Source organism: Mixophyes fleayi, chromosome 6, assembly GCF_038048845.1.
Source record: "Mixophyes fleayi isolate aMixFle1 chromosome 6, aMixFle1.hap1, whole genome shotgun sequence".
NCBI lineage: Eukaryota > Metazoa > Chordata > Amphibia > Anura > Limnodynastidae > Mixophyes > Mixophyes fleayi.
This window is the reverse complement of record NC_134407.1, coordinates 146,259,782-146,403,960: the sequence shown is the minus strand read 5'-3', so window position 1 is coordinate 146,403,960 and position 144,179 is coordinate 146,259,782.

Genomic DNA, 144,179 nt, shown 5'->3' with positions numbered 1-144,179 from the left:
GAATTTAGAACTTTTCAGTTTTATGCCTTATTTATCATTCACCTTAATCAGAGTGAGGGGACATCTGGACTAACTTTATTATATGCGTCACTTTTATGTGTATTTTTTTGTTTTACAGTGGGCAGAGTGTGCTTACAAAAGCGGATCTACCGAACTGCAAGGTGCAATGTGTTCCATTAACAGTATAGGATGAGGCCAAACCTCTGTCAGCTGTAAACTAGTGAAAAATGTAAGTATTTTGTAGGGTAGAAATTGCATGGGCCTATCAGCACAGCAAGGAACGCTCTTAAAAATGTGTCCACTCCGGCATTTTATCTAGTTTCAATAATCCCACTCTGCAAAGTCTTTGTACAGCAAAACTAGTCAAATCGGTGTACCTATGCTGTGTAAGGAATGCCCTTACTCCATCCAACACCGCTTCAATCGGTGTAAAACTTCTGCTTTTCCACAAACCTAGGCGTGCACTTGTACAAATCAAAGTGCATAGCACCACCAAAGATGTTTTTGCGCCTCATGAATGAAATCCAGTGTCTAGTACAAACAGTTTTGTACTCTGTCAATACATACTGTGGCGCCATGAACTGAGCAAAAGGTCGCTGTCACTGCCAGGAAATGGCAGGTGTGGCATAGGAGGGTAATCCCCTATCATCATCATCAGTTTATTTATATAGCGCCACTAATTACGCAGGGCTGTACAGAGAACACACTCATATCATTCCCTGCCCCAAATGAGCTTACAGTCTAAATTCTCTAACACACACAGAGACTAGGGTTCATTTGATAGCAGCCAATTAACCTACCAGTATGTTTTTGGATTGTGGGAGGAAACCGGAACGCCCGGAGGAAACCCACGCAAACACAGGGAAAACATACAAACTCCACACAGATAGCGCTATGGTTAGGAATCCAACTCATGACCCCAGGGTTGTGAGGCAGAAGTGCTAACCACTAAGTCACCGTGCTGCCCAATATATTATTATTCTTAAAGTGCGGTATGAAATCACTTGGTATGAGGCTTCTAAACATCATTTGCGTGAAAGAGTTAAAGACTGTCTGGCAGGCATATTGAAGTAAACATCTAATATGGTATATTTGTGAACATATATTGAAGATTAAAAAACAAAAAGCAAAAATGAAAGGGGTTTTGTATATATATTTACTTATATGACTCATGTTAAAATTTGTATAGAAATAAAGTAGATCCCCCCTGCATAATTATAGACTTAATTATGCAAACCCCAGTTGAAATTATATACATTTTGCATATCCGACATGTCTAACTTAATGCTTTTTGGCAATAATCCTGACAAAGGTTTAGAATACTGAGAATTGAAAAGCACCTGTCCCCTATACATGGTGCAGACACAAACAATATTCCCAACAAATATCACAAGCCACTTCCTGTCCACTACTCCTGAGAGACATGACCTAGGCACTTTCTGACCAATACTGACAAATATTCATAAGAAACTTGATCCTACTAAAACCATAAGCTGCTTTCATTCCACAGTTGAATTGGGAAACATCAACAGCGCTAGGATTCTTTTAGAATTTATAGTTTCTGTACTTGGTTCTGAAATTTGTGCTTGTTTTTTTAAGTGAATCTAGGCACAAACGCAAATGCTATGCACATGTGGTATACACACAGTTTCGTTTCAATGAAGTCCTCAGTGTACAGTCTACAGAAATGACTAGATGAAGTTTGGATATGTTTAAAAAAATAAAACGCATGCCCCTCCCAAAATCCAGTGTGGACTCATAAGCAGTTTCCATCACATTTGGTGGTCCTGATTAAATGTTTTATCTTACTTGAGTGAAATACAAATACTAATCCCAAACGTCACAGGATTAACTCAGAATATGACTCTTCCAAACTTGCTTCTATGCTCTATGAGACGAAACAGAGTTCCACTGGACTGAGGACTATTTATTCATGACCAGTTTCTCACAGTTTATTGTACATTTTAATCCGTGGTATTATGTGCATTGTTATTTCTTGTTATTAGGTACATTTTGCCCTTACTATTACCTGCAATATTGTATGTATTAGAAATATAAAGACTGTTGCTATATGGTATGAAAATTGCAGGTCGGCAGAAGCAGACACCCGAATGCGGGCAATATTCTGTAGTTGGACGCAAAAGGACTGGGCAAGAGATTGAATATGAAGGGGTGCAAAAGAGGGAGGAGTGGAGGGTGACACCCAGGCAGCGGAGTTGGGGAACAGAGATGGTGATGTTATTAATGGTGTTGGAAAGATCACGGTGGGGTGAAGATTTAGAAGGAGGTAAAACAATGAGTTCAGTTTTAGCAATGTTGATTTTGAGAAAACATGAAGACTTCCAGGAGGAGATGGCGGAAAGACAGTCAGAAACTTGAGAAAGGGTGAAGGTGGGTGGGTCAGAAGAAGAGATGTAGAGTTCAATGTCATCGGTGGAGACCAAAGGAGGAGATGAGATCGCCCAGGGAAGCAGTGTATAGTGAGGAAAGAAGAGGGCTGATGAGAGAGCCCTGAGGTACTCCAACTGGGAGAGCGGAGGGGGGGGGGTGATTATGAGTCAGGAGTGAAAACAGAGAATGCTCATTAAGGCATAGATGCCTAGCAATGGGCCCCCTAACTCACATTTGCTCTCTCCCTTGCCACTTTCTCTCCCCTCCTCCTCACTCACCGCCCCTTTCATTTACAAATACACCCCTCTCCCCGACATCCAAATTGTCTACACCACCCAAGATGAAATTAGACAATCACCCAAGCCCTCCTTACAGTAGCTACATTTGCAAAGTCTAAACGGAACAGACAACAAGCTTGTATATTTAAACTTGTTATTTATTGACATGTTCATTAATGGTCATTTCTAAAATGTATGTAATCCTGATTCTCTTTATTGCACAACTTGTAATTATTTGTTATCTGTCCAATTCAGTTTTGCATAAACTTAAGAGATTTAAACAAAAAAACAAAACAAACCAAAACAAACTACTCCTACCTTCTCGCCTTGTGCAATTCAGCTTTTTCTTGGATGGATCTCTGGTCCCAGAACCTTTTGGAAGAGTTGTGAGCATTCCGACATCTGTAGTGCCCAAAGTAAAAGCAACAGAAGTACTAGAGTGAACAATTCTAAATATCAAACACCATATAAATTCTGCCTCTTACCTAACTCATGTCCTGATGGGACGCTCCTGGCCACCAGAAGAAACAGAGTGCTTCTCTGGGACCAGACAATCTCATTTGGGTCATTCCATTTCATTTGGCAGAAGATAGATGAGGCTCAGGAGATAACGGAGAATGGCTGCTCAGGAATCATTGCAAGAAAATATCACTCCTATTGCCTTATTACACTATACTGCACAGAAAGCATTGAGCTGATACAATCCACTATTGTATTAAAGACCTAGCTTTTCTTTATCTCTTATAGCAGCCGCTAGAATATTCTCACTGTTCCTTAGGTCAGCACACCTATACCAGAGGAGTGTGTAACGTCTTAAGACATACCATGATCATTTCTATATGCAAAAGAAAATAGAAATAGAGAGGATACCCAAATAGATACCCTGATAAAATTTACCCCCTACACCGCTCCCAATGTCTATTACACATATCTATGTGAATATTAAAAAAACGGTTCTGCATTTATTCCTGTGATATTTTGCATTACTGTACTCACTTTACATCAAAAATCTATCACGGCATTAGCTTCTAAATTCTCTCTATATATATTTGTTATTTTATAACACCAGCACTGCAATTCTTAGTATTTGTTATTATTCTGTATGAATGAACTAATCTATTGATCCCTATATTTCTTGCTCAATATGATGGGTTATTTTCCTTCATCGAGTAGACAACATAAACTCGAAGATCCTGACACACGATCAGTTCTGTGAATGTTGTGGGCATCGTCCACAGAGCAAAGCAGTGTTGGTGTGTCAGGAACTTAGCACTTAGGCTGCCTGTTATGTGCAGGATTCAGCATAAAAGCACATCATTCCCATTACTAGTATGGGCATGAAAAGCACCCATATGCTGTTAGCCTTAAGGGCATGAATGTCATTGGGCACCTCTGTCACCAGTTAATCACAGTTTCCCATACTTGATACTTGTGATTGGCTGAAGGCAAAGGGGAGACTCTGGGACATCCTGTTATGATCAAGTAGCAGTGGGCAAATCGTTTATAGATCTGCGTTTGTTTTCTTTTTTTCCCCTAGGCCACAGCGATCAAGAATAAAGAAACAGTTTATTTCCCATTTGTCTGCAATGGATCAACCACAAATATTTTATTTTATTTTATATTTAATAAAGTGGTAAAACAAGGGTTTGGTGAGCATTTTATTTAATTAAACTTTATTTTAAAATGATGTTTTTGTTATTTTTTAGTTTTTTGGTATAATACACAAGGGCCCTGTTCCCTTATATTGGGACCGCTCCTTTCCCAGAGAGACCAGTAATGCGATGACCTTCCTAGGATTGGTATATAAAATACAACATAGGAAGGATAAATAAGCGCTTCCTTTACATAGAATGAACTCAATAGAAGTATTAAAAATATGACTTATCCAGTCCGTATATCATGAATTCTTCCCCAGATGATATGTCCACGAAAGATTATATATTCCTTAATTTACTATGTGGTGGGTGTATAGCAGGCACACCTGTGTAGTCTCGCTCCAGGAATCATCCGTTGTCTCGCTCCAGGAATCATCCGTTGTGACGGCAGCTACCCGGGCGCACGAGCCATGCTTTTTGGATGCTTTCTTACCTTTTCCATCTGGTAGGAGTTGAATCTTACAGAGTGTGGATTTTAAAGTGTTATAGATCACAGTTGATGTTTTTTATTAAATGTGAGTTTTCTTAATATTACTCACAAATTGCCTCATTCTTTTATACGGATCACACTATGTTGGTTTCTCTCTCCTTATTTTCTATGTGATTATCGGTTTGGACGATCATGAGAGCTCTTTATCTACATGCTCCAGAATATAAGTTGCTATTGGAGTACTTTCCATAGAGACAGTAGGAGAGAAAATCATCTCAAGATCGTGGTGTGTTCTACATAGTAAATTAAGGAATATATCATCTTTCGTGGACATATCATCTGGGGAAGAATTCATGATATACGGACTGGATAAGTCATATTTTTAATACTTCTATTGAGTTCATTCTATGTAAAGGAAGTGCTTATTTATCCTTCCTATTTTGTATTTTATATAGCTTTTTGTCTTGACATATTTATTGGGTATTATATGTCAGGAGGGATAGGAGTGCGCTCGGTTTAAATGTTACTTTGGATTGTTGTGTGTGTTCCTAGGATTGGTAATCATTATAGCAGGGGGACCCTAGGCTTGTGGTCTCACCATTTTAGTAAAAACCAGCACTAGCTGTGTGCTGCTGGGGCTGCTGGAGGATTTTGGGAGTGGGGGAGAAAAACATTGCTTAGTGGCAAGAAAAGGTATCACATACAATGAACTGAACAGGCTTGTTTGAGTGCAGTTGATGCTTTTCAATGGGCAGAGGCTTTGCACACAAACATTTTCTCCCATAATAAAGTGAAAACTCCCACAACTGAATGGTGGGGCGACTTCACAGTGCAATTTACAAATGTCAAAAATTCTGGAGGTGCAGAGTAGAAGTCATTTGACCATCTTTTGCGAGATCATCATCATCATCATTTACTTATATGGCACCACTAATTCTGCAGCGCTGTACAGAGAACTCACATCAGTCCCTGCCCCATTGGAACTTACAGTCTAAATTGCCTCACACACACACACAGACACAGACACAGACACAGACACACACACACACACACACACACACACACTCACACACACACACACACACACACAGACTAGGGTTAATTTGTTAGCAGCCAATTAACCTACCAGTATGTTTTTGGAGTGTGGGAGGAAACCGGTGCACCCGGAGGAAACCCACGCAAACAGGAGGAGAACATACAAACTCCTCACAGATAAGGCCATGGTTTGGAATTGAACTCATGACCCCCGTGTTGTAAGGCAGAAGTGCTAACCACTTAGCCCCCGTGCACTTATTTTTGTGCAGTTGCACCCGTTTTAAAAAGCAAATGCATGTAATAGCCATTTCTAAACTGTGCCTCCTGAGGGTGAATATAGCCATATAGGGGCATTCCATGCCAGAACAAGATTTTGTTTTTTGCAGGATGAGACAATTTAATGGACTTTCAAGGATATAAACTGGCCATTTATGGAGAAGCTTCTGGTTTTGCAGTAGATCTACTAGTATAACTTAGCTTTGGAAGAGGCAAGTAAATGTATCAGGCATTGTACTAGCAGTGGAAACATATTGCAGTGCAGGAGTGATGACTGTTTTCCCTGTAGTACTTTGTACTGTGTACCTATGATGAATGATGGTGTCTTTGCAGAAGACTATACAGTTGCTTTTGAGGAGATAATAATAAGAATTTTATGCTTTAGGGCAAAGTATTCCTAAGGCATGTATACAGTTCAAAATTGGAGGCGTGCTATGTGCAAAAAGGTTAACATACATGGCTTTCTTAACCGCATCTATGTAACAAAAGAAAGTAGTGGTGGTTAAGCAAAGAAGTGTTGGGAAAGGTTTAGCTAATAGACTGTGCTACATGGATTTAAATACGAGATGGAACTAGTGAGCCGTGGGCCCCAATGCAGTAAAGCGGGGAGGAAGGAACCGGGGCCCACAGCTCACTAGTTCTCTGTGCAATGGGCCGCATTATCGCCAAGGGCCCCGGTGTACCCTACCTGCTGCACCAATGGTTGTTTCGTCACTGTATACAATTCAATTAATCCTTATCTATTTGTGTGTATTTCATTTTACATAGTTCATTTGGTAACGGTAAATGAAAGGAACACAGATTGCCACTGCTTACACACTGGACACACAGAGGGATTGCAGAGACAGACTGGGAATTAGAAGCAAAATAGCCACATACATGTATGCACCCAAAGCAATAACTCCCAACACTCATCCAGGAAAATTGTGATAAAATAATCCCAGCCCCTAATCTGTGGAAGCCACACCCCCAACTAGCCAAGACCCTTCCCTAATCTATCAGACACACCTACAATTATGAAGCCTCAACCATTTTCTTTTAAAGCACCCATGCTAATACACTGGGCCTGATTCAAAGTTAGTCATAAAGTAGAAGCAAAGTGAGACGTATGCATGCTAAGATATATATATATATATATATATATATATATATATATATATTATTATTATTATTATTATTATTATTATCCTTTATTTGTTAGGCGCCACAAGGTTTCCGTGGCACCGTACACAGTACAAAACAGTCGACTATACAGGGTGAAACAGTACAAAATAATAAACAAAAATACCAATACTTCAGAAACTCCAGGCTGGCTGATGCAAAAAGCGGAGCAGAAGAACAGGTAGGGAGAAATGAGGGAAGAGGGCCCTGCTCAAGTGAGCTTACATCCTAAGGGAGGGAAAACAGAACAGGCACAGGGGGAGCCAGATGAGGCAAGGGGGAGGGCGAGTTGAGAGCGAGTGGCGGGGTTATGTGGATGGTTGGTATGCTTTGAGGAAGAGGTGGGTTTTCAGGGCACGTTTGAAGGAGCACAGAGTAGGAGAGAGGCGGATGGAATGAGGGAGTTTATTCCATTGAAGGGGGGCAGCGCAGGAAAAGTCTTGGATTCTGGAGTGGGAAGAGGTGATAAGAGTTGAGGAGAGGCGTCGATCATTGGCCGAGCGCAGGGAGCAGGCAGGAGTGTGAATGGAGAGGAGGCTAGAGATATAAGGGGCAGTAGAGTTGGAGAGAGCCTTGTAAGTGGTGGTGACGAGTTTGAAAAGGATTCTGTAGGGGAAGGGGAGCCAGTGTAAGGCAAGGCAGAGAGGGGAGGCAGAGAAGGAGCGGCGTGAGAAGAAGATGAGTCTCACGGCCGCATTGAGTATAGAGCGGAGGGGGGAGAGATGGGAGTGGGGGAGGCCGGTGAGGAGGAGGTTGCAGTAATCCAGGCCAGAGATGATGAGTGCGTGGATGATAGTCTTAATGGCATCCTGAGAGAGAAAGGGACGGATGCGGGCGATGATATATATATATATATATATATATATATATATATATATATGATATATATATATATATATATATATATATATATATATATGCACACACACACACTCATATATATCTATAATTCCGGGCGCGTGGCTCTCCCTGCTCTTGCGGTCATGTAGCCACCAGCGGGGAATTTGACCATCCCCTTCCTATATAAGACTCGCTCTGGCACTTGCATAGTGTCAGAGCAACAAGTTCCCCCCAGCGTCTGACTCATTTGTCCCTATCCTTTTGTGCCTATTCTCCCTGTGGTTTATTCCTCGCCTGCTTACATTCTCCTGTGTTCTGACCCAGCCAGTTTAGACCTTGCCTCTGGATTATCCTTGTGTACTGCTTTACCAGATACGTGTACCAGACCTTGGCTTATCCTTTGACCTTGCTCCCGAATTCTCCCTGTGTACTACCTTACCTGGTATGTGTACGGGACCTTGGGTACTTTCGGATTTTGGCTCATCTTTCCTGTACTTCATACAGGTATGAGTCCTACTATCACTGGTCGTCGTGAGTCATTCTCTCCTTCCCGTCTTTCACGTTCGTGGACCGAACCAAGGGCTGCGACCTGCAGACTCCGGCCGCTAAGGCCGTCCCGTCTTGCAGCTGTTCTTGGTGAAGATCAGGGAGTCCGTTAGACACTGCGCCTTGCTAAGCCAGTACCAACACCGACTGAGAGAACATCCACAAGTGTAACAGTGAGCAGTGCAATTGCAAACAGCCACTCACAAGTGGTTTGCCAGTGCCAGATACCAGCATCATCATCCGCTATTTGCACCTGACCCTGAAAAACCCCCCAGAAAAATTCAAATACAATCGAAAAATCACGCAAACCAACTTCAGGAGCGCACAAGCACGCACCCTCTTTCTGGACATGTGCAGAGCGACTTCACACAATAAACACTACACAAACTGGCATAGTACTCAGTCACATAAATGCCAATGCACGTAAGTGTACACATAACTAAGTACAAAAAGCCACGTGTAATGAACCATATTAAGTAGAGTAATACATGCTAAAATGCAAATGCTATAAATACATACAACTTAGCAATCTTTTAACTGATGCAGTACTTTCACTCATGCAAATTCAGCATTTCACTACATTACATCAGATCCTGCATCACTAGATAATAAATCATACTTGCCAACCTTTGAAAAGGCAATTCCGGGAGATTCTGGGAAGGGGGTGTGGTTGGTGGGCGGTAGCGGGCGGGGAGCGGTCAATCGCATCATTTTGGCCCCACCCCAGCAACAAAAACGTCATTTTGTTGCGGGATACTTGCCTGCTCTCCCGGAAGTCCGGGAGACCTGCCCGAATTTCGGGAGTCTCCTGGACATTTCGGGAGAGTTGGCAAGTATGTATTAAATACAATACAGGAAATGCAGGTTCTTTAACAATGCTCTAACATCTGATAATAAAATGGACCGGTACATCAGTAGATTATGTCATTTTAAGTCTCAGCAGAGTTGTACGCAAGATCCAATGGAAATCATAGGTCCACTAGAACACATATTTTTTGTGCTTGTGTCTTGACATAAAATTCAAGGGATTCAACAGGTGAAAAACAAAACACATATCTAAACAAAACAGTAGGAAAAAAATAGTAAATTAACACTGGATTTACACCAAAATTTAAATCTCTGCTATTATTTGAAAAGACTGATTGATGCCAGAACTGAGATTTACAGAAGAAACACTAAATTGGTCCTAATGACAATTTACATAGTTGATAACCTCTGCAGCTGACTATGATTAACAATTGCTTTTGATTGAGTTTTGAACATAATATTGAAGTGTGTGTTGTATAGTACACAGATAAAGCATGCATAGGTTTGATATTTATTCATGCATTAAATACCTCACGTCATGCTTATGCACATAATAAGGTAACAGAAGGACTGATGTTATATGAGATTTGCATATTGTTACAAACTCCTCATACTCCAAAGGCATTCATAGCTCTAGGAGTTGCTACGGAGTCCATACGGACAGGGAATGTCACACCTTTTACATTGGTCACCTACTTGTACCCTTTATACTGGTGTATTTTATTCCTGGCTTAAAATTAGTTATAGACACAGGCTCATTATGTGGCCAAACAGAGCATGGCCACACAATATGCCAAATATATATAATCCCTTTGTAGGATACGTTTGAATGATACTCCTGGATGAACGGAAATAACCTCTGGTTCAGGAGAAGAGTTTGAGCAAGTTTGAGTTCTGACAGGGAGACTCCAAGTTGTCATGAGAGCTGCGCTAAAGTGACTTAGCGAGTCAGACCAAGATGGTGACCCTGAAACAGATAGGGGTTGAGGACATTGTTTACTGAGTAGTCGGGCTGACAGCACCTTGCTTGGCAGCACCTCCAAACTCACTGCAACTTCTGGCAAAGTGTTAGGAGGGTGGATGACAAATGATGTTTAACAACTAATGAAATAAAGAATCTTTTTTGTCCTGACAGTTCTTGGGTTGCATAAGTCTGAGAGATGATCTGGTGCTCATTCATAGTGTCAACTGTACCTGTACTGCGCTACCTGGCATGTGTCAGCTCTGAACATAACTTTCTTGTTCCTGAATATTCATGTGCAAGGGCACCTGTCATGTGACACTGCATCCTGGGAGAAGATGATGGGTAGAGAGTATGAGGCTTTCCAGAGCAAGGTGCCAGAGTATGCACCTACATTATGCACAGACAGGTAGCTACACATACAAAACAACCCCTGCAGGTATTGAAATTGCTGGCAGACTACTTATTCCTTTTGTCATTCTGTTAGCATACATATATCTTCTAGTACTTTATACACATCTTGAGGCTCATTTAGCCTTTTGAGTTACATACGTAGATAACAAAAGACACATAAAAAAGTACTTGCGTGCATAAAATGAGTCAGACGCATCTCCATGATGACTGTGTATACGTAAGCCCCACAATAGCATAGACATTGGATTGCTATTTGGAGGCTTCTGGGGTACCTCTTTGGTAAGTTAGCTCTCAATTTAAAAACACATATGTATGGCCCAAATATATGGGACTCTCGTTGTTTAGAGTTAGGACCACCCTATTAGCAAAAGCGCCGTGGAGTGGCAGGTGGCTTTAACATACATTTGCAAATGTGTGCAATTAAGACTTTTGCATTTTATCTACAGTAGAAATGGCAGATCTGTTGCTGGCTATAGCAGTGTGCTGGGGGATCTCTCTGTGTGTTTGTTCCTTTCAGGATAACCCCACCCTTTCAAGCACCTGCTATAGCCTATAAATTGATTGAGCAACTTCCACTTCTTTATTTGTCTTAGAGGCATGTTGGTGTCTGTAGCTGAGGGGGAGTGCTGACATTGGATTGCTATTTGGAGGCTTCTGGGGTACCTCTTTGGTAAGTTAGCTCTCAATTTAAAAACACATATGTAGGGCCCAAATATATGGGACTCTCATTGTTTAGAGTTAGGACCACCCTATTAGCAAAAGCACAGTGGAGTGGCGGGTGGCTTTAACATACATTTGCAAATGTGTGCAGCTAAGACTTTTGTATTTTTATCTACAGTAGAATTGGCAGATCTGTTGCTGGCTATAGCAGTGTGCTGGGGGATCTCTCTGTGTGTTTGTTCCTTTCAGGATAACCCCACCCTTTCAAGCACCTTCTATAGCCTATAAATTGATTGAGCAACTTCCACTTCTTTATTTAGCATAGAGATTTGGCTTGACAGTGTTAAATGCTAGTCATATTACCTTATTTGTACACAATATAATAATGTACTAAAGTGTCATATACACAAGAGAGAATTTGTAAATATGTAATACATTATGAAATATAATTAAAGACACCTACACATCAGTTTTTCCACTTTAAAAATCAAATGGGAATATCTCCTGCAGTAGTCCAAATAGGGCCACTAACAACTTAAGAACTATCTGCGGAGGGGTCAATAAACAATCAGCCAATCACAAGCAGCTAGATAGTGCTGCTGACAGTCAATCACAATTGTGTATCGTTGTACCAGCCATCCTGTACACACAAGAGATATGCCTCCTGCTATCTGATATGCATCCACAACTAATTGTGTCACAGATAGGTGAACACCCCAGGGCCCCTGGGCAAATCAGTGCATCGGGGCCCCATATATATATATATATATATATATATATATATATATATATAAAAAGATTATATATATGTGCTCTGCAGTCCAGGGGGGCCCGTCGGAGGCAGAAAAAAAAAAACCTGAAAAAAAAAGAAGACAATACTTACCTTGCGGTCAGCTGGCGATCCGGCTCCCTCCATGGTCTCCTCCTCCGTCGCGCTCCGCAATGGATGTGGGGCGGGCGTGATGACGTTACGCTCGACATGCACTGCGAGCGTGACGGAGGAGGAGACCATGGAGGGAGCCGGATCGCCAGCTGACCGCAAGGTAAGTATTGTCTTCTTTTTTTTTTCAGGTTTTTTTTTTTGCTGCCTCCGACGGGCCCCCCTGGGCTGCAGGGCCCCCGGGCACCTGCCCATTGTGCCCAATAGGAAAGACGGCCCTGGAACACCCCCTTACTGTACTCAGTCCCTATTCTGCCTCTCCAAATGTAGGAGGATGCAAGTCAACAATATAGAAAATGTACATATATAAATAATAAAGCCCCCTTATGTTTGTACTAACTTTGTAATTCTCTCCTAATTTTTAATTAGGCTATAAGTGCATAAATTCATCGAGCAAACTATTCAGCTTTACCAGTGCAGAAGTGGAGACAGTATGGGGAAGTGAGAAGCAAGATAAGTGCTCACAAGTAAATGTACTAAATCCCCATGAGAAATTGCCTTGTTTCTTGTTTTCAAACAATTGTGCCAATGAACTTATTTGCTCGTGGAGAAATCACCTGCAGACAATACAAAGACTATCAGATGCACTTTTTTTTTTCCAACACGGGACAGTTTGCAACAGTTTCCAATTTAGACACAGGGCTTTGCCCTTTCACACGGCTTTGCTTCCCATACATAGCAGAGGACCAGGGACACAATAAGGGAGGAGGACAGAATTCTCGAGGAGACATCTCTTAATTTGGCCTGGTTAAAAATAGAACAAAAGAGGCAATGAGAAAGCCAAGCTTGCAGGCCTTCTAGTCAATGGATTGAGAGGAGGAATAGTTTAACAGCTCTTACAGACTTGGTGCTCTACAGCTCACAGGTTATTTATACAGTGACTGACTAAATATGGTCACAGAGGCACTGGTAGGAGAAGAGGCCAATTGCAGCATGACTGAAATGCTTAGCTGGCTATATACACACTTGAAAGGTGGCTTCCCTTTCTAAACACTGTTTTTGTAATCATATCCCTAACACATAACAGTTACTGCCTACCACACATAATAACTTGCAGAAAATTGTCTCAATTTCCTTCTGGTTCATTGTGTTTTCCCCACTCGTTTTTTCTTGAAAGCATCATATAGCGACCCTCTAAAAAAACTCATTTGTTTGCAATTCTGGAGACTACAGAGTAACTGGCATGCGAGTCCTGACTGTCATCTGAAGGTTATTAAAAGCACAGTGTGCATTTACACACTTGGGAAAGTCAGACTAGTTATCCATGAAACGCTGGTGCAAGGAGGCTATCGTCTATCCAATGGGTGCAGCAATCAGTGATTTACTCAGCACTTGCCCATTTCTACAACACAATTTTTACATCGCACTTTCAACTGCATTTCAAGCCAAGAAAAACACAACACTGCAATGAATAAATATGCACACCCTTCATCAATACATGCGCCTGTGGACACCCATTCCTTAGCAATGTCTCTTTGCGTGGAGCCTTGAGCCTGTGAATGCTGCCTCTATTTCCAGCACCCCTCCATGTGCCTTTTCCCATCTTACTGGAGATCTTTATCCTTAAGTCTCTCTATCCCATCCATCACAACACTACATCCCCTGGGAGGATGCAAAAAGAATTGGGCTGTGTTGAGGTGCCTGCTATGAGTGTGAGGGAGGTGAGGAGGTGGAGAAGCCGGTGAGGGGGTGGGGGAAGCTGGTATTTTCTCTTTTAAAGTGTGTACTAATACCATTACAGGGCCTGTTCTCTTTCTCCTTTCCTGCATTAGAGATTGGCTCTGGGAGAGGGGAAGGCGGTTGCAGCATAATATTACCTTGTGATTCTATGACCCTCCTCTATGCATCCCTAACTCTCAAAAGCTGATTCAGCTTTCAGCTTGAGCTCTGGTGACTCCACTGCTGCAACAGACTCTTCTAACAGGGTATGTCTCTCTCTCTCTCTCTCTCTCTCTCTCTATGCTGTTCTTTCTTCCACCAGCTGCACCAGAGTCGCTTGCTCTTAATGCTAGCACAGAACATTACCTGGTCCATTCAAACTTGCCTACTGACTTTAGATGAGCATCTCTGCTTGGAAGCGGATGCCTCCTCTGTGTGCTTTGCATCTAGGGTGCATGAATGTGCTTCTTTGGTTGCTTTTCTGTAGGATGAAATTACTCATTGCAGAATTCTGCAGAGCAAGCATCTGAAGTAGATGTATCAAGCTGAAATCTTACAACTTTGACATATAATCGTTGGGGCTGGGTTAACCTGTTCACTGCTGCTGAAGGCCTGCACTGCAACAGAGAACTGTTTAACCCACTCCGAGTGCAGCTTTTATCATGACAGGGAGTATTGTGCAGAGCCCAGAAACAGCTTAGTGTTTGTTTCATTAATAAGGAACTTTCTCTGTATGAAATGATATTACACACTTAATTAGTGCTCACAGGAGGCTTATGGAAAAACAAACGTTATTACAACAGAGTGTGTACTTTTATATAATGAGTCGCATGTCAGGCTATAGAAATATTTAATTCATTAAAGTTTAAACCATATATAGTAACACGTACTGGTGTATATAATAATGTGGCAAAAAAGGTTTCACCAACACATTCTAATGTTTTGTAGATGATCAGAAATGTTCATCAGTAATGTAACAAACGTGCGATGTGTATCTGAGACAGGAATTACGTATATATGTGAATATAGCTACTTAGAAGTTCTGTGTTCAGGAATTCTTGGGGTACTGATTTTGCCATTTTGGAGTGTAAATAAAACTAACAGGCTGTGCTTTAAAAGTTTAACACAATGTTCTGTTAAAATTGAAATTGTCAACACGCACCCCAGATTTTGCAATGCAGGTGTTTGATCTTGGGATTATTATACTGTTAAAGACATATGCTCCCTATCCATTATACCAGGCATGTGTTATATAGGAGACACAGTCATGTTGTGTAGCTGGAAATAAAACAGGCAATGCTTGGAGTTAGCATCTTCCGCCATCCACAATACCTTTGAAAGCACTAAGATTGTGTGGCTTTGTACAAATAGGGCGTAACGGTGACAGATAGCCACAAAGCCTGAGAGGGCCCAGATTGTGAAGGAGAATGATGTGACATACAAAGTAGTACACCGTCCATGCAGACCGGGCTGAATTATGTTGCTGCATGTTATGTCATTTTAGCAAGCCGACTCTCATAAATATTCTCAATATTAATATACTGCAGAACTACACATACTACAAGCACATGGGAGAAGTTCCTGCAGAAAGCAGTGACAGTAAGAAACCTTTACTGTGTTTCTGAAAGTTAGACGGCTTTTACCAAGGGTCTGACGACAGATGTGTGCTTTAGGACATTCTCTGTGCTACGGATGTGTCAGTGTAAATAACACAGGGATGGGACAAATAATTTGTCAAACAATAACTAGTCAACTTATTGGGTGCAAATGTTCCATGGCCATTTGTCATCTGGTTTAAACATGCAGATGATCAGAATCCCCCTGTCCAGGGTTTATAAATGCTCCTGTACCTAGTCAAAGACAATTTGGTCTTATTTTCTTAAACAGAAGTAAATTCTCTTCACTGCCTATTAAACCAAGATATATAAGCTCCCTTTACAAAACGCAAAGTACTTCATACTCATGTAGTTTAAATTGCAAGGTGGAGATTTTAGAAAGAATGTTACAATAAACTAAATAAAGTTAATAATTAACTAATTAAATAATAAACCTGAAATGTAACAAAATCCGTGTAAATTGTGATAATACAGCGTTATAGAAGATTTGGATTATATATTGGAAATGAGCTTACGGTTTTCCGAGTATTATGCAATTTATGGTGACAATAATTCCATGCGTTGCCAGGAGAAAGCCTAGCAAAAATTAAAATAGGAAAATCTTCAGTATTGACTTTATAGAACACAAAAGCATTTTCTGTTTACAACTGCAAAACACATTACGCTCATTTATTCAGCAAGGAACATATAGTGCCTACAACTAACAGCTGAAGCTGGTAAGCCTCTCTAAACATTTGACTGCAATCAATGTTGAACACAAAGGATAATAGTAAAGCATGACAAGACTAATTCAATGTACAAAGAGGCCTTGGTGTAAAAATATATATTCACAAAAATATACATTCACATCACTGTATTCCCCATTTCATACATGGATGTTCAAAAACATTATTTCATATTTTTATATAAACACAGGAAATATGCCTTTTAAAGAAAAATTACATACACCAGCAAAGCCGACTATCCAGGCAATCCCTAGTTAAACCTATTTCCTTAATATTTAATTTAAATATTCTAAATGAAAAATAAAAAATAAAAATATTATGGACTTCTGAGCACTGTAATCTACGATGTGATATTCAATTACAGTGCTGACAAGTCCGTACAATATCTAATTTGTTTCTGTTTCTGTTTTTATGGATGATATAACTCGCCCAAGTCACTAAAAGGCTGATTGAGTTATTAATTGTTTGTAGTCGCATTTACGGATATTGATAAAAAAACTTATATATATTTTGCTTGTTGTGCAGTGTGTAATTCCTTAACTGCATAACTAGTCTGAAGACCTCTTGGTCTCCTTTGGGATTAGAAATATTAATCAGTCCTTGGGAAGATTGAAAAAAAATATTCAATCCTACATCCTTGTCAGTAGAAAAAAAAAACCCATCAGATTATTATTGACTCAATTAGGGGTTTAACTACGTAAAATAACAGTGAAAGAAAGGGATCCAGAGTGGTCCGCCTGCTACGGTAATTTATTCCATCCACTTTAAAAGGGTTCATTAAAGAAAAAAAAAAAAACAGTAGCAAAAGCATCAAAATTCATTAACACTAAAACAGCCATTCTACGTTCGCCTGTAAATTGCTATTGATCTGCATAGTTCTCCTGACTTGTGTGTGTGTGTGTGTGTGTGTGTGTGTGTGGTATTACAGGGAGGAGGGTAGCTGGGTTTCAGTGAAATGAGGCAGGTAAGTTGACCAGCTGAGCATACCATTACAGCAGTGCTGAGTGAGCAGGAAACACCACGGTGACCTCTCATTTAGTCAGATGCCTAAATCCAGCTCATAATAGTCCTCTATTCAGTGTGATCATCATTTTCACTAGTGGCACTCACTCTACATTGTTAGGGGAGCTTTAAAGCTCAGAGTAGATGCAAAGAAACGAGTGAGCAAAGAGATAGAGAGAGAGATAGAGAGAGAGAGAGAGAGAGAGAGAGAGAGAGAGAGAGAGAGAGACTAGGGAGAGACAAAGAGAAGGGACAGATTGGTGTTAAGTACTAAGAGAGACATACTGGTACAGAGAGCAGCATGCATGGCCTGTAACCTGCCTCTCTTCCTTGCTATCCTGATGTACATTTCATTTCAGATGTCTGCTCACGTAATAACTCTGTCCCGCTATGGAGATACCGGACAAATTAAACCCCATTTAACATAAAAAGATATCAGAGCAGAGGGCACAGCCTCCGTCTGTAGTGTGGAGTGATGCACTTCTAGTGTAAGAGCAGCCTGCTGCAGTGACATCCACGGACCCCAGAGGTAAGAATTTTCCTTACTTTCTTTGTTTGCGGCTTAACCTATTGTGTCTGCTTCCAGTGCTGTTTTAACCTCACCTCTGCTGTTCCCAGCTGTCACCTTGACACTGAATTGTAGTAGCAGTGCCAAATCTGGTGGCAGGGGCCGTGACCCCTTGGTAATTGGGTCTGTAGAACCAAATACATCCCAACTCGCCCTGCAGTAAGACACTGTACTGTAACTTTTATCTTGTTCACTGTGTAATCTCCCTTTTTCCATTGACCGTTCATGTGCTGTTATATTTGTTGTGTCTGCCTCCAATGCTGTGTTAACCTCACCTCTGCTGCTACTGCCAGTTGGTCACCTTCACACTAAATTGTAGTAGGAGTGCCAAAATGGGTATTAGGGGCCGTGATCCTTGGCAATTGGGGCTGTAGACCACAATACGTCCCAACCTGCCCAGCACTGAGACACTGTACTGTAACTTTTACTTTGTTTACGGCGTCATCTCCTTTTTCTTTTTCCATTGATCATTCATGTGCGGTTTTATCTGGAATCATTTAAATTAACTATTATTTATAATCCAGCTACACAGGCAGTAGGCCTGCACGTTTTATAGCAACTGTAGAAAGCAAGCTTATGTGTGCGCAGTTATTAACATGTGAGGTTCCTAAAGGAAGAACGGGAGACAATGTGGCTCGCCAATGCATGGAGGGGTAGAGGAATGATTGAAGTCTGTCATTTAAATAACCTGTTCTGTTTAGGAATTTTGAATAGTTGATAAATATATTTACTGATAAACTGTTTCCCAATATATATCAAACTTAAAGTAAAATAAAAAGAACTAAATACATAATATTTACATTAATGTTATATTAAGGGAGTATAATTGTGAAAAATACAGTGAATTTATTCCTAGGTATAATAATTATGATATTTAGCGAATTCATATATGGTGTATGGTCCTATGTGTTAGGCAGTGTTCCTTAATATATTACAAGGAGATGCTGGACATAGCACTATTGAAAGGGTTCTTTTCTAGATATGAAAGTGAAATGCCATATTGTAGTACAATCTCTGTATTCTGCACTGTATACAATGGGAACCGATTGCTGTACGTCCAGCATAGGTGTGCATGTGCACTGCAGTATCTATCTTGTTTTACAAATATCCCTGTACAGTACAAATTCACTGTAATATGTTCTTAACTTAAAAGTAAACATGCAAACTTTTCAAATAAACTAAATGACCAAAAAAAAACCAAAATATATGTAAAAGAAAGTTGCACAATATCCATATATCACGAAGTACATCCCTGCCATACAGTAACAGAATGATGCAGTCAGACTCACTTTGTCAGAAGAAAGTCCATTTCAGTTTATTCATTCACTTCTGCTGGTAGGGAGTGATTACACTGAATTATATATGTCATACATTGTAGTAATTCATAATAAGACCATGCCCTACAATACTCATAGAGGCAAAATATCCACAGTGGATAGGAGATTTGAGATACTGAGAGATTTTCCTATGAATGACCAGACTTAAAAGATTTAATCTATTTTCAGCTACTCGACACCCCAATTTCTGGACCTGCAGGACGCACACCCTGTTTGGGGGACATACTTCTTTATATGTCCATATGGAAATAGCAGTGCTGTGGAATGTAAAGAAGTATGTATCTCAGATGGAGATTAGCTGCACTGGAGTTCACTGGACAGCACGGGTTTGAAATGACAAATGTATGGGCTCAATAGTCCATCATACAAACTTGTAGGTGGGGTTTAGAGCAAGGCTAAGGACTCCAGACATGTTTTTATATCAGGCATGTCAAAAATAGACCAAGCTTGTGTTAAACATTATAGCACCACTAGGTTTCATTTCCACATAGTGACCATACCGGCCTATATATAGTGCGATTCAAAGAGATTGTGACATCCGGAGGACACCAATAACCGGCAATTACCTAGCTCGGGATTTCAAACTTCACCATTCACTTTCCATTTCTTATCTCCACAGTATCTGTTAGAAGGGGAATAACTAGAAATTAACTGGTCCCATAATAATATTTGAAATGATCTATGTAAATTCCATCACATTCATACTCATCCAATTAAATCTGCTGTTTCTTAAAACAATGCCAACAGATTCAGACTATTGTCTGAGATACCCTATACACTAGAATTAACATAATTAGAGAGATCAACCTTTTCTATTTCTGTATAGTGTTGATCCAGAGGAAGGCAATCAAATGCACTTTCTTTATCCCACATGTCAGCTAAATTTAGTCTAAACCTGTATCCTAAACAAACTATAATGTATGCAGCCAGACCATGGATTACATGTTTAGGGGTATCAGAGCTTATCTGAATGTACACGGCTCAAATTGTTACACCTAGTGTGGAAGTGATATAAAGCAAGCATAGGAGTGAAAAAACTCAAATACCGAATGCATCAATGAAGCAAATTTTCTTTGTCCTTTACCTTCAAGATTTTTAGGGCACAATTACCAGCGCTGTATTTATGTAATCTGAAAATGTACCGAGTAGCAGGGAGAGATAACCCAGACTTGTGAGACTAGTGGTAAGAGACCCATGCTTCCAATATGGCTTGGAAATAAAGGGTTAATAAATCTACTGAAGCCCACACTACCAATACGGTGCTTGTCATGTATAGTTTATCAATGTCAGCAAATTTACTGATTGTTGGCAATTATGGTGAATTAATGAGGGGTGTGGGGCAAAACTGCAACTGTAAGCATGATGCTGCACCTTTACATCTGGAAAGCATGAGGACGCAACCAAACACTGCCTCAGAGCACATGTAAGTCTATGCGTGCTGTAAGTGTGCATACAAATGTGTGCTAAGCACAAAAGCAGGTGCACAAGGGAAAGAGACACATTTTTACATTACATCTTCCTTTCAGAAGTGACCCTTCGTCGCAAGGAGATAGTGAAAGAACTCTTACCGTAACCAGATACAGACTACATTTAACCTACAAAGACTGCAATAGAGCAGAAAGATGCAGTGTCCTCAAAATCTTCAGAAATAAACTGCAGTAGAATTTAGAAACTGTCTATACACCTGCAGGCTGTTTAACCTGTTCATAGGAATTAACCTCCATGTGTTTCACACCAGTAGTGAAAGGATCAATATAAAAAGATTAAAAAAAAAAAGAAAAATCCCTGACCTAGCAGACTGTGAGACGAGTCAATTGATGATCTTGTACTCGTGTGTGTACTGTTGTACTACTTTGACTGTGTCAGCAGGTGGAACTGCTCATCAGGACATTAAATATTCAAAGAGCTGACTGCGGCAGGGCCAGAGAGAGGCTCCACCAGGATGAAACTCGCTGTCCAGGCTTCTGTTGTAAAAATCACAGGCCTTAGCTTATGTTTAGCTCCTTCTCTATCTTGTGCTTCTATTGGCAGATAATGAAAGGTGAGGGCAGACATGTTTTCTAATCTGTGAATTTAAAGTGGTGATAGGGAAAAGATATAACAACTTTAATTTCCGTACGCTAATAATAGTGCGATATGTGCAAGTTTGTATCAAAGTAAAGAGCATAACCTGTATAATCCAATAGCTATTGATTTTGCAACATTATACGGTTATATAAGGTCACCATGTTAGAGTAAACTCTTCGTACTTTCCTGCTAGTGGATTCAACCCACAGCATTAAGGAGCTTCCATAGAGTGTAACATAGTACGATGTGGAACTAAGAGTTCATGTTTTTGACCACTTACTATGATGACGTGGGACATTGCATGTGTTGAATTTCCTGAATTTTTTGCAAATGTTGCACCACCTTTTATTAGCATGGGCAAGTATTAAAGAGGTTTTTTTGTTTTGTTTTAACATAATTTTGATTTATGAGCTTTTTTGACTTAATGTGTGACTAAGCCTTCAAGCATCCTTCTATGATTTTTAGTCATGTCTTATATAGTCAGGCAACTTTATGTTGCCAGGTAATATGATAATCCTCTGAGTTTGCACTCTGCACTGGAGAAAATGGAATCAAGAAAGACTTTTGCCATGTCCCAGGGCAATGGCAATAAACAACTCTGCCTGATGATATAAAACATGGCTGGAAAGTGGAGTGTACCTGGGAAGTAAAAGATGTGTATTTAGTAAAAGCGGCTGTAGGGCATGTTATATTGTTAATATTGTTTTAGTTATGCTTAGGAGGTCACCTAAGCTTCTCCAATGTGTTCACTTGCTGTGTACTGTAAACACAAGTGAAAAATGCAACACTCCCAAACTCCAGTCAGTAAGAAGTCATTAGAAACAAAGGTTTCCATGCATTATAATAGCATTACAAAATCTAGCACAATAAATTAAATTAGTGTCAGTGGATAGACTTTTTTTCAGTATGTTATGTCTTTTATTAACTGTATGCATGCATGACAATATTTATTATAGAGTCAGAGGAACTCTACGGCAGTGCGGTTTACCTAGCTAAAGGGATCATCCCAGGGTCGGTCGAACGCCATATAATCAACTCATATTCTGCCCTAGAAAGACTTTGTTCACCACGTGTGCCCCACTGCTGCAGAGTCCCCTTCTAGGGAGCTTGTTATTATATTAGCATGGTGTGACAGGTATGTCATGTTGTTATTTTGTTCTGACTCTGCCTGAGTAGATGATGGAAGTATGGAGTGGGAGGTACGTGCCACAATTTTGCCGTATCCATATAGAGGGAGAGTTGCATGCCCCAATGTTATGTATTGGTGCAGAAAGACATAATGACCACACCTATATTATGTACAATGGATATTTCAGGAAAAGAGCACTTTTCTTTAGCAGAATATATCTATTTTAACTTTCTTCATGAACAGGGTCCTCCCTACTCTGTTTTCACGTCCGTGCTTATTTAGTTTATCTTGTATGTCCCTGTATTTTGTTTGCTGTTCTTCTCACAGCACTGTGATGCCTTTATAAATCAATGACCATACGGGAAAAAATACCAATACAAGCTAGTAATTTGAGGCTAGTGGGTCATGGCCCTACAACTGCCCTGTGTCAACAGTGCATCCGTAAAGACCACACCTGTATTATACACAATATTTTTTCTACATCTTTCATAACCAGAGGGCCTCCTTCATGAGTTTTCAGGGCTTTTTAGCTTCTTTAAGTGAAATTAAATAAATTATCTAGTTCTAAGCCACATTGGACAAGATGTGATTATTCAGCGTTCAGGAAAAACAAACGTGTACATTCTGGACCACAATGGGAGCTGATGACTACACAAACAGTCCTATAACTGTTATCTTACGACTAGATTTACAGCATACTTGCCAACTCCCGGAAACTTGCTTCCGGGAGTTGGGGGCATGACTGAAGGGCGGGAGGGGGCGTGGCAAGGCCATTCGCGTCATTTTGGCCCCGCCCCCCGCGAAACCGTACTGTACGTCGCGGGGGTGGGGCCAAAATGACGCAATTGGCCTCGCCCCGCCCCCTCCCGCCCTCCAAAATGGCGTGATTCACGAGAATCGCGTCAAATGACGCGATTCTCTATGAAATCTTGGATCCGGGAGAAATGCCAGTTCTCCCGGACCCGAATTTCGGGAGTCTCCCTGACTTTCCGGGAGAGTTGGCAAGTATGATTTACAGCCATACCCAATAACAATCCAAGAAATGACAACTATATCATTATCAGGCATCATGCTTATTTTGAGGTAACAGGTGATACGGCCATGTGTTTGGCCAGCTTTAGGAGTGTGCTGTGTACTTTGCAGCAATGCAAGCGTTTGTGAGATTGACTTGCAAGTCTGCAAGATTGCAGAAAGAGTTCGTGCACGCAACAGACTAGTGGATGCAAACAAAGGGTAGAGCCTGCTGGCATATGGGGGGATATTTTCATCTCTTCACTCTATACATCAAGGGCTTCTGCTGGCAAAATTATCTTTTTTTTTTTTTTTTTCTTCTACAATTGCCTGGGCTTTCAGTTCCACTGCACATACTTAAAACTGGCTAGCCAGGTACGTATATATATATCCCCAGAGACTGGTCTGTATTGCTGAGCTACCCTGACAATATTTTAGTGATAAATTGTGGTAATTGTTTTTATCACAGCTTTTAAACAAAATACCCCACATTCTTATGGGTGTATTTTGTTAAATAGGATCTCTAGCCTGCTTTACAATTTGAACTTTTTATCCTGTATCAGTTACATGTATATTGTGATTTTGGATAGGTGACAGAGAAAGGTATTGAAAAATCCCACTTTACTTTTTAAACAGAGCTGTAATGGAATGAAAGGGGAACTCTAAACAATGAGTTTTTGCGCTTAACGTTTCATATTGAAAATATTCATCTTGGGCTTTAGTGGTCCTTTACACGGCTCATTGCCTCTTGGTTTAATTTTTTATGAATTATTTGCATTATTGCTATTTTTAAAAACGTGAAACACTTTCATTAAGATCATTCTACTGAAATGTTTGTCCAGATAAATGAATACCCAGTATGGGGGTTATACACCTAATATATCACTGATATTTCTATAAAACTCCATAAGCTCCCCTGAATATTCACTACACATTAAAACCTGTGGGGATTTAAAGCGCTACGGAATTTTCTGGCGCTTTATAAATAAATGATGATGATGATGATGATGATTTAAATCAAGCTGTTACAGGAACACCTTTATAGAAGCTAGAAACAATCCTGCAATAGGAAAATTATTAGATATAGGTATTCATCTTAATAGGACAATGCAAACCAAAATGGAAAATTGTGTAAAACCGGTTCCCAAAAGGATACTTATTTGCTGACCAGAGGTGTCACGTCTTGTTAGCACCTGCTACTGCTTGCTCCGCCGGCTTCTGCTGCCTGTCTGATAGGTCTGCAGGAGAAAGAAGAGTTCTGCAATGTCTGCTGCACTCTCCTTGCTCCTGCAGACTCAGGGAGTTCGTTTAGTGTTGGGTGTGCGCCAGTTTATTTTTCAGAAGCATTTCCATACTGTGCATATGCATCAATATTGCATACACATACATCTGTATATGCATTTTTGTGTATTGTTGACTTGAGTCCCCTTACGATTGGAGACGCAGAGCAGTAAAGGCCTACGCCTTTTAGGAGATGTACCTCTTGTGGGTACTGGAGGACTGGTACAATGAAACGCAATTATGACGATCTAGCCACTTTGGACAAGCTGTTTACATACAGCGGGCTGTATTTAATTCATTAACATCACAGATGTATATTATCATCATCATCTTCTATTTATATAGCGCCACCAATTATGCAGCCCTGTACAGAGAATATTTGTCACTCACATCAGTCCCTGCCCCATTGGAGCTTACAGTCTAAATTCCCTAACATACACACACACATACACACACACGCTAGGGTTAATTTTGTCAGACGCCGATTAACCTACCAATATTAAGTGGTGGACGTCTATTCACATTACTTATTTAACATTTCCATTTCGACTACTGCAGGAAGGAAGCCCATTTGATTTTTAACCCATTTGATTTTTAAAGGGTTAAAGGGGGAGGCATTTGTATTTCATTACATCCTATATGTACTATTTCCTATATCTATCTATTATTTATTATTCGCTTTGCCACTGAGGCTTTTTTTACCTCTGCGCTTTTGGTACTTATTGGACTTTGAATTTTCAGAAAATACCATTACTGTATTTATACATACTGTCTCAGGAAGAAAATAGACCAAAAATGGCCAACAAAATGTGTTGTTGTTTTTTTTTATTGAAATCGAACTAAAGGCAAATTTGTGTATTTTTAATTACATTTTTTTCCGTTTACTAAATACTATGTGGTCCTTGGTTTATCTTCAATCCTCCTTTCCAAAACCTTACCCACACAAATTATACCTTGGTTTTTTTTTTCAGAAGACTTTGAATTTTCAGAAAACACAATTAGTTTGCTTACATACTGTCACAGCAAAGAAAATTGACACAAAATGCGCAAAAATATATATTTTTTTTATTGTTGAAATTGAACAGAAAAGCGAATATGTGCCTTTTTTTTCTATCTATAGCCAGGAAATACTTTGTGGTTCTTGCTTTTGCATCAATCCCCTTTTCCAAAACAGCAAAATACAGGATCCAATACATAGGTAGAATAATAAAAATGCTTGTAAAAACTATTTATTTTTTTTACTAATTTGCGCGATCTGGAATGATATGCATAAAATGTGCAAGTATAATCGGGGCAGCCCATGTTTAGAAATAGCATCAAATGAGGGTACCCCTGTGTTTTTTGAAGCCAGGATGGAGGAGATCTGAACAATTGAACCCCTCCCATCTTTGGACTTATGAATGCTTTCTGTAGTGTTGGGTGGTATTGTCCGATGATCACCAGACAATAACTACTATGAGGGCACATCATTTGAAAGAGGGGACTATCCACTTTAAAATAAGGGGTCCCCGTAGTCTCTTGGAGCCAGGGTGGGCATTATAAAATCCCTCCAACATTCTGGGCTCCTTAATGTTTTCTGTAGTGTGGAATTATTGATTGTGATAGCCAAAGAACAACTAAGTGGCTACATCAGGAATCCCCAATGTTATCCTGAATGCTGGAATAAAATTTGGAACACCTGTACACCACTGTATACTTCTATCACTATCATTTCAACCCTTCCAGGTACAGATTTCTACTGCAATATTATCATAGAATGAAGGTGCAATAAAACATTTACAACCTTAACTTGCTGACAGCAGGGCTGGCACTACCATTAGGTTAACCTAGGCAGTTGCCTAAGGTGACAATTTTATCGGGAGCCTAAAACACTGGATGTCACTCATCCAGTGTTTTTAATGTCCCTCATGGAGTGCCAGCCATTGATATAAAGAATCAGTGAGCAGCTTGTTACATGCAAAGCTGCTGGCTGCTGCTCCTTTATGTCAAGATAGTAGAGCTTGGCTATGATGTCCCGGGCAAACATTACACTCCCAGTCTCAGGAGGAGAGGATGACGCCCCTCCTCCCACCAGCTAAGGTAACCAGCTGGTGTGAGATGTACAATGCAAGAGGTGAAGGTAAGGGCACCCTTGGCAATTTGCGCCAGCCAGGAAGTAAAAACATATTGAGGAATTTTGAGAACCCTCTTATACACATTGAGGACTACTAATCTATACTGCATACTTGCCAACTTTTTTCACCTTCACTCTAGAAGGGGCGAAGCCAAAATGACGTGATTTAGTCACGGAGGCTCCCATCCTGTCCACTACACTAGGAAATGGGCAGGATGCGGGAGAATGGCCTGCTCTCCGGGAGAGTATGCTATACTGTTACCATCAACATTACCTGTAAACAAGACCAGAATTTAAACTGTTCAACAGGTAAGAGACCTGCTGTCTGAAGGTACAGAAGAGAATCTTATTTCAAATGCAACCCCATGAAATTAATTTTTCTAACATGTCCAGTAAAACCACAAGATCGCTAGTAACAAAGATTCCCGATGTCTCAAATTATTTCAGTGTTTGGCTCCCTAGGCACAATGTAAAAATCCGCCCCCCGGAACGATGTAAAGAAATCCGCCCCCCCCCGCCGGCCCAATGTAAAAAACTCCCCCTCCCCCCCCGACACAATGTAAAAAACTCCCCCCCGTCTTTCCTTACCTTGGCGCTGGTCCTCTCTGCCGGGTGCCGTCCCTCAGTCAGTGAGTGGAGGGGAGACAGAGCGCCCCATCAGCTGTTGGAGGGGAGGGCAGCGGTGGTGATCCATAGCCCCTCCCCCTCCCCGTGGATCGATCTCGTTTAAGGTATGCTCAGCGGTCGCCGCACAGTTTTAAACTACAATTGTCATTGTTTTTAATTTTGAGGCGCCCTGCAGAGCCCGGTGCCCTAGGCAATTGCCTAACCTTGCCTAATGGGAGCGCCGGGCCTGAGTGTGGCTCACAACAAAACCATGAAATAGACTTCTATGCGGAAGATGTGCAGACAGTTGTTGCAAAAAAGCCCTTGGCAAAGATTCTAGCCTATAAACAGAATTTATTTCCCTTTATTTATAAAGTGGCAACAAATTACTCAGCATTTACAAAGAATGTTTAATCATTCAAACTAATTAAACTACCAGTATGTTTTTGGACTGAGGGAAGTAAACTGGATCACCTGGAAGCTGCCCAATCAGAATATACACAGCTAGAAGTCCAACAGGCAGTACATTTGTGACACCTATCTGTCAGGGGACAAAGCACCCATCAGAAACTATTTACAAGACAGGTTTAAAGTCCCTAATATATTGCATTATGTACAGTGACCTTTACTAGGTTTGGTTTGGTCCATTGTCCTACTGTAATGAGTGGTTTTCTCTTAAATATAGGTTCATGGAACTAGTATATTGAGCAAACTTCTTCTCTACAGATTTTACAGGACTGGGTTTGGTGCTTGTCCATGGTGCATTGCGTCATGCTCTTCTAGGCACTTTACAGGACCTGGATTTGCTCCTATTTCTAATCTGAACACTCTTTTTATTATTTACAAATTTTTTGTTTTCTCTTTTTAACAGTTTACATAACACGTATAGTGCGTGCATCTAGAGTAATGAGTGTTATTCTTCTTTACACTTTACAGGACTAGGTATACTTAATGTTTCTAGTCTACCAAGTTATGTTGTTCCTTAATGTACAGTGCACTGTCCCTCTCTCATTTACAAGACCGGATTTAATGTTCGTTGCAAGCGTAAATATGTGTTGTTGTTTTTTTTAGTTTATTTACAGCTTACAAGAACAGGCTTAGTCCATGTATAGAATGCTATACCTCTTTATCAGGTTTATTTAATGTCCCATGTATACAGAGTGCTGTTCTTCTTTACACTACAAGGTTTATTTAGTATGTCTATACAGTGTGTTCTTTACAATTTAAAGGCCCAGGCTTACTTCATGTCTCTATTAATTTGAATGATGGTCTTAACCATTATGAATGTAGCTCTCTTGGTTAGACATTCACTACTAATAATGCATTTAAATCACTAAAGTGATGGAAAGTTTCATAATTTGTGTGAACTATACAAGTGATATGCTAATGACAAGAAAAATTTAAATACACTAATAAACCTTGTTACATTATCCAGCACACTGGTATAGTTTAGGGAGTGTACTTAATCATGACAAAAATACACAAATCCATCAATCCCAAAAACTTTTCAATTTATAACTTCTTATTATTACATTTTGTTCGTCAGATTAAAATGAGTGATTTTCCTGGACATTGGTCAAAGTAATTGGCAAGAATGAACGCAAGATCTAATTTGCTATGTCTTTTGGCTGAGGTGACATAAGATTTGGAGAGGGGGGGGCGGAAGCCTTAATGAATTGCTCTGTTTTAGAATAAATTGAGAACTTTATTTGCGGATCATCCAATAAAAAAAAAAGCCTATTGTGCTGAGTCAGCCTCAGAAATGTGCACGTATGATTGCAGGGGGGAAAACCTCAGCACTGCAGTGCAGTCTGCGAGTGGAAAACTAGCAGCTGGGGTGCAGTGCCCACCATTGTGTGACCGATTCCAGAATGTGATGGGTGGCTTGCAGATAACTTTTATCTATGTATTGGAGACGTTGAGAGGGACATTAGGAAAAGTGTTAGCTACGTTGGTTAGAAAGATGTATATGTTTTGCAATATTACTGAGCCTTGAAAAGATCACACCGTCTCCAGGCCTACCCATTTTATTTCTTCTTCATTTTGTGCTAAACTACTTCTTGCATCTGTGATACACAAGGCAGGACAGTGATGTTTATTTGTTTGTGGAGATAATAAAGCTGTCAAGTGTCTGGATACAGAAATGTACAGTAATAGCGAGTGTCTGTCTTGTTGCAGATTTATGCAATCTCTCTTAATTTAATTCATTAAACGATGAGATATTTAGAGGGTCTCACAGTTTGTGGAAATTTAGGTGTTAAAAAAAAAGCTATATTCCCACTATATATTAAAGGAACGTGCTACATTTTTACATCAAATGCTTGTGCTAATAGACCAATCACCTACATTTCACATCCCAATGAAATGGTTAATAAGGTAGAGGTACAAACATTGCAGGTTACACATTTTGGACAGACCTTTCTTCTTGCTAGGATACAATTTCATAAGTAGTATTCCCTTGATTTAAAAAAATATAAGGGTACTGTTTGATGGTAATGTCAGAGACATGGGAAAACCTGCAGCACAGCATAGGGTGTTTAAACCATTTCCAAATTACCATCACAGTGCTTCAAACGTGTGGTCTCTGGGATAGCCCTGCGTGCATAAAGCAGCCTGAGCATCAGTAGCCGGGCACAGCTCAGACTGCAGAGCGGAGCGGCCCTAGTGCATGTTCCGTCACATCCTAACAATGTGCAGCTTGTCCTGACTGTGACCTTGATGTGGCCTGTGTCAGCACATTGCCAGCTTTCCCTGCACACTACAAGGCAGCATTGAAACCATTTAGTCAAGTACATGGCTATAGATCCATCCTGAATTCATGTGTTCAGGAAATGTACTGTGGGCCATCCAAAAGGTAGCTTTCATTGCAGTCAGAGACACTTCAAATACCACAGTTCTATTTGCTGCAGTTTATAACCTTGAAAACTTTATGTTCTGTTATTGTAAAACAATGTGTTGGGTGTCAGAAATGCTACAACTGGGACTGGTATATCCCAGTGATAGCTGCATTTTGGTTATAGTATGAGAGAAAGACAGTCTGCTAAAGTCATACTGTTTGGATGATTACTGGAAGGCTATCATTACAGTATTGAAATGTTATGTACAATGAAATAGATTTGGCTATACTATTATTTTGCTAGGGTGCATCTTCTCTTTAGTATTTTGGTTAGTCCTTTTTATATGCTGCAGGTATAATTCTTCCTGTTGTTGTCCAATGAAGAGCTCATTCTAGAAATGAACTTACTTAAGAACTACAGAAGAGGGACCTCAGAATGTAAATGTGGAAGTGGGCACAGCTAACCAATTTTCTCTCCTTTGGTGAAAAATGCAGTGCACCCTCAATATGAAAGGTAGTCAATTCTGCATGACCCAACTAGAAGTCATCAGTGATGATCCCCAAATAATAAGAGTAACATAACCCTTTCATAGGAAAACCGAGGGGGGGGTTTCCAGGCACTAGGAAATTCCAAGCCTGGGGCACTGTATAATTCAGGTGGCTGGACCCTGCTCCCGCTTCACACGGCTCTGCTTGAAAAGGGAGCGCTGCGTGCACCTAACAGTAGTGCACACAGCATTACCCATGTATGGGGATAGGAAGAGTTGGAGAGCAGCCAAGCACTGTCAAAAATTATAGCCACGCCCCCATGCATGCTGGTCACGCATACTGGCGGCGTGGAGTGGAAACCCCCCTCTACAAATCCTGCCTTTGCCCCTGCCCTTACTTCAAAACCTTTGTATATCAGTCTCCCATTATACCAGGTAGTTTACTTTACTCTTTTTGGCATTCTTAGCTTAAAAATTCATGTTCTGCTGACACCTTTATTACTTTAAAAAAAAAATCTGTACGACTACAGGAAAAGTTCAGTTCTCCATTCTGCTGTTATAAGTTTGTTATAATATTCTGCTTTGCAGAGGAGGGAGGATGTTATTTCAAGGACTATTTTTGTGAATTACAGATCACTTTTGTAATTTGGGGGCAGATGAGAGGCAGAAGCAGGGATGTGACAGTAATATAATCATTATTTCTGTATTGCTTGTGCTGTTATTCTAAAGCACAATAAACAATGACACATGTTATTTCATCTAGAGATGGGGTTAGGACCACAATCTTCCTGCACCAGTTTTTAATAGGAACCTCACATCTCTACTCTGTCCTGTTGGGGTACCCTGCTCTTTACACTATCTAACTCTCAGTCTGTGGCTTCACACTTCTCTCCCATTCCCCTCCTCTTATCATGGCACTGCCCTTTTACATGCAGTCCTCCCCTCGCTAATATATTCACACAAGTGTACATGTCACTCCCACTCCCACAAGACCAGCACACTAACCCCTGCCTGTTTCTCCTGTAACAATCAGATTATTAGAATATAGACCATCTGCTCTTCAGTACAGAGTATTTCAGGGATAAAAGATTTATAATTAAAGGTTGCTATCACCCTAGTCAAATGCATCTTAAAAAGAAGTAAAAGACAAACAAACCCACAACTAAGGTTGCAATTAAATAAATTGCAAATCTCAATGATATTTAATTCCACATATTTGTATGAATGTGTTGCTGGTGACACTTGTGAACATATAAAAATGCTCATAAGAAGTGCTGGAGATTACATCAGGAAAATCTCTGTATCTTTAACCTCAGGCTAGCTGTATTATTTTGAACTGTTGACTTTTGCAATGGAACAGTAGGAGTTTGTCATAAACACACAGCCCACAATGATCTGGATTACGAGAGTAATAAGGAAGACAATTTACAAAATCGGTTTAATTTTGAGCCAAGTAATGAGAATGGCTGTTTTAACATATGTGCATAAACAGCCTCATCATTCATGATTGGAGAAGGAGGGCTCAATGCTGCGCTTGTGCCAGTATTGAAATAGACACCCACAGATCTGCGCAAATACATCTTACTTCATCAGTTTATCTACATCACCATTTGCTCCAATTATAACTAATTGGACACATATTGCATTTTCATGGTGTCTCATTTTCTATTGATTGTAACAGGGATGCTGGGGTTTTGCCATATAAAGCAGTATTTAGAAGCTGAAGCTGTGTAAAAATGCTGATCGTACTACACTGCATGGGATTATGTAGTCAGCAGATGTTTTAAAACCTACTTAATTGTTGCTCTGTTTAAAAAACAAAACAAAATACAGTGTTAGGAGATGCGTCGCTGGCCTGTTATGTGTGGAAAAATAGAGGTAGGTGCCTTGTTTGTGTTTAGGGGTGATTCCAACATTAGATATGATGTTTTAATATGTTTAATATACACACAATATATAAATACACACATATATATACATACACACTATGTGGACAAAAGTATTCGGACGCTTGACCATTACACTAACAGGGACTGTAATGACATTGTATTCAAATACATATACTTTAATATGGAGTTGGTCCCCCTTTTGCAGTGATAACAGCTTCCACTCTTCTTGGAAGGCTTTCCACAAGATGTTGGGAATGTTTCTGTGGGAATTTGTACCCATTCATTCTGTAGAGCATTTATGAGGTCAGGCACTGATGTTGGACGAGAAGGCCTAGCTCGCAATCTCCGTTCCAGTTCATCCCAAAGGTGTTCGATGGGGTTGAGGTCAGGGCTCTGTGGGGGCCAGTCAAGCTCTTCTACACCAAACTAATCAAACCATGTCATTGTAGCACTGGAACACAGTCATGTTGGAATAGTAAAAGGCCTTCCCAAACTGTTGTCACAAAGTTGGAAGCATAGCATTGACCAAAATAACTTGGTATGCTGAAGCATTAAGCTTGCTTTTCACTGGAGATAAGGGGCCTAGCATAAACCTTGAAAAACAGCCTCATACTATTATCCCTCCTCCGCCAAACTTAACAGTTGGTATAATGCAGTCAGCCAGGTAACGTTTTCCCGGCATCCACCAAACCCAGACTTGCCCATCAGAAAAGCGTGATTCGTCACTCCACAGAACACGTTTCCACTGCTCCACAGTCCATTGTCTGTGCGCTTGGCAATGGTCTTGATGATGTGAGGCTTGCATGCAGCTGCTCGTCCATGGAAACCCATTCCATTCAGCTCCTGCCGCACAGTTTTTGTGCTTACATTAATACCGGTGAAAGTTCTGAACTGTTCAGCTATGGAATCAGCACAGCGTTGGCGACTTACGCACCATGCGCCTTAGCAGTCGTTGACCCCGCTCTGTGATTTTACGTGTTCTTCTGCTTCATGGCTGAATTGCTGTTGCTCCTAAATGTTTCCACTTTCTAATATCACTTATAATTACCCGTGGAATATCCAGCAGGGATGAAATTTCACGAACCGTCTTATTGCAAAGGTGGCATCTTATCACAGTACCAAGCTTGTAGTCACTGAGCTCTTCAGAACAACCCAATTTGTATCACAAATGTTTGCAAATGGAGACTGCATGGCTAGGTGCTTGATTTTATACACCTCCAACGGGTCTGATCGAAACACCTCAATTTAATAATTAACAGGTGTGGCCAAATACTTTTGTCCATATAATGTATACATACATACATATACACACACATACAGTGGTCGAAGTGGAAATGAAGAAGCGTATGAAAAATGTTATGTGACTAAGTGAATGGAATTTAATAGTTTTACATTGAAGATAGTAGGAGAAGTGGCACTACACCCCCACTGTGACCACTGTGCCCACAGTCACACATACCCACAGATTCTATATATAGTACATGTAGCAAACATACAGTGCCTCAAATAAGTAGCAAAATAATATTATTCATATTGGCATGGGATATTGATGAAATCCCTGGAAAATTAAGCCAGCACAATCGGAGGGAGTCCAGTTACTGATTTATTTAGTGGTCGGTTATGTTTCTTCTCCATTCTAGCTGAGAGTTGGGCTATGTGAAGCTCTAAAAAGCCAGATTGCTGTGATTCAGCCAAATTTCAGTTCAAAAGTTAAGGAAGAAAAAAAAAGTAAGAAGCTATGGGCAGCGCGTCCCTTCCCACAAATCCTCAACCAGCCCCAGCACTAGATAATACAATTTCCACTCTAACAAGAAGACTACAAGCAAGGTATCCTGAAATAAAGCACCAGACTGTTCAATAACAGGGCTGGTGCTTCTATGGGGAGCTGCAAACTCCAGGGTGCCTCCTTCTTAGAGGCTACCAGTCCCATGCAAAAAAAGGCTAATGATTTTCCTGACCCCTCTGGACAGAGTAATTAATACGATTTCGACATCTGTAGTGATAACTTTCCCACGACAGTGAACCCAGTATAATGTACACAGGGCCCTAAGACCCCTGCCCATCATACCAGAAGAATAGGAATAAATAAGCTTTAGCGGATTTAATAATAACCCCCCCCACCCTCCAACAGTTTATCAAATCTAAAAGGCAATCTTCTTTCTTGTTTCTTCACAGTCCAAATTGTAAAAAAAACACCAAAAGTCCACATAAAAAGTGATCCACTTGCACACTACACTGGCAGCCAATCACAAGTGGTTTCCCATATCAGCTGATGATGAAGGCAAATGTCAGGGAATCTCAGCTTTTATTATTTAGGAGAAGCATGTACAGAAATGTAGGAAGTGAGTGTTGCCTTTTAGTGGGTACATTGGCCACCATTCTTCTGCTTTTCATGGGGTGGATGAACAGGAGCTTTGGGCCACCTGTTGCTACTTACTATCCTCATCAGCAGCAGCTATTTATATAGCGCCACTAATTCCACAGCGCTACACAGAGAATTCACATCAGCCCCTCCTCCATTGGAGCGTCCCTAACATACACACAGACCAAGAGACACTAAGGTCAATTTAATAGCAGCCAATTAACTTACCAGTATGTTTTTGGAGTGTGGGAGGAAACTGAAGTAAACACGGGGAGAACATACAAACTCCACACAGATAAGGCCACGGTTTTGGTTGGGAATTGAACTCATGACCCTAGTGCAGTAAGGCAGAAGTGCTAGCCCACTAAGCCACCGTGCTGTCCCCTATGATCTCCATCTGACCATATAATAATTCCCCACTGAGTGGCAGCACAAATATTGGGCTGACTGCTAAGAACAATTTAAGTCTTGCACCAATCAACGTATCGAGCAATGAAACCAAAAAGGTCTATCTCTGTGTCATCATTTTAAAAGATGTTTATTGTGTGACTGGCACAATAATCGTCTGAAAAGCCTGTAGTGTGTACCCAGTATAACCTTTTCTAGGATTTGCTTTAAATGTTGTTTAATGATCATGATGAACCTATTGTTTGGAAAATCCACCAACCAACCATGGGCCCTTCCCAACTGGTGTTTTTATCTTGAAATCAGTTGAAACTCTTTAATTGTACATAGACGGACTTGAAATCCATTATATTACATTTAAAGACAGCTAATTGCACCAGGATTTATTTTGGTGCATCTTGGCAAAAGATACGTATAATAATGGAAGTGTCTTTTTCTATTTGTAATTAAGAAGCAAAAAAAAAAAATCAACTCTACAGTTATTTTTTTTTTTAAATTGACATTTTTCGTTGTCAAGTGCACAAATGAATGCAATCCGATTCCATGATGTAAGAAATGAAAAATGTAAGAGTGACTTTTTATAGCCACTGTATGTACTGCATTGTCCTGCTCTGGAAAAGCCTAGCACTCTCAATGCATGGTTTGTACAGGTGCTTGTGTGAGCTAGAAATGTCAGCGTGAGTATTTCTCTTCATATTCTGTTTATATAGCAATATAATAAAAATAGGAATGCACAGATCTATGTGCATTTACTTGATAGTCACATGTGTACATTAAATTTAGAGTGTTTCCATCTCATTGTTAAACGGAATTTCAGCTATTTCAGATGGATAGAGTGCAAGTGTCATCACTAGCAGGTCCATGTTACCGAGAAAAACCTATACCTATGGTAGTAAATCATCGCTAATGATTTTAAAAGCTTCTGAAACCTCATGTTCTGCTTTGTTTTATCGTGTGCTGCTATATATAACACTAATGCCTTGTGCTATGTCATTACATACAGCTACACTCTTACTTATGTCATGTGATGCTGCATTCATCTCTAGAATGTAAGCTCTCAACCCTCTGTCTCTTGTCTGGCCACTTTCAAGCTGAATCTTCTGCAGTTTGTTCACGCACACAAGTCATTTGTACCTGTATGTTTGCTACCTGTAATTGTTAGCTCATGAATATCCATATATATCTTATTACGCTTATTTGTACTCATTTATCTGTTATTGTTTATTATATTCATGTACGTCATATGTGTAAGATGACAGTCCGGTGCTTCGGAATCTGTGGCATCCTATAAATAAACGATGATGAGGATTCATCTCTATCATTTGTTCACAGGCACGAGGAGTGATTAATTTACTACAGGGAGTTTAGGGCCTTAATACTGCAATTTTCAGGGGGCAACATAAAAAAATAGTTTTATGCTAATTTTCAAAACTTTAATCCTTAAGCTGGGTACACACTACACGGTTTTCGTCCAATAATCGGCTCAATCAGCCGACATATGACCGCTCGTTCAAAAGTCGGGTCAGTGTGTGTGTAGTGACACGATGGTCGAAAGTCTGCCCAAATGGATGATTGTTGCCTTATTTGGTTGGTCGTACCGTTTAATATTTTCGTTCCAATGTCGTTTCCATTGTGTAGTGTGTATAAACTTCCGACCGATCCACAAGAGTGAGTACGAAATTACAGTCATTGCTCACGACAACATGGCTGTAAAAAGTCGCTAAAGAGACGTCCGCTCTTCCCTTTATCGTCCTAAACAAGGCTAGTGTGTATGCAGTCCATGGATCGAGCGATCGCATGTAAAATCATTGAGCATAAAAAGTCGGTGAAAAATTCTGTAGTGTGTACCCAGCTTTACTGTTTTGTCAATTTGTGTGTGCAAACTACCAATTATAAGAAATCATGACAGACAATGGATCACTAACCAGTTTTGTTGCCGAACCCTCTGTATGTATTGTTAGCCAGCCATACACTAATGCCCATCCTGACGCAGCCATCTAGGCTTTAGAGGATTTAAACCTGCTATTAGATGCAGTAATTGCCACAGTCTTATGTTTTTCTTCTCTGTTTATGTTTGGACCCATGACCGACGCTGATCTTCAGTGAACATGAACAACCTGGACCCAGTCAAGATTACCAGTATAAATGATGACAGGTTTTATTCCCCACTTGCATATACAGCTGACATTTTTTTCACAATTTATTCATGTGAGTAGTGTTTTGACTTCCCAGTTGATCTGTTGTACCCAACAAATGTCTACACTAACAGATCTGTTTTTTACTATAATTTAAAAGTTTTTTTCTTTTTTTAAGATATGTAAATCCACAATGAAATGGCAGCACCATCTCTAAAAACAGCACTGCTTCCGAGGAAATGTGTTAACCAAATACACTTTTTTTTTTTTATCAGGGACCATGTATCTTTTCCCCATGCAATCCATATTTTCCAATTTTTTATCATGAATGACCCAGATCCAGAAGAGCTTTACACCTTATTAGCAATGGATGAACACCAGTACCACAAAATCTATCTCTCTTCCCCTGACCTCTCCCTTTCTGTTCCACCTCGTGTAACCAACTGTCTTTCTGCTATCTCCGCATGAATGTCCCAACACTACCTAAAGCGCAACATATCTAAAACAGAACTTCTTATCTTCCCTCCTGTCAGAATCACCACCTCCCTCAAATCTCCCACACTGCCAATAACTCAACGATTTCCTCAGTCTCCCAAGCCTGCTGTCTTTCTTGGTGTCACACATGACTCCGCCCTCTGCTTTATTCCTCACATCCAGACTCTCTTCCAGTCCTGTCGACTTCACCTTAAAAACATTGCCAAAATATGCCCTTTTCTTACTCAACATGCTACCAAACTTATCCATTCTCTCATCATATCCCATCTTGACTACTGCAACCTCCTGCTATCTGACATTCCAGACACCCATTTATCCACACTTCAATCCATCCTAAATGTTGCTGCATGACTGATCGAACTCTTTTTCTGCTCCACATCTGCTGCACCACTACACTCACCCTTACCTACAAAGCCCTCAACATCACCACCCTTTCATATATCTCTAATCTCATATCAAAATACTCTCCATCCCACCCTTAGATCTACCTCAGACCTGCACCTTGTCTCGTCTCTGATAACCACCTCTCACTTCTGCCTACAAGACTTCTCCCGTGCTGCTCCCCACTTATAGAATTTCCTACTATGCCCAATCAGGCTTTCCCACATCCTTCAAATCTTTAGACTTTCTTTAAAATCCATCTTTTTTTTTTTTTTTAGCTTACTTTATTCCTGATGATATTATTCACACTAATGGTCCATCACAACTTTCCCAATCTCCACTCTAAGCTACACCCGCTTCTCTTGTTTCAGCTGTGCCCTCTTCCTATTAGAATGTAAGTTCTCTAATGAGCAGGGTCCTTCATACCCTTTGCTTTCATGGCTGCATTTATTTTGTCTACATTGTATGTCCCTTTTTGTGTATGTACTGTTTTCCCTACTGTACAGAGCTGCGGAGCACTGTGGCACCTTACAAATGTATGATGATACTAAAAAAAAATAATAATGTGGTCAATTCTATACTGATAAACACACAGAGACTGTGGCTTACCTATGATTCAAAGGTGAAAATCCATAGTTCTAACTGAAGAGGAGTACAGTGCATGACCAAAAGTGAAATATTCATTATTTAAGTTATGGCTATGTCATACAAAGGAGCAATCCTTGAAGAATAATCCAAGGTGACCCATCTCAGTATGAAGGTGATGTTTTGGGATTTACTTTGCATTTACTAAGAAATGTTTGGTATGGTCTGGTTTATGTTTTGTTTATTTTCCTGCTCATTGCTTGTGCTTGTTTTTCTTGTTTTATACAGTTTTATTCATTATAATTAGCAAGTCTCCACCAAGGGCAGAGCATTTGCTAACACAATGCAATAACTTGCATCTCCTTTTGTACAACTTTTTTATACTTTTATGAGCCGTTTGTTCTTCGTAAATGACATCCACTGTGGGTTTGTTTCATAAATCATTTTTCAAATAATTAAAAATTCAGTTAAAGGAGACATAGTTTACAATCTGAAGACATCATGTATTATCCTTTTTTTAAAATTGCACTAGAATAAAATATACCATTTTGTGATAACAATTGATTATAGTGCCCAATATTCAATTGTATATAAAGTGTTTTATACTACATAACAGAACTGGGACGTTTCATCACAGGAGATTCACTCTTCATGGCTGAATGCTTTGCTAAAGCTGGTAAAATGGAACCAAATCAACTGTTGAATGGATTTGGTCCCCTTCAACCAGCTGCAGCTGTGCATTGATCACTCTGACACACCTACGGGCTGGAGGAAGATCTCCCTACGTGACCCATCAACAGCTCCGGAAGATAAGTGGCCGCCGGGCCACTATTGCTAATAAAATGACGACAACTGATGATTCATCACCCACCCCTGCTCTGATCTGGGGGGCAGTGCTTGCTAGGATATTGGCCTGTTTACTACCAGTTGCAGCAAAGTGATGTACAGTACTCTTGTGAAAGCACGTATTAGATGTGAAATGCTCTGATAAGAAGCTTGCAAATGGTTCTTTAAAGGTTATTTAAACAGTCTATAGAGAATCAGCAATTTGAATTATTGGCATTTGTGCAGTGTTTCATACAGTTGTCATTAAATTTTGATCAACAGTTTGTTCCTCTATTGTCAGTTATTATTTCAACAGTTTAACGTTTTGTAAACTGTTTACACTTTAATGTAAATGTGTTTACCTATCATGTTTGTTAAAAAGTATGTTCTATATGTTTAAAAATACACAATGAAGTGGAGTTTCACTATGCTCTCTCCAGTAGAAAGCATATGAGCGCGCTTTATGCGAACTACATCACAGATCCACTATCTACAAGCATACAGAGAGTGTAGTAAGCAGTCCCCCGTCGGAGCGAGCGATATATTATGCTCAATTTCAGGAATAGGGGAACACCAACCTTTGTTTGCCACATAGATTGTGCATAAGGCACTTCGAAAAACATACTTTTTCAGAAACCTGACAGGTCCTCTAACAGAGACAAGAATCTGCATGAACAGCCACGAGGAGAGAGATGAAATATAAGTCTTACATAATCACTAAAATGACAGCATAGAATGTGATTTGCTGCATACAGCATAACTACTTTCCCATAAAGGCAGCTAAATGAACAAATTCAAAATGTCCCATGGGTTAAAGAATTGAAAGGCTTCCAAATCCAAGAGTTCGGGTTCACAATTATATAGATAGCTTGTAAATTAAATGATAGAAATTGCAGCAGTCTCGTTCATTTAAAATCCGGATATGGCTGTTTTTCCTATTTAACATTTAAAGTTTCCACTTTATGTTGAAGACCGTCCGTCAGGAAGTTAAGTACAGAATGTAACTGGGAGTTACTAGGCCTCATAGCAATATTTTGAGACCCCTGGGCACTTGTAAGATCTAATCTAAACACCAACAGAGATTAGTTCTACCTCAAAATAATAACTAGCCCTGCAACACACATAGGTGTCTGAACTATATACACAATCCTTTTACACTCCGTACCTGTAAAAGCCTATAGCTAAATGATTCAAGTATAATGATAGTGGACACACAGAGAGGATATGGTTTTCCTTTAGGTCTCAGAGCCCTGATGCTACAAGACCCACATTATATAGGTTATTTTCTTATATATGAGTCGTATTTAACAGGTGACATTATTATTTTATTGGAAAGCAGTGAAGAATCTCACATTTGCTGTAGACTCTGCTTTCGCCTTTCCTATGACCTTCCCTTCCCCAAGAAGTCCCAATGGCGTCTAATGAGCATTGACATTATGCTAATGTCTTAAAGGCAGAATGAGTTTCTTGTCCAACAAGGCTTGCTGAGAAAGTTAATTTGCTGTCACATTTCCCTATAATGTAAATCCATAGAGAAAGCATTGAAATTGTCCCACTGCATGCAAACAAGGCTTCACCTTCTTAAATGCACCATATGGTACCGATTACTCCATGTCCCGGGAAACAGGCAAAGTTGGTAACCATTACATATTGGTGGATGAACCTTACATTCAAATTAAGAACATTTCTCCATCTCTATTCTATACCTAGTAATAACAGCTATGGCAGATCAGTAAAAAGATAAGCAATGAGCCAAACTATTACATAATCATTACAAAGTTATAGTTTAAATTGCATTGTATGAAGAATAAAACCACAAGTAATTAGAAGTTTGACACAGTACTGTTTAATGTGTGAGAACAACTCTGTCCTCAGTTACAGGTGATGCTTTGAGGATCTGTGGTAACATTACTGACCAGTCAGACAGATTAATAACGTACATGGTTAAGGACATTTTTAAAAACCTGACCTATTGGGGGTGCACTTAAACTCTGCTGTACAATGTAAAACAAAGGGGATACTATATGCAAGGTCTGGAAAATGAATATTGAGTAGTTCTTTGGTAATCGAGTTATTGGTGCTGTAAACACCGACACTTCTTACTCCTACATAATTATTCCGATAATGAACAGAGTGACATAGAAAAAATAACTACTTACCAGTAAGGAGAGACAGAGGAAATCCGATGACAGGACATCGCGGCACTTTCAAATGACGTCAGGTTCGTGCGCCACTGGGAAATTTTGGCTTTTAAATCGGCAATGCACGGACCCAGGTAAGTATTACTTTTACGTTAGAGTTAGGGTTAGGAATAAAATTAATATTACCATAGTCCGTGCATTACCGCTTTAAAAAAACAACAACAAAGTCACGCACGCAACTGACGTCATTTGCAAGTGTCGCGATGTCCTCTCATCGGATTTTCTCTGTGTCTTTTTACTGGTAAGTAGTTATTTTTTCTATGTCGCTCTGTTCATTATCAGAATAATTATGTAGTTTACAGCACCGATAACTCGTACTACACCCGAGTAGTTTATGAAAGGTTTGGCACAAGTAAGCAAAAATGCTTTATGAGGAAGGTTGTCATAAAGTACCATGTGAATTGTGAGAACTGGAAATAAACTTGCAACGATATGTCAGTTGTCCAGAATTGCAGTGTGTATATGTATACACACACACACACATAAGTATATATTTTTTTTATTCTAGGAGTAAAGGAAAGCAAAGCGCCTAATAGTGTAGTATTTCCGGAACTGTAGCCAAAAATGAAAGGTGATATTATATATGCGCACCGGATATATTCTTAAATAGGTGTATTAAAGTTGTGGTCCTCACAAACTGTACCCAGATACTGTCCAAGGCTCCACACCATATATATGAAACATGTGGAAAACCACAATAGTGCGATATTGTTTCAGGATAATTCCCAGCACCAAAACACCCCATGGATGTGTTTATGCGTACCAGATAGAAGACAGATATAGCCTATATATATATATATATATATATATATATATATATATATATTTATATATATATATATATACACACATATACACACACACACACACACACACACACACACACTGCAATTGTCTGCGCATGGGCATTTGTGACATTCTTTGCTCTTACAAAATCTCAATGTATTTTTTCTAGAGAGATGCTTGGGCTCGGTTTTCTCGAACTTAGAGGATCCGAGTAAGCTTGCGAGCTGTCTCGATACTTTTGTGTGTCCTCGGATTTGAATCGAGGCGAAACGTCATTGTTGTGTTGTTGGATCCTGCGGGTTTTGGATTCAATAAGTATCTCCCTCCTCAGGAGATCCAGCGCCATTGCTCATACAGAAACAGGAGGGGTAGCAGTGTTCTTGTCAGTTAACAAAAATGGACTGGAAATGACTGGAAATTAATGTTATTGAAATTAATAATAATGTAGGAACAAAAAAAGAGCCAAATTATGTGATTTTAGCAAAAAAAATAGGGATTTTAGAGAAAAAAATAGGGCTCCAAAACCAAAACACGTGAGGGCGGTTTTGTCAAAACCAAAACACGAAGTTACTCTAGATCCAAATCCAAAACACGAAGTTAATCTAGATCCAAAACCAAAACACAGGGGTCAGTGAACATCTCTCATTTTTTCCACTATATATGTACACAGCCACTTTACATAGACCTTATTGCCAGCTGCACTGTATGCAACCCATAGGCAGCAACGGTGCCTAGACTAAATTGGAAGATACATTATACAGAATTGATGCTGCACATTTCACACATTTTCATTGGCAGCTGCATTGCACAGACTTATTACACTGATCGTGACACTGCACAGAAGTCATTGCCCGTACAGACCGTACTGTCAGGGCTACGCACATTGCATGGATCTAATCCCACACACACAGGGATTTCACAAGCAGTAAACGGTTTGGTGCTGATATTATATGTAAGTCTTTACATAGCTGTTTCCAATTGGTACCAGTGTATAAACAAGTCAACAATTAGCTTATATGCAGGCAAGGAATGTAACTGCACTTACACATATTTAGGGTCATTTATGAAAAGCATAAATGAACCTCTTGTATTGCACATCTGCTGCCATTTAGTGAGACCACCAGTAAAGGTGCGTAGGGTTAATAGGCCCCTGTCTCCGGTGAGAATTCTTTTTTTTGTTTTTATCACTGCAGGTCTCTTTTTCGCTATTTACACAAAAAAGAAAACATTACTGGGGCAGCTGAGAGATACTCGGGTACTCTGGTTATACTAGTCCGCAGTAGTAAGGGTAACCTTACCAGTTTACTGGCCCAGTCCCAGTAGACATGCACATGTGTAGGTTGGCTAGCTTGGGCAAAAATAAAAAGCCCTATCTCTATCAAAACACCTATTTTCACTGGCAATAGGGCTGGCACTCTTTAATACAAAACAAAATCTGCCCCGTTGAGGAAAAGAAGTCCCTTCCTTACCCTTCCACTCATTCATGTTTTACTTTTCCATTTTCTTTTAAAACACTGCTAGTTTCACCCTCTCTTTGGTATATTAACACTCACACAAGGGCTACTGAACGGTTCCTAATTTACAGGGACAGTACCAAGTTTTATAGATCTGTCCCTGGAACATTTCTATACTTTTTCATTGACTTACTGCACAAATAAATACAAATCTGCATGATACCCTTGAGCCTTATTTTCTTGGCTTTATAAACATATATTTTAGCGACAGTAGTATTTTCATTGTAAAAAATATAATGTTATAATCAGACACTGTAAAAACTAGACATGATGGGTATTGTAGTATTCCAAGCTCCACCAAGATAATTAACATGTAACACACAGATACACTGGCTTAACAGAAAAATATCCTGGAAAAATATTTTAAAACAATAGCAACTTTGTATGGCAAGAGCAACCGATGGGTAAAACCACTTATTAAATCCCCCTTTTAGCTCAATAGTTTTACTGCTTGCTCGATCCTTAGTTTTAACATGAATCAACTCATCTGAGTAGACCAAGGTTAAAGTTGTTTCTCAGTTTTTCATTGAAATTATGGCTAAAATAAAATTAAATACATCAACAAAACAAGGTTTTATTGACTATTTTTATTTTACTGTTATCTTTTGAATGAAAAGACGCAATCTAGGAGGTACTACAAGATATAAAGGTGTATAAGATAAAATGATTTAACACTGCACTTTCTGCTTTTGCATTGCACATGCTAAATGTTCCCAATCGTCTCATATTCAATACTGGTGATATAAATGGATCATATAGTGTTCTAAGTGCATATAATGCACTCTATACATTACTGCTTGACGAGTTTGATATAAGAGGTGACCTTTAGAATGCATTTTGTTGCACTGGCTCATTCTCTTGTTTTCTGTGCAAACTCTTATTTGGCATCTGAATTTTAATGTGAACGCAAGTGGTTTGTATCTGATTTATAGAAGGCCTTTCGCTGATGTCTGTCAGAGAGGTCACAAGCTGTAAATCACTAGTCTTTTAAACTGTGGCTAAAGTCTCAAAAATAGAAGCAGGAGATCAATGCTAATTCTACCCCCATCCCAGTCTCTCACTCTTCATGTCTTTTGGCTGTCTCCTTGGTAGTTTCACTTCCAATGGAGATGGCGTGTGTTAACATTAATAAAATGTTTTTTTAGGTAATGATATTAACTTACTTAAGAAAATTTTAAATAGGAGAGGCTGGCAGCACCATAGTTAACATGAGTCAATGAAATTAATTGAACATATACAATGATAAGATATATGTACAGTAATTGTGCAAAAGTAATTGCAGGAGAAATTTAACCATCATCCATTCACAGTTACGAAGGAGAAGCTATATAAAAAAAAAATTGTCGCTTCCGATTTATTTAAAATTTAAAGATATATGTGTTATTAAGAGACCAGGCACCTTGAAATATCTGTTCCTTTTATAGCAAGGATGTAATGTTGCAAAGGACTTATTAATTCAGTGTTTCACAAACCCAGCCCTCAGGACCCCTAAGAGTGCAGGATTTCCAGGTGACAAGGGAAATAATTATACCACCTGTGGATCTGTGTCAGTCAGTAAAGATTACACCTGTGCTAAAGCAAGGAGATATGGGAAACATGCACTGTTAGGGGTCCTGAGGACCAGGTTTAAAAAACACGATTAATTGACTTGTACATGTCTTCCTGAGCTTCTGCTAAATATATGGTCTTGTCTTTCTATCTTATGCTTTTGTCAGAAATATATTTATATTATAGGGTAGATGTATTTATTTTTGTATGCACTGGGTATGACAAAGCTGCTCTGTACCTCCATGAAAATCACTGGTTTGACAGTTGCTAATTAGTGAATTTTAGTAACACTTTCTATCCAGATGTATATCGCCATTATTCCTGTAAACCATACATTTATGAAAACATAGAAAAAAAATATCTAAACAAATATAAAAGACGGTGGACTGCGCTATTCTCAGCAGCTGCTGTTTTCTCTTTAAGAAATCACACAAATGTTCCTGAAATGACAGATCTATATGTAAACTGGTAAAGAGTATCCTGTGCTACTGAGTGTATTCACATATCTCTAACATTGCATAACGAATAGCAGTGAATCAATTATGATGCAATAATGAATGCAATGAATAATAAACCAAAATAGTGTAAAACATAAATAAATGAAAAATACTTATCATCAAGTGGTGAGAGCATCCATGTGTCACAGTATAATAGTCATTCCTTCCTTATATACTTGAAGTTGTACATGGCATCTAAAAATAAATTTAAAATACAACATAGTGCAACATCATTTGGATAATATTATTGGTTCAACATTGCAAAAAATATATAATTGAGTTTTTCTTGTTTTATATAGATTAATCCATATGATTAATTCCACCACGTTCCCTCTCCTTTGTGATTCTACTTACTAAACAGTAGATATATATTCGCCTTAAGTGTTCCAAAGATTGCAGTGTGTAGTATAGGTTGATCCTTCACCACCCAAATCCTTATGTGAGAACACTTACAAAAAGGACATTTGAATCAGGCAGGGTATCAGAATATCTTTGTTCTTATCTTGCATCAGATAATCCCTCAGTAGAATATGTGGGGAAAAAAATAAATGGATCTAGCGTGATACCGTTTAAAACTAAAAAATACTTTTATTGCACATAGTAGCTGACATGGCAGCTTATATACATCTCTGTTTCAGTTTCACCATTTTATTCTTCTATTGTTTTTATAAATTAATGTTCATCCATGTATGTTTGATATAAGCTGCCACATCAGCTTATATAAAAAGAAAAGCAGCCTGCAAACACTGTGCGATCAATAGAAATACCCAAAGCATCTTCTCTGTTTGGCTGTAGTGTACACCCAAACCTTATTAGTGCAAATTATGAAAAATACAGTTTAATCCCTGGTAGGCCGTCCTTAATTCTAACACTTGCCTGCAAATTCTACAGACAAGCCTGCTTGTCTTCCTCTCCATCTTTGCCTATTGGCAATGTAGCCATCGTCTTTGGGTGTATATTACACTCTACACTTATAGTTAAATAGAAAAAGGAACAGCCTGCAAAGACTATTTTATAAATAGAAATGCCCATTGCAGAGGTTCTGTTTGGGTCTACATGATTCCCAGAGATTAAAATTGAAATAGAAGAAGAAGCAGCCAGCAAAGACTGTACAATAAAATTCAAAATGCCCAAAGCAGCTTTTCTGTGTGGGTCTACATTATTAGGGTTAGGCTTTTTTTTTTAGAACTGGGGAATATCTAACACCCCAAAGCACCTGTAGTGCAAATTCAGAATAATATAGTGCTGGTATCTAATAATTTCCGCACCAGAAAATAGATTTTCCTCTATACTCTTCTCTTCCTGCCCTAATAACTGCTCTCTTCCTGCTGTAATAAGTGCTGTAATAACTGTTCTCTCCCTGCTCTAATCCTGCGACCTAACCCTTCTCTCTCCCTCTGACAAATGGCAATGGATTGCTGTGGAGGCGGATATTTATGCATTTCAAACATCGCGAGAACCGAGCTACGAGATCTAACGACGTCACAATGACGTTTTGCCTCGATTTCGATTCTGAATAGGTGGGAGAGTACTGAGCCTGCTCAGCTCAGTACTCGGATACCTCAAGTTCGAACGGGTTCGGTTCTCGGGGAACCGAGCCCGCCCATCTCTAATAATATCACAAGCACTATATTCATTATAGACCATGTCTCACTGGTAAGTAATCAATAGAGGCACCAAGCAAGCAATAGGATTAATAAGCATTAAACAGTAGTCAGTGCAAAAAATTATGAAATGCTCCAACAGTGTGTATATATAAATATATATAGTACTACTGTAAAATAAAGATATTAGAAGTCATTAACGAGTTTTATGCCCATATCCAGTTTTTACAGATCACAGAACTCTGAGGTGACTTCTGATATTCTTGCTATTTACAGTAAGGGGTACATTATTTCTCTAAATACACATGCCCCAATTTGAAGAGTTGATTGTATGAGATTAGGGACAACACTATTCTCCAAAAATAATAGTTGTATATTGTGACATTGTTACTGGCAAAATATATATTGAATAGTGCACTCCCTACTATAGATTATATGGATATTTGAAGTCACAGACACGTTTTGTGACGTTAAGATCTGAGGGCTTTCCTGTCATTTTTGGTTAAAACTGAAAATGCCCTAAATCTGGTTGACAGTAGGGTTCCACCCACCCCATTGTGGACCTTCACACTCTTCACTGGCACTTTAGCAAGTCCCCTCTTATCACCACTGCTCCAGTCTTACACCAGGGGGTAAATGTATGAATCTCCGGATTCTTCATCTCCGGCGTGTTCAGCCTCTTCAGCGCTTAAATTTAAAGCGGCGCTGTATTGTAAAGGGAAGTTTCCCTTTACAATGCAGCGCCGCTTTAAATTTAAGCGCTGAAGAGGCTGAACACGCCGGAGATGAAGAATCCGGAGATTCATACATTTACCCCCAGATGTGATTCCTGTTTCATCATCTCTAATATTTGCAGTGGTAATCCCAAGGTCTTCCCCAAACAGACTGGGATCTGCCCAATGTTTTGATACCACTGCTCCTGTAACAGAGAACCACATCAGGTAAGTGTGAGCTAGCAGGGGAATATTTAACACATGTGAAAGGTCTTCCAACCGCTAAGCTTATTAATACAAAAGGTCACCTCTTCATTACACGGAAGTATTATAAAAAATAACGAAAATACACCAAATTATAATAATTTTTTTACACAAATGTATGGAATATTTGTTAACACTAGAAAACACAAAACAGTATTGATAAACATTGAATTTCCCCCCCTAAATAAACACCAGAAACACTATAAATAGTGTTATGTCCGTAGTATCATATAAAATAAAGATTCTCCAATTCGACCGTTGTAGTTCCAATGCACAAAGAATTTATTCGCAAGATAGATTACAAAGCAAAGTTTGGCATGCATACACTTGCACCAAGGCAAGCTTCAGACTGCTGTGGTTTCCAAGGCTTAACAATTTATACATTGTACAGTTGTAAAAAGCAGTGACATCACAAAGATACACAGCTACAGTATTAAGGTCCACATTCATAGGTCAATGGGTCATGACCTCCCCAGAACTCGACGTGCCATTGGTTGATTCCTCTGGTCATTGTTCCTTTAAGTGGGCAGATGTCCTTCCTCATGCTCCCGCCCTTGGACCTGTATAAACTGGTTCCTTTATGACATCTCAGGACTTATTTGGTTTATGAAAAGTGATATTATTTATAACTAGCATTCACAATGTGCAAACACTACATAAATAATACCAGAAACGTTCTCATGCAATTCCGAACAGAATGATCGCAAACTCAATGTAATTTAAATGTTGGAAACATTAATTAGCCTCTTCACCACTTTATATTTTATATTAAAAGATAGAAAATACGTTAAATATATTTAAATGTTGGTATGGTAATAATTAAGGAATAATGCATTCCTACTATGAAATGCAAGGACAGTAGAAGTGACCACGGAGTTCCATGAACTGTATAAAAGAATTGTATAAACATTATACTATTCTTTAATAAAGAATGAGCAAACCTTCTAGATCACTTTGTACTAGGACAGGGATTGGCAACCCCCGACACTCGTGTCAGATATTGAACGTGGATTGTGTTTTTGTGGGACGCCGGACCTGCTTCACTCGGTAACAGAGCTATGTTCTCTGGTGGAAGTGAAGACTAACTCCAGAGGTGAGTTGCACGTAAAAGAAAAAAAGAGTTGCCTTCATATGTTTTGTTAACATATGGTTTTAATGGTATGCATATGAAAAGTGTGTGTATGCATGAAATTTGTGGCACTACTGTGTGGTATAACATGAACCAGAGCTGTAACATAAAATGTTAGTGCATGGGGTGAGAAGCAAGACTGCCGCCCTCCTACACCTCAATTTTAACCAAAATAATCTAAAATATTCATAAACTGCGCCCCATTCAGCGTTGCATCTTGGGCGGTCGCCCCTCTTGCCCAGCCCTAGTTACGGCCCTGATATGAACTGGGGCCACTACTGTGCTGTATAATATGAATTGGGGACACTACTGTCTGGCATAATTTGAACTGGGTGCACTACTGTGTGGCATTATATGAATTGGGGACACTACTGCATGGTATAATATTAACTGGGGGACACTGTTGTGTGGTTTAATATGAATTAGGGCACTGTGTGACATAATATCAATTGGGGGCAATGCTATTGGCATAACATGAATTGAGGACACTACTTTGTGGTGTAATACAGATTGGGGACATTACTGTGTGGCATAATATGAATTTGGGGCACTACTATGTGGAATAATATGAACTGGGGACACTACTGTGTAGTATAATAGGAATTGGGGGCACTACTGAGTGGCATAATATGAATTGGGGGCACTACTGTGTGGCATAATATGAATTGGGGGCCCTACTGTGTGGTATAATACTGATTGGGGCATTACTGTGTGGCATAATATGAATTGGGGCACTACTGTGTGACATAATATGACCTGTGTGCACTACTGTGTGACATTATATGAATTGGGGGCACTACAGTGTGGCTTAATATGAACTGGGGGTACTACTGTGTGGCATAATATGAATTGGAGGCATTACTGTGTGGCATAATATGAATTAGAGGCACTACTTGTGGCTTAATATGAACTGTGGGCACTACTGTGTGGCTTAATATGAACTGGGGGCACTACTGTGTGGCATAATATGAATTGGAGGCACTACTGTGTGGCTTAATATGAACTGTGGGCACTACTGTGTGGCTTAATATGAACTGGGGGCACTACAGTGTGGCATAATATAAATTGGAGGGACTACTGTGTGGCATAATATGAATTGGAGGCACTACTGTTTGTCATAATATGAATTGGAGGCACTACTGTGTGGCTTAATATGAACTGCGGGCACTACTGTGCGGCATATTGTGAACTGTGTGCACTACTGTGTGGTATTATATGAATTGGGCACACTACTGTGTGGCTTAATATGAACTGAGGGCACTACTGTGTGGCATAATATGAATTGTGGGCATTACTATGTAGCATAATATGAATTGGGGCACTACTGTGTGGCATAATATGAATTGGGGCACTACTGTGTGGCATAATACTGATTGGGGGCATTACTGTGTGGCATAATATGAATTGGGGTACTACTGTGTGGCATAATATGAATTGGAGGCACTACTGTGTGGCTTAATATGAACTGTGGGCACTACTGTGTGGCTTAATATGAACTGTGGGCACTACTGTGTGGCTTAATATGAACTGCGGGCACTATTGTGCGGCATATTATGAACTGTGTGCACTACTGTATGGTATTATATGAATTGGGCACACTACTGTGTGGCTTAATATGAACTGAGGGCACTACTGTGTGGCATAATATGAATTAGAGGCACTACTTGTGGCTTAATATGAACTGTGGGCACTACTGTGTGGCTTAATATGAACTGGGGGCACTACTGTGTGGCATAATATGAATTGGAGGCACTACTGTGTGGCTTAATATGAACTGTGGGCACTACTGTGTGGCTTAATATGAACTGGGGGCACTACAGTGTGGCATAATATAAATTGGAGGGACTACTGTGTGGCATAATATGAATTGGAGGCACTACTGTGTGGCTTAATATGAACTGTGGGCACTACTGTGTGGCTTAATATGAACTGTGGGCACTACTGTGTGGCTTAATATGAACTGCGGGCACTACTGTGCGGCATATTATGAACTGTGTGCACTACTGTATGGTATTATATGAATTGGGCACACTACTGTGTGGCTTAATATGAACTGAGGGCACTACTGTGTGGCATTATATGAATTGGGGACACTACTGTGTGGCATAATACTGATTGGGGGCATTACTGTGTGGCATAATATGAATTGGGGCATTACTGTGTGGCATAATATGAATTGAGGCACTACTGTGTGGCATAATATGAATTAGAGGCAGTACTGTGTGGCTTAATATGAACTGTGGGCACTACTGTGTGGCTTAATATGAACTGGGGGCACTACTGTGTGGCATAATATAAATTGGAGGCACTACTGTGTGGCATAATATGAATTGGAGGCACTACTGTGTGGCTTAATATGAACTGTGGGCACTGCTGTGTGGCTTAATATGAACTTGGAGCACTACTGTGTGGCATAAAATAAATTGGAGGCACTACTGTGGGGCATAATATGAATTGGAGGCACTACTGTTTGGCATAATATGAATTGGAGGCACTACTGTGTGGCTTAATATGAACTGCGGGCACTACTGTGCGGCATATTATGAACTGTGTGCACTACTGTGTGGTATTATATGAATTGGGCACACTACTGTGTGGCTTAATATGAACTGAGGGCATTACTGTGTAGCATAATATGAATTGGGTCACTACTGTGTGGCATAATATAAATTGGGGCACTACTGTGTGGTATAATATGAACTGTGTGCACTACTGTGTGGCATTATATGAATTGGGGACACTACTGTGTGGCATAATACTGATTGGGGGCATTACTGTGTGGCATAATATGAATTGGGGCATTACTGTGTGGCATAATATGAATTGGGGCACTACTGTGTGGTATAATATGAACTGTGTGCCCTACTGTTTGACATTATATGAATTGAGGGCACTACTGTGTGGCTTGATATTGAACTGGGGGCACTACTGTGTGGCATAATATGAATTGGAGGCACTACTGTATGGTATAATATGAACTGGGGGCACTACTGGGTGGTATAATACTGATTGGGGGCATTATTGTGTGGCATAATATGAATTGGGGGAATTACTGTGTGGCATAATATCAATTGGGGGCACTACTGTTTGGTATAATATGAACTGTGTGCACTACTGTGTGGTATTGTATGAATTGGGGGCACTGCTGTGTGGCATAATATGAATTGGGGGCACTACTGTGTGGCATAATATCAATTGGGGGCACTACTGTTTGGTATAATATGAACTGTGTACACTACTGTGTGGCTTAATATGAACTGGGGGCACTACAGTGTGGCATAATATGAATTGGGGGCAATGTGTGGCATAATATGATTTGGGGGCACTACTGTGTAGCATAATATGAATTGAGGACACTAATGTATGGTATAGTATGAACTGGGGGCATTACTGTATGGTATAATATTACCTGGGACACTACTGTGTGGTGTAATATGAATTGAGGACACTACTCTGTGGTATAATATGAACTGGGAGCACTACTTTGTGGCATAATATGAATGTTCTCGGTTTCATTACAATTAATATCATGCTATTATTATGATAAAGTAAGAAATAATTAAATGTAAATTGTATATATAAATGTACAGCTGCCACACCTGAGCGTGACTAGATTTTAGCCATCACACTGACAGAAGGAGGTTGCTGCCCCTGTACTGGGCACAAGTGTTCGGTAAAATATAGTGCACCTGCCAGAAAAATACAATATATACATACAGATGCATTCAGGACTTTGGAAACATATATATTGTTGGATTGTCCTTGCTGTGTAAATGGAAACACTCTTTTGCTGAGATATCATTCATATACAGGGTATAATTAATGTAGGAGAGAGTGTATATTCACAGAGTATGGCTTTTGAACTGGTTTTCCTCTATAATGACATAATGCAACATTCTATACTTTGTACACTTTAATACCCATCATTGGCTATTTCCTAATGTTGAGCAGATTATGGGGCATATTTATGAAAGGGTTAAGAACCCTATCTGGTCCTTCAGTTCCAACGCTCATGCGTACCCACATCTGCAGAGTCTAGCCCAGAGAAGCGGACACTTAACTCTCTGCGGGACAGTATCACCAGGTAGTTCGGTACAAGTGACACTGTTAGTTGCAACAATAAGGGACTCTTTTTTTTGTTTTGTTTTTTATCATTGCGATAAGCAGCAATACAAAATCCTACTTATCACTGGTATTGGGGCTGCTAATGATAAATATGCCACTAGATTACAAAATAGTTTTAAGCATCAATTCAAGCAGTGACATGGTTAATTGTAAGAAGAAGAGATAATTTTTCCGCTGTGTTTTAATCTCTCTCTCCAAGTCATTACATGGTGACAATGTAAGTTTATGAATGTGATTCTCTTTATTACCTGAAGGGACATAAAACTACACAGTATTCACTTGGTTATGGCACAGTAAAAATGTAATGGGTGTAATGGGTGTCACATAATTAAATTAAAATCCTGAGAATCAGTAAATGTTCTTCACTGAGATGAAACAAAACTGTTCTGCACAAGACACCAAGAACGGATATCCACCCCATTTGCAGGCGTTTTGGTCTTTTTTCCAATTTGTTTATTATTATTTTTCTAGCTACGTTAAACTATGAGTTGCCTCTGTTTAAGTTATTTTATCATCATTTTGTAAACTCACCTGTTCTCTAAGACAAAACTAGGCTAAATATCATAAGGAACATTGTGTATGGAGGCTCTCAGGCAATCTGGGGGCCTTAAAGAGGACTTTCAGGTCGTCATTTCAACAGTGGCAATGAAAGCAGAATTTTTTTTATGGTGTAGATAGTTGGTGGTAGCCATATGGAAGACAACCTATTAACAGTTCAATGCAGAGCGAGATCATATTATGGATGCGATGCCCAGGGTGCTACTGAGCCACATTATGTCCAGACCTGCGGTGTAGGAGAGGGTTGTACTCTCTAGGTTTACCGCTTACACACTTTTCAGTCAGATTCCCTGGTGTTTACACATTTGGCTATTTAGATTCTACAGTGACTTCTATGCAGTTAATATGACTTAAATATGATATATTATTAGAGGAATTGGAAGACTGTCGTTTAGATGTGCTGGAAACTGATGAAATAGAAAGGTGCAAATTATGAGACAATAATCTATTACGCTAAAGCTTTTCGGTGCCAGTGAGCGGAATGTGCTACTTTAAAAGGCAAGAGAGGTAACTGTAGACACATTTTCCTGGCTTCCACTGTCTACTGTTGCTAAGTGCCTCCATGCCAGGTGTCAATGTGCAGTTGGAAAGAATAAAAGCATCACTTCACAGACCTGCCTAATTTCACTTTTGGACCAGCCTATTAATTACCACACATTCCTTTATATCTTAAAATACTGCTCATCGGTGCATCATTTACATCTATGGTGGCATTTTTACAGTCGTTTTAGAGCTCTCTGTAGATTTCCCAATGTATTTACATGTGGTAAACAAAAAAAATGGAACAAATAGGATTCTGAAAACACTAACGTCTAATGTCCAACCTGCTTCCATGCATGTAAAACTCGTTTAAAAGACGCTATTTAGTATGAGCCCTAAAAAAGTCATGAGAGTAAGAGAACAGTAAGGGACTGTCTTTATTTCTCGTGCTATACATTTAGTAGTTTTTACTGTTTTTATTCCATTGGTACAATTGTGAAAGACATAACATTTACTTACTACTGTAACTCTAAGGACATGAATAAATCAGGTCATTGTCTCTGGAGGAAAAGGCCTTGCTGCTACCTGCTAAACATTTAAAGTCCCCCAAAATTTGCTGCCTCCACCATCTAAAGCTTATTTAGATATCTCAACCTGCAAAACACAATCTTGCTTGCGTATTCAGCAAGGAATGCCAGAGTCCACCCAAATACTGCTAGCAGAAGGAGCTAAATATTGCATTGTGCAGTAGAACCCGTATAACCAGGCGACTTTGCAGCAATGTTAGCACATAATGTCACAAAACTACAACTGCAGCTTAATAAATGACCCCCAATATCTGTGCACTCTCCAGGGTCTAGGTAATTGGAAGTAGGAGAAAAAAAATCCCATTATTCAAATCCACTTCTCCTATCACCATCTATTTTTCTTTCAAATGATGTGTCTGTAATATGCCAAGAGACACACGGTATTCTCAGAAGCACTGTATCACCAGTTCTAACAACAATCATTCAGGAAATGTTACTTATTTCTATTACACCTTCCCTAAAACCATCCATTACTACACAGACAAGATAGTTATTAAGCAAAACTATTTAACCATATGTATGTTTTTTAATACTTCCAACCAGGGAATGTCCTATAGTAAAGCAGATATCACAAACATCAGGGTTTTATTTTGGGAGTAAAATATAGGTAAATGAATAGCATCTATATTAGTGGTAGGTCTAATAATCATTAAATGGTTTCTCCCCTAAGCTTAAAAATAAACCGTATTGTCTGTGGGCAGTACATTGTGTAACTGACCTCTAATGCCCCACTATGTACTGGAAGTGATTTCTCACACTCCCATTGGCTGTACAACAGACCAAGGGCTAGATTTACTAAGCTGCGGGTTTGAAAAAGTGGGGATGTTGCCTATAGCAACCAATCAGATTCTAACTATCATTTTGTAGAAGGTACTAAATAAATGAAAGCTAGAATCTGATTGGTTGCTATAGGCAACATCCCCACATTTTCAAACCCGCAGCTTAGTAAATCTAGCCCCAAGTCTGCCATGTCTAAGGCTTCTGTGAAGTTTAAACACCCTCCAGATATGGCTTAAGTAGTAAAGCCCACATGGGGCATATTCGGAGGGTCCAGAATGTTCAATCTAAGTGAGGGCTCCATGGGTAACCTACTTGCTAGGAGCCCTCCACTGACAGACAGCCACCAGGAACTGGAGAAGGGTGTGCATATTTATAGGAAAGCGAGGGGCAATTGCCTTTACTTCAATCTACATGAACCACTGGCAATGCATATAAAAAGCTTATCTTTGGGTGGAGAACTTTCCAAAGCAACATTATGTTATACCTCCCAGCATCTGAAGTGTTGGAATTGAAAGACACAGAGTATGCGCCGCTGCAAAGAAGGACAAACTTCTTAACAGCCCTGTTAGTCAGGACTAACTTTTGGGAATGTGGGACAATCCCCTAGAATCTGTATAATTGGGAGATATGCTATTTGTATTTTCATAGTGAACACAAAAGAATATGAATATTTATGTTTGACCAACCAAAGCTACTTTCCCCCCCAACTATTTAGGTTAGGTATAACTCTCTCATCGCTCAGGTGTTCCTAAAACGGAACATGTTACCTCTCATCATAATGATTATCCATCACCCACAGTTACTCATATGTGTATATATCTATTTATTAGGGATGTGCACCGGCGACTTTTGAGGTCTCGTGTTTTGTGTTTTGGATCCGGATTTTCGTTATTTTTGAGGTTCGGATTTGTCTCGCAAAACACTTGACGAAAGGTCTCGGTTCGGATTTAAGGTATTGGATTCGGATTTTTTTTGAAAAAAACATAAAAAGTTTAAAAATCAAGTTTTTGGGCTTATTTTCACTCCTAGGCTATTATTAACCTCAATAACATTCAATAACAAGCATTTCCACTAATTTACAGTGTATTCTGAACACCTCACAATATAGTTATTAGTCCAAAACGTTGCAACAAGGTATCTTTCTGGACTGCGTAGAGGAGTGGGTCACCACAATATATATTAAAAACCCTGAACTTTTATGATTCGCACCAATAATTGTACCTGGACTGCGTAGAGGAGTGGGTCACCACAATATATTAAAAACCCTGAACTTTTATGAATCGCACCAATAAATGTACCTGGACTGCGTAGAGGAGTGGGTCACCACAATATATATAATAAGAAAACCATCAACTGGTTTGATTCGCACCAATAAATGTACCTGGACTGCGTAGAGGAGTGGGTCACCACAATATATTAAAAACCCTGAACTTTTATGAATCGCACCAATAAATGTACCTGGACTGCGTAGAGGAGTGGGTCACCACAATATATTAAAAACCCTGAACTTTTATGAATCGCACCAATAAATGTACCTGGACTGCGTAGAGGAGTGGGTCACCACAATATATATAATAAGAAAACCATCAACTTGTTTGATTCGCACCAATAAATGTACCTGGACTGCGTAGAGGAGTGGGTCACCACAATATATTAAAAACCCTGAACTTTTATGAATCGCACCAATAAATGTACCTGGACTGCGTAGAGGAGTGGGTCACCACAATATATTAAAAACCCTGAACTTTTATGAATCGCACCAATAAATGTACCTGGACTGCGTAGAGGAGTGGGTCACCACAATATATATAATAAGAAAACCATCAACTTGTTTGATTCGCACCAATAAATGTACCTGGACTGCGTAGAGGAGTGGGTCACCACAATATATTAAAAACCCTGAACTTTTATGAATCGCACCAATAAATGTACCTGGACTGCGTAGAGGAGTGGGTCACTACAATATCTTAAAAACCCTGAACTTTTATGAATCGCACCAATAAATGTACCTGGACTGCGTAGAGGAGTGGGTCACCACAATATATATAATAAGAAAACCATCAACTTGTTTGATTCGCACCAATAAATGTACCTGGACTGCGTAGAGGAGTGGGTCACCACAATATATATAATAAGAAAACCATCAACTTGTTTGATTCGCACCAATAAATGTACCTGGACTGCGTAGAGGAGTGGGCACTGGGCACCACAATAAAATATATAAAAAACCTTCAACAGGTCTGCATTACACTACACATACGGCTGCTCCTCCATCCTCTCCATCATATACATGTTGGAGTTTTAGCGTGTGACAACCTCTTGTTTTTGATAATGTCAGTGCATTTTGAATATTTTTCAATTTGCCCCACACCACTGAATGTACTTTATCTATGATACGCATCTATCTATCTTGACTGCGTAGTGTGGTGGCCCCGGTACACAATTTGGTACCGGGGCCACAATAAAATAAATACACCCTCCACATGTCAGAATTCCACCAAACAAGTATCTGGACTGCGTAGTGGGGTGGCCCCGGTACCCAACTTGATACCGGGGCCACAATAAAATAAATACACCCTCCACGTGTCAGAATTCCACCAAACAAGTATCTGGACTGCGTAGTGGGGTGGCCCCGGTACCCAACTTGATACCGGGGCCACAATAAAATAAATACACCCTCCACGTGTCAGAATTCCACCAAACAAGTATCTGGACTGCGTAGTGGGGTGGCCCCGGTACCCAACTTGATACCGGGGCCACAATAAAATAAATACACCCTCCACATGTCAGAATTCCACCAAACAAGTATCTGGACTGCGTAGTGGGGTGGCCCCGGTACCCAACTTGATACCGGGGCCACAATAAAATAAATACACCCTCCACGTGTCAGAATTCCACCAAACAAGTATCTGGACTGCGTAGTGGGGTGGCCCCGGTACCCAACTTGATACCGGGGCCACAATAAAATAAATACACCCTCCACGTGTCAGAATTCCACCAAACAAGTATCTGGACTGCGTAGTGGGGTGGCCCCGGTACCCAACTTGATACCGGGGCCACAATAAAATAAATACACCCTCCACGTGTCAGAATTCCACCAAACAAGTATCTGGACTGCGTAGTGGGGTGGCCCCGGTACCCAACTTGATACCGGGGCCACAATAAAATAAATACACCCTCCACGTGTCAGAATTCCACCAAACAAGTATCTGGACTGCGTAGTGGGGTGGCCCCGGTACCCAACTTGATACCGGGGCCACAATAAAATAAATACACCCTCCACGTGTCAGAATTCCACCAAACAAGTATCTGGACTGCGTAGTGGGGTGGCCCCGGTACCCAACTTGATACCGGGGCCACAATACCTCCTCCAAACATGCTACAGACAATTCATCATTGAGATCCCATTAAGTATGTTAAAGACAGACAGGGTCCAAGTGTTATTAGTTGACTTTGTAAAGAAAAAAACTGTCCCTGTTGCACATAGTCGTGCAATGAAGACTTACTTTTTCATTTAAAGGCACGATCTTTCAAGTGTAGTGTTTGTAAGTCTAAGTCATATTATACTTTTGGTAAAATTGGTTTTTTTTGTTCCTCTTTATGGTAATTAATTAGTAATAGAATTAAAGTAGGAAATAGAATTAAATAGAATTAAAGTAGGAAATAGAGTGGTATAGAGTTGTAGTGTGGTATAGATAGAGTGGTCCACACAATATAATAATAAAACCCTCAACTGGTCTGAATTCCACCAAACAAGTATCTTGACTGCGTAGTGTGGTGGCCCCGGTACACAATTTGGTACCGAGGCCACAATATAATTTAAAAACCCTCCACGTGTCGGAATTCCACCAAACAAGTATCTGGACTGCATAGTGGGGTGGCCCCGGTACCCAATTTGATACCGGGGCCACATTACCTCCTCCAATTTCCAAGTGTAGTGTTTATAACATCTTAACACTACACTAATTCTAGCACGTCAAAACCTCTTGTTTTAAATAATGACAGGGCATTTAACTTTTGATTTAATTTATTGAATTTGTTGGCATTTTCTTTTACTTTTTGAACATGGCAAACGACTGTTGAATGGTCACATAATGCCAAAAAAAAAGGTGCAAGATGGAATTGTCCTTGGGCCCTCCCACCCACCCTTATGTTGTTGAAATAGGACATGCACACTTTAACAAACCAATCATTTCAGCGACAGGGCCTACCAAACAACTGTGGCTGAAATGATTGGTTTGTTTGGGCCCCCACACCAATAAAACAATTCATCTCTCCCTGTACAAACTAAACAGGCTCTACTGAGGAAAGATGTCGTCCTTATCCTCAACCTCTGATTCCTCTCCCCCTACAGTGTGTACTTCCTCCTCCTCACACATTATCAATTCGTCCCCGCTGGACTCCACAACCACAGTCCCTCTGTACTGTCTGGAGGGCAGTGCTGTACTTCATTGAGGAATTGATTATTCATTTTTATAAACATCATTTTTTCAACGTTGTGAGGAAGCAACCTCCTTCGCCGCTCACTGACCAGGTTCCCCGCTGCACTAAAAACTCTTTCCGAGTACACACTGGAGGGGGGACAACTCAGTTAAAAAATAGAGCCAGTTTGTACAGGGGCTTCCAAACTGCCTTTTGGAGTTCTACCACGTCACTACCTCTAGTTAATTTAGATTGCAAGGCTTGTAAATATAAATACTTTGAAGATAAAAAAAAGCAGGCTGCACAGACTGTGGAGCTAGAAAGTGAAATTAAATGGACCACGTTACTTTGGTGGCTATCTATGCCCCCCCCCCCCGCCCTACACTTGTAGTTGAATATAAATAAAGCAGCCTGCATAGACTGTAGAACTAGCAATTCAAATATACAAAGAAATGGACAAAGGCAGTTTGGTATCTGTCTGCATCAGATCCCCTCTCCACTAGGAGTAAAACAGAAAACTTTTCAGCCGTTATATAATCTAGAATATAAATAGAAATTGAGAAATGCAATTTGGTATCTGTCTGCATCATAATCATCAACATCCTCCTCAGCGCCAGCTACATCAATATCCTCCTCCCAGTGCACAACATTCACACCTTCATTAGCCAAATCTGTAACTGGACTGTGGGTGATCCTTCCAGCATATGCAGAGGGCGTGCTGCAAATGCTGGATGGAGTCACCTCTTCCCGTACAGTGATGGGAAGGTCAGGGTTCACAACCAACAACACCCTTGGACTCGCCTTGGGGATTTGTGATGTCATCTGTTTAGAAGGCAGAGTTCTTTGCTGTTTTGTTGTTGTTGCTGACAGCATAACTCTCTTAAATTTTTTGTAGGGGGGGGGAGGAGGGCTTTGATCCTTGGGTGAAGTTGGACCACTAGTCATGAACACGGGACAGGGCCTAAGCCGTTCCTTGCCACTACTTGTCGTAATTGGCATATTGCCAACTTTACGTTTCTCCTCAGATGATTTTAAGTTTCTTTTTTTGCTGTTTTTTGAGAACTTGGGCTTTTTGGATTTTACATGCCCTGTACTAGGAGATTGGGCATCGTGCTTGCCAGACGACGTTGATGGCATTTCATCGTCTATGTCATGACTAGTGGCAGCAGCTTCAGCATTAGGAGGAAGTGGGTCTTGATCTTTCCCTACTTTATCCTCCAAATTTTTGCTCTCCATTATATGTAGCACAAGATACTGCAGAATGTGTGAACTTGGTAATATTGCAGTACCAATGGACTTATAATGCTGGATTGGTTTTGCAAATTTGGTTATAATTATTATATATATTTTTTTTTTTTTAATTTTTTATTTTTTTTTACTTTTTTTTTATTTTTTACAAACTTGGGAATAATGGGGAAATAACTATGCCCTTAGAAGCACAGAGCACAGGACACAGCACCACTGGACTGAACAGGACACGGCACAGGACCCAGCAGCACTACGGAACTCAGCAGGACAGAGCACAGGACACAGCACCACTGGACTGATACTGCAGAATGTGTAAACTTTGTAATATTGCAGTACCACTGGACTTTTACTGCTGAATGTGTGAACTTGGTAATATTGCAGTACCAATGGACTTATAATGCTGGATTGGTTTTGCAAATTTGGTTATAATTATTATATTTTTTTTTTTTTTTTTAATTTTTTATTTTTTTTTACTTTTTTTTTATTTTTTACAAACTTGGGAATAATGGGGAAATAACTATGCCCTTAGAAGCACAGAGCACAGGACACAGCACCACTGGACTGAACAGGACACGGCACAGGACCCAGCAGCACTACGGAACTCAGCAGGACAGAGCACAGGACACAGCACCACTGGACTGATACTGCAGAATGTGTAAACTTTGTAATATTGCAGTACCACTGGACTTTTACTGCTGAATGTGTGAACTTGGTAATATTGCAGTACCAATGGGCTTATACTGCAGGATTGGTTGTGAAAATTTTGTGGTAATTAAAAAATATTAAAGTAGTTTTTGGTATTTTATAAAAAAAATTTTTTTTTATTTTTTTAAACACAGGGGAATATTGGGGAAATAACTATGCCCTTAGAAGCACAGAGCACAGGACACAGCACCACTGGACTGAACAGGACACAGCACAGGACCCAGCAGCACCACTGACCTCAGAAGGACAGAGCACAGCACACAGCACCACTGGACTGATACTGCAGAACACAGCACAGCACAGCACAGCACAGCACAGCACAGCACAGCACTAAACAGCACAGAACTAAACAGCACAGAACTAAACAGCACAGAACTAAACAGCACAGAGGACCACCTAACACACCCTCCCTCTACCCTGATCAATGCCCGAGTGAAGATGGCGGCGACTAGCGGGGAATTTATAGGATCCGAGTATCGCGAGATCCGACAACGGGATTATGAGTCAGAGCCTCAGTTTCACTTTTGAATTTGGCGCCAATACCCGGATCTGTCTCGGATCCGACTCGGATCCGCAACGTTCGGGTGGGCTCGGATTTCAGAAATCCGAGCGCGCTCATCCCTACTATTTATGTCCCCAAACATTAAAGGATTCAGAAATGCATAATATGTTTTTGACAAACACAATGTAATATTTCAATCACAAAGGAAAACTTGTCTTAAAGCCACCACCTGGAAGTATTGGTGAAGTTGAAGTGAAAGCTGATTGGGAGCAATACTACATTCTCTCCAACAACATGTATACAGAACACAGGACCAAAGCTACAAGTCAGTATGAATATAACCGTTTGCTGCTTACACTGAAGAGACATAGGGAGCTCTTGGAGCTGCTCATTAGGGACAGTATGCAAATTAAAATCTGTCTGTTCTTCTAAATGGGAGCATTTTATCCACTTACACTGTAAAATCAATGTAAGAAACCGAAAACTGTGAACACCGGCACCAGCTATTAAAATAATCCTTTATTATATATATTGAAGCGAAGCAGGAAATAAAAAATCATGCTTTTTAGGAGAAAATTTGGGAACTTAAAAGCCATTTTTCAAACATCCACCCACTGCTTGAAAGAGGAACGTTACCCTCCTAAAACATTATGGACCTCATTTAGAGTCGGACGCAAAGTCCGTTTTAGGCGCATCTAACCAAAAAACACTACCACGCATGTGCAGAAAGCTCCAAATCCGCCTGCATCTTGGACGCAATTAACACTTGCGACAGCTTGCGACTCACTACGAGAGAATGGGAGGAACGCGGAATTGTAAAGGCGTGACCATGTAAATACATCATAGTCGCAGTGAGGCGCAGACACAACACACGTCAAAACAGGGCTAAAGCTGTGCGGCAGGAATTAGGTGGTGCAAGCGTCAGCTAGCTGCAGGAACTGCTCGCAGCTCCATAGGGTATTACGAGTGGGATGTAACTGGGGTTTGCTTGCAACTCGTAATACCCTACCAAGCTGCGGCACACTCCCACTTCTACACTCCTTACACGGACTTTGCGTCCGACTCTAAATGAGGTTCTATATGTATATAGCACTTGTATTTTCTATTATTTATAATAAAGGTCTTTTTTATGTTATTGTTGTACTGTTTATATGTCTTTGAATTGTGCAATCTTTGTACTGGAATTAAGGTACATCTTCATTCTGTTAAATTGTGGTACAGAACTAAGTTTGGTGATTTAACTTTAAAATAAACTTGAATTCTCATTTCTTAAAATTATGATTGGGAGACAAATGTGGAGTAAATAAAAGGGTTCTCAGTTATGTTACAACATGCTGTTTCTTTTCCAGCTTCATGTATCATTTGTTTCTGCTCTGCAATTCCTTGTAGTGTTGACCATTTGCAGAATTAAATCATTGTATTTAATTGCTAGTTGTCTCTGTCTTAATGAACTCTAGCTCTTGAATTGGCTAATGTAATTAGGCGCACTAAAGCACTGAACTATTTCAAGCAATCCGACATTGAGCGGTTAAAACTCCACAGGGAGAAAATGAAGAAAGACTGCAATAATTGGTAAGTACTGCTATAGGACCAAGAACAGGTTATTTTAGCTGGGATTGGGAAGCAGATATAGATAGTGAGTAGTAAGGCCAGGTACTAACTTCAGATATGAATTATCCTTACCCATTTTTAACGCTATTAAAAATACATGTCAAATGTGCTTGGAGCTCGCTCTGGGTATTCTCAATGTGATTACCCATGGTTAACGTGAATTTCAGCAATTGTGATGAACAGCATATACACACTGAGATTGCTCCCCAGGTAAGAATGGAAGCCCCTCCACAACAGTGGAGGGGCCCCAACAGATTATCTTTGAGGTTTTGTTTTAGTTTAAACTTTAATATATTTTTTAACAAAATGGATACCTTGCATAGTCACGAAAGACAACCCTGGTCTGGCAAGTGAACTTTTGTCTGGGCTTTTCTCCCTATTGCAATTGGCTAGTTTTGGCAGCTTCGACACTAGCCAATCCCCATTCCCCCTGACTGCTTATTTTGGATCCTGACCGCAGGGTAGGAGGAAGAGTGGTGAGGCTGGACGCTGGTGTCAAAGCAGGAGATCCGGGAAATAAATGAAAGTGCTACCTCTAATCTATTGGTCACTGGAACAAAGCATTATCTGGGCTGTTTAGAAATGTATCACTTAATAGCCTTTCTAATAGCTGTTATACAGTACTTGAAGTTACTGATGTTACACAACCACAACATGGGTTACAAGCCCTTATATAGGGCCAAAAGCCGTTTCCACCCCTGACTGGGTCAATCTTACAGGGTGATGGGAGCAGGATGGCCAATTTTGGAAAGGGGTTAGACTGCACCAAGCCACCCAGCCGGGACTAGAATTGACTGAGAAATAGACATTTGGCATGTTCTGTTCATTTCTCCTCTAGCTCTGGGGATAGAGCGATGACCTACTAAATCGGTGGGCTTTCAACACAGCAATATAACAAACTAATAGTTGACATCATGGTGTAGCCCCATAGTGGCCTGTTATGTCACTGTACAGAATGGAGAAAGAGATGAGTTATTGTTAACATGCATACAACACCTGTTTGACTAATACACCAGTTATACTTACACAGCAAATACAGACAGAGGATCCAGTATGAGTAAACCTCTTGAAAAAACTACTAAAGTCAAAGGATCACTACAAGATAGTGGAAGTTGTAGATTTGAGCGTTAAATGACTTATAGTTTTCTCTCGTAACATCTTAAAATACTATTTTAGTTAATGTACAAATTAGAATGGATTTTGCACTTATTTATACACAGTGCAGTAAAATACACAGAACTGTGCATAAAAAATGTGCTACACTTTTGCATTTTGTGTTAAAAATGCCCCCCATAGCCCCTGAAAGAAGATAAAGCTAATAACACACCCACAGACGATTCAATAATACTACTAAAATATACAGTTCTGCTTTGATATTTCTAATGGGTCACCTGTGCTTGAAGATTACAAAATATTCTTGGCTGTAGATTTCCTGCATGGAGTTTGTTTAACTAATAAAAATATGGTTTTATTTCTTACATTAAATGTACATTAGGAACCTCAATTTTTAAAAGCACTATCTGCAAATTTGGAAGTGAGCCAAAGACAGTCATAAAATAAATCTATTTTTAAGAATCAGCCGCAGTTGTTGAGAAAGACAATAAAGCTTAGGATGTGATAAATCATAAGGAATACAGAAGGTGCATGAACCTGCTAACCCATCCAGTAACAGAGAGGTTAAATGCCTTTCATGGCCGCTGAATTCCAATCCGTCTAATTTATAGCAGTAGCCCTGATCAAGCTATCCATAGAAGCAAAATGCAGGTAGAGAAGAGGGTTTGTAAGAACATAAAATTGATGACAAAAGTAATGTGATGTTAAATGCTTTCGTGTCAAAAAAGACAAAAGTATTATAGGAGTGATACCTTTATTGGTTATATTTTTGGTTAGCCAATAAGGGTATCACTCCAATAATACTTTTGTCTTTTTTGACATGAAAGTATTTAACATCACATAGATTTTTCTGGCTAACACGGTACTGCAATAATAATTTTTAAAAATAATTGTTTTGCTACACATCATGACACAAGTAAAAAAACTACTACTGCATTTAGTAAGTAAAAGGGATTGGTCTTTAAATGATCCATTGCAAAACTGGCCAAATGGTTGCCCGTGGCATAACAAGATGGTCTTACTTGTGTATAAAAAGGCTGGAGTGAGGCAACATAGTTGAAGCATACATGCCAACTCTCCCGGAAAGTCCGGGAGACTCCCGAAATTCGGGTCAGTCTCCCGGGTAAGCTGGCAATTCTCCGGCATCCCAATCTCACGGAGAATTGCGTCATTTGACGCGATTCTCGGTGAATCACGCCATTTTGGAGGGCGGGAGGGGGCGGGACGAGGCCAGGCGCGTCATTTTGGCCCCGCCCCCGCGATGCAAATTACGGTTTTGCGGGGGCGGGGCCAAAATGAGGCGATTGGCCTCGCCCCGCCCTCCAGTCACGCCCCCTCTCCCGGAAACAGTTTCCGGGAGTTAAACAAGTTTCCGGGAGTTGGTAAGTATGAGTTGAAGTGCCATGAATGTTACATGGCATAGTGCAACTGGTGAAAAAGAGACTTACAATATAGGCAGTGATATATTAATGATAGGTGAATGTTTTTTAATTATTGTGAAAGGGGTTCCAAGTGATGTTAAAGAAAGAAATATTAAAACTCCATTATCCATTCCTCTCAACATGTAACATTTCTAAATCGGGACAGGGCCATGTCTCGTCTAATAGGGGGTATGGTCATGCCACATCAGGGTGTGTCCACGTCATAATGGGTATGGTTATGTCCTAGGGGCTTGTTTAGCACTTCTGAAGATCTGGACTGCCCCCAACCCCTCTCCTAAAAACACCCTTGGATTAATACACACAACTGCCTCTGGTACTTGCTTCACCTGCTCACAAGGACATCTCTTTCACCTTCCTGTAAGTCGAGATACATGTGCTGACCACAACAGGAAGGGACAGTCTCCTCAAATCGTGACCGTCCCGCCAAATCGGGTCACTTGAGAGGTATGACTATGACCTATCACATACATTTTACTAGCCTGGCCATTGCCTTAGCTATTCTTCCCAAAGCTCTGACAAATCAATTTTGTTTGCCACTTTAAAATTACGGGGGAACAAGGGGAACAATCAAAAGTTGCATCAAAGTGGGTTCTCCAGCTCCCCCTTCATAGAGGGAGTGTGGAGCACGGTGGTGATGATTATGGTGGGGGTCGGATAGAAGGTGAAGGAAAGTGCCTGTGTGGACCAATAGCTTCCTATTGTTCTGCACTATCACTATCCTCCTAGGTTGCACATGCAGAATTGGCTTTTGCTAAATTTGTGATCATAGCGTAGGAGGGTGTGCACAGTCACACCTCCCTAGGTGTCGGCTATTGCCAAAGGTGTGTGAGCTGTGCAGGCTTTTGTCAAGAATGTGCGTATAACCTGGGGAGAACCCAAGAAATATCCACACTAATGGGCCCAAGGTTGCTGTTTGAAATGTCAAGTTTAAAGTTGCAGTACCACCTAAGTAAAGATTTTTCTAAGGTCCCCATGCCCTTAACCGAAACCCCAGGGGCTGCTATACACAACTGTTTTCTCGGGCTCTGCCGATTCTGTAATACAGAAGTCGTAAATCAATTTAGCAAGTTTAAATGGTGGAGAAGGGGGATGTGAGATAGAGGACCAATCAGAAGCTGGGTTGGTTCTCACATACATACATACATACATACATACATACATACATACACACATACCCAGCTTTCGGCAGGGCTGAAAGAAGAAAGAAGGAGCTGAATGAAAAAAAGGCTGCACACAGCACTCAGGGAAGAGACCAGGGGCGGACCCAGACATTTGCCCTACCCGGGGCGATTTTAGGGGGGGCGATTTAGGCCCCGCCCCTTTCTGTGTTCTAAGGCTGCCGGCGGCTGCACAGTATGTGCAGGTCCGTTCAGCAGTGAAAGTGTGCTGTCCCGCTGCTCTGATTGTGTTTAAAACACAATCAGAGCAGACGGGCAGCATACTGTCACTGCTGAACGGACCTGCACAGTGTGCAGCTGTCGGCAGCAAGCCCCTGGTAGGGGGGGGGCGATCGCCCCGATCGCCCCCCCCACCCTGGATCCGCCACTGGAAGAGACACTTGTATTAAAAATTAGCTGCAAGAATGATATTAGCTGGTGACTGCTGGTCATACAGTAGTAGCGTCCTTCTTTCTAGGCCACACTTATATTTTTTTGCCAAACAATAGTGGAAACTCTAGAATGTGTATAGTGGCGTGAGATGGTATTTTGGGAAGAATGGCTTCTATGGCTGTGTACAGACTACAGAATTTTCCGACCAATGTGTTATCTACAACGATTATACCAACGACTGAAAAAAAAAGTCACAATCAGCATGCCGGTCATGCCTACATGTTTTAAAAGATCTACTCTCAGATCTGTTCTCTTTAACTGTCATAACCGTCGGCTGAAAAGATCATGACTCTGTAAACTGTATGGAGATCCTGATCGTGAGTACATACACACTTTAGGATTGGAAGGACTTCGTTCCATAGCTGAACGAGATTTATAGTTCTGCTGAACAATCAAATGAAACGACGATCGGTACTTTGGAACGACTATCATTCATCGTTTAAGTGTACACACTAATGCGATATTGGCCCGACGGTCGTTTATTGCTCGATTGACCCAATAGTCGGCTGGAAAACCTGTGATGTGTACCCAGCCTATCTTGCATCATGTTAGATAGGGTAGGAAGGTTAGTGTGCAGAAGCCTAAAGCTTCACGAATACTTCATGGTGCTAACTGGCCTGTCGCCTCTTTCATAACAGAAGCTGTGTACAGATTTGAACATAAGTGCATGATCAGAGTGGTCTAAAAATCAATAGCTGTAATGGACCTGAGGGGTTTTCTTTAGTTTTTGCAGTTTTTATCACACTTCAATTTTAAACATAATTGCAAAGCAAAAGCTGAGTAAGTTTGAAAATTGCATTTTGACTCCACTTTGTACGTGGATTTTTCACTTTCTGAATTTAGATTTGATTTGAGTGGTGCAATAAATGCCTAAAACAATGTCTAAAATAAAATAATGTTTAGCAGTACAGTGGCCTATTGGTTAGCACTTCTGCCTCACAGCACTGGGGTCATGAGTTCTATTCCCGACCATGGCCTTATCTGTGTGGAGTTTGTATGTTCTTTCTGTGTTTGCGTGGGTTTCCTCCGGGTGCTCCGGTTTCCTCCCACACTCCAAAAACATACTAGTAGTTTAATTGGCTGCTATCAAAAATTGATTCTAGTCTCTCTTTGCATGTTTGTGTGTGTAGGTTAGGGAATTTAGACTGTAAGCTCCAATGGGGCAGGGACTGATGTGAGTTCTCTGTACAGCGCTGCGGAATTAGTGGCGCTATATAAATAACATGATGATGATTGCGTGTTGGGATATAGTGCCCTTCTGACAAGGGTCATTCAAGGCTAGGGACAGAGATCTTCACTATTATGTCAGTAATTCAAAGTTTACATTGATGTGGTTAAAACATTCAGCAATAATAAAATGGAGTTTATGCAGGGATAGCCTATAAATTATAAATTCTTAAATGCTCTTAAATCTTCCTCGGAGTCAGCAATATAACCCTCCTCATACCAATGTTTTTGGTTCTTTCCTATTTCACCATGACATTCTCTATGAAATATATATCCACTAAGTAATTACTTAATCATCTAATATATTTGAAATATTTTATTATGCTCTAACCCTCGGTCATAGCTGGATGGATTAATACAATTTAGCATTTCCTGAAATTAGTAATATTAGCTGAAAAAATACTGTCTTTGCATTTTTAAATCTAATTCTGCAGATGTCTAGAGCAGTCTGTAACACATTAACCAACCGTACAAATAAACTAAAATATATATCCATCCCAGTTGGTCCTACTGTCTCTCACCACCCCTCCCTCTAGAATGTAAGCTCTCGCGGGCAGGGTCCTCTGTACCTATTGTCCCACGTATGTCTACTGTCTGACTCCCTCGTTCGTCCTGTCATGTCTTTTACTGTACTCTGTGTGAGTCCCCATCTACTTGTTACTTGCTTCTGTATCCGATGCTGCGGAATCTGTGGCGCCTAAATTATTAATAATAATATATTCTACAAATTCCCCCCTTCACTAGTTAAGCTGAGCTTATTTGGGAAATTAGTACTATAATTTAGGATAGACACTATAAAGCATTCTTGTATCTATCTTCTGTTTTCCTCAATTGTCCTCTGTTCACTTTAACAGACCCTAGTCTGTGATGGGAAGCAGAAACATTAATGCAAGAGGGACTATTGATTACACGTTGGTGATATGAAAAGCAAAAACAGGCTGGAAGATCATGGAAAGGTCAGGCAAGGTCGGGGTTAATAAGGAGGCCCAGGGGAGGCTAAAACTATCTTTAACCTTCTCCCAGTCTGGGCTACTCTGCATGCATAAATGCTCACGTCTCCAGTGTGTGCGGAACCCGCATTGCAGCGCATAATTAAATAGGCAGCAACATTTTTCTGCAGCTTACCCCAATTTTGCTGTATCTTACTTTATCTATTTCCAGTAACTCTTGTTCCTCATTATTCAATTAGTCTTCTTTCCTTGGCTTTTATCCCTTTGCTATTAATATAGCTTCCCTGTCACTTGACAGAGTTGCATGAACGATTGATAACATATTACAACCTCCTTCAACTTCCCCTATTGTGGAAAGGTGGATGATGTAGCAGACTGATGTGAGATGCATATTTTATATCAAGGGTTAATCTTAAAACTGCTGATATAACTGAAGGTACCAAAGCATTATTATGTGAGAGATGTAATTGGTGTATAAGCATCATGCTTGGTGTGTAACAGAATGACAGAACTTCATGTAGGTTCCAGCACTACAAGAAAGCCATTTGGGTTTGAAAGTTGAGAAACAGTTAAAAACATATCTCCACTTTTAGTAGGCCATTTGTTACATGTAGCCACATGTGTAACAAAACCCACTCCTAGGGATCGACTTGTCACCTAAGGAGCGGACTCGCACCACAGCACTCATACTGGATGAACCAGTCTGTCCCTAGCGCTATCTTAGAGCTCTACTGAAGAGCTATGCATGGCTTTCCACTTATCCACGAAATTGAGCACTATTCAGCACAAGCCAGCTCTCTGCCTTAGGTAATGGGTGTTTCTGGAGGAGGGCATATTTAATTATGGACTTACCCTTTAAATTTGAGAAAATGAAAACACCATAGTTGAAGGACCATCTCATCCCTATAGCTCTAGCCTAAGATGTAGTCAAAGTTGATACATAAAAATATTTGACATTATAAAAGCTAGTTGCCAGGATGTCACTGTGTGTAAAACTCACTGCTGGCTCCTAATTATTGAAATAGATTCAAATAGTTAGAACTCAGTTGTGCTCATCATCCATAAGAGCCCCACCTGACTCCCAGAATTAACTGTGGCTCCTGAATTTTACATTATTTTGCCCACCTTTTGTGTAGGCTGAGAAGCGATCATACAAACAATATTGCATCTGCCTCTAGTAGGACAATATGATGCCTACTGCATATATTTTACAGCATTGCAGATATGACTTCACTACACAATTCTTCTTTAACTGCAAGTTGGTTTTATGTCATAACATTTTTAAACATGGCAAGAAAAATGTAAAGGTCTAATGTGATATGTTCTGTGTTATCACACCACTGCTTCTGAAGAAAGACTTGATCACACACTTTTATGTGCACACTCACTGTGAATATAGCCTGAGGCATACTGCAACATCTGGGCTAGGCACACCATCAACTGTAGTCCTGTAATCAGGTACAGTCAGATCACACCACATAAGTGAGAAAGCAGCCTTCTCACAGAATGCACCAAATGTGATACATGAGCAGTACAAGGTGAACATTTACTGCATGCTATCATCATCATCATTTATTTATATAGCGCCACTGATTCCGCAGTCCCTGCCCTATTGGATCTTACAGTCTAAATCCCCTAACATACACACACACACAGACAGAGAGAGAGACTAGAGTCAATTTTGATAGCAGCCAATTAACCTACCAGTATGTTTTTGGAGTGTGGGAGGAAACCGGAGCACCCGGAAGAAACCCACCCAAACACAGGGAGAACAGACAAACTCCACACAGATAAGGCCATGATCGGGAATTGAACTCATGAAGTGCTAACCACTGAGCCACTGTGCTGTCCTGCTACTCAAGCATTTTGAATTCATTAAGCTGTAAATACAACTTCTCAATGAAATTTAATGGGAAAGTTAAAATAATGCTTTGTTTCTAGCAAAGGAATTTCTTTACATTTTGTCTCTATAGTTGGCTGTATTTTTAGTCCTTAAAAACGTGTATATTTGTCGGCTCTGGACTTTGGACAGCTCAGTAAGTGCTTGTAGGGTGGCAGGTTTGTGCCAGATAAGATCACATCATAACAAATCATCATGTTGTAAAATCATTACTGGTCTTTGTAAGTGAGGTGACCTGGTTCGATCCACAATTTAATCCCAGCATACCAGTTTCCGGGATATAGTGATATACAGCAATGTGGATCCAATACTATGGGGTCTATTTATTAGTAGGCTACGATATGGCATTTTTAAAATGGTTTCAATGTTTAAAGCATACTTGCCAACATTTTTTTTTCTTTTTCCGGGAGATGCCGGCTGGGACGTGGGCGTGCAGGGGGCGTCGCGTCATTTTGGCCCCGCCCCCGTGACGGAATGACGCAAATCGCGTCATTTTACTGTGGGGGCGGGGCTAAACGCCGCGATTCCGGGTGAATCGCGGCGTTTAAACTAAATTTTTCCCCTTTCCTATCAGGGAGATTGCCACACTCGTCCGGGAGACTCTCGCAAAATGCGGGAGTCTCCCGGACAATCCGGGAGAGTTGGCAAGTATGGTTTAAAGCAGTAAGAGGCAATGTGGAAGAGGTGGAGGCCTTCCACCCCTCAAAGGGGCTGCACAGAGGAAGGGGTAAGAGCACTGCGCACTCTCTCCTCCTCCATGTATGCCGCGTGACCTGCATTGAGCGGAGGAAGTCACATGATGCAAAAGACAGCTGACGCAGATGAAGACTTGGCGGGCCGCCTGTTGGCCACCACTGGTTTAAAGGTTAATGGTAATATATAATTATTATTTATTTATTTTTTAAATTCATTTGTTCATGTTTAAACCTTTTTTTTTATATATCTAAGTGGTACTAAAAGCCCACCTCCAGGCTTTCAGCTCCATCAGCACGTGCAAGCTGTTCATGCTGGCACTATCTGCAAGACTGGCTCTGGCATAGCAGTAAGATGACCTTTACTGCTCAACTACCCCAATATTTCTGCTGCAATAGTTTTATTAAATTGCAGTGATAACTGATTGGTTTTTGATCGCTGCGATGAGGGGTGATAAAAGATAAGGGGTCATAATGATAAATAGGGGCCTGATTCATTAAGGATCTTAACTTAAGAAACTTCTTATTTCAGTCTCCTGGACAAAACTATGTTACAATGCAAGGGGTGCAAATTAGTTTTCTGTTTTGCACATAAGTTTAATACTGACTGTTTTTTCACGTAGCACACATATATCAACTTTAAATTTCAGTGTACAAATAAGCTATCAAGTATTTGTGTGCTACATGAAAAAACAGTCAGTGTTTAACTTATGTGCAAAACAGAATACTAATTTGCACCCCTTGCATTGTAACATGGTTTTGTCCAGGAGACTGAAATAAGAAGTTTCTTAAGTTAAGATCCTTAATGAATCAGGCTCTAGGTCCCTAAATGAGTTCTGTGTTAATATAAACCCGTGTGCTAGTAGGCATACTTGGAATGGAGGTGTTATTGCAATGGAAGCGTTAAACATCATAATGAATATGCACACCCTGGCATAAAGATTTCTTACCCTTATTGAACAGGGTCCAAGCCAGAACAGACGCAATGGATAATAAAGAGGATGCTATTGGTCTAACGGATGACCCTGGACCTGTATTGGCTGGGACTGTGCCAAGAAAGCACTATCCTAAGTTGTTGGCATTAACTAAGCCATTTTTTTAAGTGAATCATTGTTTCTCAGTGATTTTAATCAGTTAGCTGGCGGCACTTCAGATTTGATGTCCCAGAAGGTGTCACAACTTGTTGTTGCAGTATTTAGTTTGTTCTTCATTATTTTGGCTGGACAGGAATTTAGATTATTTTCTGTCAGACATATTTTACCATAATTAAGGTTTCGAAATCGAATAAGTAAAAACGGTCTGTTGTAGTATTAATGGATGGTGCTCATTTGATAAATTTAGATGAGTTACGGTGAAAGAAGATTATGTTAAATGTTAAGTTAACTTACATGTGCCAAGCTCAATAAAAATAATGAAATGCAAGAGAGTAGTATGTCTACTGTAGCTGCACATCCTTCAGTGTTACAGGAATTGTTAACAAGCCAGGTGACAAGTCATACATGCCACACCACAAAAGTGCATTACATGATAGGGCAACAAGCCAGGTGGCAAGTGATATACATCTCACCTAAAAGGTGTGTTACACAAAGGGGTATTAAGGAGGACTCACAGGGATAAAGTGCCTGAGGTGGCAGGAACGCATGGACAGGTTCATTATACAAGTGGTACGTGAAGGGTGTAAAAGTGAAATGATACAATTTACCCTTACAAGTGTGTTACATGGAACGAGATGACAAGTGTTATACAGCAAGCAATAATCAGTATGGTATATGAAGGGGTTAAAAGTCATATAACAAGTGATATATTTTCCAACCCCTAACAAGCATGTTACATCAAGGGGTTAAAAGCCAGATGACAGGTGACAGGCAATACGCCTAACAACTGTGTTACATAAAATGGTCACAATTCTTAAAGCTGCACTAACACCTAGGAAAATATTCCACAGATGCTCTGCTGGTTCTGATTGAAGTTAATTTAGGCAAACAACATTAAATGTTGGCGGCGGAGGTGTGTGAGCGAGAGGTGCAAGCATCATCATCATCATCTACTTATATAGCGCCACTAATTCCGCAGCGCTGTACAGAGAACTCACTCACATCAGTCCCTGCTCCATTGGAGCTTACAGTCTAAATTTTCTAATATAGACACACAGACACACAGACAGAGAGAGACTAGGGTCAATTTTTGATAGCAGCCAATTAACCTACTAGTATGTTTTTGGAGTGTGGGAGGATACCGGAGCACCCGGAGGAAACCCACGCAAACACGGGGAGAACATACAAACTCCACACAGATAAGGCCATGGTCGGGAATCGACCAGTGCTGTGAGGTAGAAGTGCTAACCACTAGGCCACTGTGCTGCCCCATACTACAATGTCCTGATGGCGGCTTGTGATTCGTATTCCTACTCCCACTCCCCTCAAGATTTGTCAAGGATTGCGAGAGAAAAAGAAAGAAAATGCAGGTTTGCAGAGGAGAAGAATTGTGCACATGTAGAGGGGGAGCTGGTCGGAGTGAAGGCATTGGTAGCAAAACACAAAACAGGTGCACCAGTGCTTCGCATTTCACACAGCAGTACAGAAAGAAGATCATGTTGCAGAGCGAGATTATTGTGATAAAGGTTTAGAGAGGCGTATCTTCAGGGGTGTTCCATGCCATGCACAGCTATTCCCACTCTGCAAAAGGATTTGAAGTGCTGGCAGAGATCCAGTCCTCGATTTAGGTGTATAAGGATATTAGAATGTAAAATAAGAAATTATCCAAAAATTTCAATTGAGATCAACAGCAACAGTATATATTTTAAGAAGATAAGAGAAAAAGACCTACAGTGAGCACATAAGGACCACAGGGAGCAACATGAGGTTATGGAACAGGACTTCCAGAGAGTATTAAACATTGAAAGAACACTGGGCATCTCGGGCCTCAAATCCAGACCGCAGCAGGACAGATAACTAAGCACTGCAGTGTATGACATACTTTACCCTGCTAACCTTGTGAGTACTGGCCAGGTAAATGGTACCATCTGTATACTTATATTTAGTAATTTCATTGTTTAAAAGACAGACTGGTCCACCAATTTGTACAAAATTAATGAAATAGGCCACATAAACATTGTTACTGGATTCAGAAAAACCTGAAGCTCTTATCATGATTCAATATTAGCTTGTAGTAACTAGCCTAAATTTATCGAGTATTAAATGATTAATCTTGTAGCAGTGATACAACTGTATAAATTAGCTAAAAATATTATTCCAACAGATAATTGAGATTATCTCTAAAGTGTAGCAGTTGTGATTTGTCCAAACTTGCCAGGTTCACAGTAGACGAAGAATTGACAACACCTTGGGGTAAATTTATCAAGCTGCGGGTTTGAAAAAGTGGAGATGTTGCCTATAGCAGCCAATCAGATTCTAGCTGTCATTTTGTAGAATGTACTAAATAAATGATAACTAGAATGTTATCTGTTGCTATTGGCAACATCTTCACTTTTTCAAACCTGCAGCTTAATAAATTTACCCCCTTATCTTTCAGAGGAAAGCCTTGCCTCAGCAAAAGCAATAAGAACATCTCTGGACTCTCTATAGACTCATCAGGGGACCCATCAGATTGGGAAAAATGCAGGACACCTGGTTAGTAATATTCAGTATTATTGTTTAACTTACTGGAAAAGACCAAACACTAATTTTTTCCGTTGGAGTTTTCCTTTATAAAAACAGAATGGAAAATTTGTAACTTTGCATATTCCTGGGATACAGTAACAGGAGCTGTCTGCTTTAATTATGTGATTCTTTTTCCCCATTGTATAATTCTATAGCATTTGCTGTGCTAACAATAATATATTCCTTATCATTTTGTGTAAAACGTAGCACTTCCCTTGAAAAAACTCAAACATGAAACGGACATAAGTATCTCTTGACAATGGGATTGGTGGCATAATGGTTTGGGGTGTCTTGATAAAAACTCTTATTGGAATTGGTATCTGTCAATAAAGCATTTTGCTACTGGATGTGAATAGCCTATGAAAGCTGACTATGAGAATTTATTTAAAGAATACTTTTGAATGCACCTATCTGGATTGGCATAGGTCATCAAGCCAGATTTGCTGAATAAACAGCAAAGATTAATACTGTTATCATATACCTGTATTCATAACTAGCCAGTTTCCTTAAATTTGACACTTATCAGAAAACAGCAATACAGTTTAAGAACACTTTCCTACTATATGATATGAAATGTTTCTTCTTTTAACAGTGTAGGGCTTTCGTGCTCTAATGTGCACTAGATAAAAGCTATTGTGATTAGTTGCTGTGGTTCAGTGCAAATTGTATACCTGAATGCAATGTTGATAAATCAATTCTGGCTACTATTTTTATATATATATTTTCAGTAGTTGCACCACCATATTCTATTTTTGCATCCCATTGTATATTTGCACCACAAATGACCTTAAATACAACATCTTTCCAGCTTGCAGATATAAACTAAAGCACCCTGCATGGTTTTATGTCCTTAGCTAAGAGGGAAGCAGAGCTTTTAGAAATGACACAGCTCTTGGATCTAGACTGAAACATCCTGCGTCGTCAAGTACTGTGCAGCTGAGTGTCTGTCAGGCAAATGTACGAGAATCTCACTGCAAAGCATCATTACAGGCTGATAAGCATTAGATTATCTTCCAGTAAAACTGCTGACATCCTGCAGTGTCCTGTCCAGTGAGACAGGACGTATAATGTAAAGACAATCTATAGAGTGTCTGGAACGAACTCAATCAATTTTACCTTTAAGAGCCAGAATGGACTGCTATCATTCAATATGTAACGTGATATTATTGTCTCCCCACACAGCAAGAGTGAGACTTGGTTGTACAGTACAGCGTGGGACACACCCTGAAATACTCCAGAACTGGTTGTATAAGCAACATTAACATTGTGATAAATACAGTGAGAGAATTGTAATATTTATTTTAATTTACTGTACTGAAAAACATAAATACAGAGGCCCATTTTGGGGTCCTCCCTGCAGAAGCCACATCCAGCACCAGGCTATGACAGGCAGGACTAGTCACACTATAACAGGGAAATCTGCAGTGTGGGTCCCTCCAGCCTGTTTAGCCTGTTCTGGGACCTGTAGTGCCATATAAGAGAATTTTTTTGTTTTTAAAACACACAATGTACAAAAAGTCCCTCCATTTATTTAAATACTTCCCCAATCCCTTGTTCTCCACTTTATTAGACTCTTAAATCTAAAGGGATTGGCTTCTTTCATCTTCATTTCCATAGTAATCCAAAGAATAATAATATAAAAAAACATGTTCGATAATGGGTTCTTGCTCCTTGTGGTGATGGCCTGTCTACAAATACAGATTACTTAGAGCATAAGAAACCACTCTGATTGGTTATTTGCTTGTAAACTCCACATGGGGTCAGCAATCAGGAAGAACAGATAATCCTGGGCCCTCCATTGATTCATGGTCCTGTGTGTACTGCATACTCTGCACCCATGGTAGATATACCACTTATATCCCTTTCACACTGCCTAAAAGACCCAGGTTTTTGCCGGGGCGAGTCCTGATGACCTGGGTCTAGGCTTAGTGTGAAAGGGGGTCCCTGCATCTACCCGGGTCGAATGACCTGGGAATTAGACCCGAGTCTATTGGAGGGCTATTCCCGGGTCTGACCCAGGTAGCCTCCAGTGTGAACGGTGAGACCCAGATTTCACAACCCGGGTCTCACCGACACCCATTAAAAAGTAAAAAAAAAAAGAAAAACATCACAAGAGCAGCCAATCAGAGCTCCTCTTGTGATGTTACCATGGAGATCCGGGCAGACCCGTGTTCAGTGTAAACGCGGTCTACCCGGGTATTTGGCAGGGTCTCATATACCCTGGATATTGCCGGGGTGGCAATCTGAAAGTAGTATTCGAGGTTATCCCTTCAGCAGGTCCTCACCCTAAGTAATCACTTCCTGGCTTACCTATATATGACTACCCCTGTTCTGCAATTTGTATATAGGTCACTTCAAGTTCATACTGTATTACCTTCAAAATCAAAGGGTTCTTCCACCCAAGGCTGAAAATGCAGCTTTGGGTGGAATATCCAAAATGAATCCGAAAACCAAAAGGTTACTTACCTATAGTCCTGCATTCAGGCTATATTTCCTGATGTCTTACACACCTCTGCCCCCTTCTCTTCTCCTTGACAGTGCAGAGGAAACAGAATACTTCTGAAAAAAATGTTGGATTTGCAGGAGAAAGGGGATTGCAATAGACATGGACTGCTGAACGCTGCTTACTCCTGTAACCCCAGTCTATTTTGTACACCAATAACGCAGTGACAGTGGGAGCAAAAGGGGCAATGCTCAGCTTGGGGCGGAATTATTCTCTGAGAAACCATATAAGTACTCCTCTGACCACACACACCTTCCTCACAGGCCTGCCTCCCTGTACAATCGCTTCTTCACTGCACAGTAACCATAGCTGCATTGACCCACTCTTTGCAGAGACTATATATGATTTTGTAAAAAGACAAATTTTACAGCGCTGTTCAGAGTAAGTTGTACATCATCATCATCATCATCTATTTATATAGCGCTACTAATTCCGCAGTGCTGTACAGAGAACTCACATCAGTTCCTGCCCCATTGGAGCATACAGTCTAAATTCCCTAACATACACAGACAGAGAGAGACTAAGGTCAATTTGACAGCAGCCAATTAACCTACTAGTATGTTTTTGAAATGTGGAAGGAAACCGGAGCACCCGGAGGAAACCCACGGAAAACATACAAACTCCACACAGAAAAGGCCATGGTTGGGAATCGAACTCATGACCCCAGTGCTATGAGGCAGAAGTGCTAACCACAAGGCCACCGTACTGCCAACAGGTGTTATAGCAATTACACAACATGGAGATATAATAAGAATGAAAACTTTTTCTTATGAGCTTACAATTTAATTAATTTACACTGCTCGAGCCATCAGCATAGGAAGGGGCTCTTTACTGTAAGGGTGGTTAACTTGTGGAATTCTTTACCACAAGGTGGTAAAGATATAAACATTTCTTTCAAGAAATTATATATGTAGCCATAATTTGTAGATTCCATTATTAAGGGTATTGTATTTTAGGATATTTAAATTTTTATGCTAAATTGGCAACTGTAACACAAGTGCGATTTATGAAATGCTGAACTCTAAGGACCTGTGTTTTTTTTAAACTAAGGTATGTAGCTTAATTTGACTCTTTTGATATATTACTAGACACAACAGCTTTTCCTGATCTTAAATAATACTTTTTTTTTTAACTGAAAATGATGTTTCCATTCCAAAAGTAAACTTGTGAAGCTAATGCTCACTCTGATGTAAATGTCAATTCTGTGGGAGCAAGATCTTGTTAGCGCAGGGATGTTAGAACAAATGCAAATATCATAGAAGAGGAATAGCAATACAATATCTCTATGGAGCACAAGGGAATTGAGAGGCATGATTAAACACGCTACATTGGAGTGACGAAGAAAAGGAGGATGAGAGGATCCCTCAGAAGTAATGCAAATAACACATTGATTGGAGCATTGCTTAATACATCAATGCAATTCTGTATTCTAGAAGTGTCACATTGTATTGCACTTTCATTAAACTTGTTTCATTCTGACAAGGGTACAAAGAAATCCTCCAGGAAACCACTGCAATGCAAACAATAGACATTGTTTTTCATTACCAGGTTATTTCACCTGCAATTTGCACACAGGGTTGCATAGAGTTTGATATCATCACTGTCACACATTGTGCATTCGGTTGACAGTGACCCCCCAGGACAGCATCGCTATTTTTCATGTCATGACCGTATTAATCAACCAAATGAAAGAGCACACAAACCTCACCCTCAATAATTAAAGGTGACCTGAAGATGGTATTGCCTACCAAGAGAAGGAGCGCGGGCCTCTGTCCAGAAAATGCATAAACACCAATTTTCCACGTTGAAGTAATGCCGATAACAGCAATCCCCACCGGTGCATTGCTGAAGCAATAGACTTTTGTTTACTTAATTTAGCCCTCTTATAATAAGAGGAAAAACTATAAAGATGCTGGTATAAAATAAATCAGGGAGAAGACATCCTGAATGGTACATATGAACAGGAGTACTTTTACTGCAGACCATGAGCTGTTGTCTGAGCTGAAAGACCTCTAAACGTATTGATTTTGCACTACAATTAGGAATTATAGTACTTGCTTCATTCAAGAAACAAAGGATAATAAAGAAAGCAATGGTAAATTACAGTAGCACTTGTTACCAGTTATAGGCTGCGTAAAACCAATCATTGCTAAGTGTCCTTGAAACAATCAGAGAGGTTTTTATAGTAGTATCTTTTCATCTCCGTTCTACTGGCAAGTAAATGGTCAAATCATAGAACAAATATGTCTCTTCTACAGTATCAAATAACTATTATACTGTATCTAATATATGTATATTTTATTTTATCTATATCATATCTATGAAGAAACCATGTGGAATAAATACAGTTTAGAGGCTGTTCCTAATTTTTAAGTATGTAATATTATTATTTTTATTATTACTATTATTATTATTGTTTATAATGCACCACAAAAGGCTCACAGCGCTGTACAGAGAGGATCCAGCAAAACAGGACACTACAAAATAGGCAAAACAGTAAAATGCACAGCAAACAAATAGCCGAACCAGCAGGAATTGAAAGTGGGTGAATAGTCTCTTACTACGACTTCAGGAAGGAGGCATGAGCAGTGTCGGACTGGGGCATGAAGGGCCCACCGGGGGAATGCAGTGATAGGGGCCCACTACATTGGGGTGTGGCAAACTGTAAGAGTGGGTGTGGCCAGTCAAGGGGGTGTGGTCAGCCCATGGAGGGCAACTTACAACGTAAAGAACAAGGACACCTGGTAAATATATATATATATATATATATATATATATATATATAAATATATATCTATATATTTGGTAAATAAGTCTTTATTTTTACTTGTGATCCATCTTATAAGGCTTTAGTGTGTTTAAGCTACACAAGTAAAACTTGCTGTCAAACAAAAAGCTTCCATTCCCTACATTTTTCGTAGAGTTTTTCTTTTATGCTGCAGTATTATTTTGAAGGATATTAACAAGTTTCATTATAAGGTGCCATTTAGATGGGGTCTGCAGTATGTGTTTTGATTCTACTCCCCCATTTCCCTCCGGGCTTCTTTGCTCCTTTCTAGTGGAAAAAAAAATGACAGGCTGGCTGGCTTGGGAGGGCACTCACCTGTGTGGAAAGCTCCAGCATCCTGCTCCTTTGGGCGGCCGTGATACCAGGAAGACAGCACACTCCTCCTCCCCTGCTGAAGTGAAAAACACAGTTCTGGGATTTGTACCCCAGGAAAAGCAGAGTTTTATCCAGTTTTTCTAGGAGTGAATCAGATTTGTTCCATTTAGAATGTAACCTTGCATACCTTTGACTTATTTTGAGACATTTTACGTTTACAGTGTGTATTTTGTTTGGAGGTTATTACTTCCTATACTTTCTATATGATTCACTATGAGTTATATGCAGATATATGCAGTGCACACAGCAAAAAAGCATTAAAGGAACAATTAAACACATACACATATTTACCATGTTTTTCAAAATTAAATTCTGATTGAAACAAGCAGTGCAAATTTTATATTAAAGTAATGATTTTTCAATGAGCCACTGAGCATATGGGAAATAAGGAGGTTATAGTTACATATGACCACATTAAAGCACATCAGCGCCATGAATGCTCAATGTGCAGACACCATTCAGGTCCAGCAAACTCCATTAGATGAACATGCACATTGTAGCCAATCACAGAAGTGCATATACAAATAAATCGTCTGCATCATGCACTCAGATAGACGCATTGCCTATTTAAAATAACTTCAACTCTATCTTCAAAGAGGTTAATAAATAATATAGCAAAAATTACAATACATTTTTTTTTCTCTAATGGGTTCTCTCCCTCTATGTATCATATGAAGTTACATACAAAATAATGATATTTGAATGAGTTAGGTGTATATATAGCAGTACTTGAAACATCTTGATTGTGTCATCATTGGTTTGTGTTTGATGTTTATCTTGTTTGTTTTTTGTTATACATCAATTTTGTTTGGCAACTTACCAATAAAAGTTGAAAATAAATACCATTTATATGAGGGCTGCACCAAATTACTTTGGTGCTCTTGGTGACAAATCTTTAATATCACTGTCAGTTTGTGTAGCACAAAAAATATATTATAAGCAATACAATAAAGATGTGCTGAAGAATGGTTCACACCATTACAAGAGGTAAGTAAAGTTCTGTATCATAAACACAATTATAAATATATTCAATACTTTCATGCTTCATATTGTAAGAAACAAATAAACTGCACCCCCCTTCAGTGTTGCGCCCTGGGAGGTTGCCCCTATTGCACAGCCCTAGTTACAGCCCTGATTGGTATTGTCTTTATTTCAGGAGTCCTTTTGTGTATTTTAAAGTCTTTGTTACACTGTTCAAAGTGTACCTAGAAATGATATTTTTCACAAATATAGGTGAAGGGTGCAAAATGTGCCCTAATGAAAGTATAAGAAAACAGCCAATCATTGCCAGCAGGGAATGGCCTCTAAATGCACTTTTTCTAACTCTTTATTTCAATCAAACAAACTCATCTTTCAATGCTTAATATATTTTTTGCATTTGTGTACATAGGTAGGAGAACTCATGCGCCTATTCTGCACTCAGAAACAAATGCCCAAATACACTTTTGCACCCCCTGCAGATACCGCCCCCATGGCCTTATGCTTTTGCATACAGAAACTGGTGCACTTGCATAGAAGAAGGCACATGAAACTGCTTTTGAACACTTGTAAATGAGCCTTCGTATCAAGTTATAGGAGGTTAAGACAATTATATAGTTTTGCCTGTTAAATCTAGATCACTTGAATCTCAATACATACTGCCTAAAGACACCTACATGCAAGGTAACAGTAGTGAGTCATTTCCTACTAATACCAAGCGTAGTTTTACCAAAACATATAGGTATTAACTTTTAAACACATGTAAACAAGTACAATATTAATGAAATGTACAAAAAAACATTTTTTTAAAATGCTAATACAAGTAATTTGAACAAAGACAAATATTATAGCTGAGGAAAACAGATCTACAAATTCTGAATGATAATACTAGCTGCTTAAGCATAACAGCTGAAACAAAATACAAGTAAAAATTGGTTCTACACTGGGATTGAGAAAAAAATATACACCGATTAGCCACAACATTAAAACCACCTGTTTAATATTGTGTAGGTCCACCTAGTGCTGCCAAACAGCTCAGACCTGTTGAGGCATAGACTTCACAAGACCCCTGAAGGTGTCCTGTGGTATCTGGCACCAAGATGTTCCACCCACTTAATACTATGTGTAGTCTTCCAGCAAATAATCTGCTTTAATTTATGTACAGTATTAGTATACATGTATTTATATACAATTATGTACAGTATGATAAAGCAAGTTTGTAGTAAAGCCCAGATAGGCATTCTGGGATGGGTTATAATGTTACCTTCTCTTTTAAAGTCTGTCACATGACAAGCAAAGCCCTTAGGCTCCACTGTCTATCAGAAAGGCACAAAGAATGCATGAAGGTCAGCCTAAAACACACACACAATTTCATATCGGCAAATAATCAAAAAATTACTCAGTGTGTGGCCACATATTGAGTGTGTTGCCAAAAATAATGTACTTTCTGATGGGAGCACTTTCAGTCCTGTACATTATTATTATTATTATTATTATTATTATTATTATTACGACCATTTATTTATATAGCGCCACTAATTCCGCAGCGCTTTACAGAGAACTCACTCACATCAGTACATAAATCTGCACATAAATCTGTCTCAGTTTGGAATAATCTACTGACCACAATAACAAGCCCCAATGTGATCCTGGGCACCGAATGGTTAGATCTGTCTAATCTGGCCTCCCACTTATATTGTCACACTAGAAATAGATCCTTTTGCAGTGTCTGAATGATAGGACGGGCCTGTATGTGGCTAGTTACAGGGCTATAGTGGGGATAATGGTGACAGTGCCCCATGTATGAATGCTCATGGTAGCTTAGCTGAGGTCCTGGTTATCCGATACTAAAGCTGGGTACACAATGCAGGTTTTTCACACGATTATCGCACCAAACACACAATTAATGACAATTAGGTCCAATCATGTTTTATTGTACCAAAGCACATTGTATTGTTTAATTTGATTTCATAACCGGACAAAAAAATCTCTACAAATGATGGAACGATGTGGGGCAAATTCTGAAGTGTGTACACACTCACGGCCAGCAGTGTAGGCAGATCTCCATATAGTGTACACACTCATGACTAGCAGTGTAGACAGATCTCCATAGAGTTTACAGATACATGATCTTCTCAGCAGACGGTTATGACAGATGAAGAGCACAGATCTGAAGGTAAATCTTGTAAGTGTGTACGCATGAATTGGCAGGCTGTTCAGGACTTTCAGTCATTGGTAAAATTGTTAAATATATCGCATTGGGAGAAATTTTCTGCATTGTGTACCTGTCACGGTTCCTTGGAATACTTGGATCCTGATCTGCCAAGTTTGGTGCTACTCCTTTCTGAGGCACGGAGTCTAATGTAGCGGATGGTCTTCTCGAGGGAACCTCGCAAAAAGGTTTGGGCGTAGCTGCCTCCACTACGCAGGTCGCAGCCCTCTTCAGAAGTACTTGGTGAGACTTGCAGGGAAAAGGCAACAGGAAGATCACGGAAGAAATAGTGTTCTGTGGACGGCAGGAGGATTACCACTGGAATGGTGGAAGATAAGATAGTCTGCAGTCCATGGTGTTGATATCACTGGAGTGGTGAGAGGAGGAATAGTCTGCGGACTGCAGAGTAGCCACCACTGGAATGGCGGACGATGAGATATTCTGCGGACCACAGGGTTAATACCACTGGAGTGGTGAGAGGAGGAATAGTCTGCGGACTGCCGAGTAGTTACCACTGGAATGGCTGAAGATGAGATATTCTGCAGCCCACGGGGGTTGATACCACTGGAGTGTGAGAGGAGAAATAGTCTGTGGACTGCAGAGTAGTTACCACTGGAATGGTGAAAGATGTAGTATTCTGCAGTCAGAGCTGGAGACAAAGAAATGCTGACAGATGCAATGGTCTGCGGCTGCTAGGGTCTGCACAAAGATGCTGCCAGGTGCAATAGTCTGCAGACAGTGCTGGTGACCCAGGAATGCTGACAGGTGCAATGGTCTGCGGACTGCTATGGTCTGCAGGGAGATGCTACCAGGTGCAGTAGTTTGCGGACGGTGCTGATGACCCAGGAATGCTGACAGGTGCAATGATCTGCAGACTGCTATGGTCTGCACGGAGATGCTGACAGGTGCAATAGTCTGCAGACAGTGCTGTTGACTCAGAAATGCTGACAGGTGCAATAGTCTGCGGACTGTTATGGTCTGCACGGAGATGCTGCCAGGTGCAATAGTCTGCGGACAGTGCTGATGTCCCAGAAATGCTGACAGGTGCAATAGACTGCGGACTGATAACTGCGAGGCGATAGCGAGAGAAAAAACACAACCAACTCCAAACAAGCCAGTACCCTAAAGAACAGGCACCGAGGGTAGGTAGGAAATGCTTAATATTGTAGGTACCTAAATTGACAACCAATCGGGAATTATCATAGGTTTTAAAGCAAATCAGGTCTGCGGAGATGGCGGCCGGCTGGAGCTGTCAGCGGGAACGCCGGCGGTAAGGTAAGTGAGCCGGGCTTCGGTTTAGACCGAAGACCCGGCGTATGACAGTACCCAGCTTTAGTACCAAATATGGTTTTCTGAGACTATGTTATATTGAAAAGTGGTGCTCATGCTCCTTTATCTGGGAGCCTACATGTCAAAAACCAGATTTTGGCTACCAAACCACACGTTAGACACCTCAGACATAAAAGAGTATGGTTGTGTAGTGTGTAGTCCTGTGTAATATGCCAGGTGTGTTCATTGTTCTTATGAAGGCTCTAGAGAGAAGAAGTGAAGTTCAAACCTGAGGACTGAGGTTCCAAAGAAAGGATCGTTAGAATTTAAGATCAAAGCAGTCAGACCAGGTCATATTATACTTCGATGTATCACAGCACCTAGGGACTTTACATTGCCACTACAAGACACTGATAATGGAGATTAGCAAAAAATTGTTGAGATTGTGTCATATCTTATGGACTTTGCTTTTACGTTTCTCACAGAATATTAGTAGTACTGTTGTAGAGTGTAGACGTATGCTACTTCTTATTAGGATGTGTAATACTAGCAAGAGAATTAAGGATACTAGCATTAGTGGTTACATTACTATCGCCAGTAAGGGGAATTTGCTAGTCACAACCAGTGCCAATGCTGGCAACCTCTCCTGTATTGTACTTCAACAACCAATTGGGTTTCACAGCATGAACACATTGGCTGTGTTTTTGTGCTTACTTCCTAGGGTGGTTCTCTATTGTGGCCATGAGAATTTTACTGTAACCACAATAAAATCCTAAAAGTGCTCAAGGTCAAACCAAATATGATGGCTGCGCTTGAGAAATATTGTTCAACAAGCAAATACAGATACTGGTTACTGTAACTGAGACAGCTCTATAATCTTTACATACAGCAGGTACTTTTATAGTCTATTCTGTAGCTGCTGTCAGAGAGAGGAAACAAGATGCTTTTGGATTAAAAAGACCTTTAAGAAAGGCATAAATATTGCAAAGGATCAGTCCTGAGAGTCAAAATTAGGAAAGATAAACTGAATAGAAGTTGCTCGGAACTTGAACCCTAAATGTGTAATATTTTGGTATTTTTTTAAATAAATGATGACAATAATAATAATAATTAAAAAAAACTTTAACTGCAAGGTAGACACCAGTGCCAGCCTACAGGGCAGATTTTACTAAAAGGAGGTGGTTAATAACTAAAACAGCTTGCAAAATAATGTTTTTATCATTGGCATTTAGACTAAGTTATAAACTTACAATTTAGTTCTCTATAGGACCAGATTGTTAGTTAAACCTACATAGTATCCTCATTCATTTATGCCAGGTACACTCTCTCACTGGGTTGCTATAAATATTTTTATAACTTGAATATAGGCTTTAAGTTTAATTTTTTTTTTTAGAGATCATGCTAAACCGTTTTAGCAAACACGATTTGTTAATTCTAGAAGCAATGTAAAGACAGAATAATAACATTTTTTTTTTTATCCTTAATGGATCCAAACAATTAATACAGTATTCAAATTTGTGAATAATACTTTGTAAGGAAGGTTAGCCAGAGCTGCAGGGACATAAACTTAATTGTAATTTATAGTATTATGTTGAGGATAGAAACCTTTTTTTTTTATATTTTTTTATTTTCAATGATCAGTCAAGAAAATACAGACAGCAAAACGATAATACTGTTTAACATACATAATGAGACCAAAACAATTATTGTGATATATTGCATACAAGGGAAACATTAGACAAAAAATGACCAGTTTTCACAGTTTCAACAGCAGTTTAAAAAGTAGGGTGTAGGAACAAAAGGAATTGTCGGGGGGTGGGGGGGGGGGGGTTGGTGCAAGTGTGGTGGTCGAGTACTGATGGGAATCCTTCCCTTACCTTGTCCTCCAGACACGAGTCAGGTTCTTTTCTGTTCGGACATCCGGTGGTCAGAAGATAAATACTTCCAAACAACTTGGGTTTATTGAGAATGCGCTAAGGATAGTTTCGGTAAGACACCGCGCCACTGACCCCTTCAGCTCAATAGTATGACAAAATAATGCGTCTGATCAGCATAGAGCACAATAGCATTTAACATATAACATACACATTGTCTAATAAGGCACACTGGTAATCACAGTTACTACTTTCAAGTTAGCAATATCTGACTGGTGATGATGCAAGAACCATCAGTAATAACCCATCAAGATTCTTACGGTCACTACCGCGCCCACTAGAGGGCTCCTTCTTATTCAGGTGTTTGGGGTACTGTGCTATTCCCCATGGGTCAGGCGCCCCACTTTTAGCATCTACTGCTGAGTTAACTTGAATTGCAGCGGTACCACTAACACTGAATGTCACACCTTCAATATTAATAAATCAATTCTTAGGTAAATCACATAACATTAACATCATCTAAAACATTTGGTGCACCAATATTATCCCCGGTAACGTTACCATATTTTCCACTCAGTCCTGGGCTGACCTGTGCACAGGAATTTGGTAGTGTTCCAATGTCCTGCAGAGGTTTCCATCAAGGGTTAAGTATTATAGTAGAAAGCAGGGCTGTTGCTCATTTCAGCCACAAGATGGCGCTGTTCTCTCAACAGTCAATGAATCTCTATCAGCACATGTGCTCTGCAACAGGATATAGCTGAAACGACCGTCTTAATTGTTCCCTGCAGCCTGTGTAAAGGTATGATCTGGGGGAAAAGCTCTCACAATCCTTCCTTGTACAAGAATGCAATGTTAGTTTTGGATAGATTCTCTCATCACTCTTCCCTCTGACACTGGGGTGTGTGCAGTACACTGCAGGCTAGGGTTTTACCTTGAGACGGTTCTGCAGTTAGTGGAGACTGTCTTTGGCACCCCGCTGTGTGTCCCCAGCTGTTCTCCGTCCACTTTGCTGGCAATGTCACAGTTCTGGCAGCAGCTTATCTTCTCTCTGCTCGGCTGCACGTCTTTCCCCTTGTTCCTTCTACCATGCTGCTCTCTCTCTCTCCTCCTTCCTGCACATCCTCTTCCTGTTACTCCCGCAGCCAATCAGGGCCTTCATCCTCCTCCTGTCAATCACTCCTGGGCACAAGTTTTCAGGAGCACAATTAACCCCTTGTAGCCCTGCATTTTAAAAGCGCTTATGCACTTCCTCTGTGCTGTTCAACAGGGCTTTGGGGTACCACACAAGCCTTTTTTTTTGTTATCAGTTTCTGGGTATTTCACCACATAGGTGATAATGTTCCCTTTAGGGCTCTGTCTTTAACCTTGTAGCTGGTGTTCCAGTATGTTCACAGGCTTAGACCAATCAGTAGCCGATTAGTGCATTACAATGATCACATACTAGACCAACTCATAGCCGATAAGAGCATTACAATATTATTATTATTATTGGAATGTTCCCTGGGCAATGGCAATAGAAACGCTAGTCTCCACATGAAATTAAGTTCATGCATCCAACCTGTTTTATTACTGTCAATATGAAGTATGACTTAAAATCAAATGTCCGCTAATGTATGGTCTGTGTTACAGCTTTGATTTATCAGCTCTGTTACTGCCATTACTACACAATCATCAATTTGGTGCAAGATAGGGACACTTCTTGATTGTCTTGATCCTAGTGGATATGGAATATAACCTTCTCCCCAACGTGCCATATACTGCGGTAAACTTGGATTTCAGTCATTTGACACGCTGGAGTGAGAAATCTGAGCAACATACACAGGGCTAGATTAAGGGAATGGAGACCCCCGGCTAAGGGTACTGTGATGAGCCCCCCCCCCCCCCCCGTGAGTCCTCCCCCTGAGAGCTTACCTCCTATTACTGATCCGTCCTCTCTTAACTGCTAACAGACGTTCTTCCGTCACTCTCTGTAGTGCTTCCGCGTCATGCAGTAAGCTCCTTACTGAAGAGATCTCGTGAGAGTGAGACTATGACTCATAGTCTCACTATCACGAGATCTCCTCAGTAAGGAGATTACTGCGCGCCACGGAAGCACTACAGTGACAGCAGGCAGCTAACAGCATAACATTTGCTGTTGGCTGCCTGCCATTTACCTTGACCAGTTGACAGTCGGAACCCGGGGGCAGGGATGCCCCCGACCCGATGAATGCCGACGGGTCCCTCAGATGCCCGAGGCCCCTGGGCTCTAGCCCAGTTAGACCGCGGGTTAATCCAGCTCTGAACAAATATCTGTTTTGGGTTTCAGGGATTCTTTAATTAATAAATGCGGCCCATGTTATTCCTATAGAAAGAGATGTGAGGGAATTTTTTGTACTGAGTATGTCATGCTGGAGGGTCAGCAATACATTAACTGTATAGGAGTACACTCTAACAGCCCTGTATTTATATAATCATAGGAATAATTTTCCTTCCATTAAGAAGATAGTTCCACAACAACTGAAGTACAACAAGTTGCATAATACTGGTCTGCTTAATCTGACAATACTAAATAGCTCTTTGGGATGCACTGTAAAGTATAGCCAACGGAAAGGGTGGATTGGGTGCACCCAGTTCTCCTTTCATGAGCAGAGCAGTGTGAAGTGAGACATACCTCTCAACTTTCCCTGCAACCAGAATAAAGTCTTGACAGTGCAGTAAGGTATGGAAAACAGATAAGATAAGTAATATTCCCCTCCTGGAAAGCTGAGCAAAAAGTCAACAATCTAAGCCTCTTTTTACCAAACATCCCCAAAATTAAATCAATAACATTTATGTTTAATAAATGGGCTTCTGCCAAACCAGCTTTGAAATGAACAAATAGGCCTATTTTCCCCCCACCCCCCAATAAGCCCTGATATCAAAATAAGAACATTATCACTTAATAAATAAGCTTATTTCCAACCTACCTACCCCAAAATTAAATGAATAGCCCCCACATTAAATAGAGATCCAGCATTGCATCAATACCCCCACAAACTCTATGTTACATTAACAGCCCCCACATTTAAAAAAAGAGCCACTAAATAACATTAATACCCCTCCACCATCCCCCAAATAAAATTAATACTGCACAGCCAGTTCTCACATTATGTTAATCAATCCAAGACACCAATTATGCTAATGATGGTGTCAAGGTGCATTGCTCTGGAAGGCAGGCTCATTTGTCTGTCTCCTGTGCGGTTTCTGCAGAAAGCCCCACATGTATGGAGGAGATGGCTTGAGAGCGAATGAAGGGAGGTTAGTAAGAAGAGGACAAAGGGACAAGAGAGAAAATGGGAGGGTTGGGAGAGAAGGAAGAAGATGAACAGATCACCACAAAGCTGGGTGTTCCCGATGAGTAGTAGTAACAGCAATTGAATTGCTGGGTTTCTTTAAGCTAGGACCAGCCCAATACGCCCAGGTTGCCTAGCAGGTGATTTGGCCCTGCTGGGGTTCCTCCTAGGTTGTGATATGGAAATGATGTAGACGTGTTGCTTCTAAACTGGAGAAAACCATTAAGTATGTATGGCATTCAGTGTGGGGGGCTGGAAAATTGCTAAAGTAACAGGAAATAGTGGGCCCTGATGCACAAGCTTATTATTAGGAAGATTTCTCCTCTCCAGCCCTAGATAGAGCAGTCTAATGATCTAGTGACCGCTATACAATACAGAGAGCATTCTAGTGAATTCTATATAATACGGAGAGCATTCTAGTGATCTCTATACAATACAGAGAGTATTCTAGTGATCTCTATACAATACAGAGAGCATTTTAGTTATCTCTATACAATACAGAGATAATTCTAGTGATAATACAGAAAGCACTTTTGTGACTTCTAGTCACAACACAATTCATACTGTGTTTAGTTCCTCAGGCTGTATCTCCAGAAGAATATAATAGCATTAGAGACTGTAAAAAAAGGGCAACTAAAATTACCCGGATAGACTAAAAGATCTTAATATGTATAGTTTGGACAGAGAAGAGAAAGGGGAGACATTATAGAAATTTTCAAATATATCAAGGAGTTTCACATCGTACAAGAGGGAAACAGTCTTCGAAGAAAGAGAAGTATTCGAACATGAGGACGTACCGAAACTAGAGGGAAGTTCAGGAAAAACTACTTCACAGAAAGGGTAGTGGAAAGTGGAATAGCCTCCGATCAGAGGTGGTCGGGGCTAATACAGTATAGCAAATTAAACATGCTTGAGATAGACATAAGGATTTCCTTAAAAAGAAATAAATAGGGTTGGAGGATACTATAGTTTAAAAATGGACAGACTAGATGGGCCCAGTGGATCTTATCTGCCGTCAAATTCTATGATTCATACTAGTGACTATTATTAAATTCATTACTACTTCTAATCCTTTTCTGGGGGCCACAATTAAATGCAGATCCCAATACTTGGGTGGATTTACAACGCAGACCACCCCAAATCTTTGGCGAGTTTACCGTACAGACCTCGGCCTATGTTGACTTTACTATACTATAACACCCCACACCTATAATTGCTTTACTATACAGACCCCAGATCTCTAGTGGCTTTATAATGCAAACCCCCTAATCTCTATTATTGCTAAAATGCAGACCTCGGATATTTGGTGGCTTTATAATACAGCCCGATATCCTCTATTGGTTATAAAATATATAATCCAGATCTCCGATAATGCGACACACTATAATACTATTATGGTAATGAGTGAGCCGCTTCATAAGGGAACAAGGAAGCTGTTTTAAATGGTTAACAAAATGAAACGCCTTTCTGAAACAAAAAAGATGTCTATAAAATAATTTACATATGATGCTATTGTATAAGCAATTGAAATTAATTAAAAACTGTTAGAATTATGTATTTATATAAGATTCTACCATGAATGCTGATTAAAAATGATGCAGAGATCAACTAAGGGCAATAACAAGTATTCATTTAATCTTAGATATATCAGGAGAGTAAAACAAAGTAGTTTAATATTGTGCTAGGGGTGAATAAAATGGCAATAAAGGATGTTACATGGTTTTACAGTAGTTTCCCACAATATAACAACATGGCAAGGTTGTAATAAATAGGGTAACAATTTATATGGCAGTAAAAATGTATGACTAGAAATTACGACACGGACACCCCTCTGGTGATGGATACAAGATTAGCTGAGTAACTGCTTTTATTGCTACTTTAAAATAAAACAGTATACATTTCCATCAGGATGAAACCAAAGTGTGAAAAAAATTGTAACATACACAGAATATAATATCATATTATAAACATTGTTCATATTTACACATATATGCTAAAAACACAAAATTGAGACAACTATAAACCTCATTTAGATGTAAAAACATTATCTAGAGTTTAGAGTTGAGCACAATTTTGTGGGTTTATTTAGCTATTTTTAGTGCATTTCGATATAGTGTGCTAAATTGCGGCTACATTAAGATACGCTTACAGCGTTCCATAGGGGATATATTATGTATGATTTGGGATTGCCCAATTATAAAACCAATTTGTCACGAACAGCACTCACCTGAGCCTGTGTGATGCGTGTGTGACACAGGGTTAACCAAAAAACAACCACCTGGGGGTAAATGTATGAATGTCCGATTTCTGCAAGTCGCCGGAAATCGGCGACTTTGCCTTTACAAGCCATCGGCCCTTTAAATTTTCACTGCAAAGTCGCCGATTTCCGGCGACTTGCAGCAATCGGACATTCATACATTTACCCCCTGGTCTGTCTAAAATGATTAAATCCTTCCCTATCTATGCTACACACTAGCTTTGCGGTACTAACTATACCACCACGAAGGTTTTTTCTGACAAGAGCTGACACTCTTATTTAGGAAGCCTTAGCATTAATCTAACACAATTTACTTTAATCAGAGTTCACATAAACCACAATGTTCTCCCCGTTTCAATTATGTAGCGTCTTGACCAAACTGTCGCGTGAATTCGTAAGAACACAGAGACTTGAAATTATTAAGTGTAATTTAATATGGAAAATACATCCACAATGCTTAAGATAAAACAGTTAATGAAAAGGCATACAAATATAGAGACAGCATTTTGATATCATTTCCCTGTTACTTTCCCCTCTCATCACAAGTACATTGCTGGGCATATCCTTGTTGCCTCTATAGCGGCTATAGCCAAGAAGTGGAAAGATCCTATGCCCCCATTAATATCTATTGTAATTGTGAAAGATCAAAGAAGTTTTGACATGGAAAGCGTAGTGTCATCCCCACTCATGAAATGGTACGAACAGCATGTTAATAGCAGGGAATGGGAACACTAACGTTAAGAGTGGGTGTTCTATACTTAGTAGATTGACTACTATCCCTTGTGCAAAGCCATGTTATAATTTATATATATATATTATATAAGGGTATTTGTACACTTGTATATTTCCCCTACCCACTATTTCCCTTTATTCACTGTTATTTTCCCCTTACTTACATTACTTAATAATAACCAGTACACTGAAAAGATACTCTTGAAACACATGAAGATAAGCTTTTAAAGGTATCTTGAAGAGGTCGGATGCTGATGGTACTCGGCACTTTAAATGTGTGTGAAAAAAATTAATTCAATAAAAAGAAACAAATCAAAAAGCCCTGCAAAACCAGCACCGGTACTCATAGCCTGGACTGGTTACAGCTAATGCTGCTATAACAGCATTATAGTGGGACACAACCCAAACCTGTTTAACACAGGGCTGAATCCCCAAGGGACTCTAAGAAATACAGCCCTGGTAACCAGGACTGGGACTAAAAATCAGCCCTGGCATTTATAGTCCACAGGCCCACCTTAGTTCCAGCAGGAATGAAACCAAGGTGGGCCTGCGCGGCAGCACCGAAAAAGGCGTGACCACATTGTGTTGTGGGTGTGGCCACATGGGGCAATGATACATACATTAAAATAAAACATTACATTTATCACGCCATCCCCCGAGGCACATTATGACACCCCCAGCCCACTGTACTTATCTATGCTTCTGGTGCTGCTGACATCCATCAGGGTGGGAACTTCCTGTAGAGTGAGCAGGGAAGCTCTTAGTCTCACAAGATTACCAAATCTTGTGAGACCTAGAGCTCCTCGGCTTGCTCTGCAGGCTGTGTCCTATCCAGAGACTTGGAGCAGCTATCTGCTCCCTCCTTCTAACCAGAGCTGGATTAACACTTGAGGGGCCTGGGGTGTTTAAGACAGGGAGCCCCTATTATGTAACATGGCTATCATTTTAGACAAATGTTAGCCAAATACACTGGCAATACTGTGTGCAATACTGTTAGTTGCACACAGCTCTGCCTTCACAAGCAGTACAGTGTGAAGTGGGACATACCTCCCAACTGTCCTTGTAGTCGGATCAAATCTCACTTAACGAGACAGTCACCAAAATTCGGGACTTCCCCACCAGATTCAGGACAGTTGTCAGACTGTCCTGTTCTCTCCTACCTGTCTTGTTACTTTCACCACCTATGGCTCCTGGTGTCTTTAGTTCAGTTGCTGCTTGTCTGGATACTGGAATGTTGGAGGCCCTATTTGGAAAAAAAATGGGTATATGTAATTTAGAAAACTCCAACCAGCCCTGGTGTTTAATCAATACAACCCATGTTTTATAATTAGGCCTCCATCCAGTCCCAACATTAAAATACTAGTATTTACATTTAATATAAATAGCTGCTGCTGCTGCTGCTGCTGCTGCTGCTGCTGCTAAATAAACCTATTTCCTTCCCTCCAAACAATTCCATCCATAAACGAAATAGGTATATTTATTAAACGTAAATGTTATTTCATTTATTGCTGGGATTGTTTGGAGGGAGGTAAATAGGTTTATTTATTAAACGTAAATGCTATTTTCCGCAACCATCACTGCCATTAAATTCATATTTTTTTCCCAAACAGCCCCACTTTAATTTAATGCTGGTGTGGTTTGGGGACTATTAATTGAAAGGTCCAATCACCCTATCTTAAATTGCTAGCCTCTAATATAAAATTAACCCACATCACCCAACAAATAAAATAGCACAAATCAAATAATTAGCCCCCACTTAAACACCACCATTAAATTAATAGCCTGCCTCCCACATTATATTAGCATTCTTCTCCTTCCCTCATGCCTGAGTACATGCCCCCAATTGATATTATGCCACACAGTAGTGCCCCAAAATCATATTTTACCACACAGTAGTGCCCCAAAATCATATTTTACCACATAGTATTGCCCCAAAATCATATTTTACCACATAGTATTGCCCCAAAATCATATTTTACCACACAGTAGTGCCTCAAAATCATATTTTACCACACAGTAGTGCCCCAAAATCATATTTTACCACACAGTAGTGCCCCAAAATCATATTTTACCACACAGTAGTGCCCCAAAATCATATTTTACCACACAGTAGTGCCCCAAAATCATATTTTACCACACAGTAGTGCCTTCAGTTGATGTTATGCCACAAAAGTGCCCCCAGTTGATATTATGTCCCAATAGTGCCCCCAGTTGATATTATGTTCCAATAGTGCCCCCAGTTGATATTATGTTCTAATAGTGCCCCCAGTTGATATTATGCCACAAAAGTGCCCCCAGTTGATATTATGCCCCAATAGTGCCCCCAGTTGATATTATGCCCCAATAGTGCCCCCAGTTGATATTATGTTCCAATAGTGCCCCCAGTTGATATTATGCCACAAAAGTGTCCCCAGTTGATATTATGCCCCAATAGTGCCCCCAGTTGATGTTATGCCCCAATAGTGCCCCCAGTTGATGTTATGCCCCAATAGTGCCCCCAGTTGATGTTATGCCCCAATAGTGCCCCCAGTTGATATCATGTGGGCAATATTATTTCCCCCCCCCCTTTTCCTGTGTGGCAATCTTTCTCTTCTCCCCCGTTTTCTGTCTGCCTGGCACCTTTTCTCTCCCCCCCCCCCCCCGTTGTCTGTCTGTCTGGCACCTTTTCTCTCTCCCCCCCCCCCCCCGTTTTCTGTCTGTCTGGCACCTGTTCTCTCCCCCCCCCCATTTTCTGTCTGTCTGGCACCTTTTCTCTCCCCCCCCCCCGTTTTCTGTCTGTCTGGCACCTTTTCTCTCCCCCCCCGTTTTCTGTCTGTCTGGCACCTTTTCTCTACCCCCCCATTTTCTGTCTGTCTGGCACCTTTTCTCCCCCCCCCCGTTTTCTGTCTGTCTGGCACCTTTTCTCTACCCCCCCCGTTTTCTGTCTGACTGGCACCTTTTCTCTCCCCCCCCCCCCCCCCGTTTTCTGTACTTACCCTCTCAGCTTCTTGTCTGTCTGCTTCTCTCCGCTCTTTGTCTGCTGCCTTCCAGGACCTGTACTGGTCACATGTGACCAGGAAGTGTCAGTGCACACACCATGCAGTGCCCTGACAGATCAGACCAGCCCATCTGACCATCGGCCCTTCTGGCATTTGCCAGAAGTGCCAGATGGCCAGTCCGGGCCTGCTGGTAACACTGGGGATACTCCCAACACTCCTGCTGTCCCCTAAAAACCTGTTGCTTAAGATGACTGCCTCATATTGTCCTATTATAGGAATAGCTCAAGCCTAATATAATGCTTGGGGCTCTCGTAATATACAGCAGAGTGTTATGGTAATAATAGTAAAAATTATCATTTAATATGTGGCATTTCTAATCCCAGCAAGCGATGGCAGTCATTAACTGGTTGTCTGTGTTGGCGCTTGTAGAACTACAAACGCCAGCAAAGCCATTTCTGCCAGAGCATAATGGTGCTTGGAGAACTGCAAGTGCCAGCACGCCCTGGCTTTCAGGGCCTGCTAGCCACCTGTAGTGCCACATAGCAAAGTACTAAGAAATAAACAGACAACACACTGTATAAAAATAAATAAATAAATAAATTAAAGACTCACCCAATTGCTTGTTGTGGTTAGTATCGCACACCTAAATCTTTAGGAATCTTATTTCCATCTTATTTCTTCAGGCAGGCCAGTGGTTAATACATAAAACCCTCTTTCCACTAGGAGCCTCAACACAAATGACATGCAGGGATCCTGTCATCATCATCAACAGCTATTTATATAGCGCCACTAATTCCGCAGCACTGTACAGTGAACTCACAGCAGTCCCTGTATATTGGAGCTTACAGTCTAAATTCCCTAACATACATACACACAGACCGAGAGAGACTAAAGTCAATGTAATTGCAGCCAATTAACAAATCGGTATGCTTTTAGGATACAGATAAGGCCATGGTCAGGAATCAAACTCATGACCCCAGTGCTGTGAGGCAGAAGTGCTTACTGTGTGCAGGTAACCAATCAGAGTGGCTTTGCTCTGATCGGCTATAGTGTGATAAAACCATTCTGATTGGCTACCCGCATATTGATTCCAAATAGGGCATCAATGAAGTCCTATACAAAAGTAGCTAATCAGAGCAGCTTTCCCACACTCTAGCAAATCAGAGCGGAGCCACTCTGAGTGGTTATATGCCTTTGGGCTGTCATTCATGTTGCCTGTTCTGCGCTATCTATCAGAGTTTTTTTTTTATTTTTAACCACTGGATAACCAGAGATGGGAGATGAAAGAATAATGAAAAGAAGAAGATCCCTAAGGAATTAGGTGAGCAATAAAGAACACAACAAGGAATTGAGTGAGTCTTTATTTCAAATAAAGGACTTTTCATGCAGTGTCTGTGTTTTTCTTAGTACTTTACTACAGGACACTACAGATTCTAGCAGGCCCTATATGCCTAGGCATGTTGTTGCTATAAATAGACTTAAAAAAAAATATTTATCATTAGAAACCCTAATTATAAATAATAATATGTTGTGTTAGTAAATAAGCCACAATATGTACTACAAAATAACATTTACATTTGTACAACTTCTTAGAATAACTGATAGTAACATTTCTCCTGTTGAAGACAGAAACGACCAGCAGATGGCACTGTGATTAAATGTGTTCTATGTAGGGATCTTTTATTATATAATTGCCATCCAGATGAAAGAGCAAATTAGACACACTATTAGGTGTATTATGGTACAAAATGAATAATTAATTATTAATAGTTCATTGTTTTCATGCCAAACAGTTTTTTTCACTTTGTACTTAGAAAAGATTGGAGTTTTAGAATTTGCATTTTACACAATGTCTTTTCTTGCCCAGCAGATAATAAAGTATGTATATATATGTATATATATATATATATATGTATATATGTATATGTATATATATATATATATATATATATATATATATATATATATATATATATATAAATATATATATATACATACTGTGGCAATGGGAGTGGTTTTCCACAGGCCTCTAAGAGTGGAATTAGCTATGGTGCTAACTGTCTGCAGATAAAAGGCTGCAGACCAAGTTATATACAGGTGTAGCACTGTGCTTAAGTTCAGTAATTTAAAGGTCAGAGACATGTGGTAAAGTAAATGTAAAAAGTGATTTACTTGCATGCTTTAACGTGTTTGTATCCACAGAGCTGATAGGGGTGGCTGTGCTGATTAGGCGTTACAGATCACCTGAGGAGCCATCCTTTAAGGACAAGGTGGGAGTGTCGCCTGTCAGTCATCCAAGCCTGTGGGAGGAGACATCTGTATTTAATCCTGGAGTTGTGCTCTTGTCAGAGGTGACTGATGCTAAACTAGTTGGCCAGTCAGTAGTGAGCTGGGCTATGTCTAGTTAGTGTTTAGGGTGACCAGGAGGTGCAAGTAAAGGTATTGCTTGCTGGTGTCATCCTGACGTGTTATTTATTGTGATGCCAACAATAAATATGTTTGATTTAAAACAAGAAGTTTTGTGTTGCTGATGTCTACTGGGTATTCTTGCAACAGAAGGTGACAAAAGTGCCAAGAGAAGGGAGCGGTCTTGAGACCTTTACTTGCACCTCCTAGTGAGGTGAGGTGGATATTTGTGTAGCCGACGAGGGCGCTAGTGAGGATGTTTATTAGGATGATGTTATTTGTGTAAGTCCTGCACCGGTGGAAGCAGTTCTTGCACGTGATAAGAAGAAGGCCATTGTCACGCCTGGACATAAGACCAAAAAATCCACCTCTTATGTGTGGAATTATTTTTACCCAAATCCTGACAATTGTCTAGCCATTTGTAGCATTTGTAAAGCCACAGTCAGTAGAGGTAGGGACCTTAACCATCTAGGAACCTCATCCATGTTACGCCATTTGAAGCGAGTTCATGGCAAGCTGTTGGGAAAATCAGAAACTTATGCTAAAAAAATAATAACAAGCAGTCCATCATCAGCTAGGTCCCTTCTCTCACCTACATCCTGATGCCTGCAATCTACCCCACAACACCGTCCCTATCAATATCCTCAGTAGCAATCGGAGTTAGTCCTGCATCCAAGTTGGCAAGGCTAGATGACTCCTCCACTATCCTGGATTCCTCAGAAGAATTTTTGAGCGTTAATCCCACTGCTGCTGCTGTTGCTGCTGCTCTGGGTGAATCTTCATCCAAGAAGCAGACCAAGAAGAAGACTACTAGTAGTTTACAACAATTAACTGTTAAACAATCCTTTGCAAGAGGAAGCAAGTATGAAAGCTGCTACCCAGTTCCAGAGCAGATCACAAACGTCATGACAACTATGCTAGTATTAGATCTGCATCCCAAATCCACTATTAATGCAGCTGGTTTTAGACGGTTACTTGAGGTCTTGTGTCCATCACAACACCATTTCACTAGAAAAGCTATTCTTCATCTCTATCAGAAGGTTCGTAAAAATGTAAATATTTGCCTACAAAATGGCATTCTACCCACTGTACACTTAAGCACAGATATGTGGACAAGCGGAATTGGGCAAACTAAAGAATATATGACTATGACAGCACACTGGGTTCGTGATTCGCCTTCACAAGCAGGAACAGCAGCAGCATGTACCCAAGTACGTCACATTTGTCAGAAGCAGGCTACTCTGTGTATCACAGGCTTCCCTAAGAGGCATACAGCTGACAATCTGTTACAAAAAGTAAGGGATATCATTGCAACATGGCTTATCCTGCTTGGACTCTCCTCAGTATAGGTGGGAGTGGGTGGGTGGGAGGGCCCAAGGACAATTCCATCTTGCACCACTTTAAATTTCAGTTACCATTGTGTGTCTGTGTTACCTACATGTGCTATATATATACTGTTGTGTGCTTAGCAAAAATCTTAAACACCCATTGATGATGCAGATGACTCAGCACAACATTTTGACATCTGGTCTTGTCTATTGTAAAATAATTGACCAGAATTAGTGACACCTCTGCTGTAACTCCACCTAATCCTACTATCAACTATCAACATTCAAAGAATGGTGGAGGATTATTTTTAATTTTTTTTTGAATGGTATAAAGAGAACAGTTTTATTAACAAAGAACAACGTTGCTTGCAGAAGTAATGAAAGTATGGATATCTAAATAGACGTGTATATGTGTTACCTCCCACTTTGCTACTGTTTCATCAAGTGTCTGTAATCTGCTTGTTACGTCAAAGGTACTTAACTATATTATTATTTTGTGGGAATTGGGGCTGATTCGAAACTCAGTGATGAACTTGCTTTTTGCTGGGAATTACAATGGCTCTTTTTAGTGCATTGTCTGGCACCCTGGATTGGTCTGAGTGATAAAGCATGCATTCCGGGGGGAAGGGGGTCAGCGCGCATTGCCATGAATTAGCTGTAGAATTATCACAGTTATCCAAGAAATGGGTGGAGCGATCAAATAAACCATAACGGGTTTCATGATCCAAGGACAATCTTGCACCACTTTTCTTTTCTGCCACTGCTGTGTGGCAATGTTTTCTAGATGTGCTAGGAACTGCTGTGTGTTTGAGTCATTGCTAATTGTAAGTATATATACATACATATATATATATATATATATATATATATATATATATATATATATATATAAATATATATTCTCCTTGCGAAGATAGTAGTGTACAGCACCACAAAAGTCACACAAGTCCAAGGTTTTGGTGCAACTGGCCTCAGCCAGTTTTATTACAAGGGAAAAACAAAGAAAACTTCAAATTAAACACCTTGCTTGTCTTGCATTGACTAAACACAGTAGCATCCTCTCCTACACACACACACACACACACACACACACACACACACACACACACAATGGTCACCATTTGCTGTGTCTCTCAGGGGGCATCCAATGTCCTCGCCAGGTCTGAGAGACTGAGACTGATCTGACATCCTTTTTAAATACACTTCACAGGTGCAAACACTAATCAGTCTGCTGTTAGACTGGTAGAACAAAAGCATCGGACTGAGCCTTGTAAATGGAGCCCAACCTTCTGTCTCCATTTACAAACCACGGACCCTTACCAGTTTTTCCTGAAATTGAACATGCTCTTTTGAAAGATTTTCCCAAACACCAGCAATCTCCCTGGGGTTTAAAAGCATATAAGGCAGATAGCCTGGGACATATAAACCTGCCATTTGACAATTCTCCAGCACTTTTGTCACTATATTAGATACTTTTGGAGAAAGATGTTATATAATAAGATGTTGACATTGGCAGATATCTAAATATAAAGGTGAGCAAAGTATTTTAAATAGCACTATTCTTCCTTTGAGTGAAAGGTAAAACAATACAGATCACATTTATCCACAAGTTCAACATATTTTTTTCCAGGTTTGGAAATATATCAAATGAGTGGATATTTTAAAAGTGAATTGGGGAAATATACACATATATGCCAATATACATGCCAATATGACCCTTGTCCCCCAGAGCACAGTGCCCTGCTCTTGTTTTTCACAACTGAAGTAACCTAGAGTAAATTGAAGAATTTGTTTTTGTGTTCTAATGCATCAATTGCATAATTAATCTCAGATTTAATGAAATAGTGAACTAAATGGGAAAAGCAGGAGCAGATTACACAGTAGCAGGTAGTGCCCCACAGACCAGTGGCGCACGCAGGGGGGGTTTCTGAGTCTCTAGAAACCCCCCCCCTGCGCTAACTAAGTGGCCACTGTCCTATACAGCAGCCGCGGCGCTGTCAAAGAAGCGTCCACGGCAGTGCTGTATTGTATACAGCACCGCCGCAGACGCTTCTTAGACAGAGCCGCGGCTGCTGTATAGGACAGCGCTGGCGAAACGGAGCTGCTGCGCATGTGCGGGCGCATGCGCAGCAGCTCTCTCTCGGGTTTTTTTGTGGGGTTTTTTTTGGGTCGGCGGGGAGAAACCCCCCCCTGACAATCCTCCATGCGCCCCTGCAGACAATAAGCTGAACCTCTCGCTCTTTACTTATTGGCCCCACACCCAAAGCACCAGGTGAATGGGAAGAGCCTGTTTTCTTGTAGGGGGGGGCTGCACTTTTTTTTAGATTTAAAGTCTGTTCAGTCAAGTGTTTGCAAGATTTTTTTCCAGTGGCGCATGCAAATAGCTCTAAAAGTACTGAGGCTTACTTAAAAGTCAGACTTAAGTTGAAAGAGAATGCAAAATGCATTGTCCCGTACTGAACTTGAAGAGTAACAAGAAGTATGTCTCACTCTGTAGGCGGACTGAGATGTATCTCCCTGCTGCACCTCTCTACTACTACTCTATGTCACACATTGCACCAGCTAAACCTGCATTATGGTCACTGTTCTCACCTGCTTCCCTATTCCTGCATTCACTTACTGGTCTGAGCTGAGCATGCTCAATACTTCCTGCATCCTCTTGATTGGCTAATTGCCTGTCAGCTCTGTCTATTTAAAGCACCTGCTTCTCTACCAAGTTGCCAGATCTTCAGGTCTACTCTCCTGTTCAGATGTCCTGTTCCCTGGCTTCTGTTTAATTGTTGCCTGTTCTCTGAGTCTCCGGGCACATCTATCCGCAGATCATCACAGGTTCTGTGACTGCTCCACTATCCTGTTCTAACGCTCTGCAGATTATTGCTATCTGTTATCTGAGTTTCCAGCACATCTATCCGCAGATCGTCACAGCCCCTGTGTGTACTCCACTATCCTGTGGTAATGCTCCGCAGCTTATTGCTACCTGTTCTCTGAGTCTCCAGCACATCTATCTGCAGATCATCACAGCCTCTGTGTCTACGCCACTATCCTAGGGTAATGCTCTGCAGATTATTGCTACCTGTTCTCTGAGTCTCCAGCACATCTACCCGCAGATCATCGCTACCAGTCTCTAGTATAACCTGCATTCTCGCCTGCCGTTCCTTACTCTCAGTACATTGGCTCTACTGTTGCCCTAGGAAACTGCCTCTTAGTATCTCAGTCAATAAGCTACTTCTCATCCGTGGCATCTTCAATCATAATCTTGGTTCTCAATACAGCCTCGCTCATCACCTCCTAAGAGGGCCACGACCTGCGGTCTGTGAGCAGCTAATTCCAAACTCTCTTGCGGGAGTCCCTGGCAAACACCTTCCTCACTGTAAGACTCCGCGCCTCTCAGGAGGTAATATCACATGAGCCAGCTGTACGGGCAGTCCTCTAACCCTAACTCAGTGACACTCTACCAATAGAGAGGCAGAGATGGGTTGCAAAGGGGCCGTCTGGCATGGCCTGGGTACAGTAAGAGCATGCCATGCACCTTACTAGGTCTCTAGTGTAGGAAGCTAGTGTAGATACACCTCTTAGGAAGCATTTCTGCTGTGCCTGCTTCCCCCCTGGTGCACGATCCATGTTGATGATTATAATTGGGGATTTCCCAGGTCCTCACCTCAGAGTACTGGAAATGCCCTGCTTATAAATCATACCCTGGCAGCCATGGGTATGCTGAAGCTTGTAGTACTACAAGCACCAACATGGTCACTTAATGGCGGCATAGGCATATTGGGACCTGTTGTGCCCCAAAGACGAAATTCTTAATTCTATCTTTTTTTACTTCCTGCCCCAAGTGTGTGGGAAGAGCCTTAGTGCTCTCAGCACAGAACTGCTTTTTCTGTTAGGGGGGATACATTCTTTTTGCAGGCCCAATACTTCTATGGAATTCAACTCTAGCTGACCAGCCTAGGGCTACTTGTCACTGTGGCAAGGGGACCCTACACTGCAAATTTCCCTGCCCTAGTGCCAACATCCTGGGCTGGCATAAGCTTCTGCTAGTATAGGCAATTTTTGGGTGACCCCATGCTTTTTGTTCCCCCGATTTTGCAAGTACCAGCAAAGACTGGGGGCACTATGGTTGGTTTCACTTTTTTGGGGGGCCGGAGGGAACTGCTTGTCATTGTAAAAAAAATAATAATAATTAAAATAAGCGCTTTTACCATAGGATATGCTTTAATATATCTTACTGAAATGTATGCATTTTGCATAAGATACGTGTGGATCTGAATAGAGGGTAAAGTAAATCTTTTAAATGGACGCAATTTCCGGTTGCATTTTAAGCGTAGTTTGCATCTAACTCTGCATAAATGCACTGGGATCATTGATCTCTGTGCCTGCAGTTGTCCACCGTTCTCACACAATAGTGTGAAGACAAAGTTCACAAAACTCTGTAAAATCTGTGCCTGCAGTTTTCTCAGGGGGGCTTCCTTGTGTTGCTTTGCCTTGTGGAACATGACGGCCTTGTAAGTCATGTATCACTTTTGGGCATAGTTTCAACCCAACTTCTGTGGTTTTGTATTCCAGTTTGTAGCTGTTTTGCACTTTGTTGATTATACCACAAGAGGTCGATCTTTTCTAAATGTACTTGTACCCAGTTCACAATACATGAGTGAAAAATACTAACACATTTGTTTAGTATTCCGAGGGGCAAATAACAGGCCAGTTGTTTTCTTTTTTCTTTTTCTTTTTTTTTATTTATTAGAATATTGACAGGTGTATGAGTTAAAAGTCTTCACTGACCGATATAATTAGGAACCTCAAGAATATTAGACTTCCAGCATAAGTTTTGTATTGAGGCATTTATGGTTTTAATACCTGAAATTAACATATGTATGTATTGTTAAATAATTGTTTTACTGCTAAAACATAATTAATACTAGGGTGTTACAAACAGAAATGTGAGCTAATAGTTGTGGAAAAACATAGAGCTACAAAATATAAAAAACACAAGTTACAATTTATAAGAAAAGTGTTTGAATAAAGCAACATTTGCTCTCTGTTATGGACATTCTTCCTAACACTTGCGGCCATCAGAACAAAGGTGCCGATAGTTGGGACAGTCGGACAGACCTCCCAAATTGTCATTGTTGAATAGCATGTAAGAGAGTCTGTATGAATCAGTGTGTGTCTATGTGGCTAGTGTGTATGGTGGTCTCAGTGAAAACCAATCACTTTTTATGACCCAGGTAACTGGAAGAGAAGGAGAGAATATTGAAGGGGAAATCCTATGTGACAAAACATATGCAGAATAAAATAGTACAATGTATAAGCATAGAATTGTAGCACATTCTTTCCATGATGTCATGAGGCTGACCTGAAAGGAATTTCCCCTTAAAGTGCTCCAATGTAAACCAACACAGCAGCAATTGTAACTAAAGGGTCGCCAGCAATGAAAAACAGAACAGCGCTAGGTGTGGTCTATAAAAATAATAAATTAAAAAAGAAATATAATTCAAATGGATCAATTCAAATTACAACAAAGAATTGGCTTATTTACAAGACAATGTAATAGAAAGTGTAAAAGTAAAAAAATAATAATGATAAAACATGCTGAAAGCACTATGAAAAATTAACATTAGTATTAGGGAGAGAATAACAGAGACAAGTTAATCAGCATTAGACAACATTCCCAGTGTACATTACTTTAGCAATATATGTGAAGAGGGACTCTGCAGCTGCCATGCCCAGGAAGAGGGCGAAGAAAGAAGAGACTGCAGACGACTCACCGGTCCTGCATTCCAGCAGTGAGTACTCCTGGCTGACCTCCGGCCATCTGAACTGTTGGCGCCGCGGCTAGCCAATTTGGGCTCGCGGAGCCGCCGAGTGACGTCAGCGTGGTGGTGGCTATTTGCACCGCTGGGCGCCGCCATGTCCTAGTCAGTTTGCCTGCGGAGGCGAAGGAAGAGGACATTGTGGGATGTCCAGAGGCGGAAAATACGGGGACGTCGGCGGAAGTGGCAGGGAGCCCTTGTAAGGGCTGTGAGCTACCCTGCCACGTGAAGACACCGTGGCAAGAGTAGGAGCCGGCGAGGCAATCCTCGGCGGGGAGCCCTTGCAAGGGCTAAGAGCACTACCCGCCACGAAAGCAGCAGGAAGCAGAGCGCGGAACCGGAGAAGAGGCACCCCCGGCTGGAGGGTCTGGAGGATCCGGGGGGGGACGATGTCGGGGAAAGTTTAGAGTCCTGCACGGAGCAGGTGAGTATAAAACCCTCAGTTAGGGGGTGTCACTCACTGGACCGTGAGTGCCTCTGCGCTGGCGCGTGGTTCTCTAGCCTTCCTGCCGGCGTCTGTCCTGAACCGCGGCTGTCCACCATCTTGATGCACTGCGCATGCGCAGCATCCAAGAACTTATGACCTTTGCTTTTAATCTCATTGGTGGATCAGGCACCTCTCCCTATTTAAGGCACCTGTGCTCATTACCTCGTTGCCTGATCTTGAGTCTCATTCCCTGTGAGTCTCTGAAGGTGTCTCCTGTGTCCTGCTAGTGTCTTCAGCTTCCTGCTGATTACCTGTTCTACTCATCGGTGGTTTCCATACCCGCTACTGATTCCTGTATCCTGCTTGTGTCCTCAGCTGGCTTCTGGATTACCTGCTCTGCTCATCAGCGGTTCTCATACCCGCTACAGACTCCTGTATCCTGCTCGTGTCCTCAGCTGGCTTCTGATTACCTGCTCTGCTCACCTGCGGTTCCCATACCCGCTACAGCCGCTCAGCGCCCCTGCTGTGCCTGCATATCCTCGTGGACAAGCTTCTCTACTCATCAGCGGTATGCTTACTTGTTATTGACTATCAACTGTTACTTTGCATATCTGCCTAGGACAAGCTTCTCTACTCAGCAGCGGTATCCATACCCGCTATAGACTATTTGTTGTTACGCTGCATATCAGTTTGGAACAAGCTTCTCTACTCAGCAGAGATATCCATACTTGTGATTGACTATCAGTTATTATCCCGCATATCCGCTCTGTGCAAGCAGCTCTCTACTCAGCAGCGATCTACATACCGTTATAGACTATTAGCTGTAAACGCTGCATATCTGTTTGGAGCAAGTTCCTCTGTGCTCTCAGTGTCTTCATACCGTTATTGACTCTTTTCATGCCTCCACTCATCCGCACCTGAACAACTCCTCACTTACTGCAGTGGTACAACTTGCTGTACGCAGACCACTGACTTCCCCGCTACCTACCTGCACCTGGACAAGTCTTCTCGTCACAGCAGTGGTACAACTTGCTGTACGCAGACCACTGACTTCCCTGCTTCCTACCTGCACCTGGACAAGTCTTCTCACCACAGCAGTGGTACAACTTGCTGTACGCAGACCACTGACTTCCCCGCTACCTACCTGCACCTGGAGAAGTCTTCCCTTCACAGCAGTGGTACAACTTGCTATCCGCAGACCACTGACTCTCCTGTTACCTTCCTTCACCTGCTCACATCCACCTTGGTCTCTGTGGTTCAAACCTGCCTTTCCATTATAGATGCAAGTCGCTGACTCATCTACCAATATAGCTGCAAGTCGCTGACTCATTTACCAGTATAGCTGCAAGTCACTGACTATCCTCAATTCCATTGGCATCCTCTCTCCATCTGCTGTTATATATACGTTCCACTATTCACCCTGCTGCCAGAGGACCGCTGTGCAAACTCTGCCTCTCTGTTAAGCATAGTCAACTGGTGAAATCCTGAGCAAGACTCCTAGTGCCCGTGACAGGGGGCAATTCGGGCACAGGCCCGGGCACAGTTAGGACCTAGGAATGGTTCTCTCTGGCACAAGAACCCATAGTTAGAGAGAGGAGGGCACAAGGCCCCATAGTTAGAGAAAGGAGGGCACAAGGCCCCATAGTTAGAGAGAGGGGAGCACAAGGCCCCATAGTTAGAGAGAGGGGGGCACAAGGCCCCAGTGGTAGCACTTGGGCACAAGGCCCAATAGGTAGGTGTAGCAGGGCGGAAGGCCCTTGAGTTAGCAGGGCGCAAGGCCCTTGAGTTAGCAGGGTGAAAGGCCCTTGAGAGTTAGCAGGGTGCAAGGCCCTTGAGCGTAGCAGGGCGCAAGGCCCTTCAGCGAAGAGAGGTGCAGACCTCTAAGCTAGTAGGGTGCTAGGCTTCTGACAGAGAAGCAGCCCTGTAGTTGTGAAAAAGACATTGGGTGGTTAGCAGAGCAGTAGGCCCTTATTTTTGGTAGTAGGCGATAGGCCCTGGTTTAGCAGGACACTAGGTCTCTGGGTAGCGTGGGGGACACTTTATCCCTTGATAGTTAAGTGGATAAGTTACTGAGAGTGACTTACAAAGCCCCTCTACCCATCCAAAAAGGCACCTAAAGTCCTGAGCCCCAAGACAAGGCGGGTTTAACAGCCGGGGCTCAGGCCGCGGGCAGAGGCCTGTGGAGTGACAGAGTTTCAGTGGACCCGGGCGGCCGAGGACGTGTGAGTGGGAGGATTCAGTTCGAGGAGAAGAAAAGGTACGGTGCGTCTCGTAGTGGTCCCTTAGGATTGGGTGAGTACCTGGGGTGTTGGGGAAGGGATTGTTCTATGTGGCTTGGTTGTCAGACAAGGTCTTCGGAACATTCCCACACATAGCTGACATTCAGAACACAGGTGAATGGGTGTTGGGAGGGTTGCAAGGGGCATTCTACAACTTCAAAAATGCTAGGCATGCTCCCATCCTGATATGGTCATGCCCCGTCTCCCAATTCTCAGCGCTCTAAAGTTGGGAGGTATGGGGCAGTGTAATATTCTCAGTTCAAATGATAATGCCAGCTCACCATTTTAGGGAGCTCCATACTTCACTACACTTTTGCTCAGCTCCTTGTTGATGTAGTCTAGTGCTTTCAATAAAATAACGGTCGCAGCTTGCAGTATTAAACCGCTCCCTGCTGCAGTAATCTCCCCTTAAAGACTGCAGATTTTCAGATTAGTTCTATAATGGTATCAGAGCCATTCCCCTCTGGGCATGTGTACAAAATGAGAACTCACAAGTTAGTATTATGGTCACAATGGCAGCTCTCAACACTGTATGGATTTAAAGAAAATCTCTCTCAGTAACAATTATTATAACCTCTAGCACATTTCATCATTAAGATCGTGACTTTATCAGAGATAAAATCTAAAGAGCCGAATCCTCTTAAATAGAGGATATACTCATTAATTCATTAGCACCCAGCTGTAATCGTTCATTAGTAGTCAGGTAGACATCTACTAACATGTAAAGTCAATTATATGTGTATATATATATATACATATATATATATACATATACATATATATATATATATATATATATATATATATATATATATATATATATATATATAAAAGAAAACAGGGATACTCTGCACTCTCCAAACACATAATTAATGCTATATCAAGTACTGTTCTATATTAAAAAGAGGGAATGTTAGTTCTACATATTGCAATATATGTTTAAGCTGACTTGTGTGAGGTGAGTCCCAGGTCTCCCATGGCTGCTAGTGCTAGGGAAAGACTTGCCTTTAAAAGCTGTGTGCAGGTAAGCCTTAAGCCCAGATAAAATAGCATAGCATTTGATCATGTTAGGACTGACCAGAATGGGAAGATTTTGGCGTGAGTTGGTCAGCTTAAACATATTTTGCAATATGTGGAACTAACATTCCCTGTTTTTAATATAGAGCAGTACTTGATATAGCATTGATTATGTGTTTGGAGAGTGCAGAGTATCCCTGTTTTCTTGTCTATACAATGTGGGCAACCCCCTCTTGCACCCCAGTCTGTACATGGTGAGTGCAGAGGACCTATGTCTGTTTTTGTTTTTTATATATATATATATATATATATATATATATATATATATATATACACACACATAGGATTGACTTATACCTGATTCTCTATTGGGTGGTAGGACACGCCGCTTTTATATTGCTATTTATATTATTTATACTTGGTTCCCCTTTGCTATGTGACCATATTGTTAGCTCGGACGGATCTTTTGGATTTATATCTTCCTATGTTTTATTTTTTAACATATTGTATTTTTTAAAGTTACAGTTTTATTATATATCCTCCTTTTCTAACTACTGCATTTTGTAATAACTTGTCATTAACTTGTTTTATGCTGCCCTTTTATTCAATAGGGGCTTTATGATATGTATCATGTTTCTGGTCTTCCTTTATATTATATACATATATATTTATTTATGTATTTATATTTGTAATTCAAATAATTTTTTTTTCTAGTATAGATGAGAAGGTTATATTGTTATTCATGGTATGGTTATTTGCTATAAAATATATTAATCCCTGGTACAAACTTGGATAACTCTATAGTAATATTGAATGAGATATATTTTTCCCTTTATAAATATGGCCGATACATATTGTCCTCTATGTTTCAAGCCCTGTACAAAGATGGCCACTGGACAATGACCCTATAAGAACTAAAGATACATACCTACCTAAGTAATAGTTATCCTTTTAGCCCTAATTCTCTTAGCTTCAACGCTAATCCCACTAAGAGGAATACAATCACTCCATAACTGATCTCTTACTCCCGCTGAATTGACAAATGCAGCAATACAAAAAGCTGCACATGCGCAGTAAGTCTCGCGCAGTGCGCATGTGCAGTCATTCCCGTGCAGTGTGCATGCACAAAATGGAGGTGCCCATCGCTAAAAAATGACCACACATACAGACAGGCTACACATGCATATAAATAAAAAATCTCAGGCACTAAAGAATCTTATGTCATGCAAACAAATATGTGGAACACAGCTCCCTACATAAAGATATCTGGATCTGCCAATACAAATATGGAAGAAAGAATAGAGGAGCGCTGAATCCACAAATTAATGTTATTTAATTTCAAATAAATTAGTAAAATGCTAAAAAAAACAATAACCAGGTAATATCTGAATAAACAGTAGTAACGCATAGGTAAACACCACGGTGACCTGGACTTAATATGCAAATAGACTTGTAAATAATGGATCACTGGGATACATACAGTCACTCTCCTGGCTAAACCAGAGACCGCCGCCAACCAAAAGAAGGTTATTTTAGCATACAGAAAAATACTGCAGCAATAGTACTGTGTAAATAGATAAATGGCGCTTGTCCCACTTTGAAGCCACTTGAAAGGCGGAGAGGCAATGTACAAAGTTGTCCCAGTCACGATCCACCTAGTTGACAGTCCAAAATAATAAAGTAAGAAAGAAATGTGTAGAGGGGCACTCCAGAGATGTAAGTAATAGGTGACTTAAAAAATATAACCTTTATTATTTTAATTTAAAAATTATATCAAAGAGTATCTCCAATATAGATAAAGCTAGCAAAATAATTAAAAGAAGGGAAAGAAAAATGAAATAAAATTTTATTTATTTTGTTGCACCAATTGATTTATTTATTATCGTAATACAGGTGCCAATAATTAAATACAAATGGCACCTAAATTTATTGTTGTTTTATAGAGCATTAATGATGGATATGATGTGTTTGTCCGCCTCCTCTAAATGGAGCTTAGATAGAGATCTTAGTATTATATCTCATATGAGTGTCAGTGGATTCCTGATTCCACAGACAACAAATGGTTAAGGAAGGCAGTCACTTGCGCATATAATATGAGTGCTTCGTATATAGGTAGAATTCTAGAGGCAGTTAAATGTATTTGCCCACCTCCGCTAATGTTCCTGCCAACCTATCTTAGTATTATGTCTCATATGAGTGTCCGTGGATTCCTGATTCCACAGTCAACAACTGGTTAAGGAAAGTAGTCACTTGCGCATATTGAGTCATTAAGGAAAGCAAAACATAAAAAAGGAGTAACTTTGTGCCTGGGCAAAACCATGTTGCTTTGGAGGGGGAGGTAAATTTAAAATGTGGGGACAGATTTATAGTTTGGGTAGTACATGTCTTAGATCAACTTTACATTTGCGTGTAAAAATAAAGCAATCAAGCATTCACCCCCTCCTCCTTCACACCCTCCAGTCTTTCGGCCTCTCCGGCCCAGTCCTGTCCTGGTTCACCTCTTACCTTACTCACCGTTCCTTCTCTGTCACCACCTCTGGGTCTCTCTCCCCCCCATCCACCCTTCCAGTCGGGGTCCCTCAGGACTCTGTTCTGGGACCCTTACTCTTCTCTCTATACACCTCCTCCCTGGGTGAACTCATCAGCTCCTTCGGCTTCAGCTACCACCTTTACGCTGACGACACTCAACTATACCTCTCCTCTCCTGATCTCTCTCCCTCCCTCCTCTCTAGGGTGTCCGCCTGCCTCTCTGCCATCTCCTCCTGGATGTCCTCTCGATTCCTCAAACTTAACCTTGCCAAAACTGAGCTCATAGTTTTTCCTCCCTCTCATACCCCATCCCCTTCTGACCTCTCCATCACTGTCGACAACACCTCTATCACCCCTGTCCCCCAACTTCGCTGCCTTGGTGTCATCCTCGACTCCTCTCTCTCATTTGGCCCCCACATCCTCTCTCTTGCTAAATCCTGCCGCTTCCAGCTGCGCAACATCGCTCGCATCCGAACCTTCCTCTCCCAAGATGCCACCAAATGCCTTATCCACTCTCTGATCATCTCCCGCCTGGACTACTGCAACCTCCTCCTCAGTGGCCTCCCCCACTCTCATCTCGATCCCCTTCGATCCGTCCTTAACGCTGCAGCTAGGCTTATTTTCCTCTCTCGCCGCTCCTCTTTTGTCTCCCCCCTCTACCTAGCCCTTCACTGGCTCCCATTCCCCTTCAGAATCCTCTTTAAGCTCCTCACACTCACCTACAAGGCCCTCGCCAACTCCACTGCGCCCTACATCTCCACCCTCCTCTCTATTCATGCTCCATCCCGCCCTCTCCGTTCTGCCTCTGACCGTCGCCTCTCTTCCCCCCTTATAACCTCCTCCCACGCGCGTATCCAAGACTTCGCCCGCGCTGCCCCCCTCCACTGGAACAAGCTCCCTCCCTCCATCAGAACTTCCCCTAATCTGTCCAGCTTCAAACGGGCCCTAAAAACCCACCTTTTTCTTAAAGCCTTTCTGTCTCCCACTTAACTTCCTACCTTATCTTCTGCCTCTGTCCCCCTACTCTCCCTCTCTCCCCTGCGTCTCTCTGTCTGTCCACCCCTCCCCTTAGATTGTACGCTCCTCTGAGCAGGGCCATCTCTCCTCCTGTTTCCACCACTTCTAACTCTGCTCTCCAGCTACTTAGCACTCCTCCTCAAAGGTCCTCCACCCCACGTCCACTTTCGCTCCCTCCTCCCCCCTGGGGGTCTCCCTGTCTTCCGCGCCCCCCTTCTTGGGCCCCGTCATTTTCGGATCCTCCCTCCCCCGCCCTCTCTAGCTGTGCATTGAGCGTACTGAGTTGCTGTGTTTACTGTACTGTGCTGTCTCCCATTGTATTGTGATTTTGTTTGTCTCTGTACGGCGCTGCGGATGCCTTGTAGCGCCTTATAAATAAATATTAAAAATAATAATAATAATGTGCTACATGAAAAAACAGCCAGTATTTAACTTATGTGCAAAATAATAAACTAATTTGCACCCCTTGCATTGTAACATGGTTTGTCCCAGAGAACATTTACTCCTTTTATTGCCTTACTTGCCTTAATGACTCCGGCCCATAGTGTGAATGCTTCGTATATAGGTAGAATTCTAGAGGCAGTTGAAAAAACTATCTATTATAAAGTTCGGGTAAGGCTGAAGGTGTCGAACACTATGAAAATTAATTAGTGCTAAAAAGTATTAGGATACGAGTCAGGCAGGACAGTACGCTCTGTCCTGCCTAATATTTTGACAGCCACTTTTAAATTGTATGCACTAGTTTTTCACCTCTGTCCCCTCCCCCTACACCTCTCTATGATTAAACCCTCTTCCCTGACTACACTAAGTTGCACACTGCCACTATTTTCATACATCTCTGCCGGTTTCTAGTTTAAAATCTCTGCCATCTATCTTCTTTTGCTCCACTGCTGAAACCTCCCCATTGAGATACAACAAGTCCCTACTGTAGAGCCTGTAGACATGAGAAAAGTCACCCCAGTTATCCAAATACCATAAAACCCTCCTTCATATACCCAGTTCCCAGCCACTAATTTTCTCAGCAACAGTGGTCAAAGTGGGCTGGTATATGGTGGTATGCAATACCACCACATCTCACTTCTAAATTTGCACTTCAACTACTGCTCAGCAATATAACACAGTTAAACTTTTTCATTTGAGGTTGAAAGTTAATAAACTTACTTAACAACTAATATAAAATTCAATATATGCTTTAGGAACATAATACATCCCTCTGATAGAGTCAGCTGGCGATCCGGCTCCCTCCCTGGTCTCCTCCGTGCGGCGCTTGCAGTGCATGTCGGGCATGACATCATCATGCCCGCCCGACATCCATTGCGGAGCGCGGCGGAGGAGGAGACCAGGGAGGGAGCCGGATCGCCAGCTGATCTCAAGGTAAGTGTTTTCTTCTTGTTTTTTTTTTTGTGCTGCCTCCGACAGGCCCCCCTGGGCTGCAGGGCCCATATATATATATATAGTCACTTTTTTTTTTTCATACATATGTATATATAGGGGCCCCGGTGCACTGCTTTGCCCGGGGGCCCAAAATGTTGTTAAGAGGGCCCTGGTACACACTGAAGAATTTTCCAACCTATGTGTTGTCTACAACAACTTTCTCTTCTACCGAAGATCTGATCGCTCATACGATTAATGTATTCACACTAGTCACGTTTTAGACGATTAACGAAAGACCGACCATCCGGGTAGCGACTTTTCACAGCCATATTGTCGTGAGCAGATTAGAAATTTGTACACACTGAAATATTTTCAAATGTTATTATTTGAAGCATAATTCAACAATAAATTTGCTGGATGTACAATGTGTGGTTTATTCTGTGTATTTTACAAATATATGCATTAACAAGTAAATAATGGTTTGATTATAAAACATGTTAAATGTACATGTAAAGGGTTTTACAGAACACAAGTGCAAGATGCACTACAATTTACACAGGTGTACTAATATGCAACCAGATATATATAAAATACACATCTATAGGAAACACAAAAACGTGTGTTATATACAAAAATGTATTTAATTATGCAGGCAGACAAATGTAATACACATGTTTAACCTTTTTATTTATGTGTATTGAGCGTACAATAAAGTGACACATAGCTATAATTAAGGAGGCAGACATAAGCAATACACATAAATAAACGTTGTTTTATAAGACTACACTGGCAAAGGTTTATAATTAAACTGGCAGATATATGCTATACACATTAATGCAATAGACACCTGCTATTGCTTTACCACTAGAAGCATCTAATTACAAAATGAGTGACATGCGGACACCACACCACATGGGACTGGTGCAGGCATCAGAAATTAATGTACACTTGCCCCCAAAGGAGTCACTACTCGTGGAACTATCGTCACTTGGTCGTGGATCAATCAGAAACTTATACACACTACATGATAGTTAAGTGGATTAGACGGAAAATATTAAAAAGTACGACCAACCAAATGAGCCGACAATCGACACTTTAGAATGACTTTCGACCATCGTGTCACTATCATCATCATCATTATCAACATTTATTTATATAGCACCAATAATTCCGCAGCGCTGTACAGAGAACTCATTCACAAGTCCCTGCCCCTATGCACGCTAACCCGATACACACTAATCCGCCGTATGTCAGCTGATTTGCCCGATTATTGGACGAAAACACTCCACTGTGTACCTAGCCTAACACAGCTCATAAACCTCACTTGGACTAAAGATGTTGACTCAGCAAACAACGGCAAATTGAAATTATTCAAAGGTGATTACTGTACCACAGAGTTTAGGGCTTCTGGAGCCAACTCTTTTGTTTCTGTTAATTAGTTAAACCTGGATGATGAGGTGTAAATAGTAGAGGAGATTAAACTGTTTAACAGGTAACATGTGCGTTCAAACACTCAAATGCCATGCAGACCATACAAAAAATTCCGACCTAATCCTGGCACTTGCATGTCTTGGGCTGGACATCGATAAAGATAAGGATGTGGAGGTTGAAAAATATGTGACTGGTGCATGTTTCTATCAGCACATAGGGGTCTATTTATGGTAGTGCCATCAGCCATAAACCCAGAGAAAACAACTGTTTTTTTCAGAGAATGGCCAGCGCACAATTTATGAATGGGTTAATGTGGGAGAAATCAGAGATTTCTCCTGCATTGACCTACTTTCATGGGTTACCACAGTCCCAGCAGAACTCTATGGGGACTGGAATGCTTTTCCCCACAAACTAACTCAATTATCTCAAGATGGCATTACCTTACCTGTTCCTATGGGTTTAACTGAAACCAGAATGGCTTCGCATGATCCCCCGTCATGTCAAATTCTAAGCGCATGAGCGAACTTTAGCCACACATGCACAGTTCAGATTCAGCATTTTCCGGCAGCATTAGGCTTACTGCCTACAGTAAAAACACATCGTGGAGGTAGGGGGTCTTCACTGAGGCTCCCTGAGTAGTAGTAAATAGTAAATAGCAGCAGTATTGTATTATGTATCGCTGTGATTTGCAGCGATACATAATGAGTGGTACCACTGCACATTAATAAATAGACCTCATAGTCTCCAACTCCACATTATAAACACACCAAGATTTCTAATTTCCTAGCTTTACAGATAATTTACATTTTTATGTACTTAATTTCAAAGTTAATCCATAATAAAATGATTAATGCATCTCTCATGCCCTAGAACCTCACTCCCAGGATTAACATGCATCCCTGCGTCCAAGACTCTCTGCACGATATGGTAAGCCTGGCTCGTCTTTATCCTAACAGGGAGTTGGCAGTCTGGGTTTACAGAATGTTTTTTTAAGATATAAGAAATGCCTTGTTAAATGTATGCCTGTTGTGAGAATCCGCCACAATATTGGCTACAGACAGCAGGTGGCAGTGCACTGTCAACACTGAAAACTGCAACATCCCTGTCTGGCTGTGTTCCACATTGGCTCATTTTCGGATTTTGAGTCTGTACTGTCTGTCAGGACTTCTGGCCTGAGCCTGTCTATGATTGTGCCATGTCTCTTGTTTCTAGGCTGTGATACATGCTGCTTAACAGGGCAATCCCAAGGGCTGCAACATGTGGGTGCCCCACCATGAAGTTTGTTACCTCCGTGCAGAGGTTTCTGTTGAAGACCAGATAGTCATTTACATTCTGCATCTAAGGTGAGGCAACACAAATTGCTAGCACAGTATATGACATCAACAAACGTCTGTCACAAAATGTATTTTTAATATCTGATTTTTTTTCTGTAGTGGTGTCGCTGTCCTGCATCTTTAGGCAGTGCTGTGCATTCTTCTTGATTTTTCATGCAATGAGCAGGACTCTTGCACTTCCCTTCTGTAGATCATGGTGTGTAACATGCATCAGTATGACAGATGCTAAATTCAATTTCTTTAACAGTGAGAGCACATGGAAAAGGGTAAGAGCAGGGCTGCCAAGAGGAATTCAGGGCCCCGGTACAACAACTTCATGGGGCCCCCCTTAAAGCTGAGAATGAAAAAATTTTTGCAAACATTTGCGGCACCAACATATTTTGGTGCGGCTAAAAAAAAAAAAAAAATACCAAATTTTTTTGGGCGCCACTAAAAATTTGTATGGCCACGACCACAATTGTACGACCACACACACATGTGGGCGTGGTCATACAATTGGGGGCATGGCTATGAATCACTTGGCGTGCCCAGGAAACCCTCTTACAGAAAAAAAACTTGCATTGCTGTGTTACCAAAAATTGGGATTGTCCCACTAGAATCACAATATTTCTCACACTCTCCTGCTCTGTCCTACCTGTTCTTCTCACTTTCACCAACTGTGGCTGCAGGTTTCCTTAGCTGCGGCTTGGCAGGAACCTGGAATGTTGGGGGTCCTATTTGGAAAAAAAATGGGTACTTTTAGAAAATTACAGCCAGCACCAGCGTTAAATCAATAGCACCCACGATTAACAATTAGGCCTTCCTCCAGCCCCTATATTAAAATAATAGGTTTATTTATTAAATGTGAATACTATTTTCCTCCCTACAAACAGCCCCAGCAATAAATTAATAGTATTTACATTTCAGAAATATACCTATTTCCCGCAACCATCACTGCCATTAAATAATTCATAGGCACATTTAATAAAGAGACCTCAATGTCCCCCACATTCAGTAGCCCCCAAACCACCCCATCTTAAACTCTTTCATCACTGTGCCATGCTGCCCCTGTTCTCCATCACTGTGCCCTCTTACCCCCCCACTCCATCACTTTGCCATCCTGCCCCCCCCCCCCCACTCCATCACTGTGCCATGCTGCCCCTGCTCTCCATCACTGTGCCATCTTGTTCCCCCTCTTCATCACTCTGTGCCTTTCTGCTGCCCCCCCTTTTTCCCTCATACTGTGCCTCTCTCTCCCCCTTTTTCCTCATGCTGTGCCTCTCTGTACCCCTCTTTTTCTTAATACTGCGCCTCTCTCTACCCCCTTTTTCTTAATACTGCGCCTCTCTCTACCCCATTTTTCTTAATACTGCGCCTCACTCTACCCCCTTTTTCTTAATGCCGCGCCTCTCTCTACCCCCTTTTTCTTAATACTGCGCCTCTCTCTCCCCTTTTTCTTAATACTGTGCCTCTCTGTACCCCTCTTTTTCTTAATACTGTGCCTCTCTGTACCCCTCTTTTTCTTAATACTGTGCCTCTCTGTACCCCTCTTTTTCTCAATACGTGTGCCTCTCTGTACCCCTCTTTTTCTCAATACGTGTGCCTCTCTGTACCCCTCTTTTTCTTAATACTGTGCCTCTCTGTACCACTCTTTTTCTCAATACGTGTGCCTCTCTGTACCCCTCTTTTTCTCAATACTGTGCCTCTCTGTACCCCTCTTTTTCTCAATACGTGTGCCTCTCTGTACCCCTCTTTTTCTCAATACTGTGCCTCTCTGTACCCCTCTTTCTCAATACTGTGCCTCTCTGTACCCCTCTTTCTCAATACTGTGCCTCTCTGTACCCCTTTTTCTCAATACTGTGCCTCTCTGTACTCCTTTTTCTCAATACTGTGCCTCTCTGTACTCCTTTTTCTCAATACTGTGCCTCTCTGTACCCCTCTTTTTCTCAATACTGTGCCTCTCTGTACCCCTCTTTTTCTCAATACTGTGCCTCTCTGTACCCCTCTTTTTCTCAATACTGTGCCTCTCTGTACCCCTCTTTTTCTTAATACTGTGCCTCTCTACCCCTCTTTTTCTTATTACTGTGCCTCTCTCTCCCCCCACCGTTGTTCCTCACACTGTGCCTTTTTTTTTTTTTTTACTTACATTAGTATTAGCTGTTTTCTTCTCTTCTCTTCTGTCTTCTGTCTTCTGTCTTCTGTCTTCTGTCTTCGTTCTTCTGTCTTGGTCCTGTCTGCCCTGCTCCTCACTGACTGCCGGGAGTGACTTGATGACGCCACGCCCGGCAGTCAGTGTAAACAAAGCAGAGAGGAAGGAGGAGGGGCCGCCGGCGCCGCTATTTTGTAAGTACCTTTTTTTTTTTTACTTTTTTTTTTTACAACGCTGCTCCCCCCCCACCAACGAAGGGGCGGAGCCCCGAACCGCCGCAACCCCCCCCCCCCCCGCCCCCCCCAGCGCAAAAAAACAAAAGGAAAAAATAAGCAAGTTTAAAAAAAAACAAAAAAACAAAAAACAAAAACCTGAACAGTGAGAGCCCGGGCCGGGCCCCCTGGCATGCCCGGGCCCGGGTAATTAGTACCCGCTCCCCCCCCCTCTCGGCGGCCCTGGGTAAGAGTGACATATACTGAGTGGACTGAAGGGGAATACCATATTAGAAGTGACAGAAGCATACAGGGGTAGCCAATATTACAAGATAAGAGAATTCCCTGTAAAGGGGAACCCAATATTTTATACAGGGGACTGAAAGAAACCTCAAGCTCAGGTGCAGTTGCTTATGGTGCACATAACAAAAGTCGGTGTTGCATGGACAGCTTAGGATGGATGTGACCATGCAAATCATTATGAAGCCGGCTCAGATGAGGCCATGAATGGGATTCCAAAGTAGTCTTCTGAATTAGTGGTGTTAAAACCATTCTGTTATCACATTGCTTGTCGTGTCTTCTTCTAGTGAGCACAGGTGAAGACTGAATATTATGTTTCCACAGCATGGATGTGATAATTGGAGCTGGAGAAGGTAAGATGTTTATCCACTTTGTGTAACTGGCTGGGATGGATTGGCCATAGAGCTTACCGGGAGTTTTTCTAGTAGGCGCCGATGACACCCCCATGGTATCATGGGGCAGTTTTGGGAGATAAATGGTCCCATGCTCAATTACTTTGTCCAGTATCTGGCCTGCATGTTTCCATTGAGAGGCAGCATGTGACCATTTACACAGGAAAGAAAGAGTGCTGCAGTCCGTGTCTGCTCCAAGTAAACCTTCTCATCTGCCTTGACTATACCCTCTCCTCCCCTGCCTACCCCGACCCCATTTTGCCCTCTATGCTAGCCACCTTTGTTTAGGTCTGTGGCTGTTTGTCTGTCACTGTCTCCCCATATTAACCCCCCCCCCCACCCCCCATTGTGTGTGTGCCTCTGCTCCCCTTTGTGTGTGTTCCAGTGCCACTCTCTTTGTGTGTGCGCACCTCTGTTCCCCCTTTTGTGTGTGTGTGTGTGTGTGTGTGTTTGTCCCCCATTTGTGTGTGCACCTTTCACCACCCATTTGTGTATGTGTCTCAGTACACCCATTTGTGTGTTTGCCTCCGTACGCTGGTTTGTGTGTGTGCCTTCTGTCCCCCAAAATGTTTCATTTTAGGGAGACAACTGAGCTCATTCAGGAATTACATTTGATGTGCACTAAAAAATGACTTGGTTTAGCACCAATGATACTGGATAGTCTGTCCAGCGCACTTCAAGGTGCTCACCTACTCTCTGCTCTTGGGAGATGCTTCCACGATTTACAAGTACCCACACGTGTCCGGAGACAGAAAATTATGAAGGGAACTACTGTGTCTAACTTTAAACGATATATCAAAGTCTAACATTATACCACTTTTGAACCACACCTTTCATTACATACACTTTAATTTTTTTCTCCCAAAATACTTGGTTTAGCCTCATTTATGGCTTACATCAATTATGAGTTACAGAAATGTGGGAACGTCTTTATTCCACGTGGCAATTTGTGTGTAATGTCCCATCTGGTGTGGTTATTCACACCTACCAGTGACTGAATGTGTGGCCCCGGCACTAGGACCCAGAGCAGACACATCAGGAACGATTGCTTATCAACATAAGGCTGGTATGAGCTGAACACAAAACCCCTTTAAAGAAGGAATAAAGATGGCTCTTTCATGCGAGCTATAAATAGATACAGCATTAGGAAGTTGATTTCCCCGTTTTGCTATAACAACATTTCTATAAAGAACTATAAAGTTGCAAAATAACCACAAGGATTTAGCATGATGCAAGGAGAATTTTTCATTTCTGTAACAGGAATTATATTATTATGTAATGCTTTTACAGTAATCAAAAATATACGCATTGTGTAATTTCTCTAATATTAAGTGTAATCAAATGTAACAGATGGCTGAAAGCTTTTTTACCTGCAATTTTCCAGAAATATACTACAAGCAGCCATTCAAGGTACTGCCCTATCAACGTGTACTACACAGTTCTGCTTCTGGAGTTGTGGCGGTCATAACTGCGATGGAGCTAATGTCAGCACTTAACCTGCCGACATGAAAATGTCGGCAGGCTAAATGCAGACATTTACATTATGCACACAGGTTGACAATGCTGTCAGTGTGATTGGCGACAATGACAATGTCGCCAATCAAAATGCCGACATTAAAAGACCAATGCTGCTGGGTCTGGTGTATAGTCACCGTAGAAAACACAGAAACAGCTCAGATGTTATTTTTTCAACATTAGTATTTACTAAGGGTTTGTGGTTAAGGGTACAAAAAGCAAAAATAAATTAGTGTGGAGTTAAGGGTGGGGAGACGGGGAGGGGGTAGAGTACACAAATGTCAAGTCAAATAGTGCAATATAAAAAGAATAAAATATATTTGTGTATTAGCACTAGAGATGGGCGGGTCCGGTTCTCCGAGAACCGAACCCACCCGAACTTTGGGTATCCGAGTACCGAGCTGAGCAGCTCGGTACTCTCCCGCCCATTCCGAATCCAAATCGAGGCCGAACGTCATTGTGACGTCGTCGGATCTCGGGGCTCGGTTCTCGCGATACTTCAACTTTATAAATACCTGCCTCCACAGCAATCCATTGCCATTTGACAGAGGGAGAGAGCAGGGTGTAGTCATAGGCTAATTAGAGCAGGGACAGAGAATACAATATTGTTCTTGCAATTGCTCTAACCAAAATCGCTAGTGCAGAGAGGAGGATAGAGGTTTATTATTTTTTCTTCATATTTGGCACTCCCCAGCGCTTTTGGGGTGTCCCCCATAATTGTGCATAAATATTTCTGGCTGTCAAAAGTCATATCTGTCAGCAGTATCTACTAAATAATTTTTAGCACTCCTCAGTGCTTTTGGGGTGTCCTCCCTAATTGTGCATTAATATTTCTGGCTGTCAAAAGTCATATCTGTCAGCAGTATCTACTAAATAATTTTTAGCACTCCTCAGTGCTTTTGGGGTGTCCTCCCTAATTGTGCATTAATATTTCTGGCTGTCAAAAGTCATATCTGTCAGCAGTATCTACTAAATAATTTTTAGCACTCCTCAGTGCTTTTGGGGTGTCCTCCCTAATTGTGCATTAATATTTCTGGCTGTCAAAAGTCATATCTGTCAGCAGTATCTACTAAATAATTTTTAGCACTCCTCAGTGCTTTTGGGGTGTCCTCCCTAATTGTGCATTAATATTTCTGGCTGTCAAAAGTCATAACTGTCAGCAGAATCTACTAAATAATTTTTAGCACTCCTCAGTGCTTTTGGGGTGTCCTCCCTAATTGTGCATTAATATTTCTGGCTGTCAAAAGTCATATCTGTCAGCAGTATCTACTAAATAATTTTTAGCACTCCTCAGTGCTTTTGGGGTGTCCTCCCTAATTGTGCATTAATATTTCTGGCTGTCAAAAGTCATATCTGTCAGCAGTATCTACCAAATAATTTTTAGCACTCCTCAGTGCTTTTGGGGTGTCCTCCCTAATTGTGCATTAATATTTCTGGCTGTCAAAAGTCATTTCTGTCAGCAGTATCTACTAAATAATTTTTAGCACACATCAGTGCTTTTGGGGTGTCCTCCCTAATTGTGCATTAATATTTCTGGCTGTCAAAAGTCATATCTGTCAGCAGTATCTACTAAATAATTTTTAGCACTCCTCAGTGCTTTTGGGGTGTCCTCCCTAATTGTGCATTAATATTTCTGGCTGTCAAAAGTCATATCTGTCAGCAGTATCTACTAAATAATTTTTAGCACTCCTCAGTGCTTTTGGGGTGTCCTCCCTAATTGTGCATTAATATTTCTGGCTGTCAAAAGTCATAACTGTCAGCAGTATCTACTAAATAATTTTTAGCACTCCTCAGTGCTTTTGGGGTGTCCTCCCTAATTGTGCATTAATATTTCTGGCTGTCAAAAGTCATATCTGTCAGCAGTATCTACTAAATAATTTTTAGCACTCCCCAGTGGTTTGCGCTCAGAATGGATTCAAAGCAGTCCACATATGATCTGAATGAGCAACCAGGTTCTGTCACCAGTCCTGATGTTAGTGTTCCCAGTACGTCATCTGGCCAAGGCGATGTCAAACAACAGAGTTTTTTCAAATTAGTGCAAAAAACAAAAACCCCAAAAAAATTTACTGTATTGAAGCGAAAAAGAAGTGTAACTGAGCAAAAGTTAAGTGACGATAAAAAAAAAATTGCAAGCATGCCATTCTACACACGCAGTGGCAAAGAGAGAATGAGGCCTTCACCTTTGGCTATTAGTGGCAGATCCCAAAAAGTTACCCAGCCTACAATTGGTGCACAACTACTGTTACGCGTCAAAGCCGAGCTGCAAGATAACAGTGAGGCATTACAGGAGAATATTTGCTCTGATTCACAAATGACAACAATCCCTGTGGAGAGTCCATCCAACAGTGGGATGTCTAATCGTGAGCATTCTGCTGATGTGTGCCTTAATAGCCCGAGTGTAGCCGGTGATACCCAAATTGAGGATGCCACTTTGGAATTAGAAGAGGATGAGGGGGAGATTTGTGTAGGCGACGAGGGCGCTAATGATGATGTTGATGATTATGATGCAGAGAGATACCAAATTGCCTTTCTCAATTTCTATTTATATTCTAGATTATATAACGGCTGAATAGTTTTCTATTTTACTCCTAGTGGAGAGAGGATCTGATGCAGACAGATACCAAACTGCCTTTGTCCATTTCAATTTATATTGTACAGTATATAACGGCTGAATTTATTAGTATTTTATACAAGTTGAGGGGGGCCTAGAGAGACAGAAACCAAACTGGCTTTCTCCATGTCAATTAATATTGTACAGTCTATAACGGCTGGATTTTTTTGTATTTTATACAAGTGGAGGGGGGCCTAGAGAGACAGAAACCAAACTGGCTTTCTCCATGTCAATTAATATTGTACAGTCTATAATGGCTGAATTTTTTGTTTTTTTAAAAAAGTGGAGGGGGCCTATAGAGACAGAAAGCAAACTGTCTTTTTCCATTTCTTTACATATTTAACTATAAGTGTAGGGTGTAATATAGATTCAAAGACGATGGCTGCATTGCCAATATGCATAGATGGAGAGGAAGACAATCTGTTTTGTGTGTAGAATAGGCCTACCAACGAAGAATTAAACAGTTTTTTTGGATGATTTATTACCTCAACAATTAGATTACTTATCTCTAAAACAGTTGGAGCACTAAATTGGGTTATTTTAGGCACAAAAACATGTATTTTCCAACAAAATAGCAAAACAAAACCAAACAAAACCAAAACCAAAACACGCAATGGCGGTTTTGCAAAACCAAAACCAAAACCAAAACACGACGGTAATCCAGATCCAAAACCGAATCCAAAACCAAAACACGGGGGTCAGTGACCATCTCTAATTAGCACTGACAATCAGGAGCTGCCCTCTGTTTTCTGGCTTCTGATCTGTAAAGCCAGGCACAGATGCCTGGATAAAGATTTTCAACACATGCTTTCTCATGTGAGGAGGTCCCATATGCCTTGATAAAGATTTTCAAAAATCGAAACGCATCGGCCGCTACTACAGCTGGAGATTACGCGCAGCAGTGGACTGTTCCTCCATCCTATCTGCAAAAAGGAAAGCCGGCCACCCCAATACCATCGTTGGGAGTACATTTCTAATGTGATTGGGGTAAGAGTCCACCTTTTATCAGTGTGGATTAATCTTCACCTGGGGATCATTGTTATTTTTATCATTGTTTTTATCTTTTTAATAAATGTGTAAACGATAATGCACTAGTGGCATTTCTTTTTTCCTATACAGGTAGAGAGCTGATCTTAAAGGGATATTGCACTTATTTGGCTTTAAGAAGATGAAACAACTTTAATATACAATGCATTATTACAATCAATATTTTGTGAGCGCATTCACAACGGGGGTGTTGAGTTGCTCCCGTGGTGGTATTGATTACTATTATTAATCACTTTGGGAGCATATCTATTTGAATTATTATTGTTTACAGTATTACATTATGTTGGGTTTTTTTCGTCTTATCACGTGGGAGGAAGATTTAAGAAAAATTGATGTCACAGACATTTTGTTGTACTTTTTGATAGACTAGAAATTGGACTACACAAACTCTGGGACAGTTGTACATTTTGGATATTGTAGATTTGAAGTTTTGCTGTTTTTGTAGTTTCAATACTTTTCACAGAGAGTTTGATTTTAGTTCACGTTTATTACACTTTTTTAGTGTATATTTTTTTTTGAGTATAAGATTGTTGATCGGCAGCACCATCTCTGTTTTCAAATTTTATGAACAGTGCAATTTAAAAGTATAAAACATTACAGAATAAATCAATAATTCCATATGAACGAAATAAACAGCAGGGCAACATTGCAGAGGTAAATGGATATCACTTGGAGAGGGTTCCCTGAGCAGGTGGGGAGTCAGGTTGTGTAGGGTGGGTTGCCATATTTTCCCACCAAGCGAACCACTTCATGTGGTGGGATAAGGCTGAGGAAAAATAAGGGACCCCCAACATTTCTATGTCACAGCTCAATTGAACCTTAGAATTAACTTTGGAGATGGGGGAGATATGGCGTCTTCCAAGCCTGGGCAATCGAAGCCCGGGTAGCAATAAGTATATGGCCAATGAGGTACCGGTCACCCAAGTAGGTCTGAGGGTGACAGAGGTGTAACAGAGCGATATCTGCAGTAGGAGGGATAATGAGTTTAGTAACGGTCAATATTAGTGTGAACAACGCAGTCCAAAGAGGGCAGATGTGAGGGCACATCCAGAAGATGTGGAAGATGTTAGCAGTCATACCACAGTCACGCCAACAGGAGATGGTATGTTCCTGCCATTTCTGTCCTATTTACCTAAGAAACAGACTCAAAAAGTCCCACTTACCATGTTGATTCACCCCTTCCTGATCACAAAATGTACTATATTCTGTGCCTGATGAAGTATCCAACTTTAGCTAACCTTTGAGACCCATAACAAGAGGCCTAACATGAAACCATGTACAAAAGAGGCTCTAAAGATATTTCATAGACATATTTCAACATGTTACTGGAAGACAAGAGACCCTCTACTTCAAAGAGGGGAGTCTTTCTTTCAAGTGAATTGTTGCTTGATCAAGATGATATCCCCTGGGTAAGATACAAAAAATAAATATGTGCTTCTATTATGTGGAGCAGTGCAGAAACAAGATTTAATTTTGCAAAGGAAATTATTGTGAGAAAACTGGTGGAGAGTACGTTATGTTGGCTCTTTATTCTGGGCACACCAGATCTATGAGTGTTACTGCTACTTTACTGCGTTAGCCTCATATAGTTGAAACTAGCAAAACAACAACAGACATTTATTACAAGTTGATGTTGTAGTAGTAAAAACAATAAGGAGTTTATTGCAGTACACCGCATATAATAATGGGCAGAGCTCAAGCACACTGGATTTCGCAGTAATCAAAAAGTATACAGGTGATAATACAGGCTCTTAGGTAATGCAGGAGAGAGTCACAGTCAAAGACAATGCAGGAATATAACACAATTTCTGATGTAATGCTGGTGCATATTTCACAGTTTTAAAGCAATGCAAGAAATATAACACTGTCTCTGAGGCAAAGCTAGTGCAGATCCTCACAGTCTTTAAGGGAATACAGGGATATAACACAGAATCTCTGAGCAGTGCCGTAACTAGACATTTTGGTGCCCTGGGCGGGACAGGGCACCGGCGCCCCCCATCTAAGTGGAATCGGCATTTGACAAGAGGGTGTGGCCAACCTAATGTGGGTGTGGCTAGCACTGGCATTGTGTTAGATGAGACAAAGAAACAACATGATCAATATAAACACCACAATATCCTATAAAAGCTCACATTAGAACAAATCCACCACTAATCTAACAAGCCTTCCAATTAATCTCCCATGTATGCATACACATTATATATCGTGATTGCATATAACCTGTCCGCATAAAACATGCTGCAGGGATGGATTTCAAACAGCAAGGGGAACTGTAAAATCTCACACTACAGAGCTGCAGGGTTTATCTGAAACAAAACAATGTTCCATCAAACCCCGGCTGATTAAACGCCTTTCCTTGTGAGGGAGGAAATAAAAAGCAGCTAATTCAAACAAAACCTTCCAGTGGCACCCGGCGATAATGTGTGTGCTGGCTGCGGGTGCACGCTGATAGAATCATACAAGTGTCCCGGGAGCAGGATGCCTGTGTGCATCTAAATGGTCTAGAGAGAGAATATGAATGTTATTTACCGTCCATATGAGGACCCAGACGCGGGAGGGGAGAAACAGTTAAACTAGAAAGGAGTGCAGATACGACGCAGTGCATGACAGCGGACCCTTTCAGTCAAGATGTGCCTCCTTTGACTTCCGCAGTGGAACGCATATGCGTTCCACAGACAGGAAGTTCGGTATTTGGAATGCAAATCCAGAACTTCCTGTCTGTGGAACGCATATGCGTTCCACTGCGGAAGTCAAAGGCTTTCCTTATCCCTGACAACAGAGCTAGGTAGCGGGCGGCTGCTGCGCCCCTTTGGGCTTGCGCCCTGGGCGACGGCACCGCCCGCACCACCCTAGTTACGGCTCTGTCTCTGAGGCATTGTGGGTGCAGATTGTCACAGTCTTTAAGACAATGCATAAATATAACCATACCTGCTGACTTTCTTCAGCTCCCTACCGGGAGCCAGCTAGTGGAGTGAGGCGGGACGACCAAAATCGCGGCATTTTGGCCAAACGCTGCGATCTAATTCTGCCCACTTCACTAGGAAGTGGGGCACTTCCTAGTAGAGATGAGCGCACTCGGATTTATGAAATCCGAGCCCACCCGAACGTTGCCGATCCGAGTCGGATCCGAGACAGATCCGGGTATTGGCGCCAAATTCAAATCTGAAACTGAGGCTCTGACTCATAATCCCGTTGTCGGATCTCGCGATACTCGGATCCTATAAATTCCCTGCTAGTCGCCGCCATCTTCACTCGGGCATTGATCAGGGTAGAGGGAGGGTGTGTTAGGTGGTCCTCTGTCCTGCTATATCTCGTGCTGTTCAGTTAAGTTCTGTGCTGTTCAGTTAAGTTCTGTGCTGTGCTGTGCTGTGCTCAGTCCAGTGGTGCTGTGTCCTGTGCTCTGTCCTTCTGAGGTCAGTGGTGCTGCTGGGTCCTGTGCTGTGTCCTGTTCAGTCCAGTGGTGCTGTGTCCTGTGCTCTGTGCTTCTAAGGGCATAGTTATTTCCCCAATATTCCAAAGTGTTTAAAAAAATAAAAAAAAGTTATTTAAAAAAAATACAAAAAAATAATTACTTTTTTTTTTAATTACAACAAAATTTGCACAACCAATCCTGCAGTATAAGCCCATTGGTACTGCAATATTACCAAGTTCACACATTCAGCAGTAAAAGTCCAGTGGTTCTGCAATATTACAAAGTTCACACATTCTGCAGTATCAGTCCAGTGGTGCTGTGTCCTGTGCTCTGTCCTGCTGAGTTCAGTAGTGCTGCTGGGTCCTGCGCTGTGTCCTGTTCAGTCCAGTGGTGCTGTGTCCTGTGCTCTGTGCTTCTAAGGGCATAGTTATTTCCCCATTATTCCCAAGTTTTTAAAAAATAAAAAAAAAGTTATAAAAAAAATTAAAATAAAATATTAAAAAATAATAATAATTATAACCAAATTTGCAAAGCCAATCCAGCAGTATATAAGCCCATTGGTACTGCAATATTACCAAGTTCACACATTCAGCAGTAAAAGTCCAGTGGTACTGCTATTACAAGGTTCACTGATTCAGCAGTGTATAAGTCCAGTGGTACTGCTATTACAAAGTTCACTGATTCAGCAGTATAAGTCCAGTGCTACTCTCCTGTGCCGCATATAATTTTTAAAGGATTTGCCGAGTGTGTGTGGCTTAGAGGTACGCTCTCTTGTGCTACATATAATGGAAAACCAAAATTTGGAGGATAAAGTAGGGAAAGATCAAGACCCACTTCCTCCTAATGCTGAAGCTGCTGCCACTAGTCATCATCATCATCATCATCATCATTTATTTATATAGCGCCACTAATTCCGCAGCGCTGTACAGAGAACTCATTCACATCAGTCCCTGCCCCATTGGAGCTTACAGTCTAAATTCCCTAATATATACACACACTCACAAAGACAGACAGAGAGGGAGACAGACAGAGACTAGGGTCAATTTTTTTTTTTTTTTTTATTGCAGCCAATTAACCTACCAGTATGTTTTTTTTTTGGAGTGTGGGAGGAAACTGGAGCACCCGGAGGAAACCCACGCAAACACAGGGAGAACATACAAACTCCACACAGATAAGGCCATGGTCGGGAATCGAACTCATGACCCCAGTGCTGTGAGGCAGACGTGCTAACCACTAGGCCACTGTCCTGCCACTAGTCATGACATAGACGATGAAATGCCATCAACGTCGTCTGGCAAGCCCGATGCCCAATCTCCTAGTACAGGGCATGTAAAATCTAAAAAGCCCAAGTTCTCAAAAAATAGCAAAAAGAGAAACTTAAAATCATCTGAGGAGAAACGTAAAGTTTGCAATATGCCATTTACGACACGTAGTGGCAAGGAACGGCTTAGGCCCTGGCCCGTGTTCATGACTAGTGGTCCAGCTTCACCCAAGGATCTAAGCCCTCCTCTCCCCCCCTACAAAAAATTTAAGAGAGTTATGCTGTCAGCAACAACAACAAAACAGCAAAGAACTCTGCCTTCTAAACAGATGACATCACAAATCCCCAAGGCGAGTCCAAGGTTGTGAACCCTGACCTTCCCATCACTGTATGGGAAGAGGTGACTCCATCCAGCATTTGCAGCACGCCCTCTGCATATGCTGGAAGGATCACCCACAGTCCAGTTACAGATTTGGCTAATGAAGGTGTGAATGTTGTACACTGGGAGGAGGATATTGATGTAGCTGGCGCTGAGGAGGATGTTGATGATTATGATGCAGACGGATACCAAATTGCCTTTCTCAATTTCTATTTATATTCTAGATTATATAACGGCTGAAAAGTTTTCTGTTTTACTCCTAGTGGAGAGGGGATCTGATGCAGACAGATACCAAACTGCCTTTGTCCATTTCTTTGTATATTTGAATTTCTAGTTCTACAGTCTATGCAGGCTGCTTTATTTATATTCAACTACAAGTGTAGGGCGGGGGGGGGGGCATAGATAGCCACCAAAGTAACGTGGTCCATTTAATTTCACTTTCTAGCTCCACAGTCTGTGCAGCCTGCTTTTTTTATCTTCAAAGTATTTATATTTACAAGCCTTGCAATCTAAATTAACTAGAGGTAGTGACGTGGTAGAACTCCAAAAGGCAGTTTGGAAGCCCCTGTACAAACTGGCTCTATTTTTTAACTGAGTTGTCCCCCCTCCAGTGTGTACTCGGAAAGAGTTTTTAGTGCAGCGGGGAACCTGGTCAGTGAGCGGCGAAGGAGGTTGCTTCCTCACAACGTTGAAAAAATGATGTTTATAAAAATGAATAATCAATTCCTCAATCAAGTACAGCACTGCCCTCCAGACAGTACAGAGGGACTGTGGTTGTGGAGTCCAGCGGGGACGAATTGATAATGTGTGAGGAGGAGGAAGTACACACTGTAGGGGGAGAGGAATCAGAGGTTGAGGATGAGGACGACATCTTTCCTCAGTAGAGCCTGTTTAGTTTGTACAGGGAGAGATGAATTGTTTTATTGGTGTGGGGGCCCAAACAAACCAATCATTTCAGCCACAGTTGTTTGGTAGGCCCTGTCGCTGAAATGATTGGTTTGTTAAAGTGTGCATGTCCTATTTCAACAACATAAGGGTGGGTGTGAGGGCCCAAGGACAATTCCATCTTGGAACTTTTTTTTTTGCATTATATGACCAATCAACAGTCGTTTGCCATGTTCAAAAAGTAAAACCAAATTTAAACAAATTCAAGAAATTAAACCAAAAGTAAAATGCCCTGTCATAATTTAAAACAAGAGGTATTGATGTGCTCTAAAACTACTGTATTGTTGTTTATATTTTATAAACACTACACTTGAAAGCTTGAGTCTTTCAATAAAAAAGTAACTGTCCATTGCACGAATATTTGCAACAGGGACAATTTTAGGGTTAAGAAAGTCAACTTATAACACTTCGACGCTGTCTGTCTTTATAAACACTACACTTGGAAGTTGAAGGAGGTATTGTGGCCCCGGCACCAAATTTACTACCGGGGCCACTCCACTGTGCAGTCCATATTTAGGTGTATCAGATATTAAACAACGGTGACAGTTGATGCCCAATTTTTTAATTATATTGTGGCCTCGGTACCAAATTGTGTACCGGGGCCACCACACTACGCAGTCCATACCCTTTTTTGGTGGATTTCTGACCCGTGGAGGGTTTTTTAATTATATTGTGGCCTCGGTACCAAATTGTGTACCGGGGCCACCACACTACGCAGTCAAGATAGATAGATGCGTATCATAGATAAAGTACATTCAGTGGTGTGGGGCAAATTGAAAAATATTCAAAATGCACTGACATTATCAAAAACAAGAGGTTTTCACACGCTGAAACTCCAACATGTATATGATGGAGAGGATGGAGGAGCAGCCGTATGTGCAGTGTAATGCAAACCTGTTGAAGGTTTTTTATATATTTTATTGTGGTGCCCAGTGCCCACTACTCTACGCAGTCCAGATACTATTTTTGGGTGTAATTCTGACCTGTTGAAGGTTTTCTATATATTATATTGTGGTGGCCAGTGGCCGCTACTCTACGCAGTCCAGATACTATTTTTGGGTGTAATTCTGACCTGTTGAAGGTTTTCTATATATTTTTTATTGTGGTGCCCAGTGCCCACTACTCTACGCAGTCCAGATACTATTTTTGGGTGGAATGCAGACCTGTTGAAGGTTTTCTATATATTTTTTATTGTGGTGCCCAGTGCCCACTACTCTACGCAGTCCAGATACTATTTTGGGTGTAATTCTGACGTGTTGAAGGTTTTCTATATATTATATTGTGGTGGCCAGTGGCCAGTCCTCTATGCAGTCCAGATACTATTTTTGGGTGTAATTCTGACCTGTTGAAGGTTTTCTATATATTTTTTATTGTGGTGCCCAGTGCCCACTACTCTACGCAGTCCAGATACTATTTTTGGGTGTAATGCAGACCTGTTGAAGGTTTTCTATATATTTTTTATTGTGGTGCCCAGTGCCCACTACTCTATGCAGTCCAGGTACATTTATTGGTGCGAATCATACAAGTTCAGGGTTTTTAATATATATTGTGGTGACCCACTCCTCTACGCAGTCCAGGTACATTTATTGGTGCGAATCATACAAGTTGATGGTTTTATTATTATATATATTGTGGTGACCCACTCCTCTACGCAGTCCAGAAAGATACCTCGTTGCAACGTTTTGGACTAATAACTATATTGTGAGGTGTTCAGAATACACTGTAAATTAGTGGAAATGCTTGTTATTGAATGTTATTGAGCGTAGGAGTGAAAATAAGCCCAAAAACTTGATTTTTAAACTTTTTATGTTTTTTTTGAAAAAAAATCCGAATCCAAAACCTTAAATCCGAACCGAGACCTTTCGTCAAGTGTTTTGCGAGACAAATCCGAACCCCAAAAATAATAAAAATCCGGATCCAAAACACAAAACACGAGACCTCAAAAGTCGCCGGTGCACATCCCTACTTCCTATTGAAATGGGCAGAATTCGGGAGATTGCCACACTCGCCCGGGAGTCCGGGAGACTCTCACAAAATGCGGGAGTCTCCCGGACATTCTGGGAGAGTTGGCAAGTATGAATATAATTCAGAGTCCAGCGATCACTGTGAAACCTCGCAGAGCATGCAAATGATAATTACTGCAGTCTGTGTATGGGGATCAGGCCCGGCGTTCCCATTAGGCAAGGTTAGGCACTTGCCTAAAGCGCCGGGCTCTGGAGGGCGCCAGGAGGGCGCCACAGATTAAAAATTTCTTTAAAACTGTGCAGCGACCGCTGACCATACCTTTCACGGCCGCCGCACAGCTTCAGATACATCCACGGGGGGGGGGGGGAGGGACTATTGATCATCACCACCGCCGCCTCTCTGCTCCATCTCCTCCCCTCCACTCACTGTCGGGCCGTGACATCATCATCATGGCCCGACAGTGTCAGTGAGTGGAGGGGAGCAGACGGAGCAGAGAGGAGGCAAGTTAAGGTAAGAAAAGACGGGGGGGCGCCGATTTTGAAAATGGGGTGGGGGCGCGCCGATTTTGAAAATGTGCCTAGGGCGCCAAGGACCCTAGCACCGGCCCTGATGGGGATACATTGTAAAGTTATATAAATAGCATGGAGATACAGAAGACAAGTGAACGCAGAGCTAAGAACCAGAAGACTATTGATGCAAATCTAGATATCAGGAACCAAGGGACAAATGAATGCAGGGCTAGGAACTACTGATTCAAGGTCAGATGCACACAGAACACAGATTTAGGATCCAGGAGGCTAGCATGGCAATGAGTGCAGGACAGGTGAGAGCTTATAAAGTGCAGCGCCCTAAGCAGCACTCAGAAGGAGACACACATGATCTGTGTACCGGGTCTCAGTAAGAAGCAGTTTGCACAATTTGAAACTTGTACGCAATGTAATAATTACCAAACGAATGACTCCTTACACCTCAGCAATCACACCCATGTCGTGTACACCGTACACCTGTGAGTAAAATCCTTCCTTAAGGTAACAGCAGGATCCTTAACCCTGTCTGCACCTCTCCTGGTGGATGGGTACCGCTCTGGCCATCGGACCTGGTAAACTATTGCCTTTTCCACAGCATGTACGTCCGTATTCAAGTACAAGTGGATTTCAAGATACGTTTCCATTTGAATCTGAGTATGCTCTGGCTATATGTTACTTGCTGTATGTAGACAGACAGAACACACTGCAGGATACACACATGTATATATGCAAGCACAACAAATATTTTAGAAAAGAAATATAGAACTCTTAATACATCATTAATAAAAATGTATATTTTAAAATCATTATTTTTACATGAAATACACAAATCAAAATGTTTTTAATGCGTACTGTACTTAAAATACATTTTATTATTTTTCCTAACTTGAAAACACATGGTCTGGCACGAATACATGTAGCTATGACTATCAGTGGGCACATACACCTGCCCAGTAGCTGGTGCAAATAATACAGAAAAAAAACAGAACTTCAACCTGCGTTGGCACGTCTTCGGCACACCCTTACTGTACATTGCCTACATACGTCCACCCCTTACCATCCACATTCCGTCCTTCAATACATAGGCAGTTGTAAGTGTCAGTTGTGTTCACTGGTGTAAGTTCTGTTCTGGCACTTGTGCAGAGTTTTTTCCCTCAAGATACGGTACGCAAGTTGACTTATTCCTGAAGATGAACTAAGCCAACTGTTCCTATCTCAGCCCAAATCAATGTGTCATTGATGTAGGTTTCTAACCCTTTATTTCCCCCAAATAACTGCTGAACAGTTTTATTGAGCACCTCTGCTGATGAATTTATACTAAAAGAGTCTCTCAAGAACCTATAGGGGAAAATGTATCATTGTAACCTCCCTCTAATCTGGGGAAAGGTAATATTTTTATTCACCGCTTATCACAGCCATAAAAAATTTGTCTTTCAACTATTTAAGAATCTAAGCTTACCAGGACAACACTAGTGAAAAGTGGCTGTCTCCTGAAGTTCTAACTTCCGCCTGGCGTGGCGAAAGCTGTCTCTGTAGATTGCAAGCAAACTCTTTACCATTCAATGCACTGCACAACTCAATAAACATGAAAACTGCAGTTTGTGAAAAGGGTATGGAGTTGTGGACTGAAGTTTACAACAAGAGCAACTCCTAGATCACCATCACAGCTCCTGGATATATGGAGTATTGATACACCTTGGTACAAAGCTCATGAATAATTGTTTGACACAAGTATTACAAGAGGGCAGATCATGTCTCATGGTAATGGGCAGGAATGATTCCTGTAAAAGATGTCTTGCCTGAACTGAATGCACTCCATAGCTTTCTTGATCTAAGCTTTCATACACCCAGGGGCAAAGTACTCTGATCTGGATCACCAATCCGAAATATCCAGGATCCAAAGAAAATACCTATTAGGATCAATCAAATAGCATAACACAAACAGTCTTCCTTTAGGGCCTGTGTGAGTTTTTAATTCTATTCATGATGTATGAATGAAATTTACCTTCAATGAATCACATGGGGTTTCATCAGCGAAAAGAGTTGTGTGCTATAACCAGGCACTTGCCAAATAATGCATTTTTAATATGTAACAAAATATGCAATAGTGAGATTGTAGACTCTCGCTCTCCTGATACAGAGCTTGCTTAGGTCTGTCACATGCCAGCTAACATCCCAGTAAAGACAGCAATCAAGGAGGGGATCAGGAACTATGGTAATCTCAAACAGGATAAGACCACAGTTGCTGATAACCGTTAGATCTGGCACCACGTAGCACAATACAAATACAACACAGATTTAAAATAATAAAGGTTCAATCTGTAATTTGAATAGCAGGTCATCTCAAACCCCTACCCCTTTGTTAATATAGAACAGAACTTCAACTATGACTGGCGTATAGCTGAATCACAATTCATAGAAATTAACTTGACACTTCCCAAAAAGCAGAAATATATAGATATATATGCAGAGTTTATATTATTTATAGGCAGCAGATAATTCAGCATATGGGTTTTATGTAAGTAGCAGCACATAAGATAGACAAGTTCATGCTGGTCAACAAATTAGTTTATGTTACTAGTGAATCAAACAGAATGCACTAACAAACCCTGAATGGTAATCATAAGTCCCAATTCAGATGGAAACTGAAAGGCTGGCGGAAGATACAGCATCTTTATTTGCAATAGAATATATCATCACCCAAACAAGAAATCACTGGCCATGAAATAGACAAGCTGCAATTAAACTCAATACCATTACTTGCAGGAAGATGTACTCACAATCAGAGCAGTAATTACCAGCAACAAAGTGGACAAGTTGAAAGAATTTCAGCATTGACACCTGTAGTGAGCTGGACTTCAGTAACTGGAAAGGCATACGCAAAGGGATAAGCTGATGAGTTGCAATGCAGTATAGCGCTGCCATTGCAGTAGGATGCACATTGACAATCATGGTGGAATGAAGACAAATCAGGCACTCTCGTCCCCTTTATACTATTGATCCCCAAAGTTCAGCAGGTGTAAAAAAACGGACACAGCAGATACAGGAACGGTGTCCACACAGTAGTACATCGCAAGATAGCAGCAGGTGGAATCGGACACAACCAATATAGATATGGAGCACAGCAATAGTTCAGTGCTAGATAGCAGCCGATTGAACCAGACATAACCAATGTATGAATGGAGCACAAAAATAGTTCAGTAAATATAGACTTCATGCTTAGATAGTACACAGAATTATAACACCTACAGAATTATAACACCAACAGTAGCGAAAATGTTCCACTGATTACGGGCGAAGATATATGTGCATATGTTCAGTCAGAAGCATCACAAGACTGAAACTAGCATTTGTGTCAGGTGTACGTTAGGAGTAATAAGTGTAAACTTTCACCCTATGTTACCGTAGAGATATGGCTTGACAGTGTTAACAGTAAATGCAAAAATTGCATTGCCCTATTTGTATACAATAAACCTACTGAAGGGTGATAAGAATAGTTCCTTGACAGTTATTAAAAAAAACTATGAATGTCACATTTTTAATATAATAAAAATATCTAACAATACATAATAAGATATTTAATCATATATAATAATATAGCTAAATGAAATTACATCCAAACGCAAATACAAAAAAAATAGAAATCAATTTCAGTTAAATACAAACATCTCTTTTCTCATTTAAAAGTCAAATGGTACTATTCTTTCCTGCTGCAGTCCAAATAGAAATATAAATTAAGTATTGTGAATAGACTTCAGCTACTTCATATATCCAGGGCCATCTTAACAACATTATGGGCCCCCGGGCAAAGCAGTGCACCGGGGCCCCTAGATATAGATATAGATATAGATGTATACAGATACAGATATAGATATATAGAGATAGAGATAGATAGATAGATAGATGTACTTGCTCAGTGACCCTTGTAGGTGTTTTTTTCAGGTTTTTTTCTTTTGCAGGATTATTTATTTTCATTAAGAGCCGTTGCTATGGGGCCCCCTTGCCCGTGGGGCCCCCGGGCAGCTGCCCATCGTGCCCAATGGAAAAGATGGCCCTGCATATATCAAGTAAAGTAACCACACTAATATTTAGGTACTATCAGCTAAATCGTTAAATTCACAATTAGGCATCAGAAATACTAATGCAGATTGTGCACCAGTACTCCAACTCCCGCAAGAGATACTCCTTCTTACAAGTGTATCTGGACTTGCAAGAGGTAGACCTTGTTCGAAGTGTATCTGCATCTGCGTCCAGGGGGTAAATGTATGAACATGCGGGTTCTTCAATACCCGCGTGTTCAGCGATTAAATTTCAAGCGGCGCTGCATTGGAAAGGGAAGTTTCCCTTTCCAATGCAGCGCCGCTTGAAATTTAATCGCCGAACACGCGGGTGTTGAAGAACCCGCATGTTCATACATTTACCCCCAGGTCTGCTTGAGTCACAATTACGCAAACGCGCCTTTAATATATCCAGCTACGCTTGACCGACCCTTCCTTCCCCCATTCTGCTTCCCCAACTATAAGGAGTTGTAAGTGTAAAATGCTCGAAACTCTACATAATGTGCATATTTTATGCAAATAAAAATGTACGTCCAACCCTACGAGCCCCTAAATGTACAAAGATGTGAATTATTGCTATCTAACTTTAGTTGACAAAAACCTGTACTTGCATCCATCAAGTATTATTTTATTTCATCCATAGTGGGAAGCTGGTAATGTTCGTTTATCACATATTGAGGTCTTTCAAAATTTCACTGGGTTTTTCAACAATCAATAAGGGATTGTTAATTCATTAGTTAGATCTTTAATTCTTATTATATTAATTTTCCCCATTCTGTCCAATTCTGCATTAAATATTTCCCTCAACGTAACTGGCATTTTCCCTGGTGGGTTGACTATTACTGAAATCTCTTTACTTGAGTAGTATACTCTCACACAAGGCAGCTTACACTTTGAAACACATCTACGTATTCAGCAAACATATCCGGCTTATCATGCCCATTTGCTTCCAACACTCTTCAGATTACTCCCTGTCACAATACTGGCAACTCCCAGGAAAGAAACACATTGTTTGGGTAACTATCTGAGACACACCAAGTCTAGCCACACGCTTATCCTGAGAGGACAGGTCGTGAGGTACAAGCTAAAGTAAAGGGATTGGAGAAGGTAGAAAAGGGGAGGAAGCTGAAGTTGAAGGATTGGAGAAGGTACAATCATGGAAGGTAGAACCATTATGTACAGTAAAAAAAAACAAGTATTCTTTAAAGCACAAGCAGAGCAATCCAAAACAAAACTTTGCTCTTGCAAAGGTTTTGCTAGAACTCAGACTTTATAAAGGCTACACACAGGTGAGCTGAATGTTCTGATTTGACTGTTTCACTGAAGGGTTGATTACAGAGTAAATAAAGCTATGTAGTTGACCAGTTGAGGTCACTAGCTAGATTGCTGCTCTTAGTAGAGTGCAGTGAACTATTTCTGACAGCTGTCATCTATGGAGCTAGTGTGAATCCTGACAGCAATTGTTTTCTGACAGCTGTTATCTAGAGCTAGTGTTGTGAATCCTCACACTCCCACATTATAACACGTTTGCAGATCAATTATTTATATTGTATTATTTTTCCTACTTTCCTAATTTTACAGAATATATATTTTCCTCTCCAATCCTCCATGGCACTAATTACAACGGGTATAATCCCTTTCCAGTTCAGGTAGACACCAGTTAAAAACACCCCAGATGATATATATGTCATCTCTCCCACTATGTGTTTTTCTGTCTATTGTAATAGGTAGATCAGCAATTGGCTTTTTATTATCTGTACAGAAGGGGCTTTCCTATTCCTAAGTCCCAGTGTCGCACCATCCAATGGTATAAGTCTAGGACTGGGCTGCCTGCCTGGGGTACACCGGTCTACTACATCCAGGAATTTTTATTTTGGCGCCTCAGCAGTCTGTGCATGTGTGGTCACAGGGCTCTAAGATGGAGACCAGGACAGAAGGAGTTTCGGAACTGCTCTAAAGCATTTCCTACCTTGAGAAACATTGTGCCTCAGCCCCAAGATGGACAACAAGCAGAGCTGGCAGCAGAATAGAGCCTGAGTCATAGCCCAAACAGCCAAATGGCACCCATAGTAAGTAGCTCCTAAATTATGGGTGCTTGATTCTCTGTCAATTTTCACTTTAGCCGTTTTCTTCAGTAGTCCTGTAGAGCCTGTGGAAGGGAAGAAGGATTCAACCACATAAAGTTTGTGGGGCCTGTTATAAGCGTTTAACAATTGAGTCTGAAGGAGTATTTTGCAGCATGCAATTCTCAAACCAAGGGAAAAAAAATCTTCTAAGCAGTATAAAGAGCTTATAGTCTGTATGAAGCAATCTTTTGTGACTAAGTAAGATATATGTACCATACAAGTTATAAAGAGAGCAAGATCTCAGACAAGCATAGATTTAGAGGAGAGACACTCTGGGTCAGAATGTTTTTCTACCGGGAATTTGAAGTATTCCTCTAGTAATAAATCCACAGAGATTAAGAAGTCACCTAGGATGTTTAACTTAGAAACCAACTGCTTCAAATACTCATAATTCCCTTTTTGAAGATTGTAATAGAATGGGTAAATTTTGCCTTGTGCATCAGGCAGTGAAGGAAATGATTTATAAAGACTGGACCCAGGCGAACATGCATCAGTCCAACTACAAGAGACTAGAATGTATGTATCTATTCAGTGATGAAGAAACTCATAAGTGGAGCTTGGTCCCAAAAGTAGATACATCAGTGACAAGTATGTTATCCAGAACTACTATCCCTAAAGAAGATGGGGTCCCCTGAGGGATACCATGGATAGGAAGATGGAGAGCTGTTTTAAGAAGATTCATATTTCATCTGGAACCACTTTGAAATCTAGCATGCATAATACCTCAGTGGCCAGGGTTCTTAGATTGTGGAGAGGGACTCTTTTTTCAGAAGTACTATCGGGGTAAAACTAAACCGCTTACCACAAGATAGTTAACCTGAGTACTCTTCCTCGACTCATTGGCACTTCAAAGAGGGGAGAAGTTATAAGCCAGGGGGACAGTATGTCAGGAAAAATATGCTTACTACATATAAAATAGTAATTTTGGGAGGTCAAATGAGAAAACTCCACAATGACTATTGTCAGAATCAGCCCTCATTAACCCCATTATTAAGCAGAAGAATGGACCCACTCTATCACAGTTCAATGGGTGTTGGACATTATAAGAAATGGATACAAGATAAAGTTTCATCAGTATCCTTGGGGGAAATTCTTTATCCGGTCCAGGACTCTGTTACCAATTAAATTGGTAGCCTTACAAAACAGTCTGCAATCCTTAAGAGAGGTTCATGCAATTTCTATTGTTTCTGCAGATCCAGAAGGCACAGATTTCTATTCTAGACTATTCCTTGTCAGAAAGTCATCATGAGCCTTTCACACTGTTCTCAGTTAAAGAGGCTCCACAAGTTTGTC